We start from the raw sequence: 142,298 nt of genomic DNA, 5'->3' as shown, positions 1-142,298 counted from the left end.
CATTAGCTGGCTGTGTATGGTTCTATCCAGTCTCCAGTGCCTATAGTTGAAGAGAGCACACTGAATGTCAACTCTTTCTCAAGAACTGCTGATGCGCATGCGAACAAGATAAAGATGTAAATATGGTACGCAAACAGCCCAAGAAAATGAGAGAACAAAACAACATTACATTAATAGCTTGTGCAGCCTTTATTCCAGTTGATCGGAAAGTGCTAGCCCTCATCGATTCATACTGCAATATTTTTCTGACATTTCTGCTAAAAAGTGAAATAAAAGATTATTTTTATGCAAGGGAGATTAAAAATCTGACCCAAAAGTAATTGCAAGAGATATCATATCATGATGATATTCATGAAGAACAATAGACACATTCAAGTAACTGTGGAATCGAATGGCAGGGCAATTCTCCTTTGGCAAAACAGAAATATGCAGGCATTTATTTCCATGTTCTGTTTGCCAAAGGAGGATAAAGCCCTGTTATTCTTTAGCCATAAATGATAGATGCATTGCCTAGCTCCATCATCAGCCAGCGAGCTAGCTAGCATTGCTCGAGTTGTGTAGGTAAACAGCTCAAAGAGGCCTTTTATGTAGCATGCATGATTCGCACCAGAATTTGGATATGCCAAAGAAAAGATACAGGATATGCCAGAACAATTCCTGTAGAAAGGTACTTCTCTCTAGCTTTCCCATTAATGGTTTCATGGTCCCTGACTGATCATCCCTGGCTGTTGCCTCCACCACAAAAAAAAAAAAAAAAAAAAAAAAAAAAAAAAAAAAAAACAAGGGTAGCCACCTTTGACGACCACTTAATCTAACAAAATGTTCAGTTTTTTCTACCTCAAGATTTAAATATGCGCTCTCTCTTTTCTTCATGTGTCGATCGAAAATGATGGGAACGTGAACACGACAAATATTTTAAAGAGTAAAACCCTGGATCCAGTCCCTCTATTTTCGGTTTTTCTCAATGTAGTCCCTGACGATCGTTTTTGTTCTTATTCAACCCCCTCCGTGTCAAGGCCGTCACTCAGACTGGTTCCTTCAAGCTCTCGGGCTTCACCCATTTTCATCTCTAACCAATTTTTATTTTTATTTTTTAGTTTTGACATTAGCTTTTGAATATGCTTGGGAATATACTGAATTCGTGGCATATATATTTATAGAAATATTCTCAATTTTCTTTCTCATTTTTGTCTTATATTAAATTAAAATTTATTTTTTCCTCCTGATCATTACATGTATTGCTAATAAAAAAAAAATATAAAAAAAAAAAACATTTGTTTGAGAATTAATCAACTGATCATTAGGTTTTCATTCAGCCTTTATCTAAATTCCCCCCTGCATTTCTCCAATGTATTATTTAGTTAGCATTCAAAAAATCTAAAAGTCTAAATATAGTCGTGAATCTTCCTTGATTCTTTACTTTGTGATACAAAATTGAGAAACAGAGAAATCCCGAAAAGGTTAGAAGTTGGAACGGTGAAGAGTTTCGTCTTTAACTCTGAAAAAATTATGCTGGTGTCCATTTCCGGCTTAATAACTCGAAAACATTTGGCCAGATAAATGTCAGCAGCAAGAATAAAATCTGGAGGACCACTAGCTGTGGACTTATTCTTAACCTTCTTTTTCTCTTTTTTCCCGACTTCATATTCTTGACTGCTGTTGAGAGCAATGGATCTGCCTAGAATATGCTGTTTGCATGAAGAACAAACAGACGTTTCTCATCTTCTATTTATATACGTAAGCATCCCTGAGACTGTTCATCAAGGAAGTGGGTAGTGGTGAGTGATCAAGTGTATGGATGCAATAATTACCGGGCAATTACTCCTTTGGCAGCTGGCCACTCAACGGCGGCCGGTGATATCAAATTCACCATTGCAAACAAGTAAGCTCGCTGCCAAAGGAGATTTGCCCCGCAATTCATCTATATATTTTATGCAGTCTTACGTCCCCAGCAGGTACAAACCCAGCCCTGCATTGTGCCCATGTATCTCAAAAAATGCATAAATACTAAACATGTTCGTGCATCTTCATACTCCATATATATTGATTTAGTCATCTCAAGGATGCCGTCATGTTGATAGAGACAAGCATGGAATATTATTTTGTTTAAAATTATATTGTGAGATTCTTTTGTTTAAGTTAACAGAAAAGAAAGAAGAAGAGCTCTTTTCTTTATATTTAATCTCAAGAAGCATTCCTAATTTGTGTAATCTCTCAGAACTCTTTTTTTTTTTTTTTAACAAAAAGCAAGATTCATTGCATAACTTTTTTCTATTTCTCTTGTGAAAAAACTATAACTAACTAACACCTTCTTCAGGATTTGTCAATTAAAAAAGGAGGACTTGGGATGGTTCATAAATATTTTTGAATGTTTTATAATAAAAAGTTTCATTGTTTATAATTCCTTATTAAATTCTAGGTTTGCTTAATTAGATTTCATAGTTATATCCTAGTTTTATTTTAATCTATAAGACTTTTTTTATATATCTTGACCCTAAAAAAATCATTTTATTTACGTAAAAAAATTTATTATTAATAAAAAATTTATTTATCTTTAATATTTATTTATATTTAATTAATTAATATAATATTTAATTAATATATTTAGAGTAAAAATAAAATAAATAGAATAAAAATGCGTTGAGGGAGTGAAATTAAAGAAAAAAATTGATTACTTGAATAAAGAAAATTCAAGGGAAAAAAAAAAAACATTGTTGAAATATACAATAATTGACCTGACAGTGCGCAAAATGCATTATACAATGGCACACCTTTTATGCCTCGTATATGTGTTTCTGTTTATTCCGACAATCAATTTATTATCCTTTTACAGTGGTCAGTGGGCTACAATTGTGTGGTTCCACGCCCATTTAAGTGCTTTTTTTAAAAAAAAAAAGAAAAAAAAAAAAAAAACAAGAAGAAGAAGAAAAAGAAAAAGAAAAAGAAAAACAGAGCACAACTTTTTCTTTTTTTCTTTTCGCTTTTTACCCCTGGAATGTTGGTCGGATTTTCATGAGAAAATTATTAGGAATTGGATTCATATGAAGCAAAATTATTTGCTGAATTGAGGGAACATGTAACAGGATATTTCAGCATTATTACTCACAACTGCAATAGGCTCTAGCAATGTACGGGTCTTCAACGGTAGTAAATAAATAATATATTCGTAATTAGTTTAAGAATTTAATAAGATAATATAACTAATATATTTTTAATCAATTACTTAAAAACAATACATATAAATTGTGTATATAAAAAATAAAAAGCAAGCCATGAATAGTAGCCTGTTAGTCCAATGCAACCAGGTCTTTAAAAATAAGTTCATGCCACATGAGCCTTTTTATTTTTTAAAAATATTAGAATGACAATATGATACATGTCCAATTTTTCTAAAAAATCAAATGATGTATTTTTTACCATGAAAGATGATGCGTCATCGCCCATTCTAGCCACCGCAAATATGAACAGAAAATTTAGATTTTTTTATATATAAATTTTTTTTTCAATTGTATTCACCTAAAAACACATAATGAATACCCTTAGATCCTTAAAATAACCAATTTATCAACTCAAATAAATCCTTAAAAATGATCCAAAAAACACAAAATCAAACTACGAAACGAAACTCCTCCAACTCTAATCTATTTTTTTTTTTCTAGGAACTTGGAAGCCTAAAAATATCTCAATGGTACCCCTTTCATAAATAAAAATACTTTGATGTAGAATTTGGCTATTTTTGTCGGTGAAATCAACAAACTGGCCTCCTATATTTTCTCCATTGATTTTCAATGATTCTCTTATTTCTCAAATATAAGGACTGAAAATAAAAAAAAATAAGTTTTGGATTAAGGCCTTATTTGTTTGCTGGAAAGTAATTTTTTTTTGGAAAATGAATTCTGAAAAAATAAATTATTTTCTTATGTTTGGTAATGTAATGAAAAATAAGTTGGAAAGCACTTTTTAATGTTTGGTTATATCATGGAAAATGAGCTGAAAAATAACTAATTAATGTTTTATTTTTTCTCAAGTTTATTAAAATGATGAGGAACAAATCTTACAAATTAAAAAGTTGAATGATAATGAAATTGAAAAAAAAAAATATAATTCATAAATTATTTAAAATAAAATAAATAATAATTAATATAATAGTAATCAAATTTTAAAAATAAAAAAAATGAAAGATGAAGAAATTAAAATAATAATAATTAACATTTCATAAATTATTTCAAATAAAATAAGTAACAATCAAAAGAATGAGGACCAAATTTGATAGATAAAAAATTTCAATAAAAAAAATGATAAGGGAAAAGCAAATAACAATTATAAAAATGAGAATCAAAGTTAATATAAAAATTAAATTTTAAGAGGTGAAATTAAAAAATAAATATTCAAAACAAAATATATATAGCAATCAAAAGTTTGAGGATCAAATTTGATATAACCAGTAAATAATATGACATTTCTAAATTTTTCACAACTTCCGGAAAGTGTTTTCCACCCAAATTTTCCAGGAAAATACTTTCCTGGAAACTAAGCCAAATTTTTCTTTGATTGAAAAATATTTTTCGTTGATTAACTTTTCTAATGGCAAATAAAACACAGGAAAGTTTGAAAAGTAATCTCCTGAAAATAATTTTATGAAAAACAAACATGGCCTAAAAAATTTAATTGCAAAACTAGAGGGGTCAAAAGGGAAAAAACCCAATTGAAAACTTAATTGAAAAACAGCCTACCATTTCTTTTCTTTTCTTTTTTTAATTTTAATTTATTGCAAAAAATGAAATTAATATTTTTTATATAAATTAAGTATCAATCCAATCCAATGCTATAATATAATATTTTATGAGATTTCAATAATTTTTTTTTTTAAATATCAACATAAATTATGAAATTTAATTTTTAATAAATATAATATTTAAATATCAAATTAAAAAAATTAAATGCTAAAAAATCATAAGACCAAAAAAACACAAATTATTATACAAAACGATGATCAAACGTGTCAAATATGGAGTGTGAACTGCTAAAGTGTGTTCTGCATTATTATTATTATTATTATATAAATGTGGCTTTAAACTCTCATGAAAAAGAAAATAAAACATTGGAGTGTGAAATCAAACAGTCTAAAAAGGGCAACTCAACACTGCTGATGATGGGATGGGACTCGTCTCTGGGCCTCGTGTACGTGCCCCGAGTCGCACGTGGAAACTCAGATTCGTCAGTTCAAGGTATCATCCACAGCTGACTCTCAAAAACCTCTCCCTCTAGAGAATTCGAATATTCGTTAGCCAAGTTCCATTTAATCACAAGAATGCCCCTGAGAATCATAAAAAAATAAAAAGTAAAACCATGTGTTGTAACAATACTCACAGAATCAAACGAGACGCAGCTTTGATGTTGAATGAGTACTTATCCTGGACACGTATTTGACTTCTTTTTAATTGCCTTAATTAATCATTTCTTCTTCTCCCTTCACCCTACTATATTGATTAAAGACTTGAAATTAACTACCATGATTAGCATATGCTACTTAAATAATAATAATAATAATAATAATAATAATAATAATACCTTTTAGAAGAACAATTATTCCGAGTTATATTCATTTAAGTTTCATGATATACATTATTTGCTGAATAAAAATACAATAATATGAATATAGAAATTACTTAATAATTTATTAATTCTGATGAGTGTAAATTAACTGGTCAGACTCTAACTTTGCTTCTTAGAAATCATCAGTTCGAGTTTTACGAATCTCAAAGTCATTGAAGACTTATATTGTTGTTAATTTTAAAGCCCGTATAATTAATTGAGATACACACAGACTGATTCAAATATTTATATTAATAAAAAAATACTGAATAATTTGTTGCATCACAATTATTCATAATGTAATTTAGCTATCATGTCCATTGCTAAATGATGGAGATGTGACACATTTCAAACATAATGTTGTCATCATCGTCAATATGAGATAGAGGGTGGCTATAGGTTAAATTTATTTATTATTTGAGGTGCACACAGATTAATTCAAATATTTATATTAATAAAAAAGATACTAAATAATTTGTTGCATCACAATTATTTGTAATGTAATTTTACTATCATGTCCATTGCTAAATGATGAAGATGTGACACATTTCAAACATAATGTTGCCATCATCATTAATATGAGATAGAGGTGGCTATGGGTTAAAATTGTTTATTATTTGGGTTAGTATAATCATTTCTTAAGAACTTTTAAACCAAACCCTATTGAATAATTATTGAATCATGTTTATTAGTTTTATTTTTTAGTTTGACTATTTCTTACTACACTTTGATTTATTTATTATAACTTATGAATGAATCTTTAGTTTATGATTTGTTTTCTTGATTTGGTTTTTTAATTTAGTTTTGATTATCAAAATAAACCGGTTTTTTATTTTTATTTTCTAATTGAAATAACATGAGAAAGTTCAAAAAGAGTTTCTTCTAGATTTATTTTTATAAGTATTTTAAATGATTTGATCAATTTATTCACCCAATTATAAACCACAACTGATTTCAATTATCTAGCATCCTCTAGACAATCAATTTCATGTTGCACCGCACTCAATAATTTCATTTTGCTTTGTGTTGAAGCAAAGTCACGTCCCAAACACGTCTCAACTACTTTTTCTTTCCGAGAAAAGCAACTCACTCGGAAAATAAGAATAAAACAAATGAGTTTTATAATAAGAATATCATTGGTGGAAAACGTGCAGTTACTCTATTTATTATTTTAGTTTTAGTTTTTGGGTAAAACATTTGAAAAACACGAGGGCAATTTATTAGTGACAAAGGGAGTCTGTATATATATTGAGACCCAGTAAATAGAAGAACATCCCATATACAAATTCTAGATTTTTTATTTCTTGTTCTCCTCTATAGCCGCCATTAATGGACGCAACAGAAGTTATTGAGCTCTTTGATTCGTGCTGGTTTGAGATGGAAATATTCAAGAAACAACCAAGTTTGGCTAAATCGTCCACTGTAGAAACAAACCCACATCAAGAAAATCAAGAAAAGGCTCCAAAACCAGAGATCTCGAGAGTGCCAACGATCATCATAAGGTCTATGAGTGAAGATCTGTGCTCCAAAACAAGCTTCACTTCTGGCTTTTCTCTCTCTCCAGATTCAGTTCTCCGCTCACCAAAGCTCCACACCATCCTCTCAGGAAAAGAAGTCACAGAGGAAGAATACTCAACACCAACAGAGAGAGTATATATTCTGGAGTCACCTAAAAAGAAAGTTTCGAGGAGGAGAAAGGGAAAGAAAGTGACAAGCAAGAGCTTGTCAGAACTGGAATATGAAGAGTTAAGAGGATTTATGGATTTGGGGTTTGTCTTCTCGGAAGAAGATAAAGATTCAAACTTGGCTTCAATAATTCCAGGATTGCATAGACTTGGTAAAAAAGATGAGGAAGAAGCCATTCTTGATGAGCCTACAGTATGTAGGCCTTATTTATCTGAAGCATGGGAAGTTCTGGAAAAGAAGAGGAAAGAGGAACCATTGATGAATTGGAGAATTCCTGCTTTGGGCAACGAGATTGACATGAAAGATAATCTTAGATGGTGGGCACACACCGTTGCTTCAACTGTTAGATAACGCAAATTTCAGATAAATGGTTCACGGTTTTGTTTTCAATATCATTTTTGTGTTTTGTAAAATGTTGAATTTTTATTAATTTTAGCTAAAATTATCATCATTTGTTTGCAATTGTAAACAAAGGTGAAATCTTCTTTAACTTGGAAAATAATTTATTTGCAAATCTGATTTCATCCTCGGTGATGGTTTTCTCTCGAGACAATCAATCGGAGGTGATTATGGTTAGGAAAGATCTCAGAAATCATCCATGACTGGACGTTAGCGCGTGTCGAATTATGAGATAAGATGCCCGACTTGACATTCTCGCCCACCAGAATTCAACATCCTGTAAAGGAGCTCACGCAAGTTGCTAACAAAATTTCATCGATTTTTTTTTTAAAATCCATTTTGACATGTTCTGCCACGTAACTCCTAAATAAATCTTAAATAATGAAATTACACCGATTCAAATTGCCAATGTATGACCATATGAGAAGCCCGTGAATCCGTGATCACTAAATTTTGATCTCATCAAAAGTTGAGAGGATCTTGCAACTAAAATAATTTCTCCTTGTCAAAAATTTATTATGTATCCTAATTTTTGTCACCAAACTAATCTTAATAAAGTGAAAGAAACCTAAATAAATGAATTATCATTATCATTATCATTAATATATTGTAAAATAATTGTTTTTTTTTTTTTTAAATTAGATTGACTGTCCGCGCTTTGCTACGAGCAAATTCAAGTGGTGTGTAGATTGTCGCACGTGTGCGGCGGCGCGGCGATCGTCCACCCCAAACTCTTCATGAAGGTGTGGTATGTTGTCTATTTGGCATGGAAAATATGGTGAGACAAGGAGTTCTTTGTCTCTAAGGTAAAAAATGGACAGGGAGTCGCCACCTAGTATTCTGGTTACTAGGAACCTTAACTGGTCTTTAGAGATCGGGTACGGAGACTGGTTGCGTAAAGGGAAGGTATTAGCACCCCAACTACGCCCTACCTAAGATAAGCTGCATTGTTTTAATGTCTGATAAAATCTAAGGTCGTGTTGTGGTTTTTTATTGTTCGGAATACGCATTACATGTAATGTCATACCCCAGGTTCTATTGTCCAAAAAAACAAAAAGAATTAAATATCCGGAATATGCATTACGTGTAAAGTCATACCCCGGATACTAAGAGCCAAACAAAAATTTTTGTTGTTTTTGAAATATTGGCCAATATTCTCTTGACTTTAATAAACTGGTTATTAAAGCCAAAATGCATGCTAAAATATTTTTTTTGTGTATGAAAAAAATACAATATGAATTTTTAGCTTTGAGACATTTGGCCGTATGCACAAAAACATTTTTTTTCTTTTTTTTCAATTTTTTTGTATTTTTGGAAGTTTTTTTTTACGAAAACCGGGTATTTTAATATCAGATTTTTGTATTTTTAACAACATAAAATACCACCCAATATTAATCAAAATGACATAAAAACTACGCGAAAAAATTATAAAATGCTGAAACAAATATTTTTTATTTGTTTTCTTTGAAATGGGCCGGGTCAGGCCCAAATACATGGGCTGGGCCGAACCTGGCCCAAATGCATGGGCTGGTCACTGTGCACATAGTAACCGGGGGTACTGTGCACACAGTGACTAAAGAATTAATTAGCAAATGCACAGTAATGTGAATTAATTAGCCAGTTAAGTTACTGTGCATAGCACAGTAACTGGCTAATTAATTCTGCAGAACGTAAACGTTCTGCATTAACTGAAGCAAAAAAAACGACGGGAAAGGTAGGACGTTACCTGGAGCTGTGTTGATGCTGGCAGCAGCTGATGCAGCAGGGGTGGCGGCGGCGGCGCTGGCGGTTCGCGGTGGCCGGCGGTTTTCCTTCTCTCTCTCTCCTCTGTTTTTTCCCGTTTTCTTCTCTGCTTCTTCCCTTCTTCTTCTCTGCCTTCTCTCCTCTCTTCTCACTCTATTCTCCCTTCTATTACCTCTTTTGTTCCCTCTCTCTCCGTCCTCCTTCCTCTTCTCTTCCCCCCCTTTCTTCTGTTGTTCCTCCTCTATTTATAGAGCCCGTGAGCATGTTTTCTTCATTGTGGAGCCAAGGAACGGGTCATACTGCGGCTGGTCGGGCACGGCTGTCCAGGCGTGCCTCCCTCAGTTTCGGCGGTGCGGTAGGTGGTCGGCCAATGTCTTCGGTCGGTGGGCTAGAGGGACCGGCGGTCGGTGGGCTTGAGGGACCGGCGTCATTAAATATGCATTCTTTTCCCTTTTTTCCTGCTGTATGCTCGGTGGGGAAGGAGGGGAACAGTGCCGTTCAAAACGGCACTGTTTTGAGCTTTCTTTGATTTTTTTTTTATTTTTTATTTTTTATTTTTATTTTTTATTTTTATTTTTTTTGTATTTTTTTTTTTTATGGGACCCAAAATGGGTTTACAACAGTTGCCCCCCTCTTTACAATGCTTACGGAGCAAAGATTTGAGCATAGTAAGTGTTGTAAAGAAAAAAACATTGGTCTTCCGAAAACTGGTCGTCTCAAAATTTTGATTGACATAAAACTTCAACCGGACCCAAAGTCCTGTGTATGGTTGGGCTAAACTGAGATTCCTTTCGCCAATCCCCTTTAACCCGAAAAAAAGGAAAGAATGTGAAGTGTGGTCTCATTGTAATGGGTGACCTACCCAGATATAAAACATGGAGAATTGGTCGCATTGTAATGGGTGACCTACCCAGAAAAATGTTGGTGAGGGCTCAAAGGCGCACTCAAAAGGAGATAGGGTTACAAAACGCTCTACCTGACTGGTGGTGGCTCAAAGGCACACTTTGAATGAGTTGAGGGCTCAAAGGCACACTTAAAAGGAGGTAGGGTTAGAAAACGCACTACCTAAGGGATGAGGGCTCAAAGGCACACTCAATAATGGAGGTGAGGGCTCAAAGGCGCACTCAAAATGGAGGTGAGGGCTCAAAGGCGCACTCAAAAGGAGGTAGGGTTAGAAAACGCACTACCAAAGGGATGAGGGCTCAAAGGCGCACTCAAAATGGAGGTGAGGGTTAGAAAACGCACTCAAAAGGAGGTAGGGTTAGAAAACGCACTACCCAAGGGATGAGGGCTCAAAGGCGCACTCAAAAGGCGGTGAGGGCTCAAAGGCGCACTCAAACGGAGGTAGGGTTAGAAAACGCACTACCAAAGGGATGAGGGCTCAAAGGCGCACTCAAAATGGAGGTGAGGGCTCAAAGGCGCACTCAAAAGGAGGTAGGGTTAGAAAACGCACTACCCAAGGGATGAGGGCTCAAAGGCGCACTCAAAATGGAGGTGAGGGCTCAAAGGCGCACTCAAACGGAGGTAGGGTTAGAAAACGCACTACCAAAGGGATGAGGGCTCAAAGGCGCACTCAAAATGGAGGTGAGGGCTCGAAGGCGCACTCAAAAGGAGGTAGGGTTAGAAAACACACTACCAAAGGGATGAGGGCTCAAAGGCGCATTCAAAATGGCGGTGAGGGCTCAAAGGCGCACTCAAAAGGAGGTAGGGTTAGAAAACGCACTACCCAAGGGATGAGGGCTCAAAGGCGCACTCAAAATGGAGGTGAGGGCTCAAAGGCGCACTCAAAAGGAGGTGAGGGCTCGAAGGCGCACTCAAAAGGAGGTAGGGTTAGAAAACGCACTACCAAAGGGATGAGGGCTCAAAGGCGCACTCAAAATGGAGGTGAGGGCTCAAAGGCGCACTCAAAAGGAGGTAGGGTTAGAAAACGCACTACCAAAGGGATGAGGGCTCAAAGGCGCACTCAAAATGGAGGTGAGGGCTCAAAGGCGCACTCAAAAGGAGGTAGGGTTAGAAAACGCACTACCAAAGGGATGAAGGCTCAATAGCGCACTCAAAATGGAGGTGAGGGCTCAAAGGCGCACTCAAACGGAGGTAGGGTTAGAAAACGCACTACCTAAGGGATGATGTTGAAACACTGATCTGTGAATGTTGCAAGAAAATGCATTATGATTGATATGCATGTATACTTACCTGAGAAATATAGGCCCCCATTTCTTCATGGTGTCTTTGTTTTCTCTCAAAAGTTGTAGTGTTGGTAGTAAACTTCGATGGCTTTTCCACTTTTGCTTACTCGGGTTACATATTGTGATCTTGACCTCTGGGAAGGGTTTGATGTCATCATACATCTTTGTCCTTCACCCCAACAAGTAAAGTTACCAATTTTGCCCGTCATTTTCCTTAGAACAGGAATCATGGAGCCAGCCCTACCATGTGTTTTTGATTGCCCCCCAGCTTGATCATGCCCCCCAAGTGTTCAACTTGGGTTTAGTTTGGGGTGAGGATATGTGAAAGTAAGTTTGGGTTTTTTTTGTACAATGAAATGTTTTCATGCAAAATTTTTGGAACTTCAAAGTTATGCCAATCACAAAAATGATTTTGATATTGGTTCAAAATAAACTTGTTCTCAAAAATTCAAGTGATTCCTATGGACAGGTTTCTTGACGTGATGAAAGCTTTTTGCTTTTGGTTTAAAGATGAAGTGACATCTGGTTGGTCACAAAAGGTTGAAATTTCAATTTGAGGGTTATTGAGAACCGAATTGATTCAAAGCATTTATTTTATTTGCATGAATAATGATTTGACCCGTACGAGAAAGCACTGCCTACCTATCCAGATTGCTTGCCTTTGATCAGAAAGGGCTTGATTAGGCATGTAATGTAGGCTTTGGCTATTGGCTATGAAGAAAAGGATATTTGTAAGGCTCAAAAGGTGTTTAAGGGACTTTAAGACTAAGAATCACAAGTGCTTATATCCCAAACTCTTTTGTTCATACATTTTTGGACCTTAGAATTGATTTGTAAAATGGTCCACGGTGCCCCCCCAGTGTTGGGCTTGGACTCTTTCTCTTTGTTTTTGTTTTCTTCATTTGATTTTGAGCATCATTGCATTGGCCTTGTAATTTTTGCTCAAACTTTTTGGATCCTTTGGATTTTTCTTCATGCCCCCTAGCTTTGTATGAGCACCTTTGATGATTGAGAATTTTCTTTTATGCCCCCCAGTATTGTTTGGGCACTTTCATTGTTGAAGACTTTTTCATGCCCCCAAGAGTTATTTGGGCACTTTCAATCATTATGGATTTTTTTGCACTTGCCCCCCAGTGTAGGGGTGTGATCCTAGCCAGGGTCATTTTTTCAAGAAAATGTATTAGGCTCAAAAGGGGACTGCAAATGATATATTTCAACTTTGTGAAAGGATTATCAAAGATAGCCTTTCTTCATCTCAAATGCATGCATTTAGGATCGGTAAGCCTTGCTTTCATGCGAGTATGCAATGTGATTTCTCATTATTCATGCAAATAAAACCCAGCTTTTGGAGTCACTTCATGTTTTTTTTTTTTTTGGTTTTTCTAGGTGTATGGTTACCTCTCTAAAGAATCACCTAAATTTCCAGAACTCGTTTGTTTCGGACAAACGTCAACATGATTTCTGTTTTTGTACTAAACTTTGAATTCCCAAAAATCCTCACATGCGATCATGCATAGTTTTGGAAGAAAAGGGAAATGCACCACAAGATTTTGGGCGTGATGGTTTCATGCTTAAAAGTTATGCTCAATGTGTTATTTGCATGAAACAACAAAAATGAAGGCATGTGATGAACACAACAAAACACATGATTTTATTAACAAGAAAGGCTCAGTGGACAAGGAAAGTCTTGTGGAATTTTTTAGCCAAATTACCAACAAAAACTAGAATAGGTTGAAACAAAAAATCAAGTTTTTTGGAGACATGATCAAACTGAGGTAGTTATTTTGGCAGAGAAAGAACAGGCTCCATTCTGCAACGGTGATGCAATTTCCCTTCAAATTGTGTTGAGGCTCTTGATCATGTGGGCCCTCAATGTCTTCAGGTTGAGTCTTTGTTGGGGCTTGAACAAAAATGATAGGTCAATTGGAAGGACCTTCACCAGAGGCATTTCTCCATATATGCTCGAGTAAGCTAGAGGTGAGTCAAGCTTTTGTTCAGAGACTCCAACTCTTCTTGAAAATGGATGTTGCAGCGAGCACGCTTCTTCTCCAATGTTTTTTTTTCCACTCAAATTTGGGTGTTGTAGATTCATAGGGGACCTACCTTTTTTCAGGTGCATGCATACCAAATGTATGAACATGTAATCTATATGATGAATTTGCCCTTAAAAAGGGTGACATATGATTGTGCTTGTTGCATGATGAAACAAGAATCTTGATTCTTGCCCAAACTCTACAATGAAAATTTTTGGAGTGACGATCATGAGTTCAAAATGTGTCAAGAAGGGTTTGCCCATATACAAATAATGATAGCACATACAACCTAAGGACAGGTTTTATTATGTGAACATGGGTAGGTTGGCTATTCAGTCTCTAAAAAAGGGTCTCTTACTGTCCCAGTGATCACCCTCGTGGAGGCAATATGGGGGCTTGTAGGCAATAAGATGGCACGTGTACCAACTGTTACCAGTCTAAGCACTCAGCGAAGAGTTGGGGTTTACACAAACTTAAACCTTGACTAAAAGTCGTAAGGTAAGCTGCTAGTCCCCCACTTAACTTGAAGCTTGTGTGTGCTTTAAAAAAATTAACTATGTGATGCATGAGATAGATATGTACAGAAATTAAAGCGCGCAACTAAATATGAACAAATATATAGAAAATGCATATTTAAAAATAAACAAGCAAACCACAACAATAAACATCAGACAAAAACAAAGATTAGTCCACAAAGTCCCCAGTGGAGTCGCCATTCTGTCGCACGTGTGCGGCGGCGCGACGATCGTCCACCCCAAACCCTTCATGAAGGTGTGGTATGTTGTCTATTTGGCATGGAAAATATGGTGAGACAAGGAGTTCTTTGTCTCTAAGGTAAAAAATGGACAGGGAGTCGCCACCTAGTATTCTGGTTACTAGGAACCTTAACTGGTCTTTAGAGATCGGGTACGGAGACTGGTTGCGTAAAGGGAAGGTATTAGCACCCCAACTACGCCCTACCTAAGGTAAGCTGCATTGTTTTAATGTCTGATAAAATCTAAGGTCGTGTTGTGGTTTTTTATTGTTCGGAATACGCATTACATGTAATGTCATACCCCAGGTTCTATTGTCCAAAAAAACAAAAAGAATTAAATATCCGGAATATACATTACGTGTAAAGTCATACCCCGGATACTAAGAGCCAAACAAAAATTTTTGTTGTTTTTGAAATATTGGCCAATATTCTCTTGACTTTAATAAACTGGTTATTAAAGCCAAAATGCATGCTAAAATATTTTTTTTGTGTATGAAAAAAATACAATATGAATTTTTAGCTTTGAGACATTTGGCCGTATGCACAAAAACATTTTTTTTCTTTTTTTTCAATTTTTTTGTATTTTTGGAAGTTTTTTTTTACGAAAACCGGGTATTTTAATATCAGATTTTTGTATTTTTAACAACATAAAATACCACCCAATATTAATCAAAATGACATAAAAACTACGCGAAAAAATTATAAAATGCTGAAACAAATATTTTTTATTTGTTTTCTTTGAAATGGGCCGGGTCAGGCCCAAATACATGGGCTGGGCCGAACCTGGCCCAAATGCATGGGCTGGTCACTGTGCACATAGTAACCGGGGGTACTGTGCACACAGTGACTAAAGAATTAATTAGCAAATGCACAGTAATGTGAATTAATTAGCCAGTTAAGTTACTGTGCATAGCACAGTAACTGGCTAATTAGTTACTGTGCATAGCACAGTAACTGGCTAATTAATTCTGCAGAACGTAAACGTTCTGCATTAACTGAAGCAAAAAAAACGACGGGAAAGGTAGGACGTTACCTGGAGCTGTGTTGATGCTGGCAGCAGCTGATGCAGCAGGGGTGGCGGCGGCGGCGCTGGCGGTTCGCGGTGGCCGGCGGTTTTCCTTCTCTCTCTCTCCTCTGTTTTTTCCCGTTTTCTTCTCTGCTTCTTCCCTTCTTCTTCTCTGCCTTCTCTCCTCTCTTCTCACTCTATTCTCCCTTCTATTACCTCTTTTGTTCCCTCTCTCTCCGTCCTCCTTCCTCTTCTCTTCCCCCCCTTTCTTCTGTTGTTCCTCCTCTATTTATAGAGCCCGTGAGCATGTTTTCTTCATTGTGGAGCCAAGGAACGGGTCATACTGCGGCTGGTCGGGCACGGCTGTCCAGGCGTGCCTCCCTCAGTTTCGGCGGTGCGGTAGGTGGTCGGCCAATGTCTTCGGTCGGTGGGCTAGAGGGACCGGCGGTCGGTGGGCTTGAGGGACCGGCGTCATTAAATATGCATTCTTTTCCCTTTTTTCCTGCTGTATGCTCGGTGGGGAAGGAAGGGGAACAGTGCCGTTCAAAACGGCACTGTTTTGAGCTTTCTTTGATTTTTTTTTTATTTTTTATTTTTTATTTTTTATTTTTATTTTTTATTTTTTTTGTATTTATTTTTTTTTATGGGGACCCAAAAATGGGTTACAACATAGATAATATGCACACTAGCAATTTTATCTTTTATTGTATTTCTCTGGAAAATATATCTTATAAGCTCAGTTAAAAGAATAGCAAGAAGTATAATTGAAAGCCTAACTCACTTTATTAACATTTTAAGAAACGTAAACATTGTGATTGATGAATTAATAGACAAACCATGCAAAGCCATTATTATCACTAATCAATTTCTCGTTCTGCCTTTCTTGCCTAAGTGTTTGTGTATCAATGAGTTTTTCAATTCCTTTCTTTTCCCTTGCTTGGCCATCTTTCTATTCGGAATGTTTAGTTGAGCTTTGGATTGTTGTTAAAGCATAAGTTGGCTGCCAGTATTGGATTCTTGGCATATTCGTTCATTTCTAGCTTAATTGTTATGTTAAGGACAATTAGCAATAATTTTTTGAGAATGATCTTGCTATATAAGTTGTTTGCTTGCTGAAGTTGTTTGTTGCTAGTGATTTTATTATTGTTTTGTTTCATTGTTTTTGCAATATGTCCCAAAAACAATTAAATCCAGCAACTTTTATATTTCGATGTGTTCTTTGTTCTTTTATTGTTTAGTGCATGTTTAGTTTCACGCAATAAGTTTATCTTACTAAATGACTTTCAAAATATTTTTTTTTGTAGTTTTTTTTTTTGTTTTAGTTCTGCTTAATCATTTTTTGTTTTTTCTTGGGGTTGGTTTGGATGAGTGTTTTTTTGTTTTTATCCAACATGATTTCTTTTTTGGATTTTTTTGGCTTACTGTCTTTAGATTTTTAAATTCTTGGTTTAATGTCTTTTGAGATACGATTGGTTCATTTTTTTTTTCAAATTAAAACTTTTTGTTTTTGCTTAATGGGATGGAATAATTTTATTGTTCTCTTGGTCTTTGCACGACATTTTAGCTACAATGTTCATATCATAGATGAAATGGCCTTGAATATTTTTTTTCTCAATCTTTACAATGTTGACAGTTGCTTATGGCTAAGGCATGAGAGGTTGGGTTTTAGATGTTTTCTCCATCGAGCTTAGGAAAGGGTGTTTTTATTATAGATGATTTTTTTATTTTACTTTGAAAAATAAAATCTAAATAGACAACAATCTCAACATATTAGACTATATAAATGTAAGAAATAATCCTAAGAAGAACAAATATATATATATATATATATATATATGTGAGGCTAGCAAAATGTCAACTAACCTTGAACTAATTTAGCAATCATGGGGAGCCAAAAAGGCAAAGAGCTTATAAAAAAAATAAAGACTTGGCTAACTTGTAGATTGAAGGAGAAGCTCTGCTTTCCATGCTTCAGCAGACAACAAACAAATGCTGGTGGTTTCTTGCAGATATAATTTTTTTTTAAAAAAAAGGTAATAAAGCATCATATCAAACAAATGAGCCAAAAAAGGCAAAGAGCTTATAAAAAAAAATTAAGACTTGGCTAACCTGTAAATTGAAAGAGAAAAACAAATCAATGCTGGTGGTTTCCTAAATAATTTATTTTAAAAAAAAAAAGATAAAAAAAGCATCATATTAAACGAATGAGCAAAGGCTAACATCAACTGTTTAAGTAAAGCGTAAACTAAAACAACTTGTTAAAAGTTAACTAACAACAAGGAGACCTTGCTAAAGAGTTGAAAAGGCAAGGGGAACCAGTAAAAAAAGAAAGAGGTGTGTAAAAAAAAAATATCAATCTCAGCTACCTGGAAGAGGGAAGGAGAAGCCATACACCGTAACCCTCAACAGGTAACCAACAAATATTGACAGATTACTGCAACCTAAAAAAAAATGCAAGTTAGCATCATAACAAATGAATAAATAAAGGCTAAAAGTAGTAAACAAAATAGAAAATAGTGTTGTGCTTGAAAATATAAAGAAAAAAAAACATAAGAAAAAAACAGCATGATCAAAGGTTCAAGATGCAGATAAACAAATCAATTTCAAAACAGTACCAAAATAGCAAAGACCATAGCAGAGAGGGTTCCTATCTTTTCTAAAACGAAGGAAAAGGATTAAAAAAAATTGTGTAAACCTCCCTCATAGACCAATAACCCCTTAATTGCAATAACCATTGGAGAAATACATTAGCGATTAATGTCAAAACCCAACCTCAAGCAATTAAACAAAAAAGGCACCAAAAAGTTTATATAATTTCTTGTAAGCCAATGACCTATCAATTGCAAAGGTTCCACATAAACTCAAAGGACAAAGTCATGTCAGCATATACCCAAATAAAAATGCATGGGAATACCACATAACCCACATACCAATGACAACGAAACCATAGAGCAAGTAAAACTCAATTGTAGTCAATTCCTAACAAAACAACAACATGAAAAATAAAATAAAATAAACTGGAAAGGTAACCAAAATGTTATTCACCAACTGAATGTTAACCCATCATAGAAACACCTAGCATGTGATAACGAGTGTGCATTTAATGCACTATGATGGCATGTCCACTAACCCCCCCCCCCCCCCACACACATATATAAAATCCACGCCCTTGGAAAAGAAAGTTTACATGTAGTAGAAGAGCCTTAAATGAAAGAATAGTCAAGCCACAAATAATAGACAATAAAAAATTCTCCTCCCCAACTTTGATGTATCAAAGCCACATCTATAAGAGGATGACATGCCTAAAAGATAACAATACATGTGGGAAAAAAAAAGTCATCAGCCAAGATGAGGAAGCACCCGAGAAAACAACAAATTGAGCACCTGAGCCAAAAGAAAATTGAATGCTTAGCATACCCATTCCCATGCCACAATGAAGCGAGAAATGAAAAGGAGATGAAGCTTAATCTTTAACCAAAGACAACACCACATGGAAGCGTGTAAAAAGTACAAACTATTTTTTATAATTTGCACATAAAAGTCTCAAGTTAGGAAGCTAGTTATTTTGTATAACGTTCAAGGCAATTTAGATTTTAAGAGTCTAGCACGCCAATTATTTTTTAGAGCCTATGAAGCTAACATGCCAGTTATTTTTTTATAACATCCATGTGAGAGCCCAACACATCAATTATTTTTTAGAGTCTCAAGTCGCCAACCCAACTATTTTTTAGAACATGCAATTGAGAGTATATAGTGTTCATCAATGAAAGAGACTAGCACACCAATTAGTTTTTTAGAGCCTCCCGAACTAGTAAGCCAGTCATTCATGTGAGAGCTCAACACACCAATCACACGTTAGATCCTAGCTTACCAATTATCTTTCCCAACATGCATTTCAAATTAAACAATACAATTAATAGTCATGCACTTAAGAGTACACAGTGTAGTTTTTCATACAATGCACAATATATAATGTTTCATCGATGAAAGAGCCAAGCACACCATAATGCACAGTATATAGTATTTCATCAATGAAAAAGTCCAGCACACTAATTACTTTTTTTAAAAGAGCTTAACATACTAATTATTTTTATTTTATTTTTTAGAACCTCTCACACATCAATTACACGTGAGATCCTAGCACATCATTTATCTTTCCCTACGTGCAGTAGAGAGTAAACCCATAGTGTAATTCACAATTAAATCACATTCAGTTTACTGTAATTCACTGATGAGATTTAGGTTTATTTACTAGACCGAGTCTCTAGATCAATCTCAATTGCTACTTAATTATAAATGGTGATCATATATCCCCACAGAACATTTTTAAAAAAGATAGTGAGGTTAACATGGATTAAGAAAATTTTTATTTTTATTTATAATAGATTCCAGCCAATCAAATCTTATAAAATCTAATAATTTAAGATTTAAAGAGACTCTTCGAAGACAATAATTAATTATAAGAGAAATTCTCAATGTATGATTTTGTTAGCCTTATCAAATCTCGAATTTCAAGTTTTTTTTTTCTATTTTTGAATTATGAATTTGTGCATTGTAATATTTTGTTTTACGATAAAATATGAAATGAAATCAATTATGATTTTCTAACCGTTAGTAACAAACTTATTATTTGAATTTGTATGTTTAAATACAAAAATATCTTTATCAACATTATCTGTCACCAGAACTTACACCATCAATTTTACCTTTAACATTATCTAATATTTTCATTCTGCCTTTTTACATCCACTATCTAATGTTAATCGAATTTAACATTCAAAACCTAAAAAAAAAAAAAATACTTAAAACTAGTAATCATACATAATTTACTATTAGATAACCACAATAATCATTCAACCTCCAAACATATCACGGTTAAAAATACTTTTATTTATTTAAGGATGATAACTTTTAGTTCGGTTTAGTTTTTATTAAAAAATATATATCAAACTAAATTTTTTTAAAAAAAAATCAAAATCAATTCAAACCGATCAATTTTGATTTAATTCAGTTTGATTTTTTAGGATAAAAATTGGTTCAAACTATTTTGGCTTGGATTTTTTTGGTTTGGATCGGTTGGCTCAGATTTTTCTAGTTTGGCTCGGTTTTTTCTGATTTGGCTTTTTTTTTTTTCAGCTTTTTTTCCGGTTTGGGTTCGGTTCGGTTCGGTTTTTTGGTTTCAGGCTTATAAAACCAAACCAGTCGGTTTTTTCTAAATTTTAATCGGGTTTTTTACGGGTCGATTTTTTCAATTATTTTTTTCCAGTTTTCTCAATTTAATTGGTTTTTTTGGTTTTTTTTTCTCACCCCTACTTCTATCCAAATTTATCACCATAACGTGGTTAAACTTGTTCCTAAATCTAAATTTCAATTTAAATTAATTTATGAGTATTCTTTGGTTTCCTCCAGCAGTTCAGCAAGTCTCCATTAAATTTTTTATAATGATCAAACATATTACATATCTTTCCATTCAAGCAAATATTGTTTTTCTAGTTTTGGTATTTCATTCTAATATTGTTATGACTTGTGGATTTAAACAAATTTATTTAACATGTTGCAGAAAGCTAATATTGCTATAAATTTTATTATTTCTCAACATCAACTTTGACCTTTATATATACATATATAACATTTTTATAGTCATATCCTGTGGCCTAGCTTTTGCTTTTAAATGTTTTTTTAAAGTAAATTTGTTTTTTAAAAATATTAAATTAATATTTTTTTTCTTAGTGTTTTTTTGATGATGTTAACATACTAAAATTAAAAATTAAAAAAATATTTATTTTAATATATTTTAAAATACAAAATATTTTTATAAAGCCCTCTTTATCACAGTTGGACTTTTGGAAACCTCCCATGTACTTTAGATATCAGGGAATCAAGTCTTCAAACCTTGTGAATGAGCGGATACCTTATGATATGAAATTCCAAGTTTTACCGTTATGGAATCTGATGGTGCACATTTTTTTTTAAGGTTCATTTAGACCGCACCTCCCATTTTTTTGTTTTTAACCTTGAAAAATTATTTCTGCGTCCATTCAATACCATGAAAAAAATTTCAACTACTAGCATATATCTCAAAGTATTTTTTTGAGTCTTGACAAGTCAAAACTCCACGCCGAGCACAACATACAAACACAAATCCATTTTATAATTTAATGATATATTTTCTATAAGTACATATATTTATATACGGTTGGCACTATATTTTCTAGCTAATAGTTGACAATGCAAACACACATCACATTCAATTATTAATTTTAGCTAATAAGTCATTAACATTCAACAACCTCTCTATCAATGACAATATAAGGTACTACAACTTTTGATGAATACCAATATTTCTACCAATCAAATTTCATGTTACTCTCGAGTTAAGCTAACATGACCAAAGTCTATAAATAAATATCTTAGATCATTAAGAATACATGACAAGTTATAATTTTTTGATACTCAACAATTTCACTCTTTAATATTTTTTGCTTATATTATTTCTCTCAATTCTCTCATATACCTACTTACTTCAGCATTCGAGAGTCCTTCATTTCACTAAAAGCCTTTTGTTTATTTGAATTGAACGCATTCGGTAAGTAAAAGAGTATTTAAAATATAAACAGATAAACATCTTGTTTTAGTATATAAGAGAATGGAAATGAGAGATTTTGTTTCAATGGTAATAAAAAAAATAAAAAGGTTCACCTCGAGTAATTGCATGTGGTGCTCAAAAAGTAACTAATGATATCTTAATAGTTATTACTATTAATTATTTTTTGGATCCATTTTAAAGAAATAAAAAAATACAACTAGTAGAGAGAAATCCTAAATGAAGATATTTTTATCACTCTTGATGGGTTATAAATTTCATGTTCTCTCCTTATTATGTTTGTTTTTTTTTTTTTTCTTCAAAGTAGATCCTAAGAAGTAACTAATAGCATGTCATTAAATACTATAATGTTTTTGGTTCACTTTCATCACATAATGTTTTATTTAGAGATGTTATTTGAATTTTAATTAATTTTATATGTTCATTTCATTTTTAACTAAATCCAAATAAAAATAGAACTTAATAAAAAACACTATTAACTTTTTTTCTAAAAAACATTCCTATTTTTACTAACTAAATTTACTATCGGGTAAGTTTTATTTAGTACTGCTAAAATATGGGCTCTATCAATTTATTTTTTAAAAAATTTATTTTTATGTTTTATATTACATTCAAGATCCTACCATGCCTTCCTTGTAAAAACAACATAAAGTGCCCCCTTTTTTTAACTTCTATTTTATTGAAAACTTAAACACAAATAATTTTTGAAACTCCCGTATCTTATTCATTGTAAATTATGCATGATTCTTTCCTAAAAAAATTATAAGATAAAAATAAGATCAAACTAACCTGATCTAAACTAATAAAGATTTTAAATACTACCTAAACAAGATTTTAAACATAAATCCTTTTAGATTAGAATTCTTGCTTGACCTATGAATCATTTTCCTATCTTAACAATCTCTTTTTTAAACTAATGTTCTTAAATACTCGGTTTAGTAATGATGTATTCTCCTTTAACTAGGATCTTCATGTAGAAATGTTGATTTTACATTCAACTAAAAAATTAGCCATGAATTTTGAGGTACCAAAACAATAATTAATCTAATTATGTCATGTTTTGCAACAAGAGCAAAAACTTCTTTGTAATTAATAATATACTCATGCTTGTAATCTTTAGCTACTATGTGCTTTATATTTTTTGACTTCACAGCTCTCTTTCAAGTTTTTCTTTAACACCCATTTCAAGTTAATAGTGTTTGTACTTTCAGAAGCTCCATTACATCCTAAGTACTGTTTCTTTTAATGATATCAATTACATAATCCATAACTTTTTTGCCACTTTAGTTCTTTTTACAACTTCTTTGAAAGTCATAAGATACAATATTCTCATATTAACAAAATGAGTAAGTGAATCATTATATTGATTGAATCTAGTTACTTTATAATTTTTCATTCATGCACGACTTTTTATAACATGTTGTCAGTGTTAATCTTCTACTAAGATTACAAATATGCTTTGATCATTTATTAATTGTGGTGCATCCCTCATTGGATTTTCTCTTTTCTCATCATTTTCACCATCTAAATCCACTTAATAATCTTTTGGAATACCCCCATGGGATATGGAAGTTTGGCTAAAGTGCAATTTTGTTAGTTTAAAGAGAGAAAAATGAAGAGCTCCATTATAAAGCTCTTGATACCTCACTGCCATGCTATTTACTATTCATTCTATTCTATTATTGTTACCTTTAGTGATAAGACGTCAAAAATAAATAAATTCTTATAAGATTATATATTTTTTTTTCTTTCTAATATCATATTAATGATTAAATTAATATATAGTTGCTAGTCAATGCTAACAATACAAATCACATGACGCCAGAAATGCCAAAATGTAAACTCTTAACAATAAATTGCAAATGATCCGACACAATATATGCTTCGACATTCTTTTCCTTGTTTTTTTTTCCTCTACAGGAAAAAAGAACATGTTAAGAATTGTTAAGTTAACAACTTGACCATAAAATAAAATGGATATATATAGATAGACTGTTGGTATTAATTTATATAATTGCATGCATAAATTTTGAAAGAAATCCCCAAATTTACCCTTTGTATTTGTGATAAATGGGTTTGCATATAAAATTATCTCATCGTATTAATTTATCACATTTTATCCTAAATAGTAAATAAAATATAAAAAATTTATCTTATAAAGAAAAGACTGCATTGCTTACAATCAATCCAAATAAATTAAATGATAAAATGTGGGGAATATAAAGATAAAATTGATGAAATTTTAGTGATTCATTCGCCAAACCAACATAAACAATGGGGCTGAATTATGCGATTCCCCATGAGTCTTCTGTTTTTTTTTTTTTTTCCTGGATACATAAATTTCGCTCTTTAATATATGGTTCGACCGTTACATTATAATAATTGCTAAAGAAATCGCTAAAAAAATAAAAAATAAAAAACTCTTCTCTTCGTCTCTCTCTCTCTCTCTCTCTCTCTCTGTTTTTTTTTTGAAGCTTGTAACCGGTAACTGCTGAGAACTGACTGGTAGCCTCTATGCGCGTTGCTTTCGACCGTTGGATGAAACTCGTCTTCCTTCCCTTGTAACTACGGCGTCGCAAATCCCCATACCGCCCACAGGCTTGGTTTTGAGTAATAAGTAGTTTTTTGCCAATGTACCAAATTACCCCTTCTAGATGTGTCATAAGAAAAGTGGGTATTCTGGTCATTGCCAAATACAAGGCGAGAATGTCGCGGTCACATCCTTTTATTATAAAAAATAAAAAATAAAAATATTGCAAAGCTATTCTATTCTGTCTTTCCATAATTAATTAACACATTCCCTTTGTTTTTTATACAGGCTAACACTTCATGTGAATGTGAATGTGTGTTCTTGGGTCTTTGGTTTGTCTCTCATAGCCATGGAAGGTTCTCAGCTCATTCAGAGCTTAGAATCTCTGTGGTTCTTCACCAATGTGGTTTCATCAAGAGCTTCTCATGCTAGAAACAGAACCAAAGAAGACTCGCCGCAACCCTTGACCCCAGTTCTCGAAACTAGCCTTCAAGATCATGAGGACTCACCTAAACCTGAGTTTTTAACTCCAAAATGTCTCAAATGTGGCGACTTTGCAGCTGAAATCGAAGAACATAATGGGGATCAGCCAAATATCAAGACTGAAGGAGTGGAAATCCCAAAGCCAACAAAGAAAGAAGAGAAGAGAAAGAGAAGGGAAAGGAGGAGGAGGAGAAGCAAGAGAAAGATACTGGGAGAGCTCGGTTTAGGCTTTGATAAGAGTAGTGATTATTACAAATTAGATTATGGGTTTGGGATGTTTAACGATGACGAAGCAAGAGGGTATGGGATGTTTGGAAGTCAACGACAACATCAAGTGAAGATGCCACCATTAAATGATGGAATGGCCATGAAAGAGCATCTCAAGTCTTGGGCTTATGCTGTTGCCAGCACTGTCAGATAAAAGATTAGTTTCTACGTGGGGTCTTTGATCTAGCTAACTTGTCATAGCATGTCTAATTATATCCATTTCCTTCTGTTTCTCTAAATATTGTAATCGGGAGATGATTAAAGAAGTTTGGTGTATAGTATGGTCACGGCAGTGCTATGAGCATGATCCGTTTGGCTGTGGCCGGCTTTGAGTTTTTCCGGCCATAATAACATAATATGCACAAAAATCTTCTCTCCCCTTCCTTTCTTTTCCCTTTTTATTGTTACTTTGAAAATGGTGATGGTGGAAAGAGTTTCAGGAGAAAACTGATGGAGTAATTAATTTTGTGAATTTGAATTGATGGATAGACTATACAACATTCAAAATTTTGCAAATCAAGAGTGGTAACTGAAGATCTTTTTGCGGTGAAATTCGAAGAGAAATCTCGGTAACTGAAACTCGGGTTTTGAGATCTCAACAAATCCAAGATCATGAAACATAATTATGCATGAATTCTCGCAGTTGACCTGATCTTTCCACGAGCATTTGAAATTTTGTTGTCCAGAATTTGAAGGGGAAAAAAAATAATACTAATTAATGGAGTAATATATGAGATGGACAAGAAGACAAGTTGATGATGCATGCATGCCTAGGGCTGGGAAATTTCTTGTGAATGTTTGCGAAGTTTCATATGTTATTTTCACTTGTCACGTGACAAAGTTGTCGAGCCATCTCCGAAACTTCATCTCGAACCAAACTCTCAACCTATAGGGGCGAAGGCACAGTGCGGGCATGCATGGAGGACACTTGCACGCACTGGCCAGGGAAAATTTCTTCGAGAAGGTTGCAACTTGTGGCGGGGAGAGCATTGGTCACGTAGGTTTGGTTTGAATATAGATAAAAAAAAAAAAAAAAAACATCCATTATTGTTTTAAAGATATAAATAGAATCAAATTAATAACCGATTATACTGTAATGTAGTTGCTTTCATATAATGTTCATATAAATAATCTTTATATAGCCAGATGAAATTAGATTCAAATTATCATAAGAATATCAAATTAAAATACAGGCGATTGAAATGAAAGAAAATAGAGAAAACACATGACTCGCTTGAAATTCATAATAATTTTTATTTTGATTTAAGAGTTTATTTTATTTATTTTCAGTCTTTGAATTAGAAAGAAAAAGGATAAACTTGCCAAAAAATAACATAAGAATTAGAAAGGGGTTGATTATTGGAATTTTAGCAACCAAAATAGTCAACGATGGTGACTCTTCCCTCTAAACATGGCGATATAGGCAGGTCGAGTTACGTTTTGATTTTTAGGATTCAATTTATTTTTATTTTTAAGTGATTTTTGTTGTTTTGGGGTTGTTGAGTGGTTTATATTGGCTTTTATGGTGTTGAGAGGTGTTTTTGGCTGAAAAAGGTTTGGAAATGAGATGTTTGGAGAGAAAACCAATATATCTGAATTTTTACCAAACACAGTAGTTACCGGATTTTAGGCAAAAGCATGCAACAAGTCACCTGTTTAATTAAAAAAAGGAGTGTATGACCTTAGAAAAAAAAAAAACAAACATGCTTAGGCTTTTTTTAATTTAGACTATCCTCACATGTCTGACCAGTTTTTGGTTTTTTTTGTCTGTATTTTCATTAATTTATATATATATATATATTATATATATTTGAAATTAATTAATTTAAAATATTATTTTATGAAATTAATTAAGAATGCATTTTAAATATTATTTTATTATATATCATTTAATTTTAACTTTGTTTCCAATAAGAGTATAACACTCTTTAAACAATATTAACAAAACAAAATTTTACAGCCCATCAATTGGGTCTTGATGAAAGAATACTTCAATTAGAAGTAAGTTTGATAAGTTTAATGAGTTTTTTATTATTATTTATAGGTAAACGATTAAAATCACTATCTTTCTCCAAAACAAAAAAAATTAGAGGGAAAACCCATTTGCTAATGGAATCTACATAATGATTATTTTGTTCATGATTTTCGATGAACTGTATTATGCATCAAAAGTGCATATACTGGTCATAAGGAATATAATTTGATCTTATTCAAAAACTTTATTAAGAATAATTATTTTTTAGGTTAAGATATTGATAGTACGTAAGATGTTAATCAGCTTATTAGTCTTGTAATATAACTCATCATAAAAAATCAAATCAAATATTTGTATTTGTTTATTAACTCTCATAAAAATTAAATAATACCCGAAACATCTATTTATGATATTGTGCAATTTGTGCGATTAAAATATATACAATCAATATATATTTTAGCAAAAAAAAAAAAAAACACATTTAATCAATTCCCTCCCTCTTTTGTGTGTGTGTGTATATATATTTAGTTTACTTTAGTTTTTTTTATTTCAATTAAAGTTAATATCCTATCTCTTTGAAAAAAAAATTAAATATTCATTTTTTTTAAATAGTAGCTATTATTTTTTTTAATTATCTTGTATTTTTTATAATGTTTTAAAGTGATTATTTTAATTTATATTTATATTTATATATTTTTTATTTTATATTTAGTACGAATAAACTATATATGTATTATGTATTTTTAAAAAATAATCATTTGTTATTGAGAAAAAAAAACTAATACATAATAAAAAGCATGAATTCAAAAGAAGAAGAGGAGGAGGACTGGAGGAGGGTATTAAATATATGCGCATACTCATCTAAATAACATTAACAATTCTTTTATAATTGATTGATTTAATTATTTTAAAATTTATTTTATTAAATATAAATAGTGTCTTTGTATTTTTCAATTAAAAAAATATAAATAAAATATATTTATAATATGAGTACGTACTTCTATAATGTTAAATATTAACTTGGAATTATTATATTTGAGACGTAGCGCAAGTTTTAAAACTAGTTCACACTAGGGGGTTCGGTTCAGTTTTTTATTATAAAAAATATGGATAAGCTAATGGGCTTTTTAATTGTGTTTTTCTGTTATAAGTCTCGGCTTTTGTAGCTTGTTTTGGTGGTTTGTTGGTTTTATTTATTTATTTATTTATTATTATTATTATTAAATGTGTCTAGCCGTTTTGAGCTTTTCTTGGGATGATCCTAGTGTTGATTGGGGTTTTTTTTTTTTTTTTTTTCTCGACTCTTTATTGGATTTTAATTTGGATTTTTTTGGGGTTTGGGCAATATAAGAAACATTTATTACATTGACTAAAGTTAAGAGTGTCATAAATTACATTGTATTACGAAAATTAAAGTCATAAATTACGTTTAAAAAAGTGCAGAACCCAAGTCAAATTGGACAAGGCTAGTTCAATTTTTACACCGTTTTGGTGAAATTAATATAATATTATTTATTTTTATATGTTAATTATATGTTAATATTAAAAATAATTTTTAAAAATATAAAAATATTATTTTAATATATTTTTAAATAAAAAATATTTCATAATAATTTTTCAAAACACGCGCATCATAAGTGTTCACCAATATCTACAGCAATATGCTACATTGCAGAAGTGGTAACCATGAAAAGGTTTTAGCAGAATATCGCAGCGAACATTTATCAGTTGTATTTTTTTGCTCATGTCGCAACCGACACAAAGAATATGACTTTCAAAATTAAACGGAAAATATTGAAAAGTAGAGTGAACATCTAGTAATTAAAAGAAATTCAAAATATTAAATTATGCACAAGTTTAGATATTTGAGTAAGAGATTAATTATACTAATTAGAAAAAAAATAAACATCACATTTACTTTATTTTTTCAAACAAAAAGTTATATTTATTATGTATTTTCTTGTATTTTTTTTATGTTTTTTATACTATTAGCTATCCTAATTATTTTCCAAACTTATTTGAGATTTATTTTAATTTATTTTAATTATTTGTAAAAAAATTGATATTAATTTTTAAGAATATAAGACTCGTCAACTTGGCTTTTAGTAAAAATAAGAAATTAATAATTAATATCAAAGAGCTAAGAAACAAAAAATAATAATTTAAAAAGCTCCAAGACCAAGAAAATATTTTTTTAAAAAAAAACCTTCAAAAAAAATCAAGAAGCACCTTTTTTTTCTATCGAAAAATAACCATTTTTGTTATGAACCTTTTTAATTTAATATAAATATTGCTTTGATGATGCATTTCAGTTAATAGATAAAACTAAGCAGGATTTTCATTCCCTATACTTGTTTGTCACTCCAACCCAATCAATTAAATTTTGATACAATTATTTTGGCAAAATTAAATTATACATATTGCCTACCACAACCATGTGGACCTATCTTATTAAACCACTTAAAGGTACATTATAGGAGCCTAAAGTTATTGCATAGAAATCTTTGAAAAAAGAAGGGAAAAAAAAAAGAAGGAAAAAACCATATAAATAAAATATAATTTCACTTCAAGCCCGTTTGGGGTTGAGTTTCAACCTGCTTTTGAATAAATTTTTGAATTTTTTTTTTGTTAAAATTGAGTGCGGTTTGTACTTTTTATATCGTTTGATGTGCTGATATCAAAAATGATTTTTAAAAAATGAAAAAACATTATTAACACATGCTTTTCGGCACGAAAAGCTATTTGAAAAGCAACAGCTACCACACTCCCAAACACTCTCAGAATGTCAGATCTATATTGAACATATTATACAATTAAAAGTCTAAAATTTAAAATTAAGAAAAAACTAAAATTACAATCTTGAGGAGTATAATTCAATATATCATCAAAATCACTACTCGATTAAGATTTAGATGGTAGAAATATAAATTAAATTACTTTGGCTATGTTATTCCCTCTTTCAAGAGATTTTGTTTTTGTTATTGTTGATTTTCTTCCGGCTTTCTACTCTCCTTTTTCTCAGGGATCAAAGACCTTGGTTTTTCCAGATCAAGGACCCTAGCTAATTTGCCTATAATAGGCCTCTAAAACCCGTTTCCCATGAAAGCAGAAAGCATAGGGAGAAAGAGAAAGAGAGCAAGCATAGTGAGAAAAACAGAAAATTAGGAGAAAAAAAGAAGGAAGATGAGATAGAAAAGAGAAAGAAATAGACAGCAAAAAAGCACACAGGGAAGAACAAAGATAAAGAAAAGATAGAAAGAAAATCGAGATATAAAAGAATAAAAGGAAAAAAGAAGTTTTTTTAAGGTTGGGAAAAAAGTAAGGAAGAGAATCTTGAGATTTTGCAAGAAATAGGTTACATTTGGATTACTCTGTTGGTGGCCATGTTGCTGCTGTGTCCTGTGTCACATTTTCAATGTTCGGGGAGAAGGGAACCTGATAATTTCTGGTGGAAATGATAAGTTGATCAGTGAAAATGTGGGATTGCCCCAAATATCATGAAGCAGGGCAGACCGATGGCAACGAAGATGTTCTACGTCTTAACATTGATTTGAGCAAAATGTCGATTTTTATTGTCTTTTGCTCGTGCTGGAATCCTTTCATCTCGTCCTTTCCATTTTGGCAGGTCAATTGGTTCTGTAAAACTCCAACTGATTCAGAAAACTTGTTGTTTGTGACGCAAAAAAAGTAGTAGATGTCAATTCTGCTTCTTAGATTAGAGCTACAACATCATAGACTCCTGGAGAGCATGCCTTGATTCTGTTCAGGAGACGATAGTTTCCGGTTCGTTGAATGGCTTGGTTCACTTCTGGTCTAGCAATTTGCAAAAGAAGTTACAAAACAAATGCATATTATGTAAATTTAACAAGAGATGGGTTCTATAGTCACTTATTTATGCCCATCATTTGGTCTGGGGTTACTCTTTATAGTCTGATTCGAAGTTGCAAACTTCCGTTTCTGGTATTGCAATTATGTAGCCATAAACTGTTAATCCTGTAGCTATTAGGGGACCAACAACCAGATATATGGGCTCAGCGTCGTAAGAGAGATCTCCATTCTACGTTTCTTTCTAATTTTTCCGTTTCAGTGAGAGAATTACCCTGATACATTGATATGATGATTGATGATTATGGGAACCATTCCGATGTTAGACACGAGACCATCTGGATCCTGCCAGTTTTCAGTTCACATGGCATCCCAGCCCAAGATCATGTGTTTATACGCACTAATGACTTGTATTGAAAGCTTGTTAGTTGAAGATGTGCTCTGCCCAACAGAAACCTTCCTTCAATTTCCCGCAAATTTTTCAGAACTTGTCACTTACACCCCGAAAAATAGACGTTGCTTCTCACTTGTGTTTCTCTGCAAAACACATGACACCAACTCCCCAACCGCCATACCCCACCAACCCACCACCCTCAACCTTCTCTTCGCCATTACAAAAATGTCAGTACCACCCTCTGAAAGACACCGACACACCCTAGCTTTGGTTAGGGTATTTGATATAAAAACAAGGCCAAAACAAAAGATTGGAAGGAAGCAGAGGAAGACCCTCTTGAAAGAATTGAAGTTGTAAAGAGCTGGTAAAGTGGTAATAAGCAAGATGATGGAATCTGGGGCTCCTATATGCCATACCTGTGGTGAACAGGTGGGGGATGATGCAAATGGGGAGCTATTTGTGGCTTGCCATGAGTGTAACTATCCCATGTGCAAGTCTTGCTTCGAGTTTGAAACCAAAGAGGGCCGGAAAGTTTGCTTGCGGTGTGGCTCGCCATATGATGGTACCACCCCCATCTTGAAGTTATCTTTTGCTGATTTTGTTAATACATTCATATGGTCTGGTAAATCAATGTGTGTCAGATTTTTTTTCTTTTTATTATGTAGTATAATTTCAGAGTTTGAAACTTTCATACTGGTTCATATTCTTGAAAATCGCTATCATTTGTTTGTTACGCACCTCTTTATTTACTATTTATATGCTAATTTATGCCTGCTTTCTCCAGAGAACTTGCTGGATGATGTAGAAAAGAAGGAGTCTGGCAATCAATCCACAATGGCATCTCACCTCAACGATTCTCAGGTATAACTGTTTCATAAAATGTTAATGATGCATAACAGACTCATGATTTTATTTTATTTTTTGATTTAAAGAAACTCAAGAAGAACTATCAAGTTTTTTTTCTAGTGTAATCCATGAAGTTTTAAGCCAGCTGCGTGTTATATATATAATGTTTCAAATGTTGGGATTCTGGCAACATTGTTTAATTAACCTTGGTTCGTACAGGATGTCGGAATTCATGCTAGACATATCAGTAGTGTGTCCACTGTGGATAGTGGTTAGTGGCCTTGCTTTTTCTAAAGATCATATTTTTTTTATCATGAACTCTCTTCTTTTTTCTTTTGGGTTATCTATCACATCCTATGTTTTTGTGAAGAAATGAATGATGAATATGGGAATCCAATTTGGAAGAATCGGGTGGAGAGCTGGAAGGATAAAAAGAACAAGAAGAAAAAGAAAAGTCCTAAGGCTGAAACTGAACCAGCTCAAGTTCCTACAGAACAGCAGATGGAAGAGAAACCGTAAGTACAAAAATATGGCTTCTTTGATTTTGAAACACTGCACAAGGAGAAGACTAAGATCAAAGTATCTAAACTTGAAGGAATAAAGATGGTGTTTTCAAATTAATCATGTTGTAAGGTCTTGCAAGCTACTTGAAGCTTTTTATCAACTGTTGATGGTTAAATGTTTCATCCAACAGTTACTCATTAAAGTTGAAACAAAAGAATCAATGCCAAGGCGTCTTTCATTTGATGTTTCCTTTTCAATTTGCAGGTCTGGAGATGCTTCGGAGCCGCTTTCAATTGTTTATCCAATTCCACGCAACAAACTCACACCATACAGAGCCGTGATCATTATGCGACTGGTCATTCTGGGCCTCTTCTTCCACTACAGAATAACAAATCCTGTCGATAGTGCCTTTGGCCTGTGGCTTACTTCTGTCATATGTGAGATCTGGTTTGCATTTTCTTGGGTGTTGGATCAGTTCCCCAAGTGGAATCCTGTCAATAGAGAAACGTATATCGAAAGGCTGTCTGCAAGGTACACAATATGGAAGCAAAAAATCTCATGTTACTAGTAAAGCCTTTAAAAACTGAAGATTATGATTTGACACAAACTCACTGTCTTCTGCATAATTTACCCTCTTTTTTTTATTCTTTTTTTTGTCTCATCGAAGATTTATTGCTAAACGTGGCTTACAAACATTAGCTATATGACGCATACAACCTTACCTTCTGTGAGACTCTAAAACAAATACAACTGCTAGTTTCCAACCTTTTCAATAGCTGTTTATCCATTTCTTCATGTCAAGGTGTTGGCAGGGCTAAGTTTGCTGTGGCTATCAATACACATAATAATGTAGAGGTAGTACATGTAAGAATAGCACAAAATCACAGCAGAAAACATAAATGACACCCGTACAATGTGCTGATCGAAGTGTAAATGATATGATGTTCACAATGTCATACCAGGTATGAAAGAGAGGGTGAGCCTTCTCAGCTTGCTGGTGTGGATTTTTTCGTGAGTACTGTTGATCCACTGAAAGAACCGCCATTGATCACTGCCAATACAGTCCTTTCCATCCTTGCTGTGGACTATCCCGTCGATAAAGTTTCCTGCTACGTGTCTGATGATGGTGCAGCTATGCTTTCATTTGAATCTCTGGTAGAAACAGCTGAGTTTGCAAGGAAGTGGGTTCCGTTCTGCAAAAAATACTCAATTGAACCAAGAGCACCGGAGTTCTACTTCTCACAGAAAATTGATTACTTGAAAGACAAGGTTCAACCTTCTTTCGTGAAAGAACGTAGAGCAATGAAAGTAAGTTCTGAGCTCTTATTACACAATTCTGAAATACTCGTCCTTTCTGAAAGGCATTATGTTATTGGTTTTGGTTAGAAGTCATTTGTCATTTCCTTCTATTTTGTTTCAGAGGGATTATGAAGAGTACAAAGTCCGAGTTAATGCCCTGGTAGCAAAGGCTCAGAAAACACCTGAAGAAGGATGGACTATGCAAGATGGAACACCTTGGCCTGGGAATAACACACGTGATCACCCTGGCATGATTCAGGTTAAACTCTTCATTGGTTTTTGAATCTTGCTAGATTTTTCATGTAGTACAAGGTAGAAAGTCTATTGCTCATTGGTTCAGTAAAGCTGTTTAACCTTTTAAAGATAATGAGATCAACAGGATATCTTTAATATCCCCTGCTTCTCTAGGAAGATCAAGAGAAATAAAGGATCTACACTACTGTTATCTAAATGTTCAAAATTGATTTCATGATACATCTAAGATGTGAAAACTCTCTGGCTTAAAGCTACAATTACTATAGAAAGATTCCTGATGCATTTAGTAATCTAAGGGACAGTGGTTTATTTGGAATTTATGAAATAATTGAAACATATTTTTGAATTCAGAATCTTCAAGGCTTCGAAATAAAATCCTATGGCCCAATTTTTGCATTTCTTTTCTGAGCAAGATACTGATCTTTTATGTGTTACTTCAATATTTATTATCAGTCCATGTGATCCTGCGACTCCAGTCTATTTGACACATCCATAAAACTCTTCCATGAAAGTGACTCCATGTTGTCTGAAGATTCAATAACCATATATGGCCGTTTCCTTGACAGGTCTTCCTTGGAAATACTGGAGCTCGTGACATTGAAGGAAATGAACTACCTCGTCTAGTATATGTCTCCAGGGAGAAGAGACCTGGCTACCAGCACCACAAAAAGGCTGGTGCAGAAAATGCTCTGGTTTGTACAAATAATTTAAGATTGGTAAGACTTCATATGAACCTCATGTTGGAGTTGGACTAACACTTCCACGAATGGCTTTATACAGGTGAGAGTGTCTGCAGTTCTCACAAATGCTCCCTACATCCTCAATGTTGATTGTGATCACTATGTAAACAATAGCAAGGCTGTTCGAGAGGCAATGTGCATCCTGATGGACCCACAAGTAGGTCGAGATGTATGCTATGTGCAGTTCCCTCAGAGGTTTGATGGCATAGATAAGAGTGATCGCTATGCCAATCGTAACGTAGTTTTCTTTGATGTAAGGCCAAATCTAGCTTAATCTTCTCTTCTTTTCAATTCCAGTTTTGAACATACAATGGTAAAGATATCTAGATTATAATTCTCAAAAGGAGATTAAACTAGAGTAGCAGAAACATTTTCTTCCGTTTTGTTTTATCCTGGGAGTTTTTAAATAGCTAGGTCATTTGATGAGTATGGAAGTTGGTCTTTTCAGGTCATGTATGAATATTTAAGTTTAGAAATTATTTCTAGTTTAAATAAATGACAGAAATCAGGATCTTCAAACTCATTTCAAGTTAATCTATAATGAAGTTCAGATAGATACATTGGCCCTTCAAATCCTCTTTATCATTAATCTTTTTGCTCTCCCAATTCCTATCAACAGACAGATGTGCATCACATGTTTCACTCAGAGTAGAAAAGTGGAAAATTAGGCAACAATATGCTGATTGTGAAAATAATACAATTAACATTTCCATAATATCGTGGCTCCAGCAGTTTATAGATAAACAACGAGCCTTTTGAATTCTGACAATTCTTTCTATTCTATTGTCAGGTTAACATGAAAGGGTTGGATGGCATTCAAGGACCAGTATACGTAGGAACTGGTTGTGTTTTCAACAGGCAAGCACTTTACGGCTACGGGCCTCCTTCTATGCCCAGCTTACGCAAGAGAAAGGATTCTTCATCCTGCTTCTCATGTTGCTGCCCCTCAAAGAAGAAGCCTGCTCAAGATCCAGCTGAGGTTTACAGAGATGCAAAAAGAGAGGATCTCAATGCTGCCATATTTAATCTTACAGAGATTGATAGTAAGTTTAAACTTTTGAAGAGAGTTGGATTAGATGATAGGTTAACAGAATTTTCAATCACTAAGTTATACTGTGGCCTTTTCTCCTGCAGATTATGACGAGCATGAAAGGTCAATGCTGATCTCCCAGTTGAGCTTTGAGAAAACTTTTGGCTTATCTTCTGTCTTCATTGAGTCTACACTAATGGAGAATGGAGGAGTACCTGAGTCTGCCAACTCATCAACACTCATCAAGGAAGCAATTCATGTCATCGGCTGTGGCTATGAAGAGAAGACTGAATGGGGAAAAGAGGTGAAGCTTCCAACCCTTACTCCTGAATGATAGTTCAATGCCGTGTTTATTTAATTTAACAAAGATAAAGACAATTTCTTTGAACATAACTCATGTTATCTGCAGTACCCAATACCTAGAATGGATAATAAGATTCCACTCTCATCTGTTCTGGATTATATCTTTTGTTAAAAATATTTAAAAAAATAATAATTTTATTTAATTTCAATCATGAATTCTTGATTGTTTAGTTGAAAACGTTGATGTGAACTTCTATTGCATTAACATTTAAGTACGAATTATGCTGTTGGTTTTCAGTTTGAACCTATTTGGCTTAGTTGTATTGTCGATCTTAAACCTTTTTATTATGTGTCTTCTCAGATTGGTTGGATATATGGGTCAGTCACTGAGGATATCTTAAGTGGCTTCAAGATGCACTGCCGAGGATGGAGATCAATTTACTGCATGCCCGCAAGGCCTGCATTCAAAGGATCTGCACCCATCAACCTGTCTGATAGATTGCACCAGGTCCTCCGATGGGCTCTTGGTTCTGTGGAAATCTTCTTTAGCAGACACTGTCCCCTCTGGTACGGGTTTGGAGGAGGCCGTCTTAAATGGCTCCAAAGGCTTGCGTATATAAACACCATTGTGTATCCATTTACATCCCTCCCTCTCATTGCCTATTGCACAATTCCTGCAGTTTGTCTGCTCACCGGAAAATTCATCATACCAACGGTAATTTTTATGATCTTGCTTTTCTCATCCTAAAATGAAAAATGGTTGCAAAATCATGTCTCTTTACTTGCGAGTTATTATTAGGACAAATTTAAAATGTTTTGCTAGGTAGAAGTTGGAACAGTGCTTCTCAAGCCATAAAACCTAGTATAATACAGTTTGCCAACAATTTTCATGTGCTAAAGTGATTGACTTTGTATTGCACCTTGTCATTGATCCAGCTCTCAAACCTGGCAAGCATGCTGTTTCTTGGCCTCTTTATATCCATCATTGTAACTGCGGTGCTTGAGCTAAGATGGAGCGGTGTCAGCATTGAAGATTTATGGCGTAATGAACAATTCTGGGTGATCGGAGGTGTTTCAGCCCATCTCTTTGCGGTCTTCCAGGGATTCTTAAAAATGTTGGCTGGCATCGATACGAACTTCACTGTCACAGCAAAAGCAGCCGAAGATACAGAATTTGGGGAGCTATATATGGTCAAGTGGACAACACTTTTGATTCCTCCAACAACACTTCTCATTATCAATATTGTCGGTGTTGTTGCTGGATTCTCTGATGCACTCAACAAAGGATATGAAGCATGGGGGCCTCTCTTTGGCAAGGTGTTCTTTGCTTTCTGGGTGATTCTTCATCTCTATCCATTCCTTAAAGGTCTAATGGGTCGCCAAAACCGAACACCAACCATTGTTGTTCTCTGGTCAGTGCTGTTGGCCTCTGTCTTCTCTCTCGTTTGGGTCAAGATTAATCCATTCGTTAACAAAGTTGATAACACCTTGGTTGCGGAGACCTGCATTTCCATTGATTGCTGAGCTACCTCCAATAAGTCTCTCCCAGTATTTTGGGGTTACAAAACCTTTGGGAATTGGAATATGATCCTCGTTGTAGTTTACCTCAAGAAAGCACATATCGCTGTCAGTATTTAAATGAACTGCAAGATGATTGTTCTCTATGAAGTTTTGAACAGTTTGAAATGCTCTTAGAATTGTTGTGACGAGATATTATGTAAAAATACAGGTTTTGATTGTGTTTCCTTGCATCGAGAAAAGCATAAGGATATATGGACACGATACTGTCTTCTTTCTCAGGTTTGGTGTGCCATCACCTCTGCATTGATTTCATAGTAATTCCTCGAACCAGTTGGGTACCTGTCAGACTCCCGGCGCCTGACAAGGACCAAGCAAACATTCTTGCAAGTGGCAAAAAAGTAGCGAAGACATAGGTCCGCAAGTCAAAAGTCACCCGCTTGACCATTTGTTCTGAAATCTTACCGTTACATCCACTTTGATAATGTGGTCCTGTTGTCAACTATGAAGATTTTTGTGACAACAAATCTATTAATATGAAGTTCTTGTATTTTAAAAGTTTTTTTATTTTTTACTTTTTACTTTTTATATTTTTAGATCATTAAAATTATTGAGAAGTATAAATTTAATACTTGTTTCATATTAAACGCACCAAACACAGTTTCAAATGTAAAAACAATTAGCTTTTAGAACATACATTGAATTAATTTTTTGATCCAACCTTTCCGAAAGCACACAGCAAATCGTAGCACGACTCTGAGATTCACATTTTATTTGAGGATTGTATAGAAAGTTATTCTGATACCCCTTTTACTTTTCTTTGCTGCCATGAAATGTTGGGAAACGTAGCAGCAAGGAAACCAAAATCCAAAATAATTTCTTTCTCGCTCACTATTTTAAATGAGGGAAGAAAAAAAAAAAAAAAAGAGCACTTGCTTGCAATCGAAGTACAATACATGTGATGTAGATGATGATGAAAGCTTGGAAACTAATCATCTAGTTTGCTTCAAAAATTTTAAAATCCAGAGCTTGTTTGCTATACTTTCTTTTTTTAGAAGACATTTTTATTGATTTCCGAGTATAGAATATAGCAATTTTATCTAGCATAACACAATTTATTTAGTTGCCTGAAGAAAAAAAATTATATATGATTTATTTTTAATAAAATTATTTTATTACAAATTTAGTTAATATATTAAATCAGCTAGTCATTTTATTACAGCAATCCACAATAACTGTAAGTTTTTTTTTATCTAATTTCATCCTTAATTCTTTGTTTGATTTCATCTTTTTATGAATAATTTCATAATTACTTTGTTAAAATTCGTTCAAGGAAGACAAAATTCAACAAAACAGGACCAAAGAATAAAATGAAGAGCAACCTCAAAGTCAATCTCAAATTCATGCGAGAGAGTACATTTCGGTCCACCATCTACCCCTTTTATTCTTTTATAATCCCTATAGTTTTTTGAAGTTTTTATTTTAGTCCAAAAGATAATTTGATTATCTTCAAGGATAGAATAGAGAAATTTTATTAAGCATAAAATAATTTATTTAGTTGCGGAAAGAAAAAAAAAATTATATAAGATTTACTTTTAGTAAATCATTTTACTAAAATATTAGTTAATTTATTAAAAGAGCTAGATATTTCACTATAGCAATCTACAATAAGTTTTTTTTTTTTTCTAGTTTCATCCTCAATTTTATTTTTTTGAATTTCATCCTTTTATGATTAATTTGATAATCAATTTAATAAAACTTATTCAAGGGAAGCCAAAATTCAACAAAAGAGGACCAAAGAATAAAACAACTAGAAATCTCATAGCTAATCTCAAATTCATGCAAGAAAGTACCTTTTGATCCACTAACTTTCACTTTTATTCTTTTACAGTTCCTATAATTTTTGAAATTTTTATTTAAGTCTAAAAGATTGAATCTCTAGTTTAAAAGAGAAGAGAGAGATTTGCTAGATAATGGCAAAGGAAATTGAAAGTCATTGTTTGGTTATATTTTAGTGACAAAAAACATTAATTTTAGTGTTAATAAATTTTATTTGACAAAAAAAGTTTTATAGATGTTTTTTAAACATTCAATTTGCCCGAAACTATAGATTAAGGTGAAAAGAGTTTTTTAAGTTTGATTTTATGTTTTTAGAGGCATTTAAGTAGAGAGCTAAAAATGTTTACTAGGTTAAAAAATTTTCATGTGAAAAAATACATCAAAATAATTCTTTTTATACACACACAAAACACACACAACCTGCGGCTGAGCACAGAAGAAATAACTAGTACAAGAGTATAGAAGGAAGCGACAAGCAAGAGCTGGAAAGCACCTAAAATAGTATTATATACCGTTAAAGGAACAACTGTTTTTCAAATTGATTATGTTTATATTTTAATATTCTATAGTGACTTGACTGGTTGATCCATGTTTTAACCCAATAATTATATTAAATGATAATTAATTAATTAATGTTTACAGGTAAATCTAAGCATAGAAACTAGAAAGAGAACTTATGACATGCACTTGATTTATGGGAACAAAAATTAGTGGATGTCTATTGAGATTGTTATTGTTGCATAAAAGAATTACACATCAATTATTCAAATTTTTATAATTTTTTTGTATGGACATGGATAAATGTCTTTGATCATATAAGGAGATAAATTTAAATATGTTTTATTTTTTTAATGATTAAGAAAAAAATTCATGCAAGGAGACCTTATAATTAAGTGATTGTTTAGAAACATAGTTTTAAAATTACTTTTTTTATGTTTTATGTATAAATACCAAAAATAATTTTGAAAAAATTTTAAAAAGTATTTTAATATATTTTAAAATAAAAAAATATTTTAGTACTTTATTGTAAAGTAAATGGTAGTTGTTTCTCGAGTCTCAGTTGAGCTTGAGAACAACATCTCCTCAAAACAGCAAAAGTATCGATTGAATGTATTTCTGCAAATAGGTGATAAACCAAGGGCCATAAAGAAACCAGAATCCTCTTTCACTGCACAACCTCTCACTTTTCACTTACAAACAACCGTACACACTTTCTTCCATAGCGGGCACACTCTCAACAAAAGCTCCCTTCACTTTCTCTGTCCCTCCCCACAATGTCACCACCTCCACCACCCCTCCTCCTTCCTCTCCTCCTCCTCTTCCTCATCTCCGCCACCAGCACTGAAGCTGCCTCTGCCTCTACCATTGCTACTCTTCCACCCTCTCCCTCCCCCACCTCCTCTCCTACTGCACCCACCACCAAAACTCCCTCCCCCACCTCCTCTCCTACTCCACCGACCACCAAAACCCCCTTTCCCTCCAGTAACTCCACTTTAAACCCCAAACAACTTAGAGCCCTCCAATCTCTAGACATCCCTACTGCTAAAGATCCTTGCATACAACCTTCTCCTCACAACGCCACCATTTGTGACTCTTCTTCCCCCTTTCGCCAGCTAGTCTCGCTTCACCTGTCCAACTGCTCCTCTGACCTCTCTCTTTCTTACACTGCCCTTAAATCCCTCTCCACTCTTCAATCTCTCTCTTTCACCAACTGCCCTGTTACCCCTATTAGATTCCCTTTAGATCTTGCCATCTCTCTTCATTCTTTCACTTGCATTCACTCTCTTAAACACCTCACTGGTATCGGGCTCTCTCGCTTTGTCAATCTCACTGATCTCACTGTAAGTAATGTGCCAGTCAATACTAGTGGTCTTTATGCGGTTCTTGGTAATATGCGTAAGCTTAGGTCTGTTACTATCTCAAATGCTAATGTCACTGGCTACATACCAAAACATCTGCTTTTAAATCTTACCCAAGTTGATTTTTCAGGTAATAGGCTTAAAGGAAAGATACCCAGTTCCATTACACTTCTTGAAAATCTTGAAAGTCTCAATCTTTACTCAAATGCACTTACTGGGGCAATCCCTGATAATCTTGGTGACTTGATTTCACTAAAGAATCTGTCTTTAGGGTCTAACTCTTTATCTGGGGCGATCCCGGATTCAATGTCAGCAATTCCTGATTTAGCTTATGTTGATCTGAGTTCAAATCAGTTGAATGGGACAGTACCAAAGTTTTTTGCAGAAATGAAGAAATTAAGGTACTTGAATCTTGAGAACAATGAGTTTCATGGTGTTTTGCCTTTCAATCTTACTTTTATGAAGAGATTGGATGTGTTTAAAGTTGGTGGAAACAGCAATTTGTGTTACAATCATACAATTTTGTCATCAAAATTGAAGCTTGGAATTGCTCCTTGTGATAAGCATGGATTGCCATTGTCACCACCACCTGCAAAGGATAATTCATCAGGAGGTGATAGTGAGAGTGATTCATCAGATTATAATGATGAAGGTGATGATTCTAACAGCAAGAAAGAGGGTCATCACGGACCTAATAAGGTTGTTCTTGGTGTGGCAATTGCGCTTTCCTCTATAGTCTTCCTAATTGTCTTCCTTATTCTTCTCTCCAAAAGATGTGGTTAATTAGAAGGTAATGTTATTTGTTCAGAATTCAGAGTAGGGAAAAACTGGTTACTAGAAATCATTTGATTGTTTAATTTGTTATACACTTGAGTATGAAGAAGAGTAGTCGTAGAAGGGGAAAAGGAAAAAGGCGAGGGTGGAAATCATTATTTAGGTGTGTTATTTTTTTTCTGCTTTGATAATTGGATGGAGAAAAGAGCAGTGATTTCTATTTTATATATGTATATATATCACGTATTATGAATTCGGTTACCGTGGATGCATAATTTGGATTCTGTAGAGGGGAAAAAGTGGTTGATATTAATGTTGTATCATGAAATGTGTATCTTGAACCCCAAGAATTATTTGATCACACTTTCATTTATTCGGCCTCTATGTTTGATCCTGTGTGTTTCCATTATGTTATGTAAATTTGGCCTTTCTGCTCGTTCTCTATGATTTGGTTGAGTTTGGTTTGCAATTTGGTTCAGATTATTTATTGCATTAACAAGGAGCCACACTGGAGACCTGTCTTTGCTGTATGATAACACAGTAAAATTCTAGCCCACAAGGCTGTTCGCTAATGTTCTTTCTTTGGTGTGTTAAAGTGATTAATACAATTTACGTTGATATTTCCAGTGAATGACGAGAGTGAAAATAAATGGGACTGGAAGAATGTTGATTTTTTTTAGGTAATATTGATTTCATAGGGACATTATACAAGTGCACAGACCTTCTTGCCACTTGCTATCTAGCAGTTCACAGTACAACTTTGAAGTTGTGAGGTCCCATATTGTTTTGCGTACTATGTTATGTGGATGAGTTGCAATGGCAGTGTAGTAGACTCAAGTAGATTTAAGCAAGCCTTTCCTTCTACAGACAATAATTTTAGGACCAAGCGCCTGCTGCTTAGGACTATTACCATTCCTAGTATAGAAAATCTTAGCAAATATACTAGGTAGCATAATTTCTTAACCTAAGAAGCAGCTTTTGTTTAGAAAAAAAGATGTCATAATAGAGAACTGATAAACTAACTAGGACTGGTGCTTGAACTAAACTACAGGGGACACAGATCAGCTCGAAGAAGAAATGAAAATTCTACCTTTAGAACCGTGATCTTAAAGGAAAAGAAAAGGAGGAGGCCTAAGGTAATGTTGGTAAACAACGTGTATATAAATGATTGCCATCTCTGTCTCTCTGAGTGCCTCGTTGGACTCATTCCTCTTCCCTACCACAACAATGATAACTATCATAGCTCCAGATTACTCCTGAGATGGTTTGTTCATCATGAGTCATGACAGAGGAAAACAAATGAGAGATTCACACATAAAGTCATACTCTGAATTGGATTACTGCAAATGGCATTCTTCATTTCTGCATAATATTGTTTTGGAAGTGGCCTCAGTTGGAACGCAGACAAAATTTCCCGTTTAGCATTGTGAATTTTTAAAATTGTTTTTTATCTTCAAGTTATTTTTTTTAGTGTTTTTTAATCATTTTGATGTGCTAATATTAAAAATAATTTGTTTTAGAAAGAAAAATATTATTTTTATATATTTTCAAGTAAAAAATATTTTTAAAATTACCATACTTTCAAACAAACTTGTAGTCTAAACATGTAAAAACTTAAATTTTCAGTCCAACATCTAGGAAGGTACTCAAACTATAGACATAAACGCAATAAAAACAAAATGTTTTAAAAAAATTAGAAATGTTAAGGATCCTGTTATACAATTTAGGAAAGATCATAAGATCTTTATTTTTTTTTTTGTATTTAATGTTGGATTATTATAAGCAACATATCATTATCAAATTGGAAATATTTATAAAACCTTTTTAGATTAGAGTAATTGTTATGCCTTAAGTAATATGTTTTTCATGCCTTAGCCTTTTCCTTTCTCTACTTTTATCTACCTGATTCAAATGTATATGAAAAAAAAATACAAGAAAGAAAAGGTAACTTTATAGAGAAAAAAAAAGTTAAAAAAAAACAAAGAATATTAATTTTTAACGACCTAATGATCATGGATGAAATTAAAATAAAAATTAAAAACGACCAAAATCAATCTAGTTTAACTTTAAAAACTTGTGAGTTGTGACATGGATCATGAGGTTGGATCACAACATAAAAGACAAGCCTAAAAAAATAACAATATAAAATTCTTAACCATCCAAAATAATTAAGGATAAACTTGAAAAAACAAATTATAGATTTCAAAAGAATAAGAATTAATTTGATGCAAAAAAAATCAAATCAAATCTTAAGAAATGAAATCGAAAAACAATTTCAATTAAGAAAATGATAAGAAAAAATTAAAAAATAACAATCAAAAGAATGAAGATCAAATTTAATATAAAAATCAAATGTCGATTGATGAAATTAAAAAAAAATCAATAAAGAATTAAAGACCAAATACATTGCAATTAAAATAATAAGAACCAAATCTAATATAAAAACTAATATAAAAATCGAATGTTAAAGGATGAGATTGAAATAAAATTAACTCAATAAATAATTTAAGATCAAATACATTACAATAAAAAGAATAGAGACTTAATTTGACCCAACAAACAAATAACAAGACTTCTTTGTTTTTGTTTTTATTTTTATTTTTGCAATGGCTAACATGTCTTTCTATAAGGAGAGAGAGGAAAGGAAAAAAAAAATGTGGCCAAATCATAATCATCGGTATTTTGATAGCATATGCCTCACTACCATGATAAGGATAGTGAGGCACGATCAAAACACCATCTCCAGATGACAATGTTTAGAGTTATTTTTGTGTCGCACGCGTCACATGAAGGTTGTTAATGGTGCCCAACATATATATATATATATATACAATTACACCATCCCCGCAAAATAAATAAAGTTCCCTTCATCCAAAGCTAAGAAAGATTGTTCTTTAGGGGTATTTAAGTATATTGTACAAAATTGTTTTGTAAAATCTGAAAAGCCTCTTAATCTAAGGAAAAAGTTTTTGAAACTTTTAAGTGTAGTTTAGTTATTATATTGTATATCTAAGATGTAAAAATACGATTGACCTCTCATTTTCTGTAATAACTAATGGGTTCCATGAAAAAGACTTTTCTACCCCTAAATCCAAGCTAAATGAGTTTGCCTTAAAAAAACCGATGATGCAACATGAGTACTTAGAAGGTGTTTGGCTTGGAAATATAGTGGTTTTTTTTATAAGTACAATATATTTTAAGTACAAACCACACCTAACTACACCTTTAAAAACTATAAAAACATGTTTTTTACTTAAAAAAAAACACAAGCTACCTACATCCAAACACCCGCTTACACAGAGAAATCATTGAACTCTTTTTAGGTTTTTGTATAACATATTAACACAAACATCTCTCAATGCTAGGAGGATAGCTGTGTCATTTCGAACTCCTTCCCATGGCCATCTCCAAAATGTCTGAAAGATATAATAGTTAGGGCTGACATTTATTCGGTCGGTTTTGAATAACAACCAAACTTCAAACCGATGGTTCGGTTCGCGGTTTTTTTCCTTTTTCAACCGGTTGATAATTCAGTGACTGAGAAGAGATGGTTAATACCATTGCAGGCATCATGTTGTTAAAGTTGTTTCCTCAATGATATCATCTGCTTCATCTCACAAGATTTGATAAATCGTGGCTTAATATTATTTGATTAAGACGCGCAGGTGGAACTTACTTGAGGGGTGAGGAAGAAGTAGAATGGCTAGAGAAGATTCCGGTTGGTCAGTTTTCAAAGGGGCTTCCTTATTTGAGATAAAATAAGAGTAAAGGGAGAAGATATCTGCAGAGTTGAGTAAAATTGCAGTAAAAGTGAGAAAGATCTGCAAACTCGGTTTCAAAACCAGACAAAACCGGAACCGAACCGGAATTTTTTGTGATTTTCCTGATTTTCTATTGGTTAATTCGGTTTTATCGGTTATATTTTTCAAAATGTCATTGTTCCTCATTCTAATATGTTCAAAAGAAGGTCAAAATACTCATTAGTACAGTTTAAGTTTTTGCTTCAGCCATATCATTGGTGCAATCTGACATGAAATCTACATGCCATCTCAGAAAGAGTGCAAAAACTAACGTCTGGTTTCCATCATTTTAGCTTTTAAGGAAAACCAGCTCATACTTTCTTGGAGGACCCTTTGCTTTGATACTCCTGCCGTGAATAATAAGCAAATACAAGGGATAGAGCTTCCGAGGGAGACAACCAATTAACCATAATACAAGTAAGACAGAAAGTAGAAATGGAAGATGGTCCCTTAATAAGGAACAAGTCTAACACAATCAAACTGGCATGCGACGTAGTTTCCTTCATGCATTAGATTTATCGCAATGATTTATAATCTGTCTTGAATAATGCCTTCCAGCCTCTAAGTAATTTGCTGCACAAAAATAAACTGAGAATTACTAGTATCTATGCCCCTCGTTTGACCTAATATATGACAGAAGCCCTACTTGAAATCCTCTCCTAAGATATATTTCTCTTGGACCACTATTTACAATAATTTACTAACTCATAAATGAGAATCAACCTACACAGGGATGAGATGAGCTCTGTTACATTCAAACCCCTTCTCTGCACTTAATTCACCAGAAACCTCTGCAACAACAAACGCCATCCTTGAAATGGTGAAACCGATTAGAATCTCTCAAGACAATCTCCCTTCCTAATGTCTTGGAAATGAACTTTGCCATCTCATGACAGTCACCACACACTCTCAGGTTCTTTGATACCCGTATTGTTCTCCCAGGTGGCAAGTTCAATATTCCAAAAGCCATGGCTAATTTCTCACTATGCCCACACAGAGCCGTTTCCTTCTGCAGGCTATCTGCATTGATCAAAGCATATCTTGTTTTAGGAAAGTAACCTTCTTCCTTCATCTTTGATCTCAACCTCTTCAACAAAACCTCTATCTTTTTGGCTTGTGGGTGCGAACTATTTCCAGCAAGAAAGATGTGAACTTTGCTCTTGACTTCTATCCAACTGCAGCCTGGGTTCTTCTTTAAACCCCGCCGACCAATCTTTTGTCTCAGCTTTTTCACCTCTTCCCATTTCTCTGCCTCGGCATAGGTATTTGCTAAAAGTACATAGTATCCCGTGTTCTCTGGTTCAAGTTCAAAGACGTGTTCCGCAACTTTCTCAGCTAATTTGACATCATGGTGAATCCTACACCCGGAGAGCAGTGCTCCCCAGATTGTGGCATCAGGTTCAATTGGCATTGATTTTATGAATTTGTATGCCATGGCTAGTTTCCCACTGCGAGCTAAAAGATCCACTATACAAGCATAATGCTCCAGCTTTGGCTTGACATTGCATTCATCTTGCATAATGTTAAAGAATCTCCATCCTTCGTCAAGCAATCCGGAATGACTGCAAGCATACAGTATTGAAATGAAGGACACTTCATCAGGCTCAACACCTGCTTGCCTCATCTCATTAAAGGTAGTGATAGCATTGTTCCCAAATCCATGCATGCCATATCCAGCAATCATAACTGTCCATGTGATCAAATCCTTTGTAGGAATCATATCAAAGAGCAACCGTGCAAGAACCGGTACCCCACACTTCACATACATGTCAACAAGTGCGTTGGCAACCTGTTGATCAGAAAAAAATCCATTTCTCAATATATGACCATGAACCTCTTTGCCTCTATCTAGAGAAGCTAGGCTGGCACAAGCGGGAAGAATACATGCCAAAGTCGTACCATCAGGTTTCATTTCTAACACCATATCACCAAACAGACTAAGAGCTTCATTGGGTAGACTGTTTTTTGAGTAACCTCCAATCATGGTGTTCCATGAGATGATATCTTTTACAGGCATTTCTAAAAAAACTGCTTTAGCATCTTCCATGCTTCCACATTTTGCATACATATCCATGAGAGCATTGCACACAAATATATTTGATTGCATATCATTCTCCCTAATGTAATTGTGCACATCCTTGCCATTTTCCAGTGACCCATTACAAGCACAAGCATGAAGAACCGTTGTGATAGTAAAAATATCCGGGCTAACACCTTCCCTGTCCATTTCATGGAACAATCGAATAGCTTCATCAGAGAGACCTTCTCGAGCATAAGCTGCAATCAATGAAGTCCAAGTCACAACAGTTCTTACACTCATCAAGTCAAAAACTCGAATAGCACCATCCAAAACACCACATTTGGCATACATATCCAGTAATGTATTGCAAAAGGTAGTTTTCCAGTGAGCACAGGCCTTCACTCCAGAACCATGAACTGCTCTACCCAATGAAACATCACCACAATTTGCACAAGCTTGAAGAATACTGACCATTGTAGCCAAATCCATATCAACTCCCGAATATAGCATCTTTTTGAAAAGTTCAACTCCTTTCTCAGAAAAACCATTAGCCACATACCCACTAATCATTGAATTCCATGAAATAACATCTCTGTCACTCAATTCATCGAACAACTTACGGGCAACATCAACTCTCCTAATCTTCAAGTAAAAAGCAATGAGCGAATTAACAACAGCATTATAAGAACCCAAACCCAATTTTAACAGAAACCCATGAACCCATTTACCTTCCTTTGCACTGCCTAAAGCTGCAAAACACTTCAATATACAAGAAACTGTATGAGAGTTAACTTCAACACCCAAATCCAACATCTGCCTAAATAAAGAGACACTCTCTTTAAAATCACCAATCTTGGTATACCCATTCATCATTAGATTCCAAAGAAAAACCTTCTCATTTCTTATCTTATCAAAAATCAGCCTCCCTTCTCTTAAATCCCCACAAGTTACATACATAAATACAAGTTTCGATCCTAAAACACTGTCAATTGAAATCCCACTAGAACAAATAAATGAATGAACTTTCTTGCCATCTTGTAAGGATTTAAGTTCTGCAGAAAGTTGCAATATTGAGCAACAAGTTCTTGACTCAATTTCAGTTTTTGGAGACATGTAAAGCAGTTCTATTGCTTTATCAATATTTCCCATTTCACAGACCTCATTGATTTTTGTGTTCCAATCAGTGATTTTGTTATCTTTGGATTGGGCTGGTGAGGTAATGACGGATACCGTGTCATAAGAAAAGTGTAAATTTGGTGATAAAGGAGCAAACTTTGGATATGGTTTGTTGGAAAAGAACACATATTTAGACTGGAAAGAGTGCTTTCCTCCGCTTTTTTTGTTATTTAGAGGGAGAGAAAGTTTTGATGGAAGGATTGTGGCCATTAAAATCATCATTTGAAGCAGAAGAAGGCGGGAAAGTTCTAGCTAGAGATAAACTAAAAAATGGATTTGAAGTTGAAGCTTGAAAGCTTTTAATGCAAAAAAAAAAAAAAACACAGCTTTTTGTAATCCATTTGGGCATGTGGATTGCACGCGCCAAAGAGACATGTGACCTAGCTAATTTTAGCTATCGAAAACAGCTACTCTACTCCCACAGGTCTTATATAAGAGAACCAGTGAATCTAATCCACTTTGCATATTCAGAGTCTCAAAGTTTGCCTGGAAAGGATGGTTTCTGCTGTTGTTTTCTATCCTCAAAACACTTTCTTTAACAAACCCTCATGTGTTTCTTTCAGCAAGCAGCTCAAGTTGGGGTACCCCATTTACTCTCTCAAAGGTATTATCTCCTGAGCACCAATTGTTTCTGGAAGTTTGACTCTTTATTTTTAATGCACATTATTTAAGTTTTTGTCTGACAAAGTAGTTGATTTTATAAATGGATTAGATCTGCTGCATGCTAAATTGCGTTCTAAATTACTGTCTTTTGTTTGTTTTTCTTCGTCTTTTGTTATTGATGTGTGTTCATCATGTCATGAATTGAAAATGTTTAGATTCACTCACCATGAGCCAATATATGATTGAGTCGTTGAGATCTATGTTAAGAGGTGTCGCTGGTTTCCATCTCGTGTCCGGGAGAATAAATCATTTTGTGTTGGTGAGATTGAATTGTGTTTAAGCATATGAGTTTCCCTCGTGAATTTGATGGCCCATCAAACTATTCATGGAATTTGAATGAAGGTGTCCGGCATTAGACTAGGTAGAGTGAAAACTTTAGCTTAATATTTAATTAATACACCTGCTATGGTAATAACAGTAGTCATCACTAGATGCCATCAAGTCAGGGATTTTGCATCTTCCAACCCTTTACAATTTGGTACTCGTATGCTGCATTCAGTGGTTCTTATTTTTGTTTGCTTGGTAATCCACAAGTCCCCTCCGTGTTGAGACTGTCAACAGCACAAACCGCATCATCTTTGATATTCATTGCAACCCAGAAACATTTCATTGTCAGACAGTGCTTAACTTCTTTGCTAGACTTTATTCCCTTGTCATTTCATTGACTTGTCAAGAACTTTGGCTTTCGATGCATGTATTGGTACTGGGCCAAATCATTTTGTGAGCTTCAAACTAAGAGCTCATTTTTTGATGCAGCTTGTTAAATTTGGCTGAGATTGCAGATGGGTCCTTGGCTTTTGCTTCACAGAATGGTGTGCTTCAATCTTCTGATAGAAAACTTCCCTTGTCATCTAACCAGGAGGAGATAATGGCCCTTTTCAGACGGATACAGTATTCAATTTCGCAGGGAGAGTCTACCGCCACTGGGAAAAAGAATGCTGGCAGGTCTGAGAAGTCCCCTACTGATTCAATTCTGGAAGTTCTTCTCCGTTCAAGGAAGCGAGCAAAAGGTAATCTAGATGGATATGCTTCTTTCAGTTCCAGAACAATGTTTGTTAGGAGATAAAATCATTTTACATGCCGTTTCTAGGAGGAATGTTCTTTAAGTTATAAGGTTTTTTCCTGCACAAGAATACTATCTATCATATTAAAAAGAAAACCAGTTCTCTTAACACACATTTGTTTTTTGTTTATATTGGAAACCCTTGTAAACATAACACAAATTTCCTTTCGTCGCGTTCATTCCCTTGTGGTGGTGAAGAAAATTTCGTTATTGTCTCCTTAACCACTTATCCCCTGGATGATTAGTATCATTACCAAATTTGCTCGATCACTCCTACCACAATGCATGTGGTTTGTTGACTCACTAAACATGTCTGATTTTTAGTTTCATGATTTATCGTAGACACAAATACAGTTACGGAAGGAAAGAATGTCCCAACACACAAACAAAGTGTGCCCCAAGGTCCAGAAGATGCAAGCACGAAATGCCTTAGCGGATTTTAAGTTAAACAGACCACATTCTAATTTCACAAAGAAGTTTTCGATACCATCTCCATCAACGCCAGGTGAAAAGAGTGCTGAGCTGAATAATGAAGCATCAGAGGCCAAAGCCAGTGGCAGCATATCAGAGTTGCCAAGAGTAGAGGAAATGAAACTGACCGAGCTGAAGGAACTAGCAAAGTCCAGGGGAATAAAAGGTTACTCGAAGTTGAAGAAGGGTGAGCTTCTGGAATTTCTGAGGTCCTGAAAAATGAGAAGTGCTTGAGCCAGAAGACAGGCAATCTAGCTGCTGGAAACCAACTTACGTGGCAGCAAGAAACTTAAATTCCAAGAACATGGTGTTTTCTAAATGAAGTTCCTGTGTTATTCTTGGCCCAGATTTCTTGACATTGTTTTACTTTTCCTCCATTAAGGTTGTCTGGTTCTATACTTCATTTGAGTTCAGTGGTCTACATATGAAGCAGCAGGAAAAAACTGATAAAATTGGATAATTTTTTTGCTTGCATCCATTGTCAATAGCCAACAGATTGCCTCCAAGAATACCACTGTCCCTTTTGGATCAATAAAGCCCAACGTCCCAGATTTCCCTACTATAGGATACGCACACAGACGAACAGTAGTACATTATAATTCAAGCAAGCAAAACCCAGCTGGCTGCTAGCACAAATCAATTCTTTTGAAGAGACTGGCGACAGAATGTGCAGTCCAACCAGGTTGACAACAAATTATATTAGTTTGTTTTTTCAATTAAGAAACTTGTATTTTTCTGTGTTTTAGATCTACCCTCCTAGGATACTCTTTTGTAAAAATTTTATTTATATAAATTTGGGTGTGGGCACTGACACATTGTCCAAAAAAAAATATTTGATAGGAAATATGAAATGAGTAAATTTGCCAAGCAATTGCACTTGATTTTTTTAACTTATTATAGTATTATTAGGAGGAGGAAAGCTAACGTACAAGATTTATGAATTAGAAGTAAGGAAAAAAAATAAAAAAAGAGCTTAGATGCATTGGAAAGCTAACTTGGGCTCCATTTATTTGCAGGAAAGTAAATTTTTTTTGAAAAGTGAATTTCGGGAAAATATTTTTTGATATTTGGTAGTGTTATGGAAAATGAACTGGAAAACATTTTCCAGTGTTTGGTTGTGTTATGGAAAATGAACTGAAAAATAATTTATTAATGAATTAATTTTTTTTTTCAAATTTATCTAATATATATAAAATATTTAATCATTTACAATAAAAAAAAATGAAATCTAAAATGTATAATGATGAATTTTTTTTATTATATCCTATATTCATACACAGCTTATTTTATAAAATATAACTATATATATCATATCATATTATAGAGAAATAAGCTTTTGAAATATTTTTTACGTAAAACCTATTAATATATTTTTTTCAATTTTAAAAGCTTAAAATAAGTTTTTTTTTTTCATATGAAAAAAGCCAAATTAGTTTATGGTAAGAGTTATATATTTGGGTTTTTTTTTGTATAAAGAATTTTTTTAAAAGATAAATACATACAAAAATATTTTTATGGGTTTTTTGGATAAATATTTTTTTTGTACGGGTAAAGGCAATTATCTCTTTAATATCCCTTTAATATATATCAAATAAACATCAAGATATAAATATAAATATAAATATCTAACATCAAACATAGTCATGCATAAATATTAAGTTTTGATGTCATATACATATATATTAGTTGAAATTACAAACATAAACATGCTAGACCGAATTAAACAAGTAAACATACTCGTTAAATAACAAACATAGTTTGAACCCAAATTTTAAACATAGTCAAACCATCTTAGCAACCAGGCCTATAGCAGTGTTGGTTCACAAAATTTTGAACCTAAATTTTTCTCAAATTAGCATTTTTTACCATAAATGCTTTTGCCAACATTTCATTTTGGACCAAATGATCAAATGCATCCCCAAGAGTGATCTCATCAAAGCCTTCAATTTTCATCACTTCCGTATACAGCGCATTAACATCAAGTTGATTTTTGCTGAGGCTTTGAATTGCAAATGATACATCTCCAATCTGTTTAGACAACTTTTCAATACCATCATCTTCATACATGCGATTTCTCTTCCTATGTTGCCTCTTTTGTGTACTAGAGGAAGATGTTTCTTTTCCCTTATAACTTTCTTCATATTCACCTTCATTTTCAATTGAAATTGATTGCTCTTCAGTGTTCTCTTCCAAATTGACATCAGCATATAATTTGGTATAATTTCCGGTTGCCATGTCTTTTCCAACAACAATTGTCATTGCATCGTACATATCAAGTTTTTTGTTGAGAAACTTGTCATGATTGGGATGTGCCTGTTCATAAAGTTTAGAATATATAATTTTTTAGTTCATTGTATAACATTTTAGAAACAAAAGTAAACAAAAAAATTACAAAGAGTATAATATTTATCATACATTCACTTCTTCATCATATACATCTTTCGAAACTGTAATCATCTTCAAACAATCATCACAGCCAAAGCCACTTTTATTTTTAAGTTTGGTTATTATTCCCCATTCTTTTTTCACAATCTTGAGATGATTGTCTACATGCTTAGGCTCGCATTGGACGTTGAACTTTTGACTGATTTCTGTAGCCACCTTAACAAAAGATTCTGCTTTGAATGTAGAAGAAGGTTTGCTTCCTTTAAGTGCCTCCTCAACTAATATTTCAAGCAACATGTGAGACATAGGCTTAGACCATGTGAAGTGCTTGCCCTTTAATTTTTCATTCTGCGTGGAACTCATTTCTACAAAAAAAGAAATTACAAATTTATACAAAATAAAATCATAAAATATTTAGATTTAATAAATTTCATATAAAAACTACAATGAGTAATTAAAAGAGAAATTGTAGTAAAGTCAACATCTACTCGAAATACATAACAAAGATAATACAAACTCAAGCAAGACATAAAAAACAAACACATATAATTAACACTCAATTACTAGTTTCACATGGTTGATGCAATCATTTCTCTTTTTGTTATCCACTCCCTACTCTCTTCCCTTTCCTCCCGTTGACTTAAGTTGATTGTTCGTCTAATTGGTTCACTATCCGAACATATTTCTTCCATAATAAAGTCATAAGGATCAACCCCCATTATATGATTATGAATAATACAACATCCAAGCACAATATCTACTTGTGTTTCATAGGACCAAAAAGATTTTCCATCAATTGATCTAAAACGACTCTTCAAAATACCAAACCCTCGCTCAATAGCGATTCTCAATGAAGAGTGTCGAAGATTAAATAACTCCTTTTCATTTTCTGGTGCACGTTCTGTAAACTCATTCAAGTAATATCGAACTCCATGAAAAGGAGAAATGATTCCTTTTCGAATACCGTAACCAGCATCACCAAGATAATATTTCCCTACAAATTAAAAAAAAATAAAACGTATTACTATCTTTATGTAATAAGACATTTTATATGTTTATTGCATATACTAAAATACTTTATTATATACCTTCTGGAATTTTTAGACCACTAGATCTTGATAATGCATCACTTAAAACCCGTGAATCATGTGCACTTCCTTCCCAACCAGCTAAAACATATATAAACTTCAAATCAAAAGTTATAGCTGCTAAAACATTTTGTGTTGTTCCTTCTTTTAGACCTCGAAACTTTCCTTGAATCTTAACAGGAACATTTGCAGGAACATGGGTACTATCAATTGCTCTCACACAATCCTATATAGACATGAAAAAATGATTTATAAACTTTTCTTCTAGATGTAATTAATTAATGTATAAAAATATTGGTATTGTTATCATACCTTAAAATAAAGATAGAATCTTCGATTGTTCATTATCTCCTCTGGAACTGTATCCTCTAGATCTTTAATAAGGTGTTTGTATAATTTAAGAATTGCTTTTAAAACAATTCTAAAGTAACGATGGATAGTTTCAATAGACCTATAGTATATACCACTAATAAAATGAAACCTTTGGTTTTGTCCTATAATTTGTAAGAACACAATTACTTGCTCCCTAATCGACACATTTTGAGTTGATCGTAATAGGTCATGACTTGTGAGAACATCACACAATTTATAAAAGACAACAGGTTTCATACGAATTTGTTCAACACAATGTCTATCACCTCGATTCAAAATGCTGTCAATATAGAATTCTCGTTGAGCAATTGCATTTATACATGGTTCTCGTGGTATATTAATTCTATTTCTTTCTTGTTCAATAATAGCTACCCCTGTAGCTATCACAGTTACAGCTGCTCTCATATATGCTGCATGAATTATCTTACTATCCATAACATGAAAGTGAAGTTTTCTGATAATGAAACCTAAAAATTTAGGGAAATAAATATTAAAAAAAACATATAAAATACTTACAAAATTAATACAATAAATTACCAGCATAGTCACACAAACTTATCCATATATAACAAATATAATCAAACACTAAGCATAAATTAATCAAAGCAAAATAAAACACAAATTCCCCATTAACATCCCCAATTACACTATTTCATTCCCATTTTCCCTATAATTTTGTTATAACCGTTTCTGCCATTATTCTCCATTAGCATTGAACTATTTCACTATTCCCATTCCCCTCTCCTCTCTTGATTCAGTTCCTCCAATTCCCCTCTCCTCTCTCGATTCCCCCAGTTCCCCTCTCCTCTCTCGGTTCAGTTCCCCCAATTCGTGTTCCTATTTTGTTTACAAAGTTCACCGAAATCACTGTTAAAAGAGAGCAACGGTTCACTGTCTCCCACAGAAATCTCCCCCTCGTTTAGTCTCTCAGTAGCAGATTGATCGCCCCCCCTGTTTTGTTTCTTTGTCTCTCGATCTCTTAGCAGTAGCAGAAATCGCCCCCCTCACAGAAATCGATCGCCCCCCCCGTTCGTTTTGATGTCAACGAAATCGATCGCCTCCTCCTCACAGAAATCGATCGCCACCCCCCGCCCCCCTGTTTTGGCCTCTCTGTCAATAGAAATCGATCCCCCCCCCCCCGATTGTGGCCTCTCTCTGTTCACAGTTATCTCCCCCCCCCCCCAGTTTGTCTCTCTGTTTGGTTAGGGAGCTGCCGAATTTTTCCTCTTTCATGAAGACGACAACAGTAACAAAAAAAATATGCTTTTTTTTTTGTTGCTTGATTAGTTGAATGTGACGAGATTGATGAGAAGAGTAATGGAAAAAATATGACAATAGCAGTAGCAGAATATCAAAGATTTATGCCTTTATTTTTTCAGATCTACACAGAAGAAAAACATAAAGGAGAAATAAAAGAGGAAAAAAAATACCTGATATTAAATTGGTCCAAAAAAATACTCTTGTTCCTGCTCAGCTTCCAATTGATTTTGTGAAGGAAAAGAGACTGTGATTTTTAAAGAAAAAGTTTCAAAGCTATGTATTCTCGTTGAAAGGAGCTGAGTGGGTGTAGAAAAAAAAAAGTGTTTTCCTTTCTTTAACAGAAGAAAAACACTTTCCTTTGACAATGTTATTATTTTTAGTTTGATTGAAAATCATTTTTCTTTGACTATTTTTCTTTGTTGTTGCTAAATATAGAAAAAACAGAAAAGTGAATTTCAAGAATTCATTTTCCTACTATCAAACACGGCGTTGATAGGCAAAAAGATTTATGAATTAGAAAGTATATAATTCACACGTGTTCTACTCAAACACTAGCCGGAGACCTAAGGCTAAAAGTTGGCAGCATACCTGACAGATGGGGAAAATGATTTCCTTTTGCCTTTTGAGCTCAAGGTATATAAAAACTCTTTTATAGCGGCTGCTGAAAAGAACGGAGGGGGAGGCAGAATATTGACAGGAGGAAAAGCAACGGAATGTGGAATGTAGTAAAAAATTATAAAAATAAAAAAGAGCAAAACATGTGAGTTACACGCTTGTCCCATGAAAAGAGGCATCACCCCAAGCTTTTTTTTTTTTTAATAAAACTAATAAACATATAAATTTTCAATAACTTTAAAATTTAAAAAACTCAATCTAATAAATTTTATAATACAAATCTACTAGTTAAGATACATCACTCAAAATTATAAGTTCTTTTTATATATTAGAGTATTTGTCAACTCTTTATTTAAAAAATAAAAATAAAAACATAAACTATGGTGTATAATCTAAAACAGCAGATGATGTGTCTTCTAAAACAACAAATGATGCACCATTTACACAGCTAGAATTTGGTAACTAGAGAATTTCTGAAAAGTTAAGGTATAAATATTTTATATTAAAAATTTATTTTTAATTTATTGTTCACTTAAAAACATTTTAGATTTCTAAATAAATTCATTTATAGCTTTAAATTACACAAAAACTTTAGAGACTAAAATAAAAAAATTCATCCATACATAGTGAAGAAGGAGGCTGAATATTTCTTTTAAATTTAAATTTAGTCCTTAAGATTTCAATTGGTTTAAATCAATAAAATTTATCTACTCAATGTTTGAACTTATTCTTGATATCTCTAGAACATCATATCAAGCCAACAAAAATAAATCATCAAACTCAATCCCAAACCAATTCAATATGAAAGTATCAAATTGAGAGAAAAAAAAAGGTCAAATGACTAAAACAAATTAAAAGACCAAAAATATAAAAAGAAAATATTATGGGTAACTATTACAACCTACAATGGATTGTATATTCTTTTTATGTTGTATTTTCATTATTTTTTTAAATATTTCTTCATGATATTTGGAGAGTCGGGTGCAGAAATTAAAAAGAAAAGAATAAAAAAAAGTTATCAGAATCACATTGAAGCTCCTTCATCATCACAAAAAAAAAAAAGACAAAAAAATAGATTATCAGAGTCATATTGAAGCACCTTCGTCATCACGCACTTGTCAAGCAAGCAAGTAAACATAATCTAAGATGTTTTCAATGGTACCAAGAAAGTTCACTTTTAGAGCTCAATGGTAGCCACACACACAGCCACAATGCGACAGCCTTTCTCATAGGCTAGCATGTGTGTTCCACTCGCCAGCCACCTTTTCCTTTTTTGTTTAATTTAGTCCCTGGTCTTTGTTTTAGTTTCAAATGCAATTCCTAAGGCTCCAATTGTTTTAAATCAATAAAATCATATTTTATTTTATCAAATTGAGCATTAAACAAGTGATGTCCCCTTTTCGAAGCTTTCTACACTAGTCAGCTTAGTGATGTATGGCTGGAAGAGTCTCAGGAGTTTACCCCAACAACTGGAGCATCCGGCATAAGAATCCCCAGCTATTCAGGGTCATTCGAAGGATCAAATGTACAAGTCCAACAACCCATGCAGAGATCCCCCAAACCAAAGCTCATGTGTGAAATCAAGGCGTCGCTATGGCTTGGCACAAAAATAAGCTAAAGACAGAAGCTTCATGTTGTGAAGCGAGGTTCAAGGAAGGAGGTAAAAGACAAGGAACACACAAGCTGATTTTTCATTAATAAACAAATGTATATGAGAGCTCTATAGTAACAATCTCCACAACATAGAACCTTGCTGTCTATGTAGCAACTTGGAGATCTGGAACCTGAAATTTTCAGGCTAAATTATGAAGACCTAAAGAGTCTCCACAAGATCGTTCAATGAATATTCAATGGAACACATTCTAAAACATTTTCACCCTAAAAAACCATGGAAGCACAAAAGCTATTACCAAGCATGCCAATAGGAAGTTACAGAAGGGCTGTCCCCGCCAACACCCTCCACTGCTCTCTGATGAGAAACCAGTGCTCCTGATAAATCTCCTTTCCGGAAAAGCGTTCTCCCCAACACCCTTGATATTCATTGCTGTCTTTCCACATATTTCACAGATTCTGCATAAAGAAAACATGGAAGACATCTCAGTGAATTATGAAAAATAGAAGAAAATATTCTCTGCTAGAAAGTCCCGAGAAACAGTGTAAACACAAGAAGATAAAATAAGCCTGATCCAATCTCAACATCGATAACATTTATACATGTATAAGCATAATGTTCATACTAATCCATGCTCGAAACACTTACCTGTTTCCTTTTAGCTTAAACCATGTTTCAGCACAATACACATGTGCAATGCCAAGATCATCTTTACATCCACAACCAATCTGAATTAGATCCATGGAGTTGGTTGTGGCAGTAGCAGTTGCGTCTGTAGCTTCCAGCAACCCCTCGGAACTCAAGTGACATATCCTACAAACCCTTTCTCCATCACAGTTATCCTTAAAACCTCCTCCTCCTCCTGTTCCGCCGCCTCCACTCGTCATATCAACCACACACGATGACTTCCCCACTTTGCTCACTTTCTTCTCTGACTCCTCCATTGTTCCCTTGCTTAACCTCATCTCATTGCCCCTGAGTTCCAATCTTTGGTTTCCTCCATTAATTCCCGCAGTCTCTTCAGGACCTATCGCGATCAGAGTCTCGAGCACAGCCCTAGAATTACTCGAATACCAACCTCTTCCTCGCTCAACTTGATTTAATACCTCACCATCTCCAAGCCCATGACGTGTTTCCTCATTTATCATTCCACCTCTGAGCCCCAACTCCTCATTTTTTGCTCCCAGATCCTTATTTTCTCCATCAACACTTGAAGTCGCCCCTGAATTCAACACAATAACAGTCTCAAGTACAGCTCCATTAACCATATTAATTGTATTTGCGACCGTTCCTTCATTCATTGACTCTTCAATTCTTTTCCTATCACTTGTTCCCTGACTTGCCACTCTCTCACTGGATCCCAACCCCTCAATATTGGCATTCAAAACCCCAGTTTCCACCACAGCAGCCACTTTCTCTCCTGAATTCATTGCCTTTAAAGTCTCTATGGCAACCCCATTATCCAAATTGCTTGAATTTCCACTCAAATCACTGACATTGAAAATCCTTACCCGATGCACTTGGTCCAAATTGCCAATAATTCCTTTGTTTCCTTGTGTGTCTTGATCCATTACTCATAACAAAATAATCTCCACCTCTCTAAATGATTTCCAACGAAAGAAAAAATTCCTCAATTATGAACAGCCAAACTCAGATATCAACAAGAAGACAGCAGCACCACTATTGGTAGCGAACAACAAACAAAAGACAAAAACCTCACGACTCCAAAACCTCCAAAGAAACCAAAAATCTTCAAAAAAAAAAAAAAAAGATAACCCAAGAATTGAACAAGCTTAATAATGGAATATATAACTGAAAGATAATAACTTCGTAAAGAAAACAGCGCCTAGATAGTTTACCTACTCCTTTCGATAACTTGAACTTTAATAAAACCTGCCGCCATGTCTCAACAAAAAAACGTTTACTTCCAGGTTCAACTGTAATTAAGTTTACAAAAGAGAGATCTATCTATCTTTAAAGCAAAGTTGTCTCATCAATTTAACTTAGTCCGATTGTTGTCTCTATCGACAGAAGATTTTTATGTGTACAGTGTGGGGCAGGTGTTGTTGAGACTTGAGAGAGGGTGAAGAGCTTTGGTGGAAGAAAATAAATGGAAAGTGCATGGAAGCCGTTAATAAAGGTTAATTAAATGGAAATAATAACTAGTCATCACTTAATTAGGAATATAATTATTGGTATTATGATTATTAGGATTTATTCATGAGCCGGGAGTGAATGCTGATAAGATCTTCTATTTTTTTTAATAGATGGTAAGTTTTAATACATGGCTTGTTAGGGATTTTCACAAAAATTGGTTAATTCAATAGTACTAGAGTAATTAATTGAGTATTTAACAGATAGTTCTTGTTTTTTTTTTTAATTTCTTCTCTTTCGAATAAAATAAATAATTTTGTACTTCTTACTCCAGTTTTAACAATCCTCACACTTGTTTTAGGTCTAAGAGGGCATGAGGAGGTAAGATTTCCAGTGAATGGATCATATGTAGTTTGCCTAAAATTAAGTTGAAATAATAAGTCACCTTTAAAACCAAAAAAATAATAATAGTTGCCAATTCATTGATAACTTAATTAAAAAGAATTTAGTTTATATCTTAATTATATGGTCAAGTCAACTGTCTATATCAAGATTAATCCTTTAATTAAACCCTTGTGTGTATCCGCTATATATATCAGTAATTACTCACCTAAAAATACTAAAATTTATCCATGACGTCGAAGATCATGTAAGAAAGGAAAGAAAAATGGTCGGAATTGACCTCGGACGGTAGAAACTTAATATACTTGTGACAAGAGAAAGAGACAAACGGTGGAGTGTTGAATTTGAGGGAGGAAGAAGACGACACGTAAGGAATTATGTTATGTTTCAAGCTTATCTGAGTTTATATACAACGTACGTAACGTCTTGAAGAAGAAAAGGAGGGGGGAGATGTTGTCTTTCTTATGCTTGCAATCCATGGTTTTCACGCAGAAACAAAAACTGAGGGATGAATCAGGAGATGTAAAAGCTTCGCATCTTCTTCTTCTTCTTTTTTTCTTCTTTTTTTTTTTCATCTTGACTTGCTTGCAGGAGGTGGTATCAGAGTATCACCCACAGGTTTCTTCCACGGAGAGCATGGAAAAAATTCCTTACGTCCCATTTGCCAGCCTCTCTCTTGGTCTTTTCGTTTATTTATTTATTTATTGTTAAATAAAGCTCTGAAAAGCATGAACAGAGTCGACAGTAAAAGGTCTCTCTCATTTGATAGTTTAATATATATATTATTCATCATGTCCTATCCCAGATGCATGCTTCACCCAATGAAATGAAAATGGAGGTTGGAAACATGAAATCGTTGTTCAAAGTTTTTTTTATTTAGGAATATATTAAAGTAATATCTTTTATTTTTAAAAAATTTATTTTTAATATCAATATATCAAAATATTTAAAATTATACAAAACTATTTTTAAGCAAATAAAAATCAATTTTTTTGGGCCGGGCGTAATGGTTAATAAATTATTTTTAATACTCATGTTAGGGTTCGTGCACCCGAATCACAAGTCCCTCTTCGTGTCTAAAATGACAATGTATTGTAGGGTTTTTTTCTTTTTCATAAACTATTCATGTGTCAGTATTTTTGCCATGAAAATATGTTAGTTCTTGGTGAGTGGTTTGGCGGGCAGATCAACTTTGGATCAATTTAAAATTAGGGTAGTGGTGATAATTTAAAATGTTCTTTATTTTAAAATATATTAAAATAAAATTTTTTATTCTTAACATCAAAACAATATAAAAACATTAAAAAATATATTTTAAACAATTTTTTTAGGAATTCGAAACACACCCGAATTCATCTCAAGTTGCTCACTATTGTGTGTTTTTTCTGAAATCCAAAACGTTACTAATTGACTCTCCTTTTAACTACTCTGCAGTCCTCTTTATCACATGGAAACCGGCCCTCTTTCTTGAAATTCGGATCCCCTCGTCAAGAGTAGGCGCGATTGAGGGACCAACCACTGCTTGAAAGTCCAAGGGCGGTGAGACCATGGAGGCAGAGGAGGGTGCTAACAGAGCAAAAATGGAGATAGAGATCATTATCTATCTTAATACCACCTCTTACTATTCCCCTTTCAATGCTAGACTACAGGGCTGGTGGCATTTGGACCCAGGGAATTATCAGAGTGCGTTTTCACTTCAGTACGTGAACCCTAACCGAACCCCAGCTTGAGCACAAACCACGCACAGATAATGATCAGACTCCCTTCTTCTCCATAAGTAAAGGACAGTAGCCCGCCCCTACTGATTGGTGTCAGCCAGGTTGTAAAAGTAACAGTCTTCAATTATGAGGAAAAGCCATGGGGCTGACAACAGAATATAGAGATGATGGCATGTGCAATGACAGCCACCCATTAATCAAGCTGTACGGTAGGATTTAAGAGGAGGGAAGCAGGTTCTTGGTGACGATGGTCAATTATAAGTTGCATTTGCATGCCATGTGCGTTAATCCTAGAAGTACAAGCGGTGGGTGAAAAGCATGTTAGCTGGGGGCTGGGGCTGCTCTAAATGAATATTAGAAGACCTAGAAGACAAGGAGTATCTTGTCTGAAGTTTCCCTCAGTGATGATCAAGAATGCAGTTTTTCCACCACATGCAAGATTTAAGAACATTTTAGCATCCTTCTAAAGCAAACCTATCCCCACTGCAAAATGCAAAGAATGAAGGAGATTTTTTTTGTGTGTAAAATGCTGCTCTACAAAATGCAAAAATCGTTTACAGTTGAATTCAGAAAGGGAAAATTATACTATTTTCATACTAAATGAAAAATCATTTTACAGTTGATTTCAGAGAAGGCAAAACTATACCTGGTCATCGAGGTCCGGAAAGCTCCATTGCTTCAATGATGAAAGAAGATTCCTCATGAACATCGCTACAATGCCTTGAGCAATTGCATGCCCTTGCCTCACCAATACTAGTTGCACCTTGTGATTCCTCAACTGCAGGCTGCCCGACAACACCGTCTAGGACCTTCAAGACTTCTGACATTTTTGGCCGAAGGTTAGGATGTGACTGAGTACACTGCAGAGCCAAATCCACAGCTTTTTCCAGCTCGGACACATCAAAACATCCCTTCAGATCCCTATCCACTAGCACTTCCAACCTCTTCTCCTCATGCAAAGTTCTAACCTGTAAAATTCAGCCACCATTTACAATTTTGTATTTGGTGCAGCACATTAGGAGAGCATATGGTGGATTATAATTCAGTACAGAGGTTCCCTTTAAATAAATAATGTCTGGTTTCCAGTCACCAGAAAGCAATCATACAACTAGAAGATACATGTTATGGTACTTCATAAGTAACCAGCATCAGTTCATAGCCACTGTATTCCTCCATACTCGAGAATTCATTAAGCAGGCATGAAAAACCCATTCCTGAACATGGCACTGACAATTATGGGCAATGCAGCTCAAGAATGAGTTGGTATAATTTCCTATAAATGCCACGAGAACAAGACATGCAAGTTATCTCTACACAATTTGTACAAAGGAGTTTAGAATATTCAGATTTTGGCCATCATTTTTCAATTTCAAGTTAAGAGGCCTTCTCCAGATAGATGCTACATATCAGAGAAATTATTCATTTGAGTCATGATTATGGTTAATCACACCGCAATCATGGATTAACAGGAATAGAAACATCCATTACCTCCATACAAATTTGGAAGAGTGAGATTTTGTAAATTGTAAACTCAGTGGTAGAGGACACTATAGAGAAATAACTTACCCAGTCAAGAATCATTCCCTTCTGAACCTGGCCATTTCCAGCATCTAATGCCTTTTGCCCTGTTATAAGTTCCAAAAGTAGTATGCCAAATCCAAAAACATCAGTTTTATCAGATGATTGCCCAGTTGAAAGATACTCGGGTGCAATGTGTCCTACAGTCCCCCGCACCGCAGTTGTCACATGTGAATCTCTAAGATCCAGCAACTTAGCAAGACCAAAGTCCCCAACTACAGCTTCAAAACCTTCATCAAGTAAAATGTTTGCAGCTTTAACATCCCTGTGAATTATCTTTGGATTGCATTGTTCATGCAAGTATAGAAGTCCACGGGCAGCCCCAAGGGCAATGTGTATCCGTCTGTTCCAATCTAAAGAAGGTTTTTCTCGACAGGTCTCTGCAAAGGAGAATTGAACAAATAATGATGTAGCAGAACCAAATTCTTCACCTATAATTGGTTTTGTTTCGATTGAAGAAACAAAGAGAAATATAAAAACAATTTATTAAAGCAACAACCATGAGTAAGAGTTTGTTCATCAACCAATTACCAATACTATTCAACATACACTATTAAGAAACAGACACAAAATTCATTAAGCAGATATCTTGTAAAAAGGATTTAAGAAAAATAAAAAGCTTCAAATATAACTATAGAAAAGATTCAGCACGATTTTCTACTTGAAGTACTAAAAAGTTAAAATTGGAGAGGGATAAGAAAGAGTATGTTGAGCAGGAAAAACAAAAAACAGTTTCTTCAGAGAACCATTAAGGACTTTAATGCTCAATATATTCCAACTGTTTAGTGCTGTAGGTTTTAATGAGAAACAACCTCCATTTGCATTAGACCAGAGAATAATAAAAATCCTACTCGCCCAAATGAACTAATAGTAGAGTTTGAACAAGAAAAATGAGGCAAACCTCTCAGGCGGTCAGCAACACTGCCATTTGGCATGTAAGGATAAACAAGCAACCTCTCATCAGGTGTCATGCAGAAGCCATACAAACATAAGAGGTTTCGATGTAAAGCCAAGCCAATCATTTCCACTTCAGTTTGAAACTGCACTTCTCCAGTAAAATTTGGATCCTTCAGCCTTTTAACTGCAATGAAAGTTTTATTTGGGAGACATCCTTTGTAAACCACACCGTATCCACCTTGCCCTAAGATATTTTTTGGACTAAAGTTGTTTGTAGCAATTTGTAGTTCACGGAAAGAAAATCTCTTCAAATGACCAATATCAAATTCATAATCTTGTTGCACTGCAAAATGCAATTATCACAATTAATCATATTGCTTAGCGTGATTTATTTCATTTGTGAAAATTAGATAAGCACTCAGTTTGGAAGTACCATATGATATGAAGAGTAGACGAGATCTATACCAATGCACCCAACAGACAAGCAGCATGACAGAAATCACAAAAGTGCAGCTGATGCCTATGGCAACAGAGAGCACCCACCGATGATGACTTCTGGCTTGCTCAGATGAAAGTGTCTCTGCAAGTAGGACATCAAGCATTTGTGGTCACATTGTTAAAGTGCATCTCATTAAAAGAACTATTTAACCAGCTAAAAGTACATTTACCATTCACTGGATTTGAGATACCCCTGCAATTTTGTGCATGTGAGGAAGTGCAAAGATAACTATTCCCAGCAATACTGCAATAAAAACATGCACACCATCAGATGGCTGCGAACAGAAATGATGGACCCCACTGGTAAACATTCATGGGACTAGAAGTTATCGACTCCCATCCAACCATTTCTACAGATATTGATTTTTTTTCCCTTCCATGAGAGATTTTCTAACATTTTGATGAAAAGGGAACTGCAGTAGAAACTGAAACCTGCAATCTGCATCTCATTCTATTTAAAAACAACTTTACTTGACAATTGCAAGCATTTTGCAAGCTCAACGACATCAGATAACAACTCTTTAGAGTTTTTGCAAAGATCCAATAGATTATGCTAGCCCAGAATAACCTGAGGTTCCTAAAAGCAAAGTAAATTACACTGGCCAAATATGAGGCATTTAAGAATCAAGGAGATAATTTTTTTTAAATAATCACAGTTCTAATAAAGATCTCACCTGTAATCTTTTGCTAATATTTTTGGAGTTGGACCACTAAGATTGTTAAATGATAAATCCCTGCCAAGCATTTCGAAGTAAAGTTAACATTTACGTACACTACATGAGGTAATATTGTTGACATGTATGGAACACATACAAGAATGAAAGTCCAGTAAGATTGGCCACCAGTCTTGGAATCTGCCCAGTTAAGTTGTTTTTACTGAGTCGCCTGGAAAAGTTTGCATGTTAAACTTTTACATAACACACACAAATTATCAAAAGAAACATTAAAATAAAAAAGCAACAGGAATTGAAATGCCATGTGTTGAGGTCAAGCAACTTACAAGTAACTTAGATGGGTCAGAAATCCCAGAGAGCTCGGAATACCACCAACGAACTGGTTACCTGAGAGGTCAAGAGTTTGAAGATCTGAGAGCTTTCCGATCTCTTCTGGTATGGGACCAGATAAATGATTGTTCTGCAATAACCTGCAAGCATAGCTCATAAAGATTAGCTAGGTAATGCAAGATACGATATCAAAACTTGAATCTGTTGCATTTATGTCAAGTAACCGGAACAAAAAAGAACATCATCCTCGACAGAGCATCAGCAAATTCAAAAGAATAGCATGGTTTTACAATACCAAGGCTCATAAGTTATTGCAAACAGAAACGGTTTTCAAATTTCCTACGTGAACTTCATAACTGGAAAATTGAGTTAGTCCAGTTTGTCATAATAATCATAACAGCAACATTTCATTAGCCATGAGACTAGCCAATAATTAGCTTATACTCCAAGAAAAGAACAAAAAACACACATACACACACGCACACTCACAGAAACAAACAATTAATAGCAGAAGAATTCATGTACAAATCAAGTGAAGGAAAGAAAGTAATAGCGGCTCACATTGTTCTTAGGTGACTCAAATTCCCGATACTAGACGAAAGAGTTCCTGATAATCTTGCACTTGCCATTTCCCTAGCAGCAACAATATCCAGAATAAAAGATTAAAAAATATGAAGATTTTATGACTAAACAAAAAGAAGTTCCTCACTTACAGGGAGAAGACGAAGCCTTCCAAAGAGCAACCGACCATATTCCAAGTGCAAGGATCAACAGAGTTCAAATCCCAACCGTTCATAACACCGGACTCATCTCTCATTTCTTTCTTCACAGCCATCAATGCTGCCACTGAATCCACAAACCAACCAAGTAAACAAAAAGAAAGAAACGAAACACAAACCAACAGTAACAAATCACATGGTAGTGTAATGCAAGAGCATTTTGAATATAGAGTTTGGAAGCCATACCCTCATAGTTAACACCCTTTGGAGAAAGAAGACTGCCAGTTGCTTGAGCAAAATGCACCCAAAAGACTGCTAAAAAGACGTGGAACAAAATGGCCGCCATTACTTCCTGTCCCGATGAGAAAGCCAACTTTTTTTCTGACAGGAGTATAGCAAAAGAGCAGATAATAGGACTAATTGGATTTGGATGTTGTCTTCATGTCCTCAAGACAAACGCCCCACCTGCTACCTTTCTACGACTATATTGAATCTTTCTAATTGCCTAGAAAATACGTAAAAATAAATTCACTTACAAACTAAACCATGAAAAAAGAAAAATACTGCTACAACATAGTAACGTGTTTTGTTTTTTTTTATTCAGTTTGATGGAAGATCGAGAGAGAGAGAGAGAGTAGAAGAAATGGCTCTGATAGCGTTTGGCATCCTCGAGATTCGGGCATAACATGCATGGTCCCCTTGTCTCCATTTTCCTAATATACATGCTAGTAGTTGAGTCATGGCCGTAGTAGACATTTACTTTGACCCTTTAAATTGAATCAACAGCTCAGATTAAGCTACTTCAATTTCTGTTTGAGTTTATGATCTCGGAGCAAACCTTCCTAGCGCGAAAATACATGTACTTGGAGTTGTGTCGGCGGCAAAAGTTTGAATGCCGTATTGTAGCACAGATGAGCAGAAACAATTTTGTGTGGTTCAATGTTTTTTATATTCTGATATAAAAATAAAAAATTATTTGCATATATTTTATATTTTTAATTAAAAATATTTTTGCACCGAGAGAGAATTCCAAGTTCCACAATCCCATCTCTACCACATTGCCCGGATATCTCACCATAAAAACTATCCTGCGTCTTCAGCTGACAACACAATTTATCAGAAAGGGAGACACCGTTGAACTCCAACGAATCATCATCAGAGGACAGGGAGAGACCAGTGAGGTCACTGAAAGAAAGGTGAAGTTACTTATAAACCATACAGGCACTAAAATGCTTGTGCAAGATTTGGAACTGCTATCGGCTACCGGGCTACAGCCATTATTTGGTGGTTGATAACCAGTAACTCACCTCTCTGAACTATCTTAAGCAATCATCACGTATTACTCAGGTTCTTGCAGCTGGGACATCAGAAGCTAGAACATGCTGAGGATTAGATTTGCAACACTAATAAACTAAACTTGGGCTCAAACAAAGAGAAACATTTGATGTACACAAACATATCAAATATTGAACAGATGGTGAACGAAAACCCAGTAACTGAAGTCGAAATACAAGGAAGGAACAAGTACAGTTACTACAAGAGAACGCAATAGCATTACTTTTGCACATAAAGCGAGTGATGACAATTGTCTGCAATTAATTCAAGTCAGCCACCACAAATCAACAAAAACTAATAGGAAACAACACGGGCAAGTAAAAACAAACCCCCCACATCCAACACCAGGGGCCACCCCTTTTCTTTGGGCCGTTATATTAGGGGCCTTCTTCCTAGCTATATGGATGAACACTTCTCCACCTTTTACCTCTTGCTAGCAGCTATCTGATAAGTGCACCTCAGGCTATCTTACTATCAAACATGTACATAAACAAAAAGGGTTTTGACAAAAGGTGGATGGGATTTGGGAGAAAAACGTGGGAGAAGAAAACATGAAGAAAGCACAGCTATCCAGCTGCCTGATCCATATGTATCCTGGTAGAGAGAGAATTGTTGCCGGTCAGACCTCACGATGAAATAACTGCCAGGTGTATCACAGAAATAACTGCTAGATATCAATCCCATACCACTTAACTTGCTTATGTCCCTGCCAGGTGCATAAAATTTAGACCCATTTGTCGTTTCACATGTTCCGGAATCAACTTATTAACAAGCTCAGGAGAAGCCCCATTTAACTGTAAAGAAACAAACAATAACAGAGTGAACAAATAGAATTACCTTGGCCAGTTGCATACCAAATAACTGGATAACAAAATTGCAATAAAACAACAAGAGCAACAAAGAAATTGCCCAACTAAAAACAGTCCATCTTATGTTTGAATGCTTGCATTTTGTTTTTCTAAAAGGTCAAACATGAAAAAACAATCAGAAACAGAAAGTTGACATACTTCCTGTTTAAAGTTGAACAGAGATGGTAAAGGGCGGCCATTTGGCAGGCGAGCATTGGGTTCTCGGAGTTCATCAAAGAAAGGGTGCGCGCATGCTTCCAACTGTGATAAAAAAGTAAATTGTCAGATTTCAATGGGCAAACATGCATCTCAAATAGCAAAAAAGAAAGTAACATCAAGATTTGTTTTTCTTCAAAAAACAAATAATGATGGCCATTTACTGCAGTTGAATATGAACAAGGTCATGGAGTTGCCACTTGACATGAATCTTGCACATCAACATACAAGGGAGAGAGGAAGGTTGAAACTACATAGAGACAGAAAAAAGAATAAGAGAACTTGCACTCACCGCCGTGCAGCGAAGACTTGGTGAGTATTGCAGCAGCCGTGATGCAAGATCAATTGCCTCTGGAGGCATCCTCTTGTGGAAAACCTAAATAGATTAACAACTAAATGAAACTCTAATATAAATCAAATTGTAACAAGACATAAGATTATGGTACTTGAATGATCAACAATTGTTTCCTTGTGGATCTCAACATGCACAAGCAAAATATAATAATTCATAATATTTTGGCTGCAAGAAAAAGAAAGACACCTCAAAGTCTTTCATGAAAAGGAACTAAAAGCATACCTTGTGCCATGGGTGTGCCTTTATCTGTGGAAACCTAAAATCAGTATAATTTGGGTTCATACATCGAATTTCTTCTCTTGTTGGAGTGCCAAGAACCTGCAAAGCAGTGTGTAAGATGTTGGCTCATGGCCATGTGAATTGCATAATTAAAAGCATCAATAAGCAACACGTACCTTAATAATATCTACAAGCTGGTCCACTGCATTTTCTCCTGGAAATAGTGGCTGTAAAAATATTCAAATGGCCAGCAGTCAACTACAAATTACCATTTGGAATACTGTCAAAAGAGCAGTCTTAAAATGCAATAAAAAGAACTGCTAACCTGGCCAAGGAGCAGCTCGGCAAGGACACAACCAGCAGACCATATGTCGATTGATGTTGTATATTCTGTGGCACCGAATATAAGTTCTGGAGCCCGGTAGAATCGGGAACATATGTATGATATGTTAGCTTCACCTTTGACCTATTCACAAGGAACCTTGATTGTCAATGTAGGGAACATTGTATAGAAAGAATGAGAAGCAATAAAATCAGATCATATCACACTGGCACTGAAAGCTTTCAAGTAAACAAGGGCTTCAACTTTAGTAGTCACTCAATTATTATTAGCAAATATAACCAGTACTTGCAGAACTAGATGAGCAGATAAATTTGAGCTTAAATTTGGTCCACCAAACCAAACAAGTTCCTCAACCCGGCCATGAAAGAGATGCAAGTCACATGATAAATTTTTTTCATTTGATAAAACAACTTACAGGTTTCAAATTCTGAGAGATAGAGATATGAAGACATTTAGAATAAGGATTTGCACAGCAATACTAAGACCACCTTGACATCATACTCTGAATACTCAAGACACTCATCTACAACAACTATTACTTGCATACAGATATACTGGATTATTGGAATTGGTAGCCCTAAATTGAAAGGAACAATATGATAAGAATACATTGAAAATCTGACACTCGATCAGATCAACTGTATGATATTATACACTGATTACCAAAAAAAACTAATCAAACAAGGATGCATAAAGCATTACATCAATGTTGCGGGAAACATTCATTTTCAAAGTTGTATACATTTCATGGAAACAGAAGGCACGTGAACTAACTGCAATGATATCCCTTTTGGTTAAGAACCAGGATAATATCCCAAAGACAGACTACAAACTATCTTGCAGCTTAAGAGTTGTAGTCACACAAAGCAAATATGAGGAATCACAAGCTAGAAGAAAGTCAGCATACCAGCACTTTTGCACTTCCAAAATCACAAAGCTTAACTTGGTGAGTAAGTGGATCAACCTGCAGACAGCCAAGAATGCCTTCAGAAAACAGCTACCATCTTTAAACATGCATTTATAGTAAGGAAGCATACCAAAAGATTTTGTGGCTTTAAATCCCGATGGCAAACTCCAGGAACAGCATGGATATAAGCCAGTCCCCTGAAAATCTGGAAAACAAGAAAGTCCTGTAATTAATACCACAAGGCTTATAACAAGGCAAAAAATCAACTTCAGATGCAAGTGGCATGCAATACCTGGTACATGTAAAGTTTCACATAAATAAGCGGCATTGTTTGTTTTGCATTGCTGTAATGCTTCAAAACCCGATACATGCTCTCAGGAACATACTCCATGACCAAGTTAAGAAAGAGTTCATTGTTATTTGTCGTGGAAAAGAAACAGTGCTTCAGGGAAATCACATTAGGATGATCCATCACTCGCATTAGCTGCAATTCTCGATTCTTATATCTTCTGTCCTGCAAAACCTTCTTTATCGCTACAGTCTCCCCGGTTTCCAAACATTTTGCCTACAAAAAAAGAGAGAGATCAAATGACCCTGTTCACACAACTCTTTCTTAATCGTCAATTCCTTCAACAGAGAACACATTTGCATACCTGGAAGACTACACCAAATGACCCTGTTCCCACAACTCGCTCTGCCATGTAACTGATGGTCTACAAGAACCAAAACATCAAAGAAATTAATCTGACCATCAGCAAACTAAATCTCCAAAAATTTGCTAGAAAATCATATATTGATTCTCAACACCCTATGATAACTACAGGAAAAGAGAGAACCCTTTGACAAAACAGAAACAGAAACAAAAAGGTATTCAACAAAAAAAAAAAAAGTTACCTGCTTGGGCTCTCCATTTTTACCCCCAATTGTAGTCGAAATTATATGCCCGGTGACCGGATCATTCCCATCAGCAACACGGGTGGTCATTTCCTACAAAACACACCGACATCAGTGATCTTAGATCTATATAATAACTGTAGTCACGCTTTATAAAAGGAAAAAAAAATTGCTTAGCTAGAGAAAAAAAAAAAAAAAAAAAAAGAGATCTTAGATCATGATGATGAAGGAAAATAAATCAAAATTACAAATTTTATGGTATGAACTCACCATCTAGATCTATTCTAGCAGAACTATTTCTACCAATCAAAGAAGCTAAAAGCTAATTTCCAAAAAAAACAAAGGCTGTATAGCTATAAAAATGCAGGGAAATAAAGAAAGCCCAGATCTTAAAAATACACCCTAATGCAAAAGAAGATTTGCTTGGATGATGAGAATGAAAAAGAAAAAAAATTGTAAACATTTAAAAAAAAAAAAAAAAGCATCTAATCTTCTTGCAATTAGTTACTTCTTACCTTCTAAGACCCAAAATTAGAAAAACAAAAACATAAGACAAAGCCAACTCTCTCATGTCTGATTTTCCCGAGGAAAATGCAAGGATTTCAACACAAATTTAAAAAAAGTGAGAAAAAGAGAGAAATTACCTTATCTTCAGCCATTTGTAAGAGAAAGGGAAAGAAAGCTGATGCTGAACAAGTTTGTATTTGCTTCAGAAATTAGTAAAGAGAGATCATGTTAAGGCAATAATAGAGATGGCCAAAAAAAGAAGAAGAAGACGACCCAACAAAACAAAACACAGAGAATGAGAGAGAGGGGGTGTCAAACTAGACAGAGAGAGAGAAAGACAACATCAACAACAATTACAACAACAACAACAACAAGCCCATGTGATTCCAGCCCCTCTCTCTCTCTCTTCCTCTCTCCCTCTTTCTTTTTCTTTTTGTCAATTCTTTTCTTTTCTTTTTTCTTTTGTTTTGGTGTCCCTCTCTCTCTCTCTCTCTATCTATCTATCTACTTTCCGTTCTCTTCGCTTTTCTTTTAACCTCTGGTTTTGAGAGAATTACGATAATGGGATTTGAACCTTGTTTTGTTGACAACGTCACAATTATTGGACGGCTGCTTGGACCTCAGTGTCCGCCCCTGTTTTTTCCTTCCCGTTACCGTTAAATCCTAAAAAGAAAAGAGAGCAGTCTCTCTGTTTCTTTTCTTCTGCCCGTTGAAAAGGAAATATTCCTATCAGATCAAATTTTACTTGTGCTTTTACATGTGAGATTCAACTTTTATTTGTTTGCCATTAATATTTATCGAGTTTATAAATTAATATTTCAATTTATGTTTATCAACTTTTTGACGAATTTCAGATTTCTCGCTATTAGAAAAAATAATTAAATTATTTTAAAACTCTTGTTTGATATTGTGTTTTAAATATATGAGTTGGTTAAAATTTAAAAAAAAATTGTTTAAAAATTAATTTTTTATATTTTTAAATTGTTTTAATATACTAATATTAAAAATTATTTTAAAAAAATTATTTTAATATATTTCTAAATAAAAAATATATTAAAAAGCAACCCTTATAATACTTTTAAACAAACTCTAATATTGTATCTTTCCATTTTTTAAATGATAAAAGATTAGATTAGTTTCTCACTTCATCAATTCAATTGGAGATTGGAATGAACAAAACTTCAACCATGAGGGGACCAATTGTATGCGAGGATAATTTGCCCAAAACTTAATTAGTTTGATAATGTCTTGATGTTAAGACAAATAATAAAGTAAAACATGAAGCAAATCTTTACATATACATCTAATTTACAAGAAGTTGTATGTTTAATTTATTTATGCATATTGCGAATCAACTTATATGTTGAAAATTAGTTTATTGTATATTTAATGACTTCATAATTGTTTTTTTGGATTGGTTGAAAAATATATTTATTATGCAAGCATTTTGAGTAATGATTTGATAGTTAAATTTGGAAATAAGAAATCCATTTACAATCCTTAATCTGATTTTTAAAGTATTTTTCGTTTGAAAATATATCAAAATAATATTTTTATTTATTTTTTTTTTAAAATTTTTTTATATCAACGCATCAAAACAATTAAAATACAATAAAAAATAATTTAAAACAAAAATATAATTTAAGATTTCTTAGAAACATGATTAAATTGCAAAAACAAGCACCTTAGCCATTAACATTGGTGTTTTGTCAAAAAGGAAACCATGTTGAGCATCCTGGAAAAAAAAATAAAAACCCTACAATTTTTCCTTTTAAAAAGCAAAAAAATGTTTTCTTGAGACAACTCAATGGCTTTACTTCAGTAGTGTTTTATAGCGTGGCTGCGTGTGAAGTTTAAAGTGAGCCATAGGAATATGTGTTTGACTAGATTAAAATCAAGTTTTATTTTGGTGGGACCCATCAAGAATTGAGACTGCACCCGAGGTTCAACAAAAGCAAGATAGTTGAGCTTTGTAAATAGCTCACCTCATTTTTTAAGATTCACCGACAAAACACATATCCTGAAGAGAGAGAAAAAAAGCCGTTGGAATATCAAACTTCCCAAAACCTCAACAATTCATCTAAAAAATCAAAGCAAAAATACCTTACAATCTTTTTTTGGTCGGTCAAATTCCTTATATCTCTCACAAAATAATTGAGATCTTTGTTTTCTCTGACTATCTTCTCTTTTATGTTGTCAAAAATAATTTCACTTTTTTTTTATACCCGATATGTTTCTGCAATGTAATGATCTTGTAGATATGTTTAAAAAGGTAATTTTTTTCATTTTTTGTTGCTTTCACCATAACTATTTTTTTTGTCTTATATACTCGTCTTCTTCAAAATGAATACATGATCTAACATCTTTTTGTTTTGTCGTTGCAGAAAAAAAAAATGAAGTCCATTTTTTTTATTGTTTCTCATAAATTTGTATTTATTGTTGATGAATATTATTTGCATATTTGTGTTAGTTTTGAAGGCACAAGAATAAGAAGATCCCGAAAACTTTTATGGAAACAAAAGGAGAAGGTGTTGTAAAAGTGATTAGGTGTTTATTTTTTACAAATATTTAACTAATTACATGTTTTAATAATACATGACATAAAGTTTGGGTATTGTGTATTGTTCTTGTTTACAATATTATGAATATATGATGTTGTGAGGTAGGTTAATTAACCATCTGCATTACTGGGTTTATTTCTAACATGAAAACAAAAACTAGGTGTTATGAAATAGGTTAACTAACCATCTGCATTTCTAACTCATCTGCATTTATGGTTCTACAATACTACAAACTTTGTTGATTATTTTTATTTACATGATGTTTTATTGGACCCTTTTTATATTTCATCATGTACTCTATTTTAAAGGATCTTAATTAAGTTTTTGGTTGATATGAGAAAAACTAAGAGGGATTATATAATGAGAGAGAGAGAGAGAAGTGATCTTTCAAGATCTGTAAATGGGATAATCAAATAAACTGAAAGAGGAGTTCATGTTGGACAACAGACCTGTTATGTAATTATAAAAGCAAATAAATAATTATTTGAGTGAAAATTTTACTTAGACAAATAAATACTCAATTATGGTTTTGTGAACATGAATTGGTAGAAATTAACATACAAGAAGAAATTAATTTTCTAAGTTTGTATACTGACCAAATTAATATACAAAATGTGTATGAAATATGTACTCCATAAGGTTCTCTTTTTTGGTTAACTATTGTATATTGACCAAATTGTTTTATCCAATGACCTATTACATTGTAATTGTACTTTTTTTTTTAAGTTTTCACCCTCACATTCTCCATGCAACCATGGCTTCTTTTAGCCACTAACTTTTCATAGGATGTTAATTAATTTTAGGTGATGCCATTATGTATTGCATTACATGTTTGATCTAACTACCACATACATATTCGATGGTCTCAATTCATTTTTAGGAATGAAAGTCTTTTTCTTTTCATTTATATTTTTCTCTACTTTATTGATTATTTGAGTATTTGTATGTTAAATACACTTGCATCAAAGATTAGTCAAATTCTAAGCATGTTATAATCCAACTAGGAATGAAAGGCCATTAACAATAGATAAAACTGCCTGGACTAGAAAAATATTACATGCCTATTGTGAACTTTGCATTAAGACTATTGACATGAGAAGAGTCAAAATACTCATTTCGACCAAACTGGTTGGAATTATTTGTTAACATCCTTCAAAGAACAAAGTGATCGTATATTCACCAAGGCACAACTAAAGAACAAATGAGATGGTTGCAAAAAGGATTAAAAGATATAAGCGAAGGTCATTTCTAAAATTAGTGTGGATTAGAGTAATGAATTAGGAACAATTTCTGCTAGTAATGAGTGGTGTAAAGTAAAAATTCAGGTTATTTAACATGATTCTTGATCTTTAATTTGTTTAAATCTTAGTTCAATAATTAATAAATTATTTAAAGCTGCATGAAATAATTTTATTTGTTTTGTGTAGAAAATAAAATGAGCAAAAAAGTTTAGACAAGATGGTATCGAAATGTCCTTACATATGAAGTTTGACAGAATATTCTCAAATATTGTTGCTGCTGAAGATTATGCATGGACATCATGGTTTAGAGTCTTGTGTGATGATAATGTTGGTGTTGATGGTAATCAAAATGCCAATGGTGATCAGCCTGATTTGGAAGAAAGAAATGGTGATTTAGAAGAGGATGAAATTTCAAATTTTATCAACGATGTTTGTAACATGGTTAGAGGGGTTAATATATCCACTAGTAGCAACACACACAGCAATGATAAGAAAAAAGAAAGAGAATGTTCTAAGGTTCAAACTAGGGGAAAAAAAAAAGAATTCTAGAATTGGGTTACAACTACTATCATGTTGGGATCAATTAATTGATAGCATGTCAAATAATAGTGATTCAACATCTATTTGCAAAGATAGAAAAGGGTGTGGTATTCCTAAAATTATAAGTGAGTTTCACTTAATTAAAGGATGAATTCCTGCTTGTTGTTGTGGAAACCTTTTTGGTAGTGTTACCAAATATAGCTTGGCTTTGCAGGTCAACTTGGAGACCTTATGACTCGATCCTTTGCTTGATTGTGTTTTCAAGTCAAAACGGGTAAGAGCTGACTAGATACGACCTAATTGACCTAAATGGGTCATAACCCAATTTGACTTTAGAAAAAAAATTTCAAATTGATTAACCTGGGCCTATCAAGGCTAAACAATCAAACCTATACCCAGGTCATAGATATAGTTGGGTCCAATAACTTTGTTTTTTAGAATCTATTTTTTATTTGATCAAACAATAATAAAAATAGACATGTATAGGAAAGCCATCAAATAAGTTTTTAAAAATAGTATTATTAAGGGCTATATAAAAAGAATATTCGCCAATGTAATGAAAAGATGGTTACTATTTTATTAAAAAATAAAGTAAAATTTGAAAAATATTTAACAAAATAATTTATGAAATAATTTTTTAATGAATTACAATTAATTTTTTTTTTAAAAAAAAAAAGACAGGTTAAAAAGAGGCCAAGTGCATGGCTTTAGGTGGTCCAATTAAAAAAAAGATTAGGTTTGCATGCTTGATCTCTTTTTTTAAAAAAATATAGATGGTTGACGCGTTGTCCATCCATTTTTTTCCAAAAAAGATAGCAAATAATGCTATGCCTACTATTGCAAATGATGTGTCATTTTTCACGGTGCATTTGCCATCCCAAACCAATTTTCATCTACTGAAAAGGTGGTTGAAAAATCAGGTTGAGTTTTTTTTAACCTAATAAACTATTTTCAACATATTTTGACAAAAAAAGTGCCTAATAAATACTCTTAGTACTTCAATAAACAGATCTTTTAACTTAAATCACCTTTAAATTGGTTCAAAAACACAAAATCAAATTATTATTTTTATCAACCCCAAATTACCTTTTTTAGCAAGATAAATACTCAAAATTACCTAAATAGAACTCATTTCATCAAAAAAAATCTATTCACACCAAGATCAACTTTTTTGTTGTCGGATTATGGCCAACCAATAACTTTCTTTCTTCTTTTTTAAACTCAAGAACTAAAATAAAAAAAAAATAAAATTTTGAACTAAAAATAAAAACGTTAAAACAAAAGGGATAAAATAAACATGTGCCTCGTGTACGAAAAAAATAAAAAAAATAAGGCTGATTTTTGTTTTAGCTTTCGATTTAAGCCCTCAAGTTTTAATTACCATTAAATAATGAAATTAAATTTTATTTTACTAAATTGAGTACCAACTTTAGATATGAATGTATTTTCGAGACTGCGAGAACCTCATAACATGTTAATTGAAACAAATTATTAATCTCAAATTCAAGTAAACATAATATTCAATGATATATGTTTTTTCAAAAAAATCAATGATCAAAATTAAAAAAAAAAAAAACGCTATAAAGAACAAAAAAAAATCACTATTTTAATATAAATTAAATTTTCTGCATAGTAAAACACTAAGCAATTTTAGCTTTTTTACTTTATTTTTAATTTTTCCACGGTTAAAAAAAGAGAAAAAAGTATATATAGAATTGGACATTTTGATAAAATTTGTTTTGTTTTCCACTATAAAAGTAGACATCAAACTACATAAAACGCCACCGAGAATTATAAAAATACAACAGCTACACCAAGACGCAGTTGATGGCTTTGCTGTTGAAGCAACACTTCAAATGTCAGCTAATGTTTTGGCTAAAATTACGTTGTTACAGTCTTATTTGTGTGGAATCAGCAGATTTTTTCATAAATTGATCAAGTGTAAGACTGCTTTTTAATGCTGTAATTGCTTGTTTACTGTAGCTACTCCTGGTAAAATTGTCTTAAAATGAAGATAAAATGCGACACATAACGGATGGAGGACACCGGCATAGAGGTCCAACGGCACTACATGCCAGCTTTCCTCTTACGGAGATGAGGCTTGATCATCCATTCAATCCATGGGACCTAGCTTGCTAGCTCTACTAATATACCAATTATATTCTCTCAAAAAAAAAAAAAAAAAACAAATTCCCATTGGATTTTCCTATGTTATTTTCCTTGGGAGATGAATCCAACTTTTCAGCTAAAAACTCCATTTTGTTTATTATTAAAGAACTCATCATTAGTGTGAAATAATAATAAAAAAAACCCTCGCATACCTTTTGTAAAGCAAATAATACTATTCTTCCACTACATTCAAAGAAGGTTGACCATGACTAAACTTTCCTCTTATTTAATATAATTCCCCATCACTTTAGCACTATTTTAGGCTTACTATATAGTTGCAATCTTGGACTTAATCGTTCTTTTTTTTAGCTGAGATGAGGAGAGAAGGAGAAGGGGATGACGACGACTAATATATATATATATATATATATATATATATATTCAAGGTTTTCATGCTAGAAGAATTGACCATTTTGATGTAGCAAATGCTTTCCCATCTCATGCATGTGGACATCATTATTTCTCGCACATATCATTTGCATGATGGAAAGATCAAGCAATTATTCGTCAGTCGGCAATGACCACAAACCCAATTCTTCAAATTTCACCATTCTCACATCATCATGTTATAACCATCTAGATTATGGCCTCGTGATAAGAGCTCAGGTTCGAGTCTTAGGTTGCTCATATGATGGCCACTGAAGACTTATATGGTCATTAACTTCAGGGCCCGAGAGATTAGTCGAAGTGCGCGCAAGTTGGCTCGGACACTCACGTTAAACTAAAAAAAAAAAATATCAATGAGAAACTGGAAATTGAGGGTGTTAATGACGGTGATGATGTTGTAATTTTTTATTTAAAATGCCTTGTTATCGTGCCCTAAAAACAATCAAGGATTAATAAATTTATGGGTTTATTGTATTTTTTTCATGTAAAATGGTTCATAGAATTACAAAACAATATTTTATATATAGAAAAAAAGTGATTTTTCTATTTCAATCTCTCAAGTAAACACTGTTATGGCCATCATGATTGCCATCATCACCATAAACTTATTGCTAACATTACCACAGCCATTATTATGATTATTAAATTGACGAACATTAAGAATTGCTGTCTCTATTGCCATGGCTATGACTACATACCATTGATGTTGTTGTAATAACCAGAATCAGCGTGGAGTTAAGACAAAGAAGAGGCAATGCTCCATGGTAAATTCATGATAATCAGCTGTTTAATTAATTTTAAATATTGTATAGTATATGATCATCGACTTTAATCATAGCTTCAGGAAGGCAACTTTTGGAACTTGCATTTGGTAGCACTACACATAGATTTGTGGCTTATTGGAAAGACACCATGGTTGTTTAGAAAAGCTGAACCCATCTTTAACCCTTCAATTGCATTCTCTTTTGTTTTTACATTTTAAAAGTATTTTTTATTTTAAATTAATATTTTTTTAAATTATTTTGATATATTTATATTTAAAATAAATTTTTAAAATTAAAAAATATATATTATTTTAATATATTTTCTAATAAAAAATACTTTAAAAAATAACCTCAATCCAACACTCAAACTCCCTTTTTATTTCCATCCAACTCCAATGACTTGCATATATATATATATATAATATATATTCACAGCGTCCTCCCTCCACAAAAAGGTGTGCAAGAAAGGCTTTTTTACCGTATTTTCTCCAAAATGAATTTCGGGGCCGGATTTACCCCTAGCTTTCGGTCACTTTCTTTTCTGATGTTAACCAGCGCGTTTGTTTTCGCGATAAAACATGGTTTTGGTATCAACAAAAACAGTCTAAAGATAAAAAAAAATTAAAAATCAACAAAATAAAATTCAACAAAACGGTGCACCGCTGCCACAGGAAACGAAAAACATGGAAAAGGGTCCAGCTCCAGCCTAGTTTTGTGTTTTTTCTCTTATTTTTTACTATTGCAGTTTTGACCGCAATAATAAGAGCTGTGTGGCATATGGGTTATTGCGTCGGTGTTTGGTCAGGCTTTTGTTATCATCAGGGTCAAAGTCAAATCTGGGTAGTGTGGTAACAGGTCTTACTGAACCTCTGATTACTTGATAAGCTCTCCTGTCAGGCCCTCCATTGTGATGCTCGTACAGTGCTTTACCATCACCGTCAAGATTCAGACACTTGTCTTGATAAGGGGTAATTTCCATTTCTACCACGCTTGGCCAAGAGTTTTCTAACAAGAAGAAAAGATATTTGAAAAATAAAATAATTTTAACGAAAACACGATTAAAATAGTAATTTTAATAAAAAATACAATTAGAAATAGTGATTTTATCAGAGATGCAATTGAGAATAATGATTTTGAAAGGAAAAAAAAAACCCTGCAAACTAACCTTAACTCTAACCTCAAATATAAACTCTAAAAAATAAACACTAAATTCTAAAACTAATTATTAATCCTAAAAACAAACACTAATCAAAATCTTTTGATTTTTTATCCTTTTATTATCTTATTTTTTTACAATTTCATACATAGTTTTTATTGAATTTCATTTTTAAGTATTGAACTGATAATAAAATTTAAATAAATAAAAACAAAAGCAAAAAAAACCAAAATATTTTATTATATTTAGTTAGGATTTGTTTGTAGAGTTATTGATTAGTATTTGTTTTTAGAATTTATGTTAGTGTCTGGTGTTTGTTTTTGAGATTTAAAATTATAGTTCGGGTTAGGATATTATTTAGGGTTTTATTTAGGATTCGAGTTAGAGTTGCTTTGTGATTTTATTTTTTTTATCAAAGTTATTATTTTTAATAATGTCTTTGTTAAAATCACTATTATCAACCATATTTTTATTAAAAATTATACTATTTTATAAATATATTTTTTTTTAACTTATGCTATCTTGCCATAAAAAACTTTTTAGTGGAAATGTGCTACTTTTGAAAAAAAAATATCCAAGGTAGGGTACGGTTATTGCATGTTTTTCTTTTTATATTAACTTATCCTTCAATCTTGATCCTTTGATGATTGCAACCAGTAAGGAAAGTTTGGCTTATGAGAATTATTTAAGTGGAAGTCTCTTATTTTAGGTATTTTCCTTAATTTAAGGTTATCTTTGATTGTTTTAATTGTTTTAATCTTGTTTTTCCAGTCCATCTAGTTTTTTCTTCAAATTCTACTTTTTCATGGATCATATGTTGCAATGAAAGTTATATGCAATTTTCTAATCTTGTTTTTAGATCTCGTCTAAAAACTGAATCTCAAATGGAAAACTAGATGAAATAACTAAAGTGGATTGCTATTACATGTAAAAGGTTTCGTTTAATGCAGGTAAGGATTCTTTAATGTTTAAATAAATATTTTTTTAGAAAAAGAATATAATAATATTTTTGAGAGAGGTGCTCTAAAAATATAAATTGAAGATTGTAAATTTTTTTTATAAAGTTTTTATAGTATATTTATAGCTTATAAATTTTTTTATTATGTAAAAAAAATTTAAAAATGAATGTTCTTGAGAGGTGCTTTTATAATTTAATCTGGTTTTACTAGTTGATCCTTCGATTTGAATTAAACATGCTATAAATTACTTGGGCCAAGTAGACCTGCTCTAAGACAAGGCTTTCAACTTTGCTCCACATTGACTGGGCCGAAAGGAAGATGTGTAGTTTTTTTTTTCTTGGTTTGGATTATGGCCCTGATATTAAAAGCATAGTAGAATTCACTATGAGAATCTTATACTAGTAATCATTCTCATAAAAAGATTTTTTTAAAAAGAAAATTACATCAAGCATTTTATATAGTTTAGTTATTTTTTCATACACTTTTACTTTCACCCAAAAAAATTAATAAAAAAATTAAAATTATTTACAAAATTATCATTTTACTTCAATTAATGATTAAAAAACCTCCTAGCTATGTTAAAATAACAAAATTGTCACTCTTCCTCACTATGTCGAGCATAAAACTCTATCCATCAGCCTGCCGGAATCTGGCAAATTAAACCCAAAAAGTTTGGATCATCAGCGTCAATTTACAGACCTATAGTTGCTATGTACAGCGAAAAAAAGTCGTAGTTGGCTATATAGAATGTTCTCCTTGTTACCTATGATGATTCTCTGTACGTAGTTTCTAAAATCATGAAAAATAATGCAGTTGTGGAAGAGGGTCAAAACTGGAGTCTAGGGCAAAGATAACTCATCATGAAAACTACAGTGGCCTATTGCCATGGAAAGAAAAGTTGTGTTCATCACCAGTCAGACAGTAATCGCAAAACAAATGAAAAAAAAGGGGGAGAGGGGGGGACAATTATTGAGTAATGGATTTGCCACTTGAAAAGAACAAGAATTATTAAAAAACTGTTATTTTACGTTTTTTTTTTTTTAGAGCTCAACATGATCTTCTTCTACACATTCTTCCACTTTTAATTCTGATGCTTCCCTGTCCTTTTGATCTCTGGTGAATTTTTTTCCTGGGTCTTGGTAATACCGTTCTCTACAGGTCCTCTTGCTTGATTAATTTATGGAAGTTGATGTATATCCATATACATTCCCATGTAATGGTGTTTGCCGATAACCTTGAAACCATAGCAAAACAAAATTTTACAAGCTCGTTATCAATCACCTTAAAGCTCTGGTTTTGGTGGTGGTTCAATTTCTTATTTTCCAGGTAAATGCTATGAACAAATGATTTTCAAGTAAATATGTTCTTTCATGAGTTTTGAGAGTGAAAATGTTATTTCATGGATTTTGAAAGTGAATATTATGTATTGTCATGAGATTCTTGAAAACCCTAAAAAAAACTGGAATTAATTTTCATTGTTTATAAAACCCTAATTGAGAAGAGAAGAGAAAGAAGATTAATGGGGAAGAGATTATATTTTTTTTATATGACATTCGTGTATTTGTGTTAGTAAATTTAATTTTTTTATATTATTTTAATTTATGAGTTGATTAAAGATATAAAATGTAATTTTTTAAATCATGAAAACAAAATAATAACCAATTATTATGGAAGACTCGATATAATTTTAAATGTGTGATTTTGAGAACAAATGCATAAAAAATACCTTTAATTTTCATTAGGTTTTATTCATGTTAAGTCCAAAGAATGCTAATTTTTTATTTCCACCTTCCATGAAAGCGTAGTCTTTGGATTTGACATGGCAACTTATGTTTTCATTCTTATCATTGTTGTAGTTATTTTCATTTTCATGTTATAAAAACATATATTTGAAATTCCATGCATTTTGATCAAGATTTTCACACAAATAAATATTTTTTCATCTAATTATAATTCATGTAAGTTTTGTTAATCATCATTATCATTTTGATATATTCATACAAGCATTTTAAGTTTGTATGTCCCTATTTCCAAATTAAAAAAACAACAAAAATATTTGTTATATTAATTGCATGCATATTAAGTTTTATAATTTATCTATAAACTTCATAAAGATTTCTTCCATATTAAAAAAGCTTTTATGGTCGACATTCTAAAACCCCTTAAAAACTTTTCCCTTTTGAAATTGGGTCAAAAAATAAATGTTTTGTTATTCATTTAAAGTATTTGAGATAAATAGATATATAATAAGCTATTATTTTAAATGTTAATGAGTAATAACATGCCAATTTTTTTTTGCTTACAAAACATATATTCCTTTTGAATTTTAAATTTTTAGGTTTAATATTATTGCTGACACCTATATGTCAATTGGGTATATTTATTTTCTTTGTTAGTCCCAAACATTTGTGTCACCAAATCTTACCTCTAGGTACATTAACTCATAATAGTTATTGTTTGGATATTTAGGTTCTGACTATAAAAATCCCATTCAATAAAAATTATGAAAAAATCTCGGTATTATAGGATAAATAAATTTGACTAAATTATGTATTATAGGATAAATAAATTTAAACAAGCTATTATCCATGGGCTGTTGCTACATAAACAAAATATTTAGCAATGACTCATTATTAGATTTAATTTGGATTTAATGATCTCAATAAAAGCTCACCCAATTATTTATTGACATGATTTGATATATCAATTGATGATCATAAGTTATAATTAAGAGTAAATAGTAGTGGATATATTAATTCACCAAGTAATTGAAAATGACAAAGAAATCATGCATGGACTTAGAATTGATAGTTCTACAATCTACTCGTTCACCCAAAACTCATTATAGTAGATTTATTGTCATACATGTAAACAGACAATTGATATTAGGTACAATAAATCACTAGAAATGATTAAAAAAAAAAAAAACAAGTAGCATCAGAGCTTATCTCATTTAGAATCCATTAGAGTGATAGTATTTTTCTTCTAAGAAAGATGGAGGGATATCGCAATGTTGGGTGCAAAAATGTTAATACAATATGTAAGTTTAATATTAATTATTTACAATGTTTATGGCATTATCTAATTAATATAAGACGGAGAGATTGTTTTTAGAATCAAATATCTCTAATCAAATATCCTCTTTTAATTGCATTGATATATGATTCATAAGACAGACGTTTTCAACCGAGATTAAGATTCAGGGATTTAAACAAAATGATTTTGTTTTAAAAACAAACTCTCCTAAGAATCCTAAACGTAACGCTTACGTTCCTCTTTTTTTTTTTTTTTTCTTCCTATATTGCTTTTACTTTGTCACCTCAAAAAACATTAAAAATCAGATATTCTATGTAGCAGACCAAAATCAAGATAAATAACTGAAGCTTTAAAAAAATTTTTATTAAATCTTATAAAAAAAGCTTGAGATATGTGCTTTGCTGCAGTTTTTTATATATTTTCGTTAATTTTTTTTTAATTCTAACATATTGATGTGTTAAAAAGATTAAATTAACACCCGAGTTTACTAATTGTACACTGAAATATATTGTAAAAAATGAATACGCGATTTTGCTAATTGAATATATTTTATAATGACCAATTTGTATTATAAAAGAATTATTTTGATATCAAAAGCTCTGTATAACGATAATACTTGTGTAATTAATTTTATTGATATTATCAAACTCAAAAAACAAAAAATAAAAATCAAATACCCTATTTCAGAGCATCAAAATAAAATGATATATATATATATATATATATATATATATATATATATATATATATATATATATATAGAAGGGTTCAACACCACGTCGAAAACCTCAACCATGATATTTTAATAAATCAGTGCTACCAGTTAAGCATGAAAAAAAAAACCGAATAAATTAAAAAGAAGAAGCTGAGTTCACCCTTTTTTCTTTGTTATATGGGTAACAAAGGAACCGCCAAATTAACGAAACCTTACAACTTCCATTTTGCACCCATTTCTTTTTAAGCTCTCTTTCTCATCATCATCATTTTCTTCTTCTTCTTTGTCTCTGCACCAAAACAGAAGCTCGAAAGAATGTTTAGCTGTTGTTGTTGTTGTTGTTGTTGGTGGGTTTGGTGGCAAGTAGTTGTTGCAGATATTAATCTTTCTTTACGAGGTAATCATTTGGAAAGTGTTGCTGACTTTTCAACTCTTATATCTCACTCACACACATATATATATATATATATATATATATATAACTTCTTCTTCTTTTTTGATTGAATGCGTTGGTGGGTCATTGTTTGAAGAGAGAGACGCAGGCTTGATGGTTTCTTGTAGTTTTCGTCTTGAAAGTAATCTATATTTTTGCAGTTTCTTGAAATTCTCAACGTTGATATTGATGTTAAAATAGGTTGCTCGAGTTTCTTGTGATGATGGTTAATGTTTGAAAAGTGATTTTCTTTTAATTATTAGGCAAATTAGATTTCTTAGTCGTGCTGTATTAGAGATTGTGGTGACATCTTGTAATTAGTCTGACTACTTAATTAAGCTTTATTATTGAGATTTGAGAGAGGTAATGCTATACTGGGGAAGCAAGGATCCTCTAGAAGTCCTCGTCCTGATGTTGTGAAAATGAAAGATTATCAGACAAGAAGTTCGGAATGTTTGCCTGGTATTGATCCTATCCTTGGGAGGAGACTGTCGGGAGGGGATAATAATTGGAAAACTAAAGTTGCATAGCTTCATGATTTGAAAAACGAGCATGGAAATCTTGGTTCTTGTAAGGCAGTTTATGTTGGGAAAAGGCACTTGTGGTCCCGTAAGCATGTTAAGTCAATTGCTCTTATGTTTGCATTGATGGGGTCTCTTCTCTTGCTTGATTCTTTCATGGTGTCACTTTCTGATTCGATAAGTCTGCAAAATAGTTCACCCCCAATGACATCAAGCGGTGTTAAGGTACGATGCTGCTTGTTTAGAGCACTAACATAACTTACACTTTGCATTTTCGATAACTTTCGGATTTGCATCGTGACAGTGTTGGCAACTGTTCTTAGGAGTTGTGTTCATCATCTACAGCAGTAGATGACAAAAACACTAACAACTGCGTTTTCGAATTAATTATTCACTTCTCTCTCTGTGGTCTATACAATTTACTTATTATTCACATTCTACAGCATACAATTATAAGTTGGGACTAGTGGATAATGTTTTAGTTCAAAGTTTGCAAATGAACTTCAGTAACATGCGACATGTTTTTACATTTTAGTCATGCAATTTTTTTTATTTTTTTTTATGATTATCTGAGCGCACCTATCTAGGGCCATGGCTTCTACCATCACATAACGGACCGTGAACCCTTTTTTTTTCTTTTTCCCATTCCGCACATTGCTTAGAAGAAGACATTTGCTAGCCTATCATTAAATCTGAAAGATTTATGAATTCTTAGTTTTTCTTTTTTTAGATCAAGTTCTCTATGTATCATATAGGATCCAGCCGAATAATTTCTATTTTTTTTAGCAAAAAATATGCAAATTTCAATAGGTTAATAGGTTGGGTGTTTGAGACAGTTACGTAGTTAATTGGTAATTATTGTATCTAAAGGGGGATAGAACTGCATATGCTAATGAAGAGGAACGTTCAGTCCCGATGTATGGCCGGCTCCAAAACTTGTCTTACAGTGCTCTTGCAGAGGTTTGCTTCAAAATTTTTACATTTAACAGATTCATGTTAGATGAGTTTTTGATACATCGAATTTTTGGGAGGAACCACGGAAGGCATCTTTATGGAAACCTTGTGGAGATAGAAAAGATGGAGAAAAATTAGGTAATTTAACATCTTCTGTTTTTGCGTGTAAAAGTAATGTTTAGTGTGTAATGAATGGTGATGACACTATGAAATCTGGGAAATTAAATGACCAGAAGTACCATGATTAAGACAGCTATTTTGTTGAGACAGGGCAACCTGACAAAAACAATGGGTACATAATGGTCAGTGAAAATGGTGGTCTCGATCAACAAAGAGTAGCTGTAAGTGTCTAAACCTTTCAGACACATAGGTTAATGTAGTTTTTAATAATTTACTTTTTGAAGTGTCATAGAATCATATTATTGGTTGCTCTGTCTTATTTCGTTGGTTGATCCATCTCAATTGTTTTACAGACTCAAGTTTTATGTTCATGATGATACTACATTACTGTAGAGTTCTGCATGGATTACATCATTTACGGAAGGATTCATAATCATTTTGCATTTGGTATTTGCTTATTAATTGCTCCCTGCTTCGATTGTTCATGATAGAATGAATAAAAAGGTTTGAGCTAGAGCTTCTCGGATCCTGGGTTTGTATTTTCATGTAAACATCACACGATCTTCCTCTCTACAATTCATTATCATCTTTGAGTGACAGAATGGTGAAACAGAAAAAGGGAAACAAAGAAAAAAAAATCAGAGATCAATAGGCATATGTTAAAATGGTTTGATTAGATTTGCAAGGGAAACATGTATTACTGAAGTTGTTAGATTCTCACCACAACGTGCCATGTTTCAGCCACTGCTATGGAGTTAATTGGCAATTTACCACAAACAACTGAACAATTTGCATACCTACTGGGGAGAATGATTTCTAGTAGAAAAATAGGAAAGAACAATAAATACCATGTTTTCTTACATCTCTGTAGGTATGGTCTTAGGATCAATGAGAACATGGGGGAAGTAAAGTGAATGTTAAAAAGTTAGCAGATGTCTTGTATATGAGCCAAAGATAAGGATACAGTCTCTTGCATATTCCATGTACGTAGTTGCAACCTTTTCTTTCGGCAATTTCTAAAGAAATCATAACTCATTGAATAGGAAATCTCATCTTCAGGTGGCTAGCTCACATTAGTTGCATATCCACATGAAGTTAGGTTAGTATATCCAACGGATAGCTCACACTCATTCTGCATCCACATGAAGTTTGGTTCAATGAACATGGTTTTTGGGGATAAAATAAAATGAATCTACTCAAGCATGAAAAATAAATTTGGAAGTTCCAGAAAACAGATAATACAAAAATAGCTTGGCTTTTTTATGTCTCTATTTTTTAAAACAGATAAAGGTCTTTTGAATTGCAACAGCGTGGATAGGTCTTGGATTTCAGTACTCGGAAATGGAGTTATAAGTTCCTCCATGGAATTTAAATTTTTTCTCTTGGCCTTGCACATATTAGAAGAGTGGACTCGTTTTTTTTTTTCTCCTCTCTCTACAAAGGGGATGTTCAAAATTGGACGCTAATGCCAGTTGAGCTCTAGCTAATTGGCAGAAGAGTGAAGTTTGTAGATAGCTAAAGGTTTGAATGTGTTCATGGAAGAACTGGAAGAATGACTTTGAAATTATGTGAAACCTATCTTTGTGTGTGACAATAGTTTGATAAAGTACAATGTGGGACTTGCCTCCGAATTCTCTTGTGGTTAAGAGGGAACTGATGAATTATAACAATTGTTGTAGTCATCATTGAAGAGGAAATACCTCAACTAATAGTCCGGAATGATCATTTATTAAGATGTTTTAAATCTGAGGCATTCCTTACCATAGCTTTTGTTCTTTCCCTTCTAAATCAAATTTATGAAGCCTGGATAATCCATATAGGCTTTTTACCAAATTGATTACAAGATGTAGCAGCATTGAGGTTTTCCTGAAGGAATTTTTTATATTTGAAATTTGATAATCTCAGCTTAATTAATATAGTTTTTATCTTGCTGGTAAGTGCTCCATGCATCTTTCTATGTCTTTCCTTGTTATCAGAATTGCCATTGTATATTTCAGTGACACAATTGTTGCTCATGGCAGATATGCAATGCCATTGCCTTGGCATCTTTACTTAACGCAACCCTAGTTCTTCCCAGATTTCTTTACAGCAATGTATGGAAGGATCCAAGGTCTGCTGTTCAATGGTATTTAAATAAATCTATAGCACTATCTTCTTCATGAGATGATCATGGAAATTCAGTAGTACTCTGCAGAAAACTCACCTCTTTCATTTTATGGAAATGCAGCCAATTCGGTGATATCTATCAAGAACAGTATTTTATGAATATCATGAAGGATGAAGTGAACATCGTAAAGGAGCTTCCTTCTCATTTGAAGTCATTAGATATTGAAGCAATCGGTGGCCTAGTGTGTGATCTTCTTGGTTTCTACGTGCTATAAAGGCAGTGCTATTTCACAGCATTACCTCATCTCCTTTCATCTTGCTTTTGTTAGATTACTGATGCGGACATTGTGAAGGAGGCAACGCCCATCGATTACCTTACAAAAACTCTTCCTCTCCTACTGCAAAATGGAGTTGTTCACCTTCTTGGATTCGGTAATCGGCTTGGATTTGATCCGTTGCCTTCGAAACTTCAGGTAAAGGACATTACTTAGAGGTTCAAATATTACATAGTTACAGGACATGCAGATATTAAACACGGAGAAGCTCAACGTTAACAAGAATCTCTTTGCAATGTCTTTGCCATGACTGATTCTGGAAGCCAACTCTCATCTCTGGTGTCTGGATTCCGCACTTACTATGGCGGTGGTCACGCTCCAAACCTGCGGCCTAACAAGAAGAGGCTAGCAGCAATTTTGTCAGAGAATAGCACCATAGGTTGGAATAGTTTTGAAGATAGAGTAAGAAAGATGATTGAGGATGGTCAGAGTGTTCGCATACGGGGTTTTGGTCGAAGCATTTACAGAAAACCAAGGTGCCCAGAATGCATGTGTAAAACATACCAGCATGTTCTCAGGTGCACAATTTCTTCTACCTTCTATTGCTTTGGAATTGATTTGCATCGGCCTAGAATGACATCCCTGCAGGCATCACAATCAAGGCTTTGCTCCTCATTTGATGATCATGCCATCAGGAATGAAAATGGCAATGCTGATAGCGTGATGCATCATCATCTATCCGTTTGTTTAATTGTTTATGTAACAGTCGGTTGTATTTGTAAATTTTCTTCCCTTTTGTTCTAATTCCTTTGATTCTTTCCATTTGTATATATATAAGACACATGTTCCATTCAATAATATCTTCCCACTAAATGCGTTCCTGATATTAATATTATGATTGGTTGCTTTCTTCTCTCCTTTTGCTACATGATTCAACGCCATTTCTGCAGCAGAAATGGCAACAGCTCCTCCCCCTCCCTCCCTCCCCCTGGTCCTCATGAGCCCAATACTTTCGAGAAAAAACAATCAACGCAAAGAACAAATGAAATGCCTGCAACTCTGCGAGCAAGTTCCCACGTGACTCGAAACACTCTTTACTGTTCATGAATGCAGGTTTTCTAGCAACTGATAAGAGAAGGCATCGGAGGAGTCCTTTCAAAACAAAATTTGGTTGAATGTTAGAATAGAAATCCATCAGTGAACAGAGTCTAGTTGTGAGATGTGAGAACATCCGCTTGGGCTGGCGACTTTGCTTTACTGTTCTTGATCATTGTGAGAGAAGCATGGTAAATGTTCCTTCTCAAGTTAAACGCCCCTGGGAAGAGATTTTTTTATTTAAACGCACCAGATTTTTTTTTACTTCTGGGGCAGAATATTGGAGTGGCAATTGAACTGGAATTCTTCAGAGATAAAAGGAGAGTTTTCTTCAGAGAGTCGAATATTTAATTTCTCCAAAAATCACACCCGTTAATTTGGTGATAAACCTGACCAACCCGAGTCATATACAAAACAAAATCAATGAAAATGAGAGAGGACAAAGCAGGAAGGAGTAACTATAGTTACTCCTTAACTATAGTTGTAATACCCGGTTCCCCACATATATTCCTGATCTGGAAATGATGTTTTTCCTCTATCATCTTTCTTTGGAATTGAAGTTAGTTCAAGATGGAGGGAAGAAACGATTAAGGTTGAAAGGAAGGGTGTAGAACTCTTCATTCCTGCTGTCTCCTTTGAATGTCCGAAACTTGACCCACCATGGCATTCCTCTATCTCTGGCACTGTCCTTGTAGTCAAGTGTGTTGTCTAAGAAAACAGCGACTATCAATGCAACGGTTGGGGATGAGAAGAAGATAGTGTTGAGGTAATCGTTGAACTGCACATCAAAAAAACAAAATAATCAATTTCCCTGCGCAATTGTAAAGAATGCAGCAATGAATAGTGCACTGCGCACTAGAATCATCAGCTTTAACTTGTCATGAAGAGTACACATTCCATATATTACTAGATCTGATGTGAGCTGTTTTCATAGTGGATGGTAGAAATTTACCCATCCAGCTCTGGTATGAGCAGGACCATGATAGGCCTTGGAAGTGTATTCTCTAAAGTATTCAGGGACAGACAAACCAAGAAAGAAGGCAACGCCAGTAATGAAAAGGTTTCTCATTGAGTTCATGTTTGTGAATTGCAAAAATGACAACCCCACGGAAGCTGCAAGAAAAAAATGTTGCAAATATCAGTTACAAGTGATAAGAACTCGGTAGAATCATGACGATCTCAAAAGAGAAGCAACCCATTACTCACCAACTAGACCAAACAACACGCAATAGACAGCACCAAAAATAGGGAAGGGTATTGATGCAAATAAAGCTCCAAATTTTCCTGCAAGAAGGTGGAAAGATCAATTATACAGACTAGTTATTTTTTATAAATAAGCATATACTTGGCTGTATCTCTCACCTAAAATAGAGAAGAATATCATAAAACCAGCTGAGATTTGAATAACCCTGCGGCTTCCAACACGAGTGCTTCCAAGCAACCCGATGTTTTCTCTGTTGTTTTTCTTAAATATTAGTCCCGTTGCATAGAAATGAGAACTTCAAGAGAGATGAACCTATGCTACTTACACAGACACTGTCGAGCCAGTCAACGTTCCAAATAGTCCGTCCAATAGGATCCCAATGCCCTGCCAGCCAATACCACGGCTAAGAACGTGAGCTGGAGGTGGGGTGGCACTTGCTAGACGTGACGCAGCTTTGTATGCTCCAGTTGACTGTCAAAGAAGTCATTAGTCTTGCTTTCACTAACTAACAGAGTAAGATTGACCAAGTTTGTACCATTACCTCAATCAATGAGACAAAAACAGCAGCCATCATTCCGAAACAATGACCGGCATCAAAGGTAGGAGCACCCCATTGAAGAGGATATGGGATCTTTATCCTGAATTTGAAAAAAATTAAAAAAAAAAAAAACCTAAAGTATCAAAAACAGGTTGTAACAATAATCAGAATCACAGTAATCAGATTAATAATATCAAGAAATTTTCTTAGTCTTTGAATAGTTTGTTCTCATATCAAATTGTTTTGAATCACATTTTGAAATTGGCATGCACTGGCATATATTTTTTCCTATACACATATCTAACTCTGACAATAGGGGTTCCAGACATGTAGAAACTTATTATATATATCCTCCGGTGAAAATAAGAAATGTGAAAATATTTATAATCCAAACACAGAAAAGAGCGAGTACCAACCACGGAGCAGAAGAAATGAGGTAGGCTTTATCAGTTCGACAGTTCATTTGGGTGATTTCTGGACGATGTTTGTATGCACCACTGGCTGTCAGGAGGTGTGCATATGCCCATATCACTGTGATTGATATAAGGAGAGCAAACCGCTCCAGTATTGGCAGTTGTTTTGTCTGGAATCCTTTCAAGTACTGCATCGCGCACAGCAAAATAAAACCAAATAAAAATTAGAAAGACACGCTTTTTTATCCAAATCATTGAACTAGTTCCTAGAAAAATGGAAAAGGTACTAAAATTTTAGTCTCTTTAATCTTTAATATTGCATATACAGAACCAAGAGTGACAGTTTTAAATTCATGTATTGTTCTGTGAAGCTAAAAAGTTCAAACTCTAACAAAAAGTATTGACACTAGGATTAGGTGCAACACCTGGGAACAGATTATAAACAGGATAAGCATGGGGATGCCAATTTCTACACACCGTCCGGTCTGAAACGGATTCATCAGAAAAAGAAGCAACAACAGTCAGAACAACTAAGATGTAGAACGATGGCAAGAAAAACCAGCAAAAAAAAAAAAATGCCAGTGAAATTGTCACTGTACCACAGGGAAGCCTCTATCAAACAGACCAAAACCTACTAATGCAATGACTGGAACCATTCCAATTGGACTGAAGAACCTGAAAGGAAAATAAGATCAATATATCAGCAACATAAGTAATGCTAAAATTTGTTTTCATGATCAGTAGTAGTACCTGGAACAAATGGCCCAGAGCTGACTGTATCCTAGAATTATCTGTATACTTGATGACACTATCAGAGCACCTTGGACTGCTCTCATTGTGCTAAGAAATCTCTAGACAAATACAAAATACAATTCTTCCATTAGTTTTTGATTTGATTATAACATGACAAATCATCAAAACAAGGAGTATTTGGAATAACTCAATAGTCAATCCAACACTTTGTTCAATTTTTTCCCCTCCAAGCTATTGTAAACACACACAAACACTTCATGGATCCCATTCATTCGCTCTATAATTACCAGTACTATCACATTTGCATTTATATCACTTATTATTTTTTTTATTTGATTTGACTTTGCTTCGGAGAATTTAGATACAGCACAGCCTTGTAAATAGTGTAGCCAATTAAAAGAGTGGGTCACACAAAGTTGACGAAAGGGACCTCTTGATCCTTCTGCGTTCTCACGATGGATTTTTAACTGTTTAGAGCATGTTTGGGGCTACGTTTGTACTGTGTTTTGCTCAAATTTGATTTTTTTTTTTTTTTACTAAAATTAAGTGCGGTTTGTATTTTTTAAATCGTTTTAACGTGCTGATGTTAAAAATAATTTTTAAAAAATAAAAAAAATCATTGGTATATATTTCGGCACAAAAAATTATTTGAAAAAAAAATGCTACACACTACCAAACGCAATCAAATGAAAGATTTTCTACTATATTCAGAACTGAAAAAGAAGAAGAGAAAAACGAGACTAACCAAATGGTCATCAGGAATGCTTGTCAAAGATGGGTCATGTATTATTGACACAATGGGGACCATGAATGCATAAGACCCTCCAATTACGGTCGGTAAACGCGTCCCAAACAGTGTTTGTAGAAGTGTGTTGATCCCTTCAACAAAAAGCAGAGTCTGCACCACCCTCACTTTATCACCCTGAAACACACCATATTAACCCAAAACGAAAACAAATAAATAGATAAATAAAGATCCTCTTTCACAGGTCTAATTGATCTACTTGGAAGTTAAAAACAAATGGTAGGTTCTTTCAGGTCAGATGCAATGTACGAATTTTTAAAGCAATGGATACATAGAAATCGGAAGAAGGAGATAGTAAAAATCGACTCACATGATTTCCACCCATCAAAGGAACAAGAAATGAAGGGATCATAACAGCAGTTCCTAAAGCCAAGATATAATGCTGAAAACCCAAAGCTATAGACTCTCCTGCTTCCACAAACACCAAGTTAGAAAAGAAGAGACTAAAACAAGCTAAAAAGACTTGATGTTCAAAAAAAAGAAAAAGAAAAAACACATACCCCAAGATGGGTTAGAATCGATACAGTACTCTAAGCCTTGAAGTTGGTCCATTGGAGGGTGACTTATCTCTTCTGGTTTTGGATCAGCTGCCATTGTTTATAATCCCCTCAAAACCACCCTTGTTTTTACTTCTTAAGCTCAAAACTCAAAAAGGGTATCCACTAAATGAATCAAAAAATCGATAGATAAGTAGGGGAGAAAGAAAGGGACACCCTCAAGTACTGATGATCTCAAGAGAGTCCTGGTGAGTTAAAGCACAGGGAAACAAAGGAATGCAGCTTGATTCACTGGATGAGAATGAAAAAGAAAGAAAGAAAGACAAAAGCAAAAAAGGGTTAAAGGAAAAAGAGAGAGATGGAAAGGCAAGCAAGAAAGAAAGAAAGAAATAGAGAGAGTACAAATTGAGAGAGAGAACTGGCACTTGCCGCGCACTCAACTTGCCTTTCTTTCTCTCTACAGGGTTTATGCCTATCTATATTTATGTGCCTTTTTTTTTTTTTTTTTTGGCAAAACCAATGGTTAACGTTTACTTTTCCGACATTCCCTAAAATGCCCTTGAAGGAACACTCTCGATCTGAATATTACCGTTGCCTGACTGCCTCCCTCTTCCTCCTCCATAATAAATTTAATTCAACTTCTTTAATAGCAGAGTGGTTGCTGTGCCTGCACATTCATTTATTACCGTGAATGAAGACATAAATAGAAGCACGCAGCCTCCTCTGCCCACGTGTAACTGTAACTCAGAATGTTTATACTCCTTTTTTTTTTTTTTTCTTCTGTTTTTTAACTTTATTAAGCATATAATAAATAGTAATTTTTCAAAACACGAAAAGTAAAGTATTGAAACGATTGAATTATAGGATGTTCTGATAATATGGAATTAAACCAACACTTTATTATTATTAATGTGAAACTGTTAATTATTAATAATAATCCTTAATATATATATATATATATATAAAAAGTTAATGTTAAGATAGAGATTATCAAGTATTGAAGTAAAAAAGCCAAACTCTTTTCATTTTTCTTTACCTTTTTGTTTTGCATACGATTAATTAAATATTAACATGGTTTTATGAAGAAAAAAAAAAAAAAGTAGGCATGGCCATTGTTTTATGGGACTGCATGTGTATGCATGGCTTTATAGCTATATTTATAATGGAATCTAAAAGACAGCTTTTTCATAAGAGTATTGAGAGGCACGAGCTCAAGAAAATAAAAGAATTATTGCATGTTTTCCTTCTTTATAGCCCCTCTAATTGTTTTCTGGGCATTAATTAGATATTGTTTTATAGGGGAAAATAAAATGTATTTCAAGAAACAGAAATTAACTAGTTATTCTACAGATACGAACAACAGCAGCAGTAATTTCAGCAAATGTCAAAAGAAATCAGATGCTTTGACGACCACATGTTTGACGGTTGTTGGCTTCTTATTTGTGTGTTTTTGTCTAAAAATTAAATCACATGTTTGAGGGTTGTTGGCTTCTTATTTATGTGTTTTTGTCTAAAAATATTACAAAATTAAATAACCAAGTTTGGGGAAATTTCTAGTAATGTCATGTTCTCTTCTTTTCCCAATTGCGCGCCGAAATTCCTGCTCTTGCACCTCAAAAGTGCACCATACAAATTGTAGAGTCGGTATGTTTGTGAGATTTTACCCTTTTATATATATATATGTTTTGATATATTAATTTAAAAATAAAAAATATATTATTTTATTATATTTTTCAAGTAAAAAAAATTTTAAAAAAATAATATTTACTATAATCCTAAATACAGTCGTAATTCTAGAATAACAAGCTAAGAAAAAAAGATAAACTACCCCCCTCTATACTTGTAAATATTTCATAGTTGTTTCTTCATTTGGATTTTTTCCATGAATAGAGAATTGTTTTTTTTTTTCTTTTAATGCTAGTTTCTTCTTTGGTTTTTTTGACACTAGCATCTATTAATAAATTCCTTGATTATTATTAATAAGTACATAAATATCACTCTCCACCCATTTTCATCATCTCTGTAATGTCAATTATAGGCAAAATCACACTAATCTAAACTGAATAATTTAATTCCAAATTTAGAAGGTTAATTAGTTGTATTAGTGAGATTCCACGTTATTCTACAAGTAAGTATATGTTACTTATATTATTTTATGTTTGATATGATTTCTTGTTTATTTATTATTATTTTGATGAATTGAGTTGTTTCGATTCTTATAAAGAGTTTAAGTTAATGTATTTTTTTTTATTAACGTGGGTGTTCGAGCCAACTTACATGCACCTCGATAATCATATGGATTCTAAAGTTAATGACTATATAAATCTCTAATGCTTATCATATTAGCAACCACGTGTCTCGAATTTAAGACCACGGAGAGAATAAACATCTTAATTCCAAAGCTCTTACAAGTAGATCACCTACTAGATAATTATTAATATACTTTTATTTATATTGGGGTTTGGTTAGTGTTTTTTCATTCATGGATGGATTTGTTACATCCTTCTAACATAATGAGATTTTCTCATGTTAAAAAAACAAAAAAAGATTGCCAGTGCGTTGTTGAATTCTTTTTTCTTTATTTTAGTAAGAATAAAAATAAAAATTCATAACTTAATCCTTGTTGTTTATGAAAACTAATTAATTGATTTCTATAGTATAAAAAACAATTAGATAGTCCCTTGACTAATTTTAATCGTTTCTTTTCTTTTCCTTTTCCTTTTCTTTTTATTAAAAAAATCAATAGCATAAGATTTCTTAATGAACTTAAGATATATTAAAGAATTTAAAAATATAAAAATTGAATATGCAATTTTGAAGCCACAAGGACTAAATAATCCATTTTTCTAAACTATAGGGATGAGGTTGCAATAGCAAGAAAAATATCAAACAGTGGCAACTAAATGAGATTATTTCTGTCCAATTTTACCCATGAGATAAAATATGAGAAAAACATTATTTATTTTTTCTCATGATTTGTTTTTTTGTGGGGAACTTTTGCACATGAAACAGTTAAAAGTAGCAGTTTATAATAAAAGTAATAATAATAATAATAAATAGAGGCTGAGCATGAGGACCCAACGTGCGAAGGAACAGAAACAGTGTACGAATCTCTAACGTCTCTATTTCCATGCAAAGACAAACAAATAGCTTAGATATCAGAGCTCGCCTTTATAGCTTCATTTTCACTTTTTCACTGCTCTCTGCCATTTCGCTTCAGCAGGATATAATATGTTTGTCTTTGCTTACAAAAAAAAAAAAAATGTTTTTGAAAATTTTTAATTTAATTTTTATAATTTTATATACTAATATTTAAAAATATATTTTAATATATTAAAAAAATAATCACCTGATAAAAATCTACCTTTTCCACTGCCTAACCTCCTGACGTGAGCCAACTGTCAAAGAAAATGCAATGGAAGAAAACAAAATCCATATTTGCCGTAACCGACGGCTCTTTAACTAACTTAAAAAAAAAAAAATTACTTATCCGATATTAACCTGGCTAGGTAAGTTTAGACTGACTTAGGTCAAACAAACATATTACTAAAATTAAATTTTATTTAATTAATTTTTTTAAAAAATATAATAACTTAAAACTCAAATTGATTCAGGTTCAATATCATAGTTTTTTTTATATCAATTCATTAGCCTAAGTTTAATAAATCCAGAAAAATACATTCATAGGAGTATATATTCCTTCCTTTAAGCTTTTTTTAGGAGAACATCATCTTGTATTTTAGAAGTGATGGAAAGAATAGTTTTATTGTTTTTTAAAATATTTTTTATTTAAAAATATATTAAAATAATATTTTTTATTTTTTAATTATTTTTAATATTAACAAATCAAAAAAGTTGAAAATATAAAAAATATTAATTTAAACAAAAAATATAAAATTTTTATTAAAAAATTAAAACACAAAAACAAATACATATTTATTTCAATTAATCACTTCAGCAGCTAGTTTGCAGACTTTGTGTACGTTTTTGACAGTTGGAGCTCCATGTTTCACGTTAGACAATGCAAGTAATGTTAGATCTTATTATTATTATAATATGCTTGGTCGCAATTCTCATCTCTGCAATGTGGTTTTTTGTTTTTTCACTGACAAATCCTTAATTGCCCCGCATCTTACATTGCCATCATTAGTCAAATAAAATTTGTACTATTTACGAATATGTTTCGAATTTGAATGGGAACGGACCACCAATAACGAAAATTTCGTGATGCCAGATACCTACAGTTATTATTATTATTATTATTAATAATACCTGCATGTTTGGCCTATTATTTCTTTTCCTTTAATTTAAATATTTTTTAAATAATTAATTTAAAATATTATAATATATTAAGTTCTTAAATTGATTAAGAATATATTTTTGATATTACTTTATTAAATACTATTTATTTTTTACTTTTTATCAAATAAATTATAGCTATGTTTTTGTAATATTATCAAACTTTTTTCTTATAGCCCATCATTATTATTTTAAAATGCTATCTAGTTGCTTTTCTAATAACTTATATTTTTATCAGCATATAATTAAAATAAAAATTATTTTAAAAAAATAATATTTTTAAGATAATTAAGTCCTTAATCTGAGCTGTGAATTTGATAGGATAGCTCTAGTTGGTTTGAGTCGATCAAAAAATTTATCACTCGATATTTAAAAAAAATTGATGTATCAAATTTTGGGTTCATAATAAAAAAAAATTGCAAATAAAAAAGATATAAGTAATACCTACAGATTACATATTATTTATTTTTTTACATTGAAAAAATTAGTTCAACCTACAACGAAACATGAGTGATTTAGTTAATGTAATACTAGATATTTCCCTATGCTATGTTGCAGTGGAACCAAAACTTTTTTTGCATGTAAAAAAATAATACCAAGATCAAGGAAAATTCTTTGACAATATTATTAAATTAAATTCAACTCAACTAGTTAAACATAAAACCTTCTTACCATACATTACCGTTTCTAGGATTAATTTTCAAGGTGATATTATTTTTATAAAAAATATTGAAACGATGACATATTGAATCAACTCGAATCAACTTAAATTAATCTGTCAATTCCACGATATAGATCATGAACTTCATTGAGTTTAATAATTTTGTTTTTGTAAAAACTATTTTTATTTAATTATATAATAAAAATAAATAAATATTTGCAAAACCGAGCACCTTCTTAATATCAGGACATTTTTCTAAAACCACAATAACCTCATAAAACTTAATTGAAACAAATCACAAAGAACAATTCTCAATAATTATGTTTATTATGGAATAATTCTTTATTTAATAATATGATAAAAAAAAAATAGGTGCTTAAAAAACCAAGCATCAACTCAATGCAGGTGCATTTTTCTAAGATCGCAATAATTTTATTAAAAGTAAATCAAAATAAATTATGAAACCTAATTTATGATAATTATGTTTTTTTTAACCAATTTTTATTTAAAAATATGATAGATAATTTTTTATTTAATAATATGACAGAACAAAAATAGAAGATCGTAAAATTAAACATCAACCTAATGCCAAGATATTTTTCTATGACCATGATAACCTCGCATAAAGAAAAGTGAAATAAATAACAAAGTTAAATTTTCAATAAACTCAATTTTAAAATATAAAAAAAAAAGCATATAAAAAAAAGAAAACAAATGTTATTGTTCCAATTAATAATAACATGTGAGGAAGGGAATAGTGATCTCCCCTTCCCAATTAGTTCTTGTTAATAATTAGATATTTCACCTATGTTATACTGTGAGTTGAATCATTTTTTTTGAACTCGAGAAAAAAAATATTTAGGTGTTGCTATTATTTTTTATAGTTGAAAAAAAAATTAAACTGTATTGAGATTAACTCGATGTAACTCGGTCGATATGTTGGGTTAAAAAACAACCCTGATGACCGATAAAAAGCATAAATATTTAAGATGAGATTTTTAATAAATATTAAGACAAAAATATATTGGTTTGATTCATATCAATTCGAATTAACTTATCAATTTATATGTCAGGTTCTGAGATTGTAATATCCTGATAGAAAGTAAATAAAAACAAATTATAAAGTTTAATTTATAATAAATCTAATGTTGAAGAATAAAATTGAAAAAAAATTAATTAAAAAAACAAAAAATAGTTTGGGTTAACCAACTAAAAACTTTAAAATTCAATTTTTAATAAATCTAATGCTTAAGAAAATAATTGAAATTGAAAACAAAAGATAGATTGAAAAAAAAAAAAGTAAAAGAAGGGGGAAAAACTTACAGTATGTGTATTGTGTTTTGTTAAGAGAGGTGTTGCCTCGATTTTTAGTTTTTTTATTAATTAATAATTTTCACATGGATTCGTCCCATGCCATTAAGAACCAAGGAATTCCAGAACCGTCTCATATCCTATTGGCAATGATAAATATCTTATTTTTTTTTTATTTTTTTTTTATATTTTAATTATTTTGATGCGTTGATATTAAAAATAATTTTTTTAAAATAAAAAATATTATTTTAATATATTTTTAAATAAAAAATACTTTTAAAAAACAATCATAATTACACTTCAAAACATCTCCAAATAAATATTGACCAAAGCATGCCTTGCTGGGTATCAAATGGATATGGGAAAATTGCTAACATTAGATAACATAGACTAATCAATCCTCCATAACCATTTTTGAAAGTGAAATATCTCCCTAGCAAGCTTGGCATAACTCCAGAAAAATACAATTAATAACCTGAAATATAACCACCATGAGCATTCTCAAAGTGAAAATTGCAGTAGCAGGGACATAATTGCATGAGCCTCGTAAACATTTATTCTTAGACTCGTATGCAAGGAACAAGCAGACTTCTTATTACATGTTCATTGAAGAAATATTTACAAAATCTTAAAGGGACTGACCTAGTGATAAGGAGATTTGCTTTATTCATTGAATTTCTAGGTTCAAATCTACAAAAATTTATTAAATGATGAGGTCGAAGATTAATAAAGAAATTAATCTTTTTTTTTTAGTTGATATAAAACTGATCCGAAAATGCTCTTGCTGTCCTATACACACACACTGACACACACGCAACTGTAGACCAGGAAAGGCAGAATTTCCTGGAAATGTGAGAAAACCAATGAGCATTTGATTACAAAAAGAATACTCAAAAACATAAAAGTAGTTCGTTGGATTCACAGGCCCCAAGATGTTTTTGTAATTCTTAAAAGTTCGAAAAATGGATAATCATCGGAGGATTCAGATTCCTTGTACATTCAATGAAAAGTATTCTTGTATGTATTTATTGACAAGCATTTATATATCATTTTAGATATATCTTGCATATTTATAAAAAAAATATTTTATTTTATAAAATAAATAATATAATTATATACCGGCCTCAATAACTTTAATTAATATCAAGTCTTAATAGAAATTGATCTAAAACATCTAAAAATAATATTTTGATGCAATAAAAATCTCATAATTATAATAATTTTATAATTTTTTTTTCAAGTACTTTTGTCTCATAAAATGAAATTTATCTTTATGCTACATTCATTAATTAAACATCATATTTACTAATCCGATATAAATAAATATAAAAAATATATAATACTATATATGTAACCAACTAAGAAGCGAGATGGTATATTCACCGACAATGTTATCCATGCTTAAAGTTCTTTGAGCAGAAAGCATCAAGATCCCACGTAATTGAGATATGCTTCCCTTTCACACATAGCATTGGAAGATGGGGACCTCTATCGCTACTTTAGCCAGGTAATGTTGACTGGGAATCTCAAACTAACAATGCAAAGACATCTCATCACAGTCGAACTATCTATGCAATAATACGACGATGAAATACAACAATCTTCGACGTGTCCGAGACACGAGTGGAGGGCAGAACAATTGTGTCGAGGGGCCACGCGCCTCCGCTGTTGGCTATGGTGATCGGCAAGGGAAAGCGAAACGGGGAAGAGAAGAGAGCCATGGAAATGAGGTCATGCCATGGCTGCTTCGGAATTCTGGCTGGAAAAACCTCGGAATTTACGTAGAAAGTGTGCGCTTTCGTAATCAATCAATCCTTAAGGATCACTTTCTAGGGACCAGTGCTAGCTTTATAGGGTCAAGGTGCCTACCGGCCACTCTGCCCTGAACAGAGGGGAAGCTGGACAGCATTCTAATATCTCCCTTGTCTACGCAGCCCAGCTGTGCCCCAGTTGCACCACATTCGAGACGACACATCTATACACTTAAATAGTAATCTCGATCAACTAAATAAATTTGTTTTATTTATTTGAATTATGTTAAATATAAAAAAATAACAATGATAATAAAAAAATAAATGTATATTTTTTATTTAATTAACATGGAAGGACAGAATATTGTAAAAAAATGAATAAATAAATGATGTGAGCTAGCATGATAAATATTTAATATGAATATTAAGAGGCAAACTAGTTCGGATTAACCTGATAAATTCACGTTCTAAGTCATAAGAGATCAAGATAATTCGATAATTTTTTTTTGAAAAAAACTCATGTCTTTACTATTCTTCTAGATTAAGATATTAAATTTTACATCATCGGTCATTTTACTTGGTTGTTTTTAATTAATTTATTTATTAAAATCAACTTGTAATAAAAATCAATACACATATAAAATTTATTAAATGAAAATAAAAGGAACAAATACTATGCAAGGTTATACATATTAAAAATATTATAAAAAACTAATATTTTTATTCTTAAAAATAAATTTAATATATAAAAATAATCACAAAAAGAAGGGGTATTAATTAAAATATAAACTTAAAAATTATTTTTAAAAAAATGTATGAAAGAGGTATTAATTAAGAAAAAATAAAAATTAAAAAAATAAGATCAAATCCTGTTGGATTTGATAAACCAGGCTAAACACTTGACCGATCAAGAAAAGGCTCGTGGGCAAGGCTAAAAGCAGACTCATGCACATGGGCCTTTATGATTTTCTTAACTTAATGTCATTCTGAATGCATTGTGAGTGATTGCATTGTATTTAACATTATGCAACACTTACCCTCCGTTTTAGTATATTTTTTTATGTCATGTGAATGGGGTAAAAAGAGAGAGAGAGAGTTGCTATCTCATTTTAAGATAACTAAAAATTTGATTATGCTAAAATAAATCTAAGATAATTTGCTTTATTGTTCGATTTTAATAATAAAAATATATATTGTGCACAAATGCTAATACACACCACACACACGTGTGTAAAAACTTCAAGGATAATGATTTGAAATTTAGGCTACATAACAAAGCCTAATCCTTTTTCTTTTTTTTTTTTTTATTTTTTTTTTTTATCATGAGGTAAGATTTGAAATACTAATAATAACAATAAAAGGGCGACTTGGATTTTGATTTATTTCTTTTCATTACATAATTTACATTAATTCACCATAAATTAATGATTTCACCAAGCATGTCCACCACAAATATTCTAACAAATTCAATTAATATAAATGAGCATAATTGAACATTAAAAAAAAAAAAAATACATTGTGAATTGATTCAAAACATCAACATGAACAAAAGCTAGATATTCGAAAATTAACAGATCAAATCAAAAAATCATTTGAACAACAAATAGATAATGAGAATTAAAATTGATTTTTATGTTGTCGTCAGAGTCACCATGAACAAAAGTAATTATCCAAGCTTGTATATACTTTCATATTATCTTTTCAGTCTCTACTCTACTTAGTTTTTTATTCTCTCCTCCTTAATTTCACTCCCTAAACTTTTTTTTTATTAATACCATAATAAGAATTATATTAAATACCAAAAATTAAATTAAATCAAAAGTAATTTTTTAAAATACATTTTAAAAAATATTGAGTATCAAAAGCGTCTTATAACAATGCAAATGCGAAGAAATGTTCATTCAATCATGTCATGCTTGCGTGAGTAAAGGAGTACTAAGCACATAATATCTCTGTGAAAAAGAGATAAAAAGGCCAACAAGGCTGGGCGTGTTTTATAACCATGGTTGCTCACTGCTATATTGCACTTCAAGCTGATCATATACACATGCACAGCAAGCAGAAGAGGTTGACCTCCTGCTATAAGCTATATTACACTTCAAGCTGAGAATTACAAAATTTAGCTTAAAGTTGCAACTAAATACAATTTCTTTTATAAAGATTAGCATGTTAACAAGAACAAAGCAATGTTACCTAGAGCAATTTTGTCCATCCCCAAAATGGTATATCCTGAATTCATTGCAGAAGTGTATGAGAAAATGCTCAAGATCTTCTTTCCAACTTCCTTTCTCCGGATCTTTTTTCTTCTGCCTCTGACTGTTTCTGCTGCCTGCCATCCAAGATGAAAATGGATCACTATGCATCATCAATTTATTAAACTTCGAAGTTGGTCAACAAATAAAGTTCTTGTCAGTTCGTAAATCTGCGCATTGTCCTTGTACTTCTTTTACGTATAATGTATACAATGAAAACAATATGTGGACCATAGTACGGTTTTTGAATGGACAAAAAGCATCCTGCTCCCCAAGTCACATAGCTGGAGTATTTAGTGACTGTTCAGCAGTATTTAGAATCCTATCATGATCGCCCTTTTCTTAAGAGGTCCAAAGAATTCAATTCTTTATTTTTCGTTTTCCTGAAATATTGAAATAATACATCTTTCTCAAAGTAACCAAACAGAACATTATAAATTTCTCACCACAAATTTATAGCTCATACCAAACTTTTAATCTTATACCAAACCCACCAAAAAACTCACTCCCGTAGAAGGGCTGCACCAGCCCTTCTAATCCAATTACTAGATATGCACAACAACCAAAGCAATCCTACTCACCTCCTTACTGTGATCATATCAAAGCACTTAAACAGAAACTCAAGGGCATAGAAGGGGAAAGGTGCTCAAAAAAATATGAGCATGAATAAATTGTTCAAAGGATCTAATGGAACTCACACAAAACCTGTGTATCCAGAACCAACATTAGCTGCAGATAATCGTGCTGCTTGAGCTGCCGCCACTGCAGCTAAAGAATCATGTCCACCAGTTAGTAAATTCCTTCCATCACCATCCACCTGAAAGCAAACAAAATAGTCAAAATGGTAGTTCCTCAGCATCAGCGCAATCATAAGGTTGCATATATGAGCAACAGCAGAGATGATAACCTTATCCCATTTTGACTTCTTGTTCTGTCTAACCTCAAGAGGAGCTGCATCAGCTGCATTTGAAGATGGACGCGTCCCACTAGCAGTGGCAACTGAAACACCAGAAAAATCAGCTCAGGGAGACCATTGAGATGCAATGAGGGAAAATTATCTCATGAAGTCAATGCCTACAGTCACAGAAACTTTTTAGGACCTGGAATAGGCATACTGAACTTTGTTGGAGGTGCAACCACTCCAGGCCGAGTCCCCCCCATAACAAATTCGACCTTTGTACTTCTCTTCAACTCTTGCTCCTTCCTCTCCCTTTCACGCCTCATGCCAACCTCTGCTTTACAAATATACTAAAGGTCATTGCCAGGAAATTACATTCAATGGAAAGACAACTCTATTTGCGAAAAAATCAGGGCTTCAAATGACTTTGAAAAACAACCAGACACTAGAGAAATCGATTCAGCAATGCAAGCTTTTCAATCCCAAATAAAGGCATACTGCAGGCCCTAATCTGAGTAAATCTTCAGCCATGCCGGAAAGCCAAGTCTATTTGTTTATCAGGGAAAAACACAAACTTAAATATCCAACATTTGTAAGGAAAAAAATATAAAATTCCATGAAATGTTAGGTTTTGTTATTTGAGTCTTGTCGCTGACGTATGAAAAGGTTATGGCTAGCAGGGTACATATTAAAGTGTGACATCATATACAACGCAAAATATTATGTAGGGTGTGATGAACTGTAAGAAAGAATCAGAGGCCTGTGACTAGTCCCTTCCTTTTACCAATGAACCACATCCCTGGTATCAAAATAAGTGCAGACTTCCGTTTTAAGTCATAAGCTCCAGTTAAAACACATGATCTTCATAATTAACCAAATTACAAGTGAACTTAAAGGAACCCCAAACCCATATTAGAAAATCCAAGTCAAAGACAGTAATGGGACTGTGGAAAGAAACAGCAATAACCTAGCTCAAGATAGTAGTCGCTTTGGTCATATCCATGAGGGTCAAATACATCTTTACTGAAGCAAGATCCTATCTCATCAATAACTTGATACCTCACAGCATGCAGTAAGAAGTCAGGGTTCCTATAATCCTTCTTATTGCAGACTTCTGCATTGAAGCTTCTCCCAATTTTCTTCAAAGCAAGAAATTTATCAATTTTTTTCTGCAAATAACACAGTATGAAGAGGGGAAAATATGTTAGAGCATGTACAATGTGCTACATATTGTAATCACAAACCAATCATATTAAGCTACATCATCTGAATACATGAAAGACAGTTCATTTTATGTTCCAAAAAATATCATGCATTCTTAATTTTGGGAAAGAACCATGATTCAACCAAGGCATTTTCTAACATAACTCACAGCAGCAAAACAACAAAGGAACTAAACGAGGATTGTCGATTACTCATGGTAACCAAACTGTAAAATGCAATCCAAATTACTTAGGCAGAAAAAGATCTGTGGGAATAATTTCAGAAAATGAAGAATAGTTCTGTGAGGCAATACTCTGCAATGTCCTAGTGCAATAGTTTCAGATTTTCAAGTGAAAAATAGCAATGTCCTTCTATAGGACCAGATCTTTTAATCAAAATGTACTGAGGATCAATGAGTAATAATAGCATCCTAATCAGAATATTCCCAACTCAACCCTGCTCAAGAAGAAAAATCTCCAGAAAGACAAAAGGGCATATATTTTGTAAAAATGGGTGTATATAGTAAACAAAGTTGACAAAAGCACCAGAGATAGAAAAGTTATAAAGCACTTATTGACAGCAGAAATGAAAGAAACTTGCTTGCAACTCCTCCGGGCACTTCTCTTTTGGTGGTGGAGGAAGAAATTTATCAAATGGATTAACACCCTCTGCAGGAACGTCATTAGCACCTTCGGTGTTGACAGCTTCTGATTCATTAGTGGTATCATTTATTTCATCAAGCTGTGATGGTCCTAAATTTTCAAATGATTGTGGAGTTGCTTGAAAACTGGGAGATAAAAAATGAGAAGTTCCTGGAGAAGATTTTTCTTGGATAACACCTGTTACAAACAAATTTAACCAATGATCAGCATGAGCATTCTAACTAAGAAACAATGAGATCCTTGATTTGTCTCATTTCATTGTAATTGCATGCATATTTCAAAACAGTGGTCAAACAAAAATACAACATGAGAAGGAGCTTTTTGTAGCCCGCAGATGCATTCATTCATCTTACAGTCAGTTTCTGAGAACACTTGTAAACAACACTTGTATTCAAAGCAAAATAGCATTAAATCATATGCAACGTAAGAGGAAACCACTAACTTCAAAAATAATTTGTCCCATTAAGTCTATATTCAATAATAACTAACCTAACTCCTCTAGAACCATCATAAATATGTTTTTCAATCTTAATGCCACTTGACCATCACAGATGTTCAACACAAATAATACAAATTCACATTTACAACAAGCAAAATCATATTTAAAACAAACTGCATAACAACACGCAAGCACTGGGGGAACAAACTCTAATGGTTTATTAAGAAAAAATGGTTAAAATTGATCCATGAATCCATACATAAATAGATAAAAAGATGAGCAACGCCTACCAATGACACTTTGAAGCTTCTCTTCAAACTCCCCTTCCTGCAAAAGTAACAACCCAATTAATCCGAAACAAAAGCAACAGCATACGAAAATTAACACAGAGAGCAGTACATGGACATACAATTAAAAAAAATAAACAAAGGAATTACCTCGGGTTCAGGGGACATAGCAACTTCATCGTGGCCATAATCAACAATAGCAAGCCTCCCTCTCCTATTACTTCTTTTTGTTTCCAAATTAATAGTCCCTACTTGCTGCTGCGGATTCAAAGCCCGTAAAAGTCCTCCTTTGGGAGTTGAATTTCGACAATAGGTAGCTGCTTCTGCTTCGGTAGCCATGGCGTTATCATCGTTCAGAGCATCTTCCTCCATGTCGTGGTGTGGTTGTTGGTAATGGAGATCTTCCATTTCTTCATCGTCTTCTTCGTCGTCGTTGTACATTGAGAGTAATGCGATTCCTTCTAATTGTTTCTTTCTGGACGCCATGACTGCAATTCTAGGGTTAGGGTTTCTTCAATTTTGTTAAAAGAGGAAGATTTTATTAAAGTTGGGATATTTGCATTTTGTATAAAACATGACTACCGGCACGCGCTATGCCGCGGGTTGAAGGGAAAAAAAAAATATTTGAGTATTATTAACGTGTCTTATAAAAAAAATTAATTATGAATTAAATGATATTTTTAAATAATATTAACATAAAAAAATTTATTTATTTAATTTAATTTGGGTTAATTTATGAAATTAATAAGAATAATTTTGAAAAACAAAAATTGAAAGATCAATTCATTAAATTATAAAAATCCATAAAAAAAAAATAGAATTTAATTAAAAAAAAATTTAAATAAACTTAAATCAATCAAGCAAACTCACAATATAAGTCATGCATATTATTGGATTCAATAAATTTTTTTATTTTAAATATTATTTTTCATTTAATTATACAATAATAGAGCGCATAATAGTTTTTTTTGTATGAAATATTTTTTAAAAATAAAAAGACCATGATGAGCGCAAGACATCAAGATAGCAAATATAGATGATTGATAATAAATGATGAAATTACATTCTTTTAAGTTTGAAGTTAAATAAAAAAATAAATTATTGATAATAAATTGTGAAATTATATTTTTTAAAATTGAGGGATAAAAACAATATAAAAACAAAACAAATAAATAATAGCTTGGATGCTATAGATTAACTCGTTAAACCCTCGATTAACTTAATCGTGGACTCTAATGATTTTTTTTATTTTTTTAATTTAAATATAAAATTAAAAAATTTAAAAATTTAAAATTTAAAAAATCCCAAACATGTGGGCTTTGTGACCCAATGTTCATGAGCATTAAAAAAATAGCTCAAGCAAATGGACCAGTCTTTTTTTTGTTTTTTTTCTTTAAGGGATGGCTGCCTCAACTTTTCTTTAAAAAGACAATAGATGATCTGTTTTCTATAGAATCCGGGACTAGAGATTGCTTGGAAAAACAACGTCTCGAGGTTTTTTTTTTTTTTTGTTAAAAAACCCAAATTCAACTCATTTTTTACCCAAAAGATATAAAAGAAAACTTACATTAATCAGAAAAAACAGTTTTAATGAAAAACATATATATATTTTTTATATAATTTTATTCATTATCTTGCCTACGAATATTTATTTTTGTTATGGAATTATCTTTACAGCGTAGAAACAACTAGCAACTATGCTAGTCTAGACTAAAAGAGAAGCCGATTAGATTAGTACGAAGGTTGCATGCTGCTAAGAAGATTACGTTTGACATTAAGAAATTAAAACAACACAGGAACATTGCTATATATACCAGCTCTGTAACTAATATTTGTGAGATTGTGATTAATCTAAGAGCCAGATGGGCATATAGCTAGGGCAAGCTGACCGGAGGGCCGGCACTGACTGGTGAGGGTCTCCCGCCGACCTCGGAAGAGCTAGTCTTGTATCCATCGACCGCATCACTCACCACAATATATATTCACTCAAGATGAAAAGAATTATAGTTGAAGTTTCTCTGTGTCAGTTTTCCCCGGATCTGATTGCGTGTCTAGTTTGTGTGTGTATACATGTTACAGTGGAAGTTTTTATGGTTATGATTTGAAAAAAAAAATTTTATAAAAAATATTATTAATTAATATTAATTTAATATTTATAAATATTTGATTAAAATTAAAATTGAATAAAAAGTAATTTAATATATTTGGATAAAAATACATTTTAAATTGAAGTTATAAAATAACTAATATATATATATATATTAATATTAATGATTTTAAATTTAAATATTTTAAATTTAATTAATATTATTACATCATAAAATAAATAATATTTTATATAAAATATTTTTTATTCTTTCATTAAACTATTTACAATTTCATTATATATAAAATTTATTTGATAAGAACTATAATTTTTATGATTTTTTAAATATATAATAAAATCAGGTAAAATATGTAATAATTGTATATACAGAAAATAAAAAAACCCATACGGTTAAACTAAGATCAATATCAACTCCGCGCTTGTAAGTTTCTTCCAAGTCCCAAGATCAGGGCAAGGCATTATATTGTTTCTGTACAATAAAAGTCTGGTGATGGATGCCCATCGCTGTCTCCTTTCACTTTCTTACAGAATATATATATATATAGCTAGCAGATAGATGGTCGACGGGAAGAAATATTCCTCAAGAGTGAAGTTGCTTTTGCTTTAGTTTTCCAGCCCTTTGATGACGATGATGATGATGATGATTGCTTGTCGCTTAACGCATGTACTTCCAACCGACTTTTTGAAAACGCCCAACTTTCGAAGATTCAGTGATCTGATCGACGAGTTTGCGCGCCAGCTTATGAAAATTATACATTACAAAATTATTAAATAAACTATGATTATTAGATTACGAATTCATTTTATTAAAGAAAGCTACAAATACAGAACAGCTCATGAAAATTATGGGCAGTCACTCTGTTTTTTGCCTCTGTATTGCAGCACGGTTACTCTGGCTTTGGAAGCATCCCTGTGGATGCTTATTAGCTAGAAAACATGAGTATTAATGTTAAATTATGCTGAGTTAACTCGATAATTTGAGTCTCAAGAACTCCTCCAAATCGCTGATGGTTGTTGATTGAAAGCTGCAATTTCTGCTGATTATGACTCGAACTACTCCACTCATGCGCACTGAATAATTCATCTAAAGTGTCGCTAGCTAGTACAAATGCACAGCATGATTGATTCTCTGATTGTGATTGGAACAGTCGACGCCGGGATTGGCTTCCGTTGAGTGGACCAAAACTGCCTTCAGAATTGAATTTTCCTTGCTTGCATCGTCTTACCTATACAATTTCTGCACCCTATCCATGGCAGCCGCCGTTATGTTCGCCGCCTCAAGTATGATCCTTCTAGGGTAAAGATCACAAGAAGAATAACACACGTAACTGAAAATAGACGTGCATGGTCACGGAGCATCCATCTCTCCCTCTTTCCGTTAGCAAAAACAAAAAGGAAAATCCATATCAAAAGACGCAAAAGAAAAATAGAAAACAATTAAAGATCGAATAAAGGGAAGAAAGAAATACAATAAAATAAAAGGTCCGCCAAGAATTGATAAGGAGATTAAAGGCTTCTCATAGTTTAAGAAGGTTTGATGATTGTAACTTTTTATGTTTGACAGTGTAGTTATTATTATTTTTTAATGTGTTTTTATTTTAATTCATTAAAATAATATATTTTTTTATTTTTAAAAATTTTATTTTTGATATTAACAAACAATCCAAAATTATAAAAAATTAATTTAAAAAATGCTTTTTAAATAAAAATATTAACTCTTCCATTATATTTATTGAGGTTAAAATAATGTATTTTTATATACAAAAATATCTTAAATTTATAGGCTACAACTTCTATAAAGTTTTTAAAATTTTATGTTTTTGTTTATAATAAACATAAACAAGAAGGAAAAAAAAGTATTTTCTAATTTATTTCTCCTAATATCAAATTGATATTTAAATAAAATAATATTTTTTCAAATCAATATGCCTATAAAATTTAAAGCTTTTTCAAAGTGTTTTTAGAATTTAAAGGAACACCTCTTCGCAAGGGCGGAGCAAGAACAAAAAATTAGGGGGGGTAAATTAAAAAATTTCAATTATTTTTATTAAAATTATAAATATTTACGAGGGAGGGGCTGTGAAAAACATTTCCTTGCAGGAGCTAGGGCCTTTGCCAGCTCCCCTACCTCCGCCACTGCCTCTTCGTACCAATATTTATGTAAAAATTTAAAAGGAAACTCCTCAGACAAATTAATTGAATAAAATTTTAGCTTTCCCTTCAAATCTTGCCTCTAGCATCCAAATCTATTGATTTGTTGATTTTAGGATGTGAAAATTATTATTTTTAAAGTATTAATTGTCATTCATTATAATTGTTGCAAAGTTAAAACAATATATATTCAAAATACAATAAAAATTTAAATTTATAGACAACAACTTCTATGAATTTCTTAAGAATTTAAAGGTACACATCTTCGGAGTGCTTTATCTTTTAGAACAATATATCTATAGAATTTTAAAAGCAACTCTTCAAACAAATTAATTAAATAACTTAGTAGGAAAGGTAATGTATAATTAATTAATTATGAAAATAAAAAATTATTTATTTTTCATAATACCAAATATCTTCACACACACACACAATTTTAGCTTTATCTTCAAAGTCTTCCCCCAACATCCAAATTCAAATTTAATAATTTGATATCACTATACAACAAACTCTCTTATCTTTTTAATATAAAATAAAATTCTCTCTGCCTAATATACAGTATATTTTATATCAGCAATCTAATCAAAGATCACAGCAAAATGGTCCGGTCCCTGCTTCATATATGATTAAATATCAAATATGATTCTTCTTGGCTAAAGATCACATGAAGCATTACACTCGTCACTGAAAACAGACATGCATCGTCACGGAGCATCCGTCTCTCCCTCTTTTTGTTAGCAAAAACAGAAAGGAAAATCCATATCAAAAGACGTAAAAGAAAAATAGAAAACAATTAAAGATCGAATAAAGGGATAAAAGAAATAAAATAAAATAAAAAGGTCCGACAAGAATTGATAAGGAGATTAAAGGCTTATTATAGTTTAAGAAGGTTTGATGATTGTAACTTTTTATGTTTGGAATTGTAATAATTATTGTTTTTTAAATTGTTTTTTTTTATATATTAAAATAATATTTTTTTACTTTTTAAAATTTATTTTTAAAACAATATAAAATTATAAAAAAATTAATTTAAAAATTGCTTGTCAAATACAAAAACAAATACACTTTAAATGGGATTATCTAGCCTCTCTTTAACCTTCCGTTCTTACCCTACCTCCACATCCTTTTGTTCTTTTTTTTTTTTTTTACTTTTCTTTTGAGACCTTTTTCTTTTCCTTTTAAGTTTTTGTCTATAGATGACAAAAATAAATAAATCACACAAAAAGCTATAAATCTTGAGAGATAGCCAACAGGACACGGTCTCTTGCACATTAGCTTAAAATGCGACCCCGTTTCGTTTCGTAGCACGTGCACATCACTTCGCAATTCAACCAATCAAAACGCGCCATTGCAGCATGTTGGCCTCGTAGCTATCCTATGCGCGTGAGGTAATATTTCAACCAGACTCGGGTGGCTCAACTCAACACGGATGTATGTCTTTGAGCAAACCCAAGACTTGCTGCATGGTGGGCCTCTTCTCAGGCAGCTCAGCCGTACAGAGGTACCCAACTCGGAGGCACTCAACCATCTCGCTTGCTGAGTCACCACCGAGTCTCAGCCTCGAGTCAATAGCGTCACCACCACGACCCTCTCTCACTAGCCTCCTCACCCACTCCACATTCTCTCCACTCCCTTGCTCGCCCGTCATTAACTCTATCAACACAACCCCGAAACAATACACGTCATACTCAAACCCACAATCTTTGCTATCCAAACCGATATTTCTGTTCTTTTGGCCGACGTTTCGAAGTCCAAAATCGGCAACCCGGGGTTCGATGGAATCAGAGAGGAGGATGTTGGACGCGACGAGGTGGCCATGGATGGATCCCGCGTGGTGGAGATAGGCAACACCACGAGCCACCCCGACGGCAATTCGGTGGCGCGTGAGCCAGTTAGTTTTTTCTTCAGGAGAAGCAACGTGGGACCCGTGGATGTTTTGATTCTCCCACGTGTCTGCGCTCCAGTCCTCCAAGTTGGTTTTGAGTGTGGGCAGCTCGTGGAGCCAACGGTGGAGATCTCCGTTGAACATGAATTCGTGCAGTACGAGCTTCTCTTTACCTGGTATAAACAAATTATAAACAAAGGAGAGAGAGAACATTAAAACATTAAGTTCAATATTAAAACGTAGAGTTAGATGTTTTTTTAATATTACCATATTAAAAACATAAAAAAACTAAAAAAAATATTAAAATTATTCTAAAACAAACACACTTCTAAAAATAAAAGTAAAAGTTTCACTATCAATTAGTACTAAACAAAACAAAAACTCAAGCATATTTCCATCAAGATTATAGGGTGTCCAAGGATATAATAATACATATACATATATATATATATATATATATATTAAAGACAAGCATATTTACAAACTCGGTGCGAAACAGGCACGAAGACTCTCCGGAGTGGGAAGACCGCAGACATGGAGGAGAGAAACAGGTGCAGGTTTTCAAAATATTTGGCACGAATCAGGGAACTTGCAAAAAATTAATCACGAACTTCTAAGTTTGTAATCATAGTTATCTGCTAGATTTTAAAGTGACAGGGCCTACACTTGCCAAATTCTGAAGTCTGAACCCTAGAATTTAATGACAGCCCGTGAGACCATTAAATAGATAGCCACAGATTTATCAAAGATTCAAATGAAAAAAAAAAGTAGAAATATTACCTGCGATGCAGTACCCACATAGTGGCAAGAGGTTGGGGTGTTTCAGTTTGGAAAAATCTTCAAAAATAGCAACTGCATCACCATGATCAAGGTCCCTTGCATTCTCCAAAACCTTGATCGCCACGTGGAGGTCTCCTGGTAGGACAGCCCTGTACAGGGGTCCGCACCTGCCCTCTGCTAGGAGGGAGTCTTTGCCAAATTGTGAGGTGGCAGCAATCAAGTCCTTGAAAGTGAAGTTCATCAATGGCTTAGATGACATGATCACTGGTGCTGATGTTGGCTCCTTAATGTCTGCCACCCATGATGAACCTGACTCCGTTTCAAAGCTGAACGGCCCTGATTTGTCCATCTTGAATGTGAATTGGACTGGTTTAGAGATTGCCCATTTGTTTCTTTTTGCAATCTTTCGCCTTCTGTGCATGCAGAAGACGCAAACAGCAATAGAAACGAAGAGGAATGCTGTTGTCGATGAGACACTAATGATCAAAGTCTTGGCTTTTGATTTGGGCCTTGCTTTTTTGGCGTGTAAGTAAGCTGGTGGGTATTTTTCAATGGTTCCCTTGTGAGGCTGGGATTGTGGCTTCATGGTGGGATTAGTTGGGGTTTCTGAGGTGTTGAAGATCAAACTACCACCATTACTAAAAGCAGATTTTCCAAATTTGTTGTACTTGTCAGAGCCAACAAGCCCTGAGAAGTTGTTTAGTGAAACATTCAAGAACTCAAGGCCATCTAATGGAGGGAAATCAGAAGGGAATTTACCACTCATGTTGTTGTTTGAGACATCCAGATACTTCAATGATTGGAGACCTGAAATGACTGTTATGTTGCCTGAAATGCTGCAGCTTGAGATGTTTAGAGACTCTAGCTTGGTCAAGTTAGCGAACCCGGAAGGCAAAGAACCTAAATCATTGTGAGAGATATCAAGAACCTCTAGATTCCCAAAACCAGAGACTTTAAACAAGTTGGTGAACCTGTTGGCTGAGAGATCGAGCACTTTAAGCATTGATATAGATGAGCCATGAATCCCAGACATAACGCTCCCTCCAAGCCCATTCTTGGACAGATTGACTTCACGCAGGCTCTTTATAGACCAAAACCAAGCTGGCACCCGACCCCGAAGTGAATTGTTGGAGAGATCAATTGTGTGCAGTTGGGACATGTTCTTGAGATACTTCCAAGAAATGCTTCCACTCAAGTTCCTTGAAGGAAGTCTTATTTCTGCTATACAAGCATGTTGAAACCAGAAATGGTCGAAGCCAGAGACAGAGTTAAAAGCCTTCGAGACCAGTTCTTGGTCTGTGCTGTTGCATGTAGATTCTACAAACACAAACAGTGAAAAGACAAGCAAAAACCTGCAAAACACATCCATTTTTTTGGCTTCACAGCGTCAAGTGTCAGCCCCTGTCACTTCTATTAATCTTCCATACAAGAGAGGGGGCAAAAGAGAACTAGAGAGAATGAGATGTAAAGAAAGAAGGCTCGGCTGAGGTTCTTCTCTTGATTTTGTTGGTTTTGTCAATGGAGGAAGAGAGAAGGTCGAGTCTTTTTGTTAAAGCATAAACCAGAGAAGAAGTAAAGAATTTGGATTTTGTCCTTCAACATTGACTGCTGTGTCTCAATTGACTAAAAAATGAAGTCCGAAAATTCCCCGGTTAGTGACGTGGTGATTGCTGAAGAAATATTATCTAAAGTGGCATATTTACACATAAACAGTAAATCCTGAGATTTTCGAGGTTCAAACGGCGTTGTTTAATATTTCGGTCCAATTATATTTCTAATTTTTTTTATTCTAAATTAATATTTTTATATTTTTAGATGGTTTCTATTTGTATAATATTATTATTTGTTACTGTATCAGTTAGAATATAGGAGGAAATAGAAGTAGACCTGTGGCAGGCTAGGTTATGGTTGACTCTTTTTCCTGCAGCAGCTCCCTAATAAATTTGACAAGTATGGTGCCATAGGTTACAGGCACTGATTGATGCCTTCATATGCAGCGATATGAGCCTCTGATTCGCTTCAGATAAATCTCGACCATTGATAATGTGTTGGGTTGCCTTCCAAGGGACCCACTCTAGTACTTTGTACAGCTAGAGGGCAGCCCCACAATTTAAAGAATTTTAAAAATGAAAGGGAGGGTTAACGCGTATCCTCCACACCTAGCTATTTGACCCAAATTCAGATAATTTTATTTTTTATTATGAAATAAATATGTAAGGTTTTTTCAACTATTTTCCATTAAATATTAAAAATTTTATGTATAAATTTAATTATATAAACCAAGAATTATTTGTATTAAATAAAAAAATAATTGGAGTTCATATTTATTATTAAATAAAGAAAAGTAGTATTTTTGGATAAACTCTTCTTAATAAATAAAACTCATTTATTTTAAAATTAATTTTTTTTGTGGCTGAAATCGATGTTAACCAATATTTTTTTTTTATCACCTGAATTTGGCTTTCTCTCTCCCAAATCAAGGACTAAAAAGTAAAAATAAAATTAAGTTTGGATCAAAATGGAATTTTAGAAAACATCTAGGGGTTAAAAGTTTTTTATTTGAAAACTAGGAGGACCAAGGTGATTTTTTATCAAATTTTAAAAGGGCCACCTATTTTTATTTTATTTTCACAATGGTCGTTCTTCTTCTAGTGTTGTCCTCGGTCAACATATTTGAATCAATTACTCTTTAATTTTGCCCAAAAAATATGCAATTTATTAAAAAAAAAAAGTGAAAAATCTTGAACAGTAAATTCACAATGAAACTTGAGAGAACAAACAATAATTTTGCGGCAATAAATCTCCAACTTCGCATAGTGTTTTCTTGAATAATAATTAATTAGCTGAAGTGTGGTTAGGGTTCCTTGGGGCTGCGATATTGCAGGTTCCACCTCCATCAAAAGGAGAGAAGCTTAGGGCATGGCATCTTTGTGAGTGTATAATGCCCTGGATTTCAGATGTTTCTTTCTGAGCATGTGTTTTCTGTCTTCTAATGCTTGTTTCGTAACCTCCTGTTTTTAGCTGATTCTTTCTTCCATGATCACCATGCATGCATGCTATGCAAAGCTTCTTAACTTCATCTTCTTCAAGTAAACAATGAAACCATCTACTGCTTGTCTGATCCTTCATGTTCTCTTTTCTATAAAATTAAATTCCATGATTAGACATTCAAGCTATCTTCTTCTATACATGGCCGTGCCCCGCCTGTGATATCATGAATTCTTTTCTTTTCTTCTTTTTTGAACAATATGATATTATTTATGAGACGGATAGTATGGAAAGTGAGCCAGAATTTTAACGTTTTTTTATCAATATATTGCCAAAACATGTTAACTTTTATGTTCTTTCTAGTTTATTTCCTATCTATAAATGTATCAATAATTGCCGCATGTTTTTCCACGAAGCTGTTAGAAGTTGAATAATTTGAAAATCAGAATTTGGAAAAGATATTTTATTATAAATCATGAAAAATCCTTGAGGAAAAATCAGAGTTCCACTCCTGTTAGTCGTCAAAGTAATGATGGTGGCAAAAAGCTACGGCTCTTTCCACAAAAATGTCCACACCATGCTGCACCTAACATGATCTCCCCAGTTTTGATTAACGGAAGAGATATATAATAAACCCACCTCGAATCGGTGGGATTATAAGAATCAAAATCAAGAGGTAATTGATTATTTTATTGATGATCAGGGCTGCCCCACCCTCCCTACAATTCAATTTTTTGTGCACTTTTTCGACGAAGCAAGCCATGTGAACAAATATGGGGCAGGAGACATTCTTTCTTGGATGATTCAAGAACAATTTGACGTGAGTGTCATCTCCATGTTCGACAAGCTTGACTAAACCTCAACTCACTCTCCCTGTTCAACAAGCCCTTGCTCAACGAGGTGACGCTGCTTCCATTACACTTTCTTGCCTCATGACTGTTTTTTAAGAGGGCCTGTTGAGGTTTTTTTTTCAAGTATTTTTTTTATTTTTTTAAAATCAGTACATCAAAACACTAAAAAAACCTAATCTGAAGCTAAAAAGATTCAAAACACATGGTTACAAAGGAGATCTAAATCTTCTTAATCAACCCACTAATGCCATATGATTCCAACAATTAGAGACAAATTCCAAATAAAACATCCCTCGTGGGATTAGGGTTGGGGGCACCCAGTTATGCATATAAAGTATTCCGATGGATTTGGAAAACATGCTCCGCAGTTCTTTGGTGGTGGGCAAGTATTTCACCTGCTCCTTCACGTTACTTGTGGTTCGTTTCTTTCTTCTTCCTTTTTTTGTGAGTAAAATATTTTTGAATTGCTTTGAGGCTCAAACCTAAGTGGAGGGCATCACCTAATCCACATGAATCCAAACCGAAATTCCAAAGGAATGACAACAAAGATTTGAGACTGTAAATAATTTTATTCTCCACCACCTCACCTAAAAGTTTCTTCAAGTTTGCAAGACACTTCATTATTATACATACGATTACGCATTTTGTCATGTAATTAAGTAATTAATTGACAGGAGATCATGCTGAGTCAGTAACTTGTGCCTATACATACAAAATCTTTCTGTCAGTGTTGTTGAAGTTGCAAAAGAATAATGACTGTAAGGAAACATAAGAGTGTAATTAGGGATTGATGTTGACAAGGGAAATCTGATTGCTATTAACTAACAGATTTTTTGTTTTTGTTTTTTTGATCTACAGCTTCGATTCATTAGGTAGAAACATCAGATACAAGGGTACTAAAAAACCTACTGGGATTGCATGAGAGCCAATCAGGAAGAAGAAGGCTGTTCTTGATGGCTTTTGCAACCCCATCTGCAGTCTGGTTAGCCCTCCTAATAATAAGGTTGACAGATACAGAAGGCATGCTTGATAACCGATGTTTTATTTCTGCTATAATAGGAGGAATCTCCCCACCAGGAACCGGGCTAAGATCCTTGGTGGCTGTCACAACTGTAGCTGCATCAGATTCCACTGATATCACCTGGTAGATAGATTCTATTTATGTTCAATTTAGATTATTGAGTTATAGTTGTGCATTTATTGATCTGTAATCTCAATCTAACCAGGAGTGTTGAAGAGAACAAAACACAGAATCACATGCAAAAAAATGTTTCAGGAATGTGCGTGTAGGGGCAGAGACTCAATGGAAATGGAAGCATCAGAGAAAGCAACTCTCCCACTCTGAGCTCATTAGCATAGTTTCCTTCCGTAGATTTCATAAACTGATCATTAATCTGTTGTTACGTAAACTGATTCTCTAAGGTGTCAGATATTACATGATTTCAAGAAGAATGAAACTCAATTTACACACAGGACTTTTCATTAATGCCATCATTAACATATAAACATGTCACCGTCATCACGAAATGGGGCAAAGCCTCAACATACTTTGAAGGGGATGAGCAGGTGTGGAACCATTTTACACAATACACCCAATGAAGGCCCCTACAACTCAACTACATAAAGAGCATTTCTTTTTCTGAAACCTTTCACACAAACAGGACTAAGTCTAGATTTCAGATCATTGAGAAAACAAAGTCTCAAAAACAAAGGTTCAACCATCTCGACAGATTCCACAACAAATAAACAGAAGATCTGGCACCAGAAAACTTTACTGATTGCCTAAGGCCAAATCATGCCAAGCATCTGTGTCCACATGTTGAGTCTCCTGATCTGAAAAAAAAGGCAAACCCAAATACTCTTAGAAATGGACTTGCAGCTGAAACACAACATGGCTATAAAAATTGACTGAGAGAAGCACCAGAACGCTTAAATCAACCATGTTACTGACGAGAGATAGATCAACTAGAACTACCCAACCAAACAGCTCTCATCATTTCCAGCCAAGTCTCCTTCACTTAATAAACAAGCAAACACATGGAAATGGAAAAACTGTTCCAGAAACTCGGTCTGTGTTGAGCGAACCAACAAAATCGTTCAATGCAGTATACTCCATAGTTACAATTGATTAGTGCAGTGAAGACAAATGGTTTGATTGGCAATTTACAAAGACTGTAAAAATTACTCGAAAAAAAAAAAAAAAAACAGAGACACATTTAAAGAAAAGCTGTAACATAATAAATTCCTCTCCAGTGACATTGCAGAAAACATCAATTATAAAGATGGGCATCCAATTTGATAAGGAAAAAAGAGATAATTTTTTCTCCAAAGTTCCAACACTAAAACAAAGTTTGCGAGGCATACTTGAATCTTCAGTATCGTCAGTCCTGACAACCATCACCGGTGGTAATGCAAGATCTGCATTCATTTAAGGCAAGAATAATCCCAAAAATTAGGCAGTTAAGTCACAATAAAAAAGAAGAAGAAGAAAGCCTCATTGGGTAATTACTAAATGAATGAAAATGATGATACCATCATCAGGCAAAGTGTCTCTCATCCATTCCTCGTCAACAATATCTATAAGAATACCCATGTTTAGTTCTGTCATATTTGCTTCTTACTTCAATCGAATTCCCTTTCAAAAATACACACCACAAACAAATTGCACAAATGTTAAGCAACATTCGATATTAGTGATCTTCCAAGAATATAAAGAGTACAAAAACTTCTCTCAAGTGCTAAAAATAAACAGAAAATGGGGTAAAGTGTGGTTGAGGCATTTTATCGAACATGTTCAAAATCTGAATTAGATTAAAGCGAAAATGAAGATCAAGCCAGAAAACTGGAGTACAAAGCAGTGAACTTGGAGAAATAAAAGGAAAAGCGAAGAAAGAAGCTTGAGAATATGTACCTGCTGTTGCTGCTTGGTTTGATGACTTGAAGAAGAGATCCTCAAACATGGTTCTGTATAATTGCCTAAAATCACGATTTGGGCTTAGGGTCTCAGAAGATCATGCTTGTAATTAGAAGCCATTGGGTCACATTATTTCAGGCCAGCACAAATTTTGTGGACACCGTTAATATAAAAAATGGGTTTTACAGGTTGGTCATGTCTGGGCCTGGCCTGGTGTCAGTTTCTAATCCCTTACTACATTTTATCATCTGCACTCTTTCTTTATTTCTTTTTTTAAAAAAAGGGAGGGCATGCATGTACGCTTAGTTTTCTTTTTTAATGGGTCAACAGCCTCTCCAATCTAGGTGCTTGATTTTTTTTTAGTTTTTATTTTTTTTCCCTTCCATTTTAGTTATAATTCATTAAAATAAATTAAAAAATTATTTTGATTATTATTTTATTTAATATCATTTGATTTTCATTTTTTCCAAATTAAATCATAATATTCTTTTTATAACATTAACAAATGATCTTTTTGTTTATTTTATTATTTTTTTAAAAAAAAATTATTTAGTAGCTTTCTTGCACATGTTTATATTTGTTATTATATTATTAAATTAAAAATAATTTTTTTAAAAAAATAATGTTAAACTCAATAGAGTTTAACGATGAAAGTTATGGATTTAATGATTTAATAAAGCGTTATAGCTACCATTTATTATCGAAAAACTAATTGGGATGAAAGACATTATTCAATGTGATAGTATTCATTATTTATTAAAATAATGTAATGATGAATTTACTTTTCTAAAATAAAATCTTTTTATTGATTATTGTAAATGAATTGATCTTTTTCAGGTTATTCCATTAATTACGCCACTTTCTCAATGGTCTGCTCTTTTTATTTGTCACCATTCCCATGATAAAAATCTAATAAAAGGGTTTTCTTGACCATGTATCCTGGGTTTAAGCTTTAGCATCTATGCTTGTTATTCTTATAATATTTTATTTATTTATTAGGTTTGCAGGATGTTCAATGAATCCAAAAATTAGTCATGGTGTACATAAGTTAGTCCGGATACCCGGATTATATAAAAAAAATCTAATAAAAAGGGGTATAATTATGTATCAAATTTAATATAATTAATAAATAATATAATATTTTTATAATTTTTAAAAAAGTATTTTCTGTTTAAAATTAAAAAAAATATATTTTTTTAAAAACCAAACTAAATTTTTCTAGAAAATGTTTTATGTTGATTGAGAATTGTTTTTTATTAGCCAACTTTTCTAATAATAAATAAATTTAAAAAAAATTTAAAATTTTATTTTTTTAAAATAACTTTTGAGAAAACGAAACACATTTTTATTTGTCGGAGCATTCCCATGATAAAAATCTAATAAAGGGGGGCTGAATCATGTACTTTAGCTTTATTTGATTAGCAATAGCATTATCATTGCCTATGCATTTTCCACTTCTACAGTAATGTGGCTGAGCCGGAGGGCTGGTGGGGGCGCCCGCCCCCAAGCTGAAAATAAAAGGCCCTTACGATTAATGTATTTTTCAAAAAAGTATTGTTATTTTTATATAAAGGCTCCTCGAGAATTAAAAAGCTACTTATGTGGTTTTATTTAATATTGATAAAGAGGGAGAAGTAGGTGAAAGTAAAGTACTGGGATTGGAAATTTCATGAAAGGCCGATGCTTATAGAAATATTAATTATTCAATTCATTGTCCTCCTAAAATGGTTTTGTTTTTTCTTATAATATTTTGCACAAAAAAAATCAATTTAATTGTTTGCAAAAAATTAAAATTAGATGGACTTAAATTCAATTTGAGGGCAAAAAAATGGATTTTCTTTTCCCTCACATTGTTTTGTCAGTGTGTTTCTTCCATTTATCCAAAAATGGATTTCGGACAAGTTCAATTTTGGTCCTTTTAATTTGACAAGTTTGTGTATTGATCCAAAAGTTCATTTGGATCACATTTTAGTCCTAAAGAAAATTATTTTATGAGTTAATTTTGTGTTTTTGAAATTAATTAGTGATTCTCATGTTGAAAAACAGATTCTTTAAGAGCTTAATGTTATTTTTAGGCTAAAATAAGTTGAAAATAAAATTTTAGGTGAAGAAAACCACTAATTGAATTTTTGACCTCCTCACTGATGCGAATTCTGAAATTTTTTTTGAAAAAATAGATGTCGCGACAAATGACATACCATCTTCTTTTATTTTTTTTTAAATAATGTCATACTTGGTTCAATAAAATATATTTAAACAAACAAGGCACACGAGCCTATCTTAGCAAGCTTACGCGCATGACATTTCTTTTTTACGAGCTAGACACAATGAGCTACATAACCCTAGATCTTTACCCTGTTTTTAAAAAAACTTCAATTTGTTTTTCTTTTGATCTAAATTGAAATTAACTAAACTAGATTAATTAAATATATGTGTGGGATGCCTGACCCGACCCAATAAGTGTTTTAGTATCAATAAACATTAATTAGAACAAATAAATAAACTAAACATATCACAATTTGTTTTTCTTTAATCTAATTTAAATTAACTAAACTGGATTAATTAAATATATATATATGTGGGATGTTCTCCCAACAAATTCGGGGTCCGTGACCGACAACGCAAGAGATGTGCTATATGGACACTCCATCTTCGTTAAGCCTTGGACATACTTCTCATAAAATAATTTATATAAAATTCCGTAGCATTTCCTAAACTTTCAAGATATTCTATAAAACCAATAATAATTCATAATACTTATTACAATATAAAAATCCAAACTTTAGCTAAAATAGTATAATAATAGAGAGCATTTTAAGATACCAAATCAAGACCAAAAGAAAAGCCTCACAGAAACAAGCAAGACATACCAAAGAAAAAATTCTCAACAAAATTAACATGCTAACAAAAGCTAAGAACCTAAAAATAATATTAAAAAAAGGGGGTGAGTTCAATTAGCTTAGTGAAGGAATAACATTATAGATATTTATAAGTTATCGACCATAAATTTTAATATAATAGAAGTATAAGAACTGAAACAAATGTATATATACATATTAAGCATATTAGTATATAGTAGTGAAATATATATCATATAACAAATAACAAACGAAACCCTATGGTTTTGATAACAGACAAAGTTTGCAACCCTAATAACTATGAGAGGATCAGTTACCACATATTGATGTCTCTCTCACCAACTAGGTATACAAACTATTATATGTATATAGATTAACTACTCTCTATTAGTTTAAAGTTTTTGATATCAATACATAATAGGTTTTCACATAATTATCAAATCAAGTTAATGTCATATTGATTTAATTCAACAAAATACGAGTGAAAATTCAAGAATAGATTATTATTCAAAAAATAAAGCAACATATAAAAAGATTTAAGAAATAACCAGTTGTACTCATCATACAATCAACATACACAAATTTATTTATAGTACATGCATGTTAAAAATTATCTCACTTGCCAAGAAAATGAAGACAAAATACAAACAAACATAAAACTAGTGATTGTTGAGGATTGCTAAGAGAAATGTCTGTTGAACTTATAACGAATAGAAAAAATACTAAAAAACAACTCGAAATAAATAACATAAAAGATTACAACTCTAAAATTAGAGACCAAAATGTAATTATAAAAGTAAAACAAATCCACGCGATCAATCTTGAACATGTCCTAAACTAATCGAACCTAAAAGAATTAATGAACCCCTACTGCTCAGTCAACTGATCAACCATAATCACAACAGGTCGACTGGTTCAGACAAATAAGTTAATTGGTTGATTAAGATTTCAAAATCTCGATTTGCCAGTCTCCAAAAACTACAAATCTTTAAAATAATTCAACTTGTTCCTAAAAACCTCATAACTCAGTCGTCATATCAAATGATTTAAGCCAAACTAACACCTTCAAACATTCATTAAACATTTTAAACCATCCAAATCCTAAAATAAAACTTGACAAACATAATCAAGCATGAAAACATCAAGATCTTATCTTAGTAACCCTTACCTCCAATTTTGGGAGCATCTTTTTTATTTATTGCACTTCATTACGCATTTAAATACTACCTAATATTATTAATAATACCACTAATGATGATGATGATGTTAGTAGTAATGATAATAATAATAGTTTATTATAATAGTAATAATGGTAGTGATGATAATAATATTTATAATAATATATAAATAATAATAATAATAATAATGGTGGTAGTGGTAGAAGTGATAGAAATAATGGTGGTAGTAGCTTACTATGATGTTTTTAGTGGTTATGATATTGATAATTGAGTCTTTATGATGGTTTTGTGATTATGATATCAATAATTATGGTGATGATAATAATAATAGTAATTATAATAATAATAACAATAATGATAATAATGGTAGTGGTGGTGGTTATTGTGGTAGAAGTAGTAGTGGTAGTGATAGTAACAACAACAATAATATTATTATTATTAATAATAGTAATAATTTATTATGATGGTTGTAGTGTGGTTATGATATCAATAATTAATTTTATTATGATGGTTTTAATAATTATGATATTAATAATTGAGGAGATGATAGTAGTAATAATAATATTAATAATAATTAAAATAAAAAACAGTCATGAAGGTTCTCTTATGTATTTTATTGGAAACTCATGTGGGCTAAAGATTCAAGATAAGAGATTTAAAAATTTATATTTTTGCTTAGATTTATAAATTGCAAAAAAACCTCCCCATTTTTTATAATTTTTTTTTTATATTTTTGAAAACATGGTTTGCCATGAGAGCAAATCAATTAGTATATAACAAAAGAGAAAATATGGATAATGAACTGAACTTCAAAAGAGAAGAAATAAAATTATGACCGTGTGCACATTCATAATCATCACAATAATTATCAAAACAATATAACATCTTAGGTATCCGATTCATTCAATTGTAAGTAAATACAATTTATATGATGTTATATATATATATATATATATCTTCTTATCCATATCTTATAAAGTGTTACACGCATGCATGTTGAACTAGATTGAAACAATAGGATGTAATACTATCGTCAGAAATTTAAAAATATTGTATGAGATTTTTCTTCAACTATTTTGACTTTTGGCTATCTTACATAGAAATAAGAACTTCTTATCAATTTAAGTGTTAACTCTAATGATCATCACACCAAATTATAAATTGAAATTTGATTTTAAAATACAAATAATAAATAAATAATAAATTATCTACATCAATTATGGTGATAGGTGGCAAAATAAAATTAAGTGTATATTTGAGATCTTTTTAAAGTGTTTTTTTTCTTAAAAATTCATCAAAATAATATACACATATATATATATATAAATATTTTTAATACATTAAAATATCTAAAATAAATAAAAATAATAATTTAAAGCTATTTTTTTTTAAAATACAGTTGAACTACAAATCATCTAATAATTATGAAAAAGTCAATGAGCAACCATAAAACCAAAATATAATAATCTCAAAAAATAGTAAGTAAGAAAGTAAATAATTTATTCGCATGTCAGCATATTTCTTTCAGATTTTAATTGTTTCTATGCACTTCTTTATAACTAAAAAGACTGGTCAACATTTTTTAAAATTTTCTGATACGTGTAGGTGAGACGATCACCGACCATGAAGTTGACTTATAATCTCGCTTATCATCAGCAGTCAGCACCACGTACTTCCGCCTCAGGGGATCCCCATGACGTAACCGACTATTTTCCCCAAGAGAGCAGCAGCACCATAAAGTCCACTCCTTGCCACGTAATCCAGCCCTTCAAACCGCTGATCAATCTTGATCACCATCTACGGTAAAGAGAAATGTCTTAAGCTAGTTGTGGTGGCGTGGGAGAGAAAATGAGAAAAGAATTAGCTACGTGTGGTCCATGAAAACTCGCAAGCAACAGCACGTGGTGACCACACAAAAAATTAAGGTTTGAGTTAGTCGGAAACAAGCTGTTTTTGATTATTTGAATCTTTTTATAAAAGATAATCTTTTCCTTTCAATGTTAATAATAACAGTTATTTTTAAGATTTTTTTATTTATAAATATATTAAAAAAATATTTTTTTAAATTAATTTTTAATATTATTGTATTGAAATGATGTAAAAATATAAAAAAATAATTTAAATTTAAAAAACTTTGTTTAAAATACGAGCAAATCTCTCTCTCTCTTATCGAAGAGTCGTTTCATTAATCAAATCCATTGTTTATTTTCAACTTTCTAATCTCATAACAGGTTATCGGGATACTCGAGAGAAATAAAATGCACTTGTCTTATTAATTTTTTTTTTTAAGGAGTGGTAAATGCATGTTAATATATTGAAAAGAAGTAACGTTATAAAAAAATAAAAATAATGGGGATATAACTCATCGATTCCAAGACAAAGATAACGGGGAATACATCAATATAATAGGAATAACATTTATGTAATTAAACTATTTAATAGGTAATTCAGTGATATAGTTTCAAGTTTATTAATATTAATAGTTATTAGAGACTTAGAATTTGTAAAAATTAGTTGAAGTGTGTAAATTGATCCAAATATTATATTGAATAATAATAAAAAAACATTTATGCAATTCAGCACAACATATATTTGGAACAATTCAAGAAGAAATAATAATATGATAAAAAACAAAATAATTTATTCTGTTATTGTTATTCTTTATTATTAGAGTGAGAGAGAGTGACCAAAATGCAAATGCCTCCTCCTCTTTTCTAGGTTACCTCTTTCTGTCTTTCTTTCTTTCAGAGCGAGAGAGAGAGAGAGAGAGAGAGAGAGAGAGAGAGCAAACCTAAATTCATTCATTCTTTCATCTCATCTCAGCACATCAATTTCTATGGCAACCAACAAAAAATTAGGAGACAAGAGCAATAATAGCCAGAGCCAAAGCCCTCTTCTGGGTCGGTACGAGATCGGCAAACTTCTTGGACATGGTACTTTTGCTAAGGTATACCATGCTAGAAACATTAAAACCAACGAAAGTGTTGCCATCAAAGTCATTGACAAAGAAAAAGTCCTCAAGGGTGGTCTAATTGCCCATATCAAACGTGAAATCTCCATTCTTCGCCTTGTTCGCCACCCCTATATTGTCCAGCTTTTTGAAGTCATGGCTACGAAAGCCAAGATTTACTTTGTCATGGAATATGTTCGTGGTGGTGAGTTGTTCAATAAGGTTGCTAAAGGCAGGTTAAAAGAAGAGGTTGCCAGGAAATATTTCCAGCAATTGATTTCAGCCGTTTCCTTTTGTCATGCCAGAGGTGTTTTTCATCGCGATTTGAAGCCGGAGAACTTGTTGCTTGATGAGAATGGTAACCTGAAAGTCTCCGATTTTGGATTGAGCGCAGTGTCTGATCAGATTAGACAAGATGGTTTGTTCCATACTTTTTGTGGGACACCGGCTTATGTTGCTCCTGAAGTTCTTGCAAGAAAAGGGTATGATGCTGCTAAGGTTGATATCTGGTCTTGTGGGATTGTTCTGTTTGTGTTAATGGCTGGTTACTTACCATTTCATGATCAAAATGTCATGGTTATGTATAAAAAGATTTACAAGGGGGAGTTTAGATGTCCTAGATGGTTCTCTTCTGAGCTAGTCAGGCTTCTTCATAAACTTCTAGATACTAACCCTGTTACAAGAATTACAATCCCTGAGATTATGGAGAACAGGTGGTTCAAAAAGGGGTTTAAGAATATTAAATTTTATATCGAAGATGATAAAGTTTGCAGTGTTGAAGAGGAGGAAGATGTGGGTTCATCTTCTGATCAATCATTATCTGAATCGGAATCGGAATTCGAAACTAGAAGAAGGGTCACCTCTTTGCCTAGACCTGCAAGTTTGAATGCTTTTGACATTATATCGTTTTCGCCTGGATTTGATTTATCTGGGTTGTTTGAGGAAGGTGGAGAGGGAGCAAGGTTTGTTTCGGGGGCCCCTGTGTCGAAGATTATATCTAAACTGGAGGAGATTGCCAAAGTTGTTAGCTTTACAGTGAGGAAAAAGGATTGTAGAGTGAGTTTGGAAGGGTCTAGAGAAGGTGTGAGAGGTCCATTAACAATTGCAGCTGAGATATTTGAGTTGACACCGAAATTGGTTGTGGTGGAGGTTAAAAAGAAAGGAGGGGATAGAGGAGAGTACGAGGAGTTTTGTAATAAGGAATTGAAACCTGGATTGCAGAAGTTGATGCAGGAGGAATCCGAGGCTGCTGCTAATGTCACTACCACTGCTCCTGTGCCATCGGGATCTCCACAATTCACCATCGATCCTTTTCCTACTGACTCTTTACAATTACCCGTTGATCCTTTTCCTACCGATTCTACACAATTACCTATTAATCCTTTTCCTACCGATTCTACACAATTACCTATTGATCCTTTTCCTATCCTTTCTTCACATTTACCTTCGGATTCTGAATAGAGAAAAAGAGAGAAAGGAAAAGGGTATGCTTTACTCTTTCCGTTTGCGTCAATAAGTTTTTGCATGCTATATTTTGTTTTTTGGGGCTTTTAAATTTCTTTGATGTTCTGCTGTGTCATTAGGAAATTAGATGCTAAAACATATGTTGTCTGTTCTTTTCTTCTGCCGAGAAAAAAAGTAGATTAATTGAAGAGAATGACATGCTTATTTCTGGTGGTCTTGGCAATTTAGTGGTGACTTGTGTGTTCTGTTAACTTATGTTGTAAATGTGAATGAAGTTGCTCTCGTCTGCTCATTCCTGCCGATTGTGGTACGGAGTGTTGCAAATACAAGGTTCATGATTTCATTATGAAGAAGAAAATAAAAAAATGGAAGTGAATCATTTAAATTTCTTGATTGTATCTTGTGTGCAGTCCAATCTTGGGTAGGGATATGCCCTCTGCTCCTGGTTATACAGCATTTGCTTGGATAATTTACAGTATGCAGGTTGGAGAGTCTATATATTAGTTGCAAATATGATTGGTGAAGATATTAGGGAACTCTCTTCATAGTAAGATGTCAATAATAGCAATAGCAATTTTAATTGAAAAAAATATAGTTGATAGTTAATGGTTCAGTTGATTCCTTAACATAACTCATCTGAAGGGCGCCATGTACGAGCAAGAGAGCTGTTTCTCATTTATATGGGGCTGTATTTAAATCACAAATAATAACTAGAACTTTATGTGGAGTAAATGAATACTACGAGTTCCACTGTGTAGATGCAGTTCATCATTGGAGAAAATTCATGTTGAAAGTGGGATTAGGAATTGTAAAAATTAAGAACCCCACTGTGCTGGAGTTGCTCAGTTATATAGAAGCAAGGACTCAAAACTGAGAATACAGGTTCTCGGTTCAGTGAGGAAAGTGTTTACAAAATATAAGGTGATTAATGGGTAGGAGTTTTGGTTTGAAATGATTTTAATGGAAAAGGTTACAGTTGTGCCTGGTATTGGTTTGTGGTAACCTTTTGATTTCCCTGTAGTTGGTGGATAGGGCACAACCTAGTTGAGCTTCTTTGTGATACATCTCCCTGATTTCTCAAGTTCTGCAATAATAGTAAGTGTGAAGTTAGTTTCAAGCATTTAAAATTGGTGCGAGGATAATAAATGTTGGCATCCATTCACTGATAATGTTGTATGTCATATTCTTTATTTGTCTGTCAATTGCATATTGCTGAAATGCATGCATGCCATAATAGATCTTGTTCCAATAATAGCGCATTGCTTCTGTCAATACAAATTCTGTACACTCATTCTGATGGCCTTGGTGGTGCTGGCCCAATCAGCTGTCTGGTGCCAGTTTGCTCATCCAAATCGAGCTTTGTTTCCATTCTAAGGTGTCTTTTCAGTTGAGTGATTGAGAAACAGAGAAGAGATGATACACAGTTAAAAAAATCATTTATATTTTCCTCTATTGATTACTACGTCTAGGAGTTGGAGATTTTCGCTGCATGCCATATGCCTTGAATGGATTGAAGTTTACATATCTTGAACCATCAAGGTTTTATCCGGTAAAGAATTTAGTGAATTTATCATGAATTTGTTTCACTCTCTAACCTCATTCTTGTTTTTTCTTCTAATACTGCTTTGCTTTTTGCGTGCATCATTAGTCATGAAATTGTGCTGGAGCTAAACTCTGTGTTTTTGTTCCTTCTCAAAGTCACAAACTTGCATTTTCAACATTTAATGCCTTTCTTTTTTCATACGTACCCCTCCTCCCATCCAAAAAATGCTGAAAAATCATTTCTAACGTGAGGATAACTGGAGCCATTTACAATTTCACTTGATTAAATTGAGTGGTATGTGTCGCTGGGATGATGCATGCTCTTGTTCCTTTGGGTCTACGCCAAATATTGTGTGTCACGGTTTCTGAATCCTTATCCTCTTCCGGGTGAAAAACAGGGCACGTGTTTTTGTTAGTACATAGATGGACAGTGTACCTCGTGCACGGACAAATTTCTGAGTCATGCAGGCTTTATTTGTGGTCACAATGCATTGCGTGCCTGGGTATTTTCTAGTTCATATCCGCTACGATGGAATTCCATTTTGCACCCACCATTCTTCACACTGATTATGCAACCATGTCAGTCGGTGGAACTTCACATGGATCTGAACAGTGTATGCATTTGCTTCTGGTTCTGGACAAAACCTATTGTGTGTAGTGATGGAAATTAGAAGTTTTTTTCCTAAGAAAAAACAGAGGCAATTCAACAACGTAGCTAGCTGGGTTTGTTGATGGCTTCAGAGTTAATGGTGCGTCAATTTCTGGCTCTGCCTAATTTCTAAACATTGCCAAGCAGAACAGCATCTGTAATTTATGTTTTCAACTCTGTTTTTTTCTTCTCTCTCTCTCTCTCTCTATATATATATATATATATATAAATGAAGTTGGAAGGTGTAAGGTATGGCTAGTCTGGTAGCTCTTGACTCACAACAATGACAGCCAGACTACAAATGCCACATGCCAAACATATGGTTCAGCTTAGGGAAAATCCACCTAAAGAAACATCTGTGATTCGTCTAGGATCATGTAGTCTTGGAGGTCGGAGGGTCATGGAGTCAATTATATTGACTTTCACGATCTGTACTGCGTTCTTCTTTCTTCATTTTGAGTAATGATTATACACACTCCTGCATGGCAGTTTCTTTTAGTTCTTAATGATAAGTCTTTCTACATTGCAAATTACAAGATTTCGAAGGACGGCTCTGATCCATCTAAATATTTTAGCTTCAAATTCAATCACACCAAGGGCCGTTCCAAAAGAATCTGTGGTGGGTGGGTGCTGGGACCGCAAGGCTTCCAATTATCATTTCTTGCGGCTTCATGAAAGCATGAGGGCTTGACCATGTGGCTGCCTTGCCACCAACTGGCTCTCTTAAATCTATAATAACCACAGATGCAGTCATGCTTAGTTTTAAAAAATTATTTTACAAGGTTAGTTTAATTGATTATATTTTAAATTTATTTTTAATAAAGATAAATTTGAGTTTTTTTTGCTAAAAAATTATATAATTGTTAATTTTAAAACTGATAAGATTAATTGAAGGTGCTTGTTGATTCAGATATTTATGTTATTTTTTTTAAAAAAAATCATTTCACATTAAAAGTTTAAGCAATTTTTTTTTTAATTAAATTTTTTTTGAACTTAAAATTTTATATAATTTTATATTTAATTTTATTAGAAGTAATAAGTTTAATCTAAAAATTTAAAAGCTTAAGTCATTTTTCTTTTAATTGAAAGTGAAAGTGATTTTTAAATTTATAATTGTTTGTTCATTATATTTTATATTATTTTTTTGAGCGACGGAATTCCAGCTAAATAAGACAGGGAGAGCAGTGGTACGTAGTTAAAAGAGGCCCACGGATCTATTCTGCAGAACAAAGTGAATCTATGAATTGACCTTAGAGACCACAAGGGTCTTCCATCGCTTTTGACTAAATAAATAAATAAATAAATAAATAAATAATCACATCAAACGAATTTTGGTCATGGTTGGGCCACACATATATTTTCTACAATATTCTTGAATCCCACCATTTCTATCATCCTAGTGGGCGACATCAGCATCATACGGTCAGGGTTTACATTGAGAAATAAAATAAAATAAATAAATGTTGATTTTTAAAAAATATACCAAATTGGTAAACGTTAAATACTTTACTAAAATAGAAATTTCAAAATTATAAAATATTTTATAATTAAAATTAAAAGTTAGTCCATTTAGAATAAATAATTCGGATAAAACTCACTACAAAGAAAGTTTTTCACAAAGTAATAACATGAAAAATGAAGGGAGTTTTTTTTTTTTATTTGAATATCCTTATATTTTTTTTTAAAGAATAAGAATAGTCTTGTTCAGTGTTCGTGACTTTCCCTTCTAATAAATGTGTTTTTTTAGGAAATTAAACTTGTATTCTCATTCTTGCAGAAATATAACAATACCTTAATTACTAGATTAATATTTTATTAGTAAAAAAAAAAATGAGGGAGTTTGTGTTCAAATATAATACTATACATATTAGAAAAAGGAAAAAAATGTATTTTTTTTTTATTTTTCATGATAAAGCTTTAGATCCAAATTTCCCAACTCTCAAGGAAACATGCTTCGCCCTTTTTCTTTTTTTTTTTTTTTTAATCTTTAATGAATTTTTTGGAACAAAAATACCCTTATACTTTTCAACTAATGCCAAACATATCTTAATATACTCAGTTCTTACCTGGCCCTAGCTCATCTTCTCTCCCCTTTCATTAATCACAAAAAATGAAAAAATAATGGAAGCTGTTGTGGCTGTTCTTCACAAAAAGGAAGAGAAAAATCAAAGGTATGCCCAACTTCTTCTTATCTCTTACTTGCCAATGGTAAAATCTCTCACTTCCTGTTTTACTATTTTTGATAAAATATATGTCTTTTTCTATTTTGGATTCCTCTTTTGCGGCTAAAAAAACTATGCAATTGTATCCACTAGTGTCCTGCTCCATCAAGGTGGGTCTTCAATTCCATGTTGCTTTTTATGTGCTTGTATATAAATTTTTTTGTTTTAAAATGTTTTTAGACCTATGAAATTCTCTCTTTTACTTTTATTCTGCCATGTATAATATTACTTCATATGAGTGAATGAAATCAATTTTATTTCAAATATTTAAGACTTGTCCTTCCATAACCATGTTTAAATCAACTATTTTTTTGCACAACATCCTTATAGCTACCTATATAGCACACTTGGTGGCTTGAGTTGTTTAGCAATCGGTAATATTCAAAATATATCACAAACCATATACTCAGGTTTAAAGTTTCTCTAAAAACAATGATAAATAAACAAAAATACATTTAAGATGAGAAAAAAATATATTTTGTGCCATCATCTTCAAGCTATTAAAGTTTACATGCCCAAGTTTTATATGCCAAAACCAAATCTCATTCTTCACACATGCATTTAGGCATTTAGGTACATTCGTCTCTATATTTAACAAGAACATTCTATTCTTTGTCGTGGATACATTTGTAATCATAGCTCCTTTAGAATCAAGTAATGCTAAAGTACGATTTTTCATCTTAATCTCATACCTCTTTTACTAGTGTACTATTTAATAAGAACATTCTATTCTTTGTCTCCACACATATGGTTGCTGGCTCCATTGTCTAGATACCACATGTTCTTTTTATCTTGTATTACCTCATCATGCACTAGTAATAAGATGGTTTTCTTCTCATCTTTTATCACTAGATTTGCATTCTCCTTAACCCTATTATATGGACTCCAACAATCCCTAGCATAATGACCTAATTTTTGACAATTATAGCATTTAACTTTTGATTTATCAAACCTGAATTTTAGATTGTCATTGTTAGTGTAATCGGTCGATCGGTTTGCTTCAAACGGTCGACTGATTGACTTGTTGAGGCTGCCACAATCTCCTCTTTCAAATTTGCCCCTTCCTCATCTTTCTTTTCCTTTTACATACCCTCTACCCCTTTATAAATATCTAGAACCATCTTGCTTTGAAAAAAGTGTTTGTGCACATGTTTCCTCTTGAATCTCATTGACTATTTCCTCATGGGCTTGTAATTTTTCTATAAGACCTTAGATTGAAAGAACATCCATATTTTGTGACTTCTCTATCACGACCACCATATAATGGAACTTCTTTTGCAGCGAACATAGGATATTCTCTACCACATGTGTCTTTTTCATCTTCTCTCCATTTCTCTTCATTTGATTGTGTATGGCCAATACTATTGCAAAGTATTCTCGAATGTTCTCCGATTCAAGCATATGTAACTTTTCAAAGTCACCATGTAGCTTTTATAGATGTACCTTTCTCATATTGTTAGTTCATTGGTTTAATTTTTGCAAAACTTTTTATGCTTGCTTGGTAGTGGTTGCATTGACCACTATCTCAAAAGTGACGTCATCCAAACATTGATTGATGATTGTCAGTGCTTATTGATTCTTCATCGTGCCTTTTGCACGACCTCCCTTTGCAATGAAGTCAACGTATAGGCTTCTTAAAGCCCTTTTCAAGTCTCCCATACATCTTAGAAACCTAGCCAAGCTTTTACTCGAATACACCAAGTTTTATAGTTGTCATTTGTCAACTTAAGACATTGAAGTGAGAAGTTTGAATGGCCATGTTAAATAATCAAACCTAAGTTTTGATACTACTTGTTGAAAGAAAGATATGTGTGGTATAAGATCAAAATCAGTAATGCAAAGTCAAAAACTTAAGAACAAGAAGAAAATTAAGAGGAATGTATACTTTTATTAAGTGTTTCTCTCTAAGATCTCTTAGTTATTTTCTCTCCTTTTGTACTACTTAAAAATGATGAATTATAAGCCTTTTTATAGACATAGAATCCTAAATAATTAAGGAATTAAACTAATACAAAAAAATCCTAATTTGAACAAGAATTGTATTCTGCCGACTAAATGGGTCGACATATTTATTTAATTCAATCAATTACTCAGTCATAACCGGTTGATCTGTCTCCTACTAGTCGATCGGTTCAACTAATTTCCAAAAATCAACTTACTTTCCAGGAACTCTTAGTAATTAAATAATAAAGTCGAATAAGATTTCAACCAAAATAAACAATGTGATTAAATAAATTCACATGTTGATGAAATAAGGCTCCACGTTCCTAGCTCATTTTGTTTAGGTATGCCTCCAAAAGTAGAGGCTCTTACAATCTGCACAGCTTGAATATACTAGACCTCTTATTCCTCAGACATCCAAACATGTGCTACAATCCTACAGTAACATTCATGCGGGTGAGAAAAAAATCCACAGTCGATCCACCACTTAAATCAATCAGGCTGGTCAAATCACATAACTTATGCTGTTAATCAGGTTGTTCATATCATAAAACTATTTCTTTATTTACACACTAGATATCACCTTTAACAAATGCTTTCTGCAACAGTCCACATAGACCAGTCTTCCGAGGACCTATGGTTGTCACTCCTTGTTTCCGGCAAGTAAACAGCAAGCCTCCTACAACAATGATCAAGACACCCTCGATTGGAATAATTAGGACATACATCCATGTATTTCTGGAAGTTCCATTGCTTGGAGGTTGTTCCTTAAAATTGCTTTTCAGCAGAATGACTTGAAGACTTAGCCCCTATTGTTGGAGGATTAACAGGTGAATCCAATGTCACAGGGGATTGAGCGACTCTTCTTTTGCTTCTGGTATTGCAGGGAAGGTCCCAATATTTCGCGTGGTCGGATGAGGAATAATCGGTTGAGATCTTCTCAAGTAGTCGGCGACGTCCAAAATTGGCAAGGATCTCTGCATTTTGCTCAGGTGATCCTGCTCAGTGCAAAAGGCATCAGATTTGTCTCACAAGCACAAATTTTAAAAACAAACAAACCAAGTTTGGAGAGTGTTTTGTACTCACTATCTGGCTTAACAAAGCGATACAAGGGAGTAAAGAGATACAGTTTGTGAATATAGATCAGAGATACAGTTTTCCCAATAGCTGTAGATCTCTACAAACAAGTACTATATGTAGTCAACAAGTTTGTGGATATCAAAATCATTTATTTCCACAAATCCTTTAACATCATGATTGGGAACATATTGACTCTAATTTCTTCACTGTTCGCCACTTTGTTTGAGAATATGTAAGATAGCCTACCAACACTAAAATCCAAACAGTCCCCGCCCGTCATGGCCAAATTCATATTCCATCAGTAAAAACAGGCTAATTGCAGTATTCGATTATAATCTTAGAGGCTTGAACAGCTCAGTAATATGTTGGAATCAAATGCTTAAGTCCTAAATCCCAAGTTCCATAAAAGAAAGTACAGCAAAAATTATGAAACCTTACAGAGATGTCAAGCTAATGGTAGAATTCTGGGTACGAGTTATCAAGACCTAAAATTGGATATATAGTTTTTTTCAAGTTCATAATCTCAAAATTAGATATATTAATACTAGTATTTGAATACCAAAAATTCTCTTACAAGTAAATTGATTATGATAGAATAAATTTCATTAATAAATTAAGGTATTCAAATATTACAAAAAAAGGCGCTGCAACAAACAGGTAGGCTAATAAAAGAAGAAACCATAACCTATACATAATCGAGCAATCTCTAGCTTAATTGCAATTGTTTCATCAAACTCTCATTTTAGAAGAGATGAAATGGTTGGACTGGACCGATACAAAGACCTGGCAAAGATGGAAACAGAGTATGCAACCCCCGTATAGGGTTCCACGTTGAACCCTATACACAGTCAAATGTTGACACGTTTTTCAAAATAAGAAACATAAAAGACCAGGTGGTACGGTGCTTCAATGACTCATCAACACAGGTCGAATTAGAAGAAACCAAGTAAATGTTCTCTGTTAGACTCTTGACCCTCTCTTTTTATGCAAAGGGTCACTTAACCCTTCAAGCTCCCTAGCAAGGTGTAAGTCATGCACAAGCATCCCACCCTCTTTATATGTGTGTGTGTGTGTATGTGTATAGCACCAACACATATCTCTCTGTCATTGAATCAACTTCAACCTTTCACTTATCGTATTAATTCTGTGTGTTAGCACAAAGAAAACAAAAATGAAAGGCAAAGTCTGTGAGAGATTCTCTGAGTTCTTTGAGAAGTGGGCATGTCAACTGGATGAGCATCTACAACTGCTACTGAGGGCATCAAAACAGAGAGTTATTAATACCGTCTGTGATCAGCGAGAGCTACAAACTTTGGTGTCAAAAGTGACACAGCATTACAAAGACTATTTCACTATCAAATGGTCTTTAGCCCATGAAGATGTGCTTGCATTCTTTTGTCCAATTTGGGGTAGCCCTTTAGAGAACGCATATTCATGGTTTACTGGATGGAAACCTTCAACCATATTTAAACTCATTGATTCAACGAGAATAAATCGGGTTCCTGGGTCGAGTCTTGCCGAGCTGACACAGGAACAGCTGAGAAAGATTGAGGAGCTGAGGGTGAAGATAAGGTTAGAGGAAGAGAAGGTGGAGAGGGAAATGGAGAGGCAACAGGTAGCTATGGCAGGCAGGAAGATGTTTGAGTTGGCGAGGTTGACAGGCCGGGTCATGGATAGCGAAACAATGGATCAGTTCGACGAGTTGGTGGAGGTGGCAATGAAGGGACTGATGGCGGGACTAGAGAAGGTTATGAAAGCAGCAGACTGTGTTAGGCTGAGGACTTTGAAGGGAGTTTTGGATGTTTTAAGTCCATTGCAGTGTGTGGACTTCTTAGCTGCAACTAGCATGCTCCAAATTCAGCTAAGGCAATGGGGAAAGAGAAGGGATAGTATTAGCAGAAAGGAGTAGTTGTTCATCTTTTTAGGGTTTTAGGGCTAGCTTTTTTCTGCTTTTCCGTTTCTTTCTGATGGTTTTTCCCCCTCCTGGTTTTGGTTTTTCAACCTTTTTTTCTTCTTGCAGATCGATGTCAATCTTGTGTTTTATAACGTTTAATATACAACAAGAAAAAAACAGATAACGTTCAACATAATAATAATAATAATAATGAAAAAGAGAGAGCAAGTTATAATATCAACTAATCCTCTACCATGGTCGGTATTAAACTAAGACTCTCCTTCCCTTCTAATTATTATATCAACTACTTAACTTGAGTAAATTATAATTCAA

General features: G+C 33.1%; 15 protein-coding genes and 1 long non-coding RNA gene across 29 annotated transcripts; 8 read left to right on the top strand and 8 right to left on the bottom strand.

The window, feature by feature from the left end:
• Positions 1-6,791: 6,791 nt before the first annotated feature.
• On the top strand, positions 6,792-7,732 carry LOC118037040 (uncharacterized). Its single transcript, XM_035042922.2, has one exon. It carries the CDS (start codon positions 6,925-6,927, stop codon positions 7,630-7,632), a length of 708 nt encoding a protein of 235 aa, XP_034898813.1. The 5' UTR covers positions 6,792-6,924; the 3' UTR covers positions 7,633-7,732.
• A 24,008-nt stretch (positions 7,733-31,740) lies between these two features.
• LOC118037043 (cellulose synthase A catalytic subunit 8 [UDP-forming]) lies at positions 31,741-38,533 on the top strand. The gene is made up of 13 exons (XM_035042929.2): positions 31,741-32,042; positions 32,265-32,341; positions 32,546-32,597; positions 32,697-32,841; positions 33,095-33,361; positions 33,793-34,138; positions 34,251-34,388; positions 34,951-35,076; positions 35,165-35,377; positions 35,915-36,167; positions 36,259-36,458; positions 36,819-37,172; positions 37,394-38,533. Exons 1-13 carry the CDS (start codon positions 31,865-31,867, stop codon positions 37,979-37,981), a joined length of 2,937 nt encoding a protein of 978 aa, XP_034898820.1. The 5' UTR covers positions 31,741-31,864; the 3' UTR covers positions 37,982-38,533.
• A 2,446-nt stretch (positions 38,534-40,979) lies between these two features.
• LOC118037037 (receptor-like protein 51) lies at positions 40,980-42,874 on the top strand. Its single transcript, XM_035042919.2, has one exon. The coding sequence runs from the start codon at positions 41,089-41,091 to the stop codon at positions 42,454-42,456; it is 1,368 nt and encodes a 455-aa protein (XP_034898810.1). The 5' UTR covers positions 40,980-41,088; the 3' UTR covers positions 42,457-42,874.
• Positions 42,875-46,677: 3,803 nt separating this feature from the next.
• On the bottom strand, positions 46,678-49,711 carry LOC118037033 (pentatricopeptide repeat-containing protein DOT4, chloroplastic). Its single transcript, XM_035042915.2, has one exon. The coding sequence runs from the start codon at positions 49,663-49,665 to the stop codon at positions 47,026-47,028; it is 2,640 nt and encodes an 879-aa protein (XP_034898806.1). The 5' UTR covers positions 49,666-49,711; the 3' UTR covers positions 46,678-47,025.
• A 148-nt stretch (positions 49,712-49,859) lies between these two features.
• On the top strand, positions 49,860-52,043 carry LOC118037035 (uncharacterized). 2 transcript variants are annotated; one of them, XM_035042916.2, is made up of 3 exons: positions 49,860-50,047; positions 50,889-51,116; positions 51,512-52,043. In XM_035042916.2, the coding sequence occupies exons 1-3, from the start codon at positions 49,939-49,941 to the stop codon at positions 51,610-51,612; spliced, it is 438 nt and encodes a 145-aa protein (XP_034898807.1). In that variant the 5' UTR covers positions 49,860-49,938; the 3' UTR covers positions 51,613-52,043. The 2 variants fall into 2 exon arrangements, with proteins under 2 accessions (XP_034898807.1, XP_034898808.1); XM_035042917.2 differs by having other exon boundaries at positions 49,861-50,047; positions 50,863-51,116.
• A 6,983-nt stretch (positions 52,044-59,026) lies between these two features.
• On the bottom strand, positions 59,027-61,088 carry LOC118037032 (uncharacterized). Of its 2 annotated transcripts, none has more exons than XM_035042914.1 (3): positions 60,832-61,088; positions 59,621-60,571; positions 59,027-59,430 (listed from the first exon to the last, which is right to left on the bottom strand). In XM_035042914.1, the coding sequence occupies exons 2-3, from the start codon at positions 60,541-60,543 to the stop codon at positions 59,223-59,225; spliced, it is 1,131 nt and encodes a 376-aa protein (XP_034898805.1). In that variant the 5' UTR covers positions 60,544-60,571; positions 60,832-61,088; the 3' UTR covers positions 59,027-59,222. The 2 variants fall into 2 exon arrangements, with proteins under 2 accessions (XP_034898805.1, XP_034898804.1); XM_035042913.2 differs by having other exon boundaries at positions 59,621-60,722; positions 60,832-61,087.
• Positions 61,089-61,483: 395 nt separating this feature from the next.
• Positions 61,484-63,719, top strand: LOC140955495 (uncharacterized). The gene is made up of 2 exons (XR_012169687.1): positions 61,484-62,219; positions 62,903-63,719. It is a non-coding gene; the product is annotated as an uncharacterized lncRNA (long non-coding RNA).
• Positions 62,469-69,220, bottom strand: LOC118037041 (probable LRR receptor-like serine/threonine-protein kinase At5g45780). 2 transcript variants are annotated; one of them, XM_035042923.2, is made up of 12 exons: positions 68,129-69,220; positions 67,877-68,009; positions 67,725-67,796; positions 67,160-67,303; positions 66,973-67,044; positions 66,834-66,893; positions 66,330-66,403; positions 66,095-66,241; positions 65,666-66,004; positions 64,753-65,144; positions 63,833-64,154; positions 62,469-63,669 (listed from the first exon to the last, which is right to left on the bottom strand). In XM_035042923.2, exons 1-11 carry the CDS (start codon positions 68,226-68,228, stop codon positions 63,837-63,839), a joined length of 1,851 nt encoding a protein of 616 aa, XP_034898814.1. In that variant the 5' UTR covers positions 68,229-69,220; the 3' UTR covers positions 62,469-63,669; positions 63,833-63,836. The 2 variants fall into 2 exon arrangements, with proteins under 2 accessions (XP_034898814.1, XP_073264741.1); XM_073408640.1 differs by having other exon boundaries at positions 62,469-64,154.
• A 192-nt stretch (positions 69,221-69,412) lies between these two features.
• LOC118037042 (shaggy-related protein kinase eta) lies at positions 69,413-73,991 on the bottom strand. 3 transcript variants are annotated; one of them, XM_035042928.2, is made up of 13 exons: positions 73,644-73,991; positions 73,000-73,092; positions 72,759-72,818; positions 72,398-72,670; positions 72,236-72,310; positions 72,106-72,162; positions 71,181-71,321; positions 71,032-71,082; positions 70,859-70,954; positions 70,574-70,657; positions 70,225-70,326; positions 69,912-70,011; positions 69,413-69,811 (listed from the first exon to the last, which is right to left on the bottom strand). In XM_035042928.2, exons 1-12 carry the CDS (start codon positions 73,656-73,658, stop codon positions 69,916-69,918), a joined length of 1,143 nt encoding a protein of 380 aa, XP_034898819.1. In that variant the 5' UTR covers positions 73,659-73,991; the 3' UTR covers positions 69,413-69,811; positions 69,912-69,915. The 3 variants fall into 3 exon arrangements, with proteins under 3 accessions (XP_034898819.1, XP_034898816.1, XP_034898817.1); XM_035042925.2 differs by having other exon boundaries at positions 69,904-70,011; positions 73,644-73,990; XM_035042926.2 differs by having other exon boundaries at positions 69,413-70,011; positions 73,644-73,990.
• A 13,773-nt stretch (positions 73,992-87,764) lies between these two features.
• Positions 87,765-92,379, top strand: LOC118037028 (O-fucosyltransferase 8). Its single transcript, XM_073408708.1, is given in 8 exon segments — positions 87,765-88,213; positions 88,859-88,952; positions 88,994-89,080; positions 89,213-89,283; positions 91,084-91,172; positions 91,290-91,410; positions 91,498-91,654; positions 91,727-92,379. Coding segments are annotated over 8 exon segments (1,464 nt in total). The 5' UTR covers positions 87,765-87,889; the 3' UTR covers positions 92,248-92,379.
• A 473-nt stretch (positions 92,380-92,852) lies between these two features.
• Positions 92,853-97,207, bottom strand: LOC118037025 (nucleobase-ascorbate transporter 2). Its single transcript, XM_035042906.2, has 13 exons — positions 96,752-97,207; positions 96,562-96,659; positions 96,192-96,368; positions 95,444-95,544; positions 95,293-95,368; positions 95,119-95,178; positions 94,697-94,881; positions 94,284-94,380; positions 94,068-94,213; positions 93,901-93,992; positions 93,745-93,822; positions 93,491-93,651; positions 92,853-93,316 (listed from the first exon to the last, which is right to left on the bottom strand). The coding sequence occupies exons 1-13, from the start codon at positions 96,843-96,845 to the stop codon at positions 93,104-93,106; spliced, it is 1,578 nt and encodes a 525-aa protein (XP_034898797.1). The 5' UTR covers positions 96,846-97,207; the 3' UTR covers positions 92,853-93,103.
• A 7,589-nt stretch (positions 97,208-104,796) lies between these two features.
• LOC118037026 (uncharacterized) lies at positions 104,797-111,099 on the bottom strand. Of its 8 annotated transcripts, none has more exons than XM_073408642.1 (9): positions 110,662-111,098; positions 110,515-110,551; positions 109,724-109,962; positions 108,888-109,089; positions 108,123-108,257; positions 107,930-108,021; positions 107,721-107,839; positions 106,964-107,095; positions 104,797-104,994 (listed from the first exon to the last, which is right to left on the bottom strand). In XM_073408642.1, exons 1-9 carry the CDS (start codon positions 110,995-110,997, stop codon positions 104,946-104,948), a joined length of 1,341 nt encoding a protein of 446 aa, XP_073264743.1. In that variant the 5' UTR covers positions 110,998-111,098; the 3' UTR covers positions 104,797-104,945. The 8 variants fall into 8 exon arrangements, 6 of the variants coding, with proteins under 6 accessions (XP_073264743.1, XP_073264744.1, XP_073264742.1 ...); XM_073408643.1 differs by having other exon boundaries at positions 104,980-105,001; positions 110,662-111,097; XR_012169684.1 differs by lacking the exon at positions 104,797-104,994 and adding an exon at positions 105,626-106,653 and having other exon boundaries at positions 106,907-107,095; positions 110,662-111,097.
• Positions 111,100-115,782: 4,683 nt separating this feature from the next.
• LOC118037027 (calmodulin-binding receptor kinase CaMRLK) lies at positions 115,783-119,047 on the bottom strand. Its single transcript, XM_035042910.2, has 2 exons — positions 117,435-119,047; positions 115,783-116,827 (listed from the first exon to the last, which is right to left on the bottom strand). The coding sequence occupies exons 1-2, from the start codon at positions 118,801-118,803 to the stop codon at positions 116,190-116,192; spliced, it is 2,007 nt and encodes a 668-aa protein (XP_034898801.1). The 5' UTR covers positions 118,804-119,047; the 3' UTR covers positions 115,783-116,189.
• Positions 119,048-122,725: 3,678 nt separating this feature from the next.
• On the bottom strand, positions 122,726-124,321 carry LOC118037039 (anaphase-promoting complex subunit 13). 2 transcript variants are annotated; one of them, XM_035042921.1, is made up of 4 exons: positions 124,185-124,321; positions 123,806-123,908; positions 123,638-123,691; positions 122,726-123,106 (listed from the first exon to the last, which is right to left on the bottom strand). In XM_035042921.1, the coding sequence occupies exons 2-4, from the start codon at positions 123,879-123,881 to the stop codon at positions 123,045-123,047; spliced, it is 192 nt and encodes a 63-aa protein (XP_034898812.1). In that variant the 5' UTR covers positions 123,882-123,908; positions 124,185-124,321; the 3' UTR covers positions 122,726-123,044. The 2 variants fall into 2 exon arrangements, with proteins under 2 accessions (XP_034898812.1, XP_073264746.1); XM_073408645.1 differs by having other exon boundaries at positions 123,806-124,011; positions 124,185-124,317.
• Positions 124,322-130,936: 6,615 nt separating this feature from the next.
• LOC118037029 (CBL-interacting serine/threonine-protein kinase 12) lies at positions 130,937-133,035 on the top strand. The gene has a single exon (XM_035042912.2). It carries the CDS (start codon positions 131,060-131,062, stop codon positions 132,632-132,634), a length of 1,575 nt encoding a protein of 524 aa, XP_034898803.1. The 5' UTR covers positions 130,937-131,059; the 3' UTR covers positions 132,635-133,035.
• An 8,113-nt stretch (positions 133,036-141,148) lies between these two features.
• LOC118037036 (protein DOG1-like 4) lies at positions 141,149-142,094 on the top strand. Its single transcript, XM_035042918.2, has one exon. It carries the CDS (start codon positions 141,243-141,245, stop codon positions 141,978-141,980), a length of 738 nt encoding a protein of 245 aa, XP_034898809.1. The 5' UTR covers positions 141,149-141,242; the 3' UTR covers positions 141,981-142,094.
• The last annotated feature ends 204 nt before the right edge of the window (positions 142,095-142,298 follow it).

The sequence above is a fragment of the Populus alba genome, chromosome 4 (assembly GCF_005239225.2).
Source record: "Populus alba chromosome 4, ASM523922v2, whole genome shotgun sequence".
Classification (NCBI taxonomy): domain Eukaryota; kingdom Viridiplantae; phylum Streptophyta; class Magnoliopsida; order Malpighiales; family Salicaceae; genus Populus; species Populus alba.
This window is presented reverse-complemented; position numbering and strand designations above follow the sequence as displayed.

What these genes read in the sequence shown, in the direction of transcription:
- LOC118037039 (XM_035042921.1), bottom strand. Translation starts at nt 123,881, where the DNA reads ATGACAGAACTAAACATGGGTATTCTTATAGATATTGTTGACGAGGAA. An exon ending in AGACACTTTGCCTGATGATG is followed by an intron (nt 123,692 to 123,805) that starts GTATCATCATTT and finishes AAATGAATGCAG; the next exon opens with ATCTTGCATTACCACCGGTG. An exon ending in TGACGATACTGAAGATTCAA is followed by an intron (nt 123,107 to 123,637) that starts GTATGCCTCGCA and finishes CTTTTTTTTCAG; the next exon opens with ATCAGGAGACTCAACATGTG.
- LOC118037029 (XM_035042912.2), top strand. Translation starts at nt 131,060, where the DNA reads ATGGCAACCAACAAAAAATTAGGAGACAAGAGCAATAATAGCCAGAGC.
- LOC118037027 (XM_035042910.2), bottom strand. Translation starts at nt 118,803, where the DNA reads ATGGATGTGTTTTGCAGGTTTTTGCTTGTCTTTTCACTGTTTGTGTTT. An exon ending in ATGTGGGTACTGCATCGCAG is followed by an intron (nt 116,828 to 117,434) that starts GTAATATTTCTA and finishes TGTTTATACCAG; the next exon opens with GTAAAGAGAAGCTCGTACTG.
- LOC118037025 (XM_035042906.2), bottom strand. Translation starts at nt 96,845, where the DNA reads ATGGCAGCTGATCCAAAACCAGAAGAGATAAGTCACCCTCCAATGGAC. An exon ending in CGATTCTAACCCATCTTGGG is followed by an intron (nt 96,660 to 96,751) that starts GTATGTGTTTTT and finishes TTGTGGAAGCAG; the next exon opens with GAGAGTCTATAGCTTTGGGT. An exon ending in TGTTTATAATCTGTTCCCAG is followed by an intron (nt 94,882 to 95,118) that starts GTGTTGCACCTA and finishes TGCGCGATGCAG; the next exon opens with TACTTGAAAGGATTCCAGAC.
- LOC118037032 (XM_035042914.1), bottom strand. Translation starts at nt 60,543, where the DNA reads ATGGATCAAGACACACAAGGAAACAAAGGAATTATTGGCAATTTGGAC. An exon ending in TTTAAGCTAAAAGGAAACAG is followed by an intron (nt 59,431 to 59,620) that starts GTAAGTGTTTCG and finishes TTCTTTATGCAG; the next exon opens with AATCTGTGAAATATGTGGAA.
- LOC118037040 (XM_035042922.2), top strand. Translation starts at nt 6,925, where the DNA reads ATGGACGCAACAGAAGTTATTGAGCTCTTTGATTCGTGCTGGTTTGAG.
- LOC118037035 (XM_035042916.2), top strand. Translation starts at nt 49,939, where the DNA reads ATGGTTTCTGCTGTTGTTTTCTATCCTCAAAACACTTTCTTTAACAAA. An exon ending in CCCCATTTACTCTCTCAAAG is followed by an intron (nt 50,048 to 50,888) that starts GTATTATCTCCT and finishes CTGAGATTGCAG; the next exon opens with ATGGGTCCTTGGCTTTTGCT. An exon ending in TTCAAGGAAGCGAGCAAAAG is followed by an intron (nt 51,117 to 51,511) that starts GTAATCTAGATG and finishes GATTTATCGTAG; the next exon opens with ACACAAATACAGTTACGGAA.
- LOC118037037 (XM_035042919.2), top strand. Translation starts at nt 41,089, where the DNA reads ATGTCACCACCTCCACCACCCCTCCTCCTTCCTCTCCTCCTCCTCTTC.
- LOC118037041 (XM_073408640.1), bottom strand. Translation starts at nt 68,228, where the DNA reads ATGGCGGCCATTTTGTTCCACGTCTTTTTAGCAGTCTTTTGGGTGCAT. An exon ending in CTTACTGGACTTTCATTCTT is followed by an intron (nt 66,894 to 66,972) that starts GTATGTGTTCCA and finishes AATGCTTGGCAG; the next exon opens with GGATTTATCATTTAACAATC. An exon ending in TATCTCAAATCCAGTGAATG is followed by an intron (nt 66,242 to 66,329) that starts GTAAATGTACTT and finishes TCCTACTTGCAG; the next exon opens with AGACACTTTCATCTGAGCAA.
- LOC118037043 (XM_035042929.2), top strand. Translation starts at nt 31,865, where the DNA reads ATGATGGAATCTGGGGCTCCTATATGCCATACCTGTGGTGAACAGGTG. An exon ending in GTGTGGCTCGCCATATGATG is followed by an intron (nt 32,043 to 32,264) that starts GTACCACCCCCA and finishes TGCTTTCTCCAG; the next exon opens with AGAACTTGCTGGATGATGTA. An exon ending in TGTGTCCACTGTGGATAGTG is followed by an intron (nt 32,598 to 32,696) that starts GTTAGTGGCCTT and finishes GTTTTTGTGAAG; the next exon opens with AAATGAATGATGAATATGGG.
- LOC118037036 (XM_035042918.2), top strand. Translation starts at nt 141,243, where the DNA reads ATGAAAGGCAAAGTCTGTGAGAGATTCTCTGAGTTCTTTGAGAAGTGG.
- LOC118037026 (XM_073408641.1), bottom strand. Translation starts at nt 110,997, where the DNA reads ATGGCGTCCAGAAAGAAACAATTAGAAGGAATCGCATTACTCTCAATG. An exon ending in GTTCAGTATGCCTATTCCAG is followed by an intron (nt 108,022 to 108,122) that starts GTCCTAAAAAGT and finishes CTGGTGTTTCAG; the next exon opens with TTGCCACTGCTAGTGGGACG. An exon ending in GATGGACAAAATTGCTCTAG is followed by an intron (nt 106,874 to 106,963) that starts GTAACATTGCTT and finishes TGTAATTCTCAG; the next exon opens with CTTGAAGTGTAATATAGCTT.
- LOC118037042 (XM_035042928.2), bottom strand. An exon ending in TTGGAAGTGCAAAAGTGCTG is followed by an intron (nt 71,322 to 72,105) that starts GTATGCTGACTT and finishes CCTTGTGAATAG; the next exon opens with GTCAAAGGTGAAGCTAACAT. An exon ending in CAAGTCTTCGCTGCACGGCG is followed by an intron (nt 70,327 to 70,573) that starts GTGAGTGCAAGT and finishes TTTTTATCACAG; the next exon opens with TTGGAAGCATGCGCGCACCC.
- LOC118037033 (XM_035042915.2), bottom strand. Translation starts at nt 49,665, where the DNA reads ATGATGATTTTAATGGCCACAATCCTTCCATCAAAACTTTCTCTCCCT.